Source organism: Ziziphus jujuba, chromosome 3, assembly GCF_031755915.1.
Source record: "Ziziphus jujuba cultivar Dongzao chromosome 3, ASM3175591v1".
Taxonomy (NCBI): domain Eukaryota; kingdom Viridiplantae; phylum Streptophyta; class Magnoliopsida; order Rosales; family Rhamnaceae; genus Ziziphus; species Ziziphus jujuba.
The window spans coordinates 27750351-27892186 of NC_083381.1; the positions used below are offsets into that span (position 1 = coordinate 27750351).

Here is a 141836-nt window from a genome sequence, read left to right on the forward strand (position 1 = left end):
CTACTTAATAAGTGCATGATGTGTATCATTTACTACCTGTTCTTCTTTATTTTCCATTGTAGACTATGTTGTATTATTTTAATTGTATTTTATGTTTGGATAATTATAATTTATTATTTATATTTTATATTTGAAAATTTTTTTATTTGTATTATATATTTATAAATTAGTAAATTTCAAACCGATCAACCAATCCAAACCAAATCGATCATAAATGATTTGGTTTGGTTTGGATTTAATGTTTTAATGGTTTTATTTGGATTTTAAATTAGGAAAACCGATATGTATGGATTGGATTGTATTTCGGTCCAAAACCGAATCAACCCAATTCATGCCCAACCCTAACTATACTGCCCTTCAATTTGGATAAAGTTCATTTTAGAGTCTCTAAATTTTTTATTTGTATTTGATACCCTCAAGTTTCAAAAGATTATATATTGATGACAAATCGTTAAATTCTAGTAGAAACTTTTTTTCAATCCATTATATTTAATGGTTTTCCCACCAATATATAACTTTTTGAAATTTAGAGGATATCAATTGTCAGTGAATAAATTCTGCAAACGCTAAATGAAATTTGTCCATATCAGAATGTAATAAAGTGCATTTAACCATTGTTTTAATTTTTTATTTTCAGTATTTAAGGAATAATAGTAAAATAGGTTGGAAAGAAATTAAGATTTCTAAGTAAAAAGAGTTTGTATCGGCTTATGTACTTATTCTTCAAGGGATATTTGTGTCATGAGAATTTTATTGTTTTATTAATGATAAAATGACATTTACAATATTCTCTTTTGTTATTTGACAAAAAGTTTATCAAAATTAAAGAACTTTAGTCATTTTATTTGGTGGTATTTAAAAACCGAGAAACTAGTGGTAACTAAGCACGCATATATTCAACTGTATTAGAAGATAAGCTTGCCCCTCTAAGTGCATTGCTAATTCAAATTGCTTAAGTTAGAAAAGATAGAGAAAATATTTATATGTTTGCATCACAAAATAATCCCCAAATATGTACAACAAACGCAAAGGGAAACGAACCATTAGTCAATTTAATTAAAGGCAGCCAAACATATATGCAATATATTGATAAATAAATAATTTATATTTTTAAAAAATAATCAATTGATTAATTAAGGAAAATTTAAAAATACTACCTCAATCAAACTTCTAAATTTATTACTCTTGGAAGTATGTTCTGTAACATTTGGAGATTACTCATGGTTTAGGAATATTAATAATTGAACATAATAAATAAAATCAAGCTGATTCTTGTGCCATGCTCTCTCTCTATAGCTTTCAAATTAAAAATAATGAATAATACTTTTTTTTTTCCCGTCTATAACGGTCTGTTTGAGTGATTGGATTAATGGAGCTATATCACATGGTTCAAATAGCTTTAGAATACAATTCTCAGTTAGTGGGAAGCAGAGTATATTAATCAATATAGCAGTATTAAATTCTATTTTTGATATCATATCAAAGAGAAAGATATAGCTCCACGTACTAACGCAAGAATTTGATTCATCAAAAACATTAATTACCAACGTATAGAATATTTGAAAAATGACCTCAAAACTAATTAATTAAATAAAAATTTTTACAAATTAAATATATATGTCACTCGAACTAGCATCATCAACATGTTAGCTTATTAGATACATATACGTCCTCAAAACGTGATACAACTGGAAGATTTGAAACCTATGACAACGCGGCCAGCTCGGTAGTTTTTGCATCTCCATGAAGTGTATATATTTACATATATGCGAAAATTAAGCATTTTGTTAATATATATATATATAACTATCCAACATGAGAAAGGGACAGAATATGAATAAAGTTAATTTTGTGCGATGATGGAGAAGAGAATCATTAATAGGACATTCATGGGTTTGAAAATTGAAACCATGTTAATAGTTAGTTTTTGATTTTGATAATTAAGTAGTACATGTAAGTCTCTCTCTCTCTCTCTCTCTCTCTATATATATATATATATATATATATGTATAAGCTTGCAATGCATATATATATATATGCAAATCTAAGGTATAGGCAGCAAAATTCTATATTTGTTTACTTTGCATATATTGAGAGTAATATGGGAAACGGTGGTTCAAGCCCTCGCCCTCCTCCTCCTCCTCCTCCTGTTTTTGCACCCGCCGGTGGTCCTGGTGTGCCTCTTGATTTTCCCGGCGGTGGTTCTGGTATTCCTCTTGATGGTTCTGGTTTTCTCACTTTGCCCAAAGATCCCTTTCGCCGTTATCTCCCTCTCGTCCTTGTATATTTCTAGGGAAACCATAAAGACTCCTCCAACTCCTATTCAGATCGACGGTGGAAGAAGAAAATTAATGAGTAAGTAGCTACCTGGCTACCTATATAAAATATTTGTAATGGTATAAATATTGTAAAGTTTGCATGCATGGTTTATCTACGTGAATAATCATGTTGCTGATCATATACATATATATATAGAGTTTAAATAAGCAAAGTTAGTCTTTGCATAATATTGTAATGACGTCCGTCTGGTTTGGTTCGAGGATTGGACTTTGTCTATTATATATGTGGCTCAGTATGATGTTCTTGTTACTACAAGGAAACAGATATAATATATATCCTTAATTACTTTAATATATAGTCCAGTATTCTCTTTTGCTAACATGTATAATTATATATGAATGCTATCATGCATATAAATTTTTTATAAAAAATTTAAAAATATATCTATATATAAAATAAACGACAGTGAGAGTGTAGAGAGAAGCGGGAGAGAATGAGAGAATGGCAGCAGCGACTGCTGGTTTTCAGTTAAGGATTCGTGTTTACAAAGCATTTATGAAGAATTGATCACAAATCAGGCTATGATTGAAAAACAAGCTATAGATATTAATGCATTTGTTTCTTTATTATTATTATTTTTAAATCTTATGTTTTCCACCATTTTTTATTTTTTACTTTTTATTTTTTTCAATAATTTTCTATGAAAGAATATTAATAAGGTAAATTTGATAGATAAGGTTGTTGGTTAATTAATAAATTGACTGACAAAAGGGATTTATATATATATATATATATATAATTCAATTGTCAAACTGACGAAGATTAGATAACAGAAAATAAATTGTACTGTTTGAACGATTCCAGCTTCCATATATGTAAACATAGTCTTTCCAATGGATGATTTTTTTATTTTTATTTTTTTGGGGTAAGACCCAGTATATAGATGATGAACCCAACTAAGACATTATATTTATATTTGTTTTATATTTGTGCCCAAAAAAATAAAATAAAAATTGATGGCCGTAATGCACGGCTGAAACAGAGCTTTTGTACTTATAGAAGTATCTCAATAAGACAAAAGAGCTTCTGTGGCATTTTTGTCCTTTGAAAAGGCTTAAGTCCAACAATTAAAAAAAACCCATAACACTAATTAGTTAGCAATCCTGAAATAAAATGAATATTAAAAAACTAAGTTCCCAATTTAACTTATAAATAGTTGATCTCCATTCTTCTATATCAACATTGAGGAAAAACTCATGTGTTCCCTTGACTAGTATTACGCCCATATAGTTGATGTATAGAACAGGAATCAACCATTTTATAAGTTGAAAAGCAGATTTATTTTGTTGATATTTATTTTATTCAAGGTTTGCTATATACGGTTTGAAACTTTGGGTTTTTAATTAAAATCACCTTCCTTGAAAGCCAAGGCTGTGCCTCTATTGCTTGAAAGGTCATTTCAGCTGTTGTTGGATTTGTTTCAGATTCCTCTCCCCCTTCATTCACCATTTTGATCTCCTCCATCTCTCCACTGGGTTGATTTACACAGTCCTCCTCATTCTTTTCCTTCTTCTTCTTCTCCTCCTGCTTCATCTTCTCAACATTCTCATCACTTTGCTCTGTTTTCTTAGCAGAGGACAAGCAGCGGTCCATTGTTGTAGTAACAAAGATCTCAAAACTTTCTCCATGGACGGTAATAATAATAATAATAAAACAAAAATTAATATAACTATTAGAAAGAAGGTTAAAAGATAAATAAAAAAAAATAAAAATAAAAAGTGAGAAAGTCAGAGAGAATTACGAGTAGGCAACAATGAGTTTGCAAAAACAAAGTCTTTTTCAGACATATTTTTATAGACATTTTGATTTGAATTCAAAAAACAAAAATGGCAAAAGTGATGGCAAGCATACTTTTTTGGCCATTTTTGTTTGAAAAATAAAAATAAAGGCTCATGCTTTGAAGTATGGTCTGATTTCGCATGACCGTTTGATACAACGGTCGTCTGTTCTTCAACAATTTTGATTTAAAAAAAAAAAAAACAGTTAGGAACAAATATATTGATTTTTTTAAACCCAAAAAAAACAAAAAGACATATTGATTTTATATATAGAATAATATATATACATCTCCTATAGAGAAATTGTTACCAGTTTTAATTCTTTTACCTTCTATTATATCTAACAGAAACGTCCATGAGCCTTGTTAATTAAATGACCAAAGAAATAATGCATTTGTGTGCATTTTCAGGGCACAAGCTTTTCGAGCAAGGGTTATATGGATAATGAACCCAATTGAGACAGTTTTTGAAGTGGTTTTTGGATATCATATCAATTTTATGTGACATTATTTCACTAGCAATGTAGTTATATGATATACACATAAATAGAAAGTAGCCTTATTAATTTTGAACCGGTCAATCCCAAAAATTGGTAATTTTATTGAATTGGTCCACCATGTAAAATATATGATGTTAACAGTTAAATTGATACTTTTTAAAAAAAAAAAAAAATTTAAACATGGTTAAACTAGTTATTTCTGATTTTGAGGTTGGATTTTATTCCAAATAGAAAAAAAAAAAAATGATGACTTTTTATCGCTAAGCTAGTTTATGATTTTCAAAGACGGTATTATGGTTTAACCACAAAAAAGAAGAAAGAAAACCCGCCAGATAAACAGATGCTTCATAATATATTTTAGTGTAAAGATGGAATTTTCTTTTATTTTATTTTATTTTTTTTGTTTGTTTGGCACTGAAGCTTATCCAGAATGGGAAGAGAGAGTCGCAGTTCACCAAACACGCGGACATTTGACGTCAACATCTACAAATCATCGCGCCACATGCGGTTAAAGACCCTTCCGTTTACCTACTAACGTTTGTTTTTTTCCCCAAACATTAAAAATCCAAGCTTTTTCCAGGAAAATTTATTTCTTTCCGGGAAAATATCTAGTCTTGTTTGATCTTTTGAAGCTAGAACTCAAATGACTAGACTTTTTACCCTGCTATCCCTCATCCTGTTCTGGATCTCATTTTGTTTCCATCAATCATTAATCTCGAACGCTGGTTCCTTCAGTTCTATCATCGATCCCTCTAAAGTCAAACAGATTTCATGGAAACCGAGGTTTTTGACTTCCCCCCCCCCTCTTTCTTCAAATTTTTCTTCTTTTGCTTTCTCTTTTGGTTGAAATGGGTTTCTGAAAATTTGATTTTTCATTGTGTTTGGGGTTGATTGCAGAGCTTTTGTATACGAAGGGTTCCTTTCGGACTTGGAGTGCGACCACTTGATTGCCTTGGTGAGCACTTTTCTACTAATTTCTACAATCTGATATTTGGAATGGTTGAATTTGTTATTGCTGTATTGGAATCTGAGGTTTTGGAGCTTCTGGGTTGTTTTGTTCATAGGCCAAATCTGAGCTAAAGCGATCCGCGGTGGCTGATAATGAGTCTGGAAAGAGCAAGCTTAGCGCTGTCCGTACCAGCTCTGGGATGTTCATTCCTAAGGCCAAGGTTTTTACTTCTTCATTCATATTCATAAATCATTACACACTAGCCAGTTGGCACATATATTTGTATATATATATATATATATATATTTACGGTTGTACATGTTTATGATGGATGTCTTTATGTATGCATGTATAACGTGTTCCTGCTAGTGTATTGGCGCTTTACTCTTGTTGTTGCTTCATTTACAAATCTAATATGGTTTTCTGCACTGTGGAATTTATTATCTTTGATGGGGTCGTTAATGAGCTATGGCTGTTTGTGTTTCAAGCTTCTTTAATGCTTTTTTCTAGGTCTTGGGATAAATCTCCTGAGAAATTGGGTTTGCTTTTGGGTGCTCTAGTTTTTATATAACCATGCTCTTCCCAACTATGTTCTAATACTCACATATATTTATGTTTTCTTTGCTGACTTATCTATTTGCCCTATAAGTTATTTATATCTTTTATATGATTTTAATTGTCTCTGTAGGATGCTATTGTTGCTGGTATAGAGGAAAAGATTGCAACATGGACCTTTCTTCCTAAAGGTATGACTTATTCTAATGGCTATTTGTCTTTTCTTTTGGGAATTTTTGTCACTCTTATTTCTTATGTGTTACATAAGTTCTGCATTAATTTCTCGATCCTTTAGCATCAGACTCTCTTCTTATTTTTAAGACTGAATTTCGGTAGGAGTAACATGAAGCTCAGAATTATGGGTGTGTTCAATACTCCCAAGTAAAAAGGGAATTGGTCTATGGTCGATTCAGTAACAAATAAATAGAAATTTGTACCTCGTGAAGAAAAAAAGACTTCTTTTGTGGAATTAACCATTCCCTTTCTTTCGTTTAGAAAGAAATTCTGTCGAAATAAGCGAAATAAGCAAATATGTCATGGTTGCAGGAGTCTATCCATCGCATATAGGCTTTAAGGATATCATGAAATAACCGTCGAGGCGAAGTAGGGACCTAAAAGATTGAACGGAACGATACATAGACAAGTAAATACCTTATGAATGATTTTTCTTTTTTAATCTTTGTGATTATTCCATTACCATTCAGAATCCTAGGGAAACTTGATTGTAGTTGCCCTGTCATATGGCTAAAATTGCTGTATGGCAGTGTGACACATAGGACCTACACATACTTGACTAGACTGTTTTGGGGCCATCTGGGTAAAATCCCAGAGCTAATGCCAGTTGTATTGATTTGACAAAGAGTACCATTATCAAGTGAAATATGATGAAAATCCACCACCAATTTCGTTGTCTTTGTAGTTACATGTGATCTGTATTTCTTGATTTCCAGAAAATGGAGAAGACATACAAGTATTGAGATATGAACACGGACAGAAATATGAACCCCACTACGATTACTTCACTGACAAGGTCAACATTGCCAGGGGTGGGCATCGCTTAGCGACTGTACTCATGTATCTCAGTGATGTGGGCAAAGGAGGGGAAACAGTGTTCCCAGTTGCAGAGGTTAGTTCAGGTTTCACCTCATTGATTTTAATGAATGACTATAATTGGACCTTTCTAGTGATAGATGGTGTCGATAATATTTTTTTTTTTTTTTCCCTTTATTGAAAAATGCTGTCTGTAACTGTCTTAAAAGTTTTGTACAGCTTCCTGATTAGATATTGACTTTCATTGTATCTCACCCATCGTATCAAGTTCGTAGATAGATTAGTTTAATTTACTTATCTGGCATGCTTGTTATCCATCAGTGCCTTCTTTTTAGACCGCATCTTGGATAAGTAAGGGCCTTGATATTGCAAAACTTCCTTTTATGTTCAATTATTGTTTTGCACTTGTATTAATTCACAGCATGAAAAAGACTTTTAGATAAGTAAATCATATGAATTGAAATTATTGCTCAGTGATTGGTTTAGACAGCGTCTAAGACTCTTTAGCTTGTGCTCTTAATAATTTATTTATTAATTCGGTGTTTGGACTGTATAGCTAGGTGAATGCACGTTAGCAATTCTTCATTACTCTTCTGACATAGCATGAGGACTGGATAATTTGACATCTGGCTTCTTCTGTGTACTGTTTAATTTGTCTGTTTCAGCTTATTGTTGTGTTTGGAGGTATGGGGAGTGGGGACAGGTTGTGAAGGAACTTTGTCAATCTGATTGTTTACTGTAACTAATCTTGGTAATATATTATCTGCCTGCAGGAACCTATACGTCGAAAGGCTTCCACAACAAATGAAGATCTCTCTGAGTGTGCTAAGAAAGGAATTGCAGGTAAGTCACCAGAGAAATTAAAATAGCATTTAGAGGTTACATTTATAATGTTATCTGCTGAAAAGTTGATGGTATTTTGTTGTCTTATATCCTCACAATATAATTATCTAGTCAAACCACGAAGAGGAGATGCCCTTCTTTTCTTCAGTCTCCACCCAACTGCTGTTCCAGACCCAAACAGTCTCCATGCTGGATGTCCAGTGATTGAAGGTGAGAAATGGTCTGCAACAAAGTGGATTCATGTAGACTCATTTGACAAGGACTTGGGAGCCGGCGGAAACTGTACAGACATGAATGCAAGTTGTCAAAGGTGGGCTGACCTTGGAGAATGCGAAAAGAATCCGGAATATATGGTTGGAACTCCAGAGCTTCCAGGCTATTGTAGAAGGAGTTGTAAGATGTGTTGAAATTTTTGTCTCCTCTTTCCACTTGGAGCATCCGTTGTAAACTTTCTTGGATCTCTATTTTTTAGGTTCTTTAGGTAAATTCTTCTTGTATGTTTTTGTGGCGAGTATTTTTACAGACATCCGAGTTAAAAAGCCTTTTGGCCTTTCTCATATTAGCAGCTTGTTGTCCTTGCTAGTTATGCTTGCTTTTAACTTTCATTGATGTCACATAAACAATCCAATTATTTTGGGACTAAAATACCATTGCTCTTTTAGCACCACCATATACTGTAAGACAAATAGAAAATATTTTTGTGGACGACAATGTTTCTAGTTTTGCTTCAAATTTTACCTGTTCTAATGGGGACCGTTTCATTACCAAAGGCCCTCTAGAAGGGCAAGTGTTTCCATGTTACTAGAGAGAGAGAGGAAGAAATGAATATTTGATATTGTTTGTTTGCAGTACAATTTGTTTGTATTTTTGGACAGAGGGAGGAATGAATTACATATGGTTCAAAGTACAAATTGGGTGAAAATTATATCCATTGGAGTTATTTCATGGACTTTGTAATGTATTGATTATTGGTACTGTTTACCTACATATTCTATTATAAGAAATCCAAAATTTAGTAAGGACCACACTTGGATTCTCATCAATATCAAAGGGAAAGGGGACCCCTACCTAGTGGTCCTTCAATGTCCAATAGATTTTTGTCAACTTCTTGCTATAAATCAATGCAAAATTCTTCTAATAAGCCTGCAATTTGTCCTTTTACTACTAGAAAAGATCAACCGCAAATGGAGAGACCTTATAAGTAATCAGAATTCAGAAAGAACCAGAATTTTAAGGAAAATGCTTCAATTTGAAAGTTTTATGCAAAAAGCTGGATATTAATATGGTGGATTTGAATTTTAACATAATTTCAATTTATTGTTACTTTTTTTTTTTTTTTTTTGGGGTAAAACCAATTTATTGTTACTTTTGAATTGGTTTGGTTATTCATCAAATAGGTCGGTTATGGACCAATGAACATCCCTACCTAAATATCTTACCTGCCCCATTGATCACATTGTTCCATGATCTGAGAATCTTTTATTCCCACATTGATGTCGTACAGGGTTGATAAGGTCCATACTCGAAGACAGCCAAATTCATGTTTTTCCATTCTAACCAATCAGAACAAAACACATCATAATGGAATAGGATCTTCCCATTTCTTGCATGAAATTTGTGAAAATTTTCTTTCTTGGCAAATATATGTAGAAGACAAAAATGGTGGAAGCTAAAAACTAATTAACTCCATAAACGACTTGCTAAATTGAACTAAAATACAACTAAATAGAGTTCATTTGATAAGAATATCAACTCCGACCCAACTGTTTGTTTGCAATTCTTCAGTACATATTCATCATAAAAAACAAAAAGTAAAAAAAAAAAACAAAAGAGATAAGAATAATACTTTAAAATAATACATTCTTTTTTTCTTTTTTCCTAAAAAAACATGAAAATAGAGATTCCATGTCCACGTTTTGTGCTGTCACAAAAGAAACTGGCCAAAACCCTACAGAGCATTTTACCTTAAAAGAAGAAAGAAGGGCTTTAAAAGGCATATCTTTCTTCTCTAAATGGCCCCTCATGATTGACGAAAGCCAATATATTAAGTCCATAAACAGCTGTAAGATTTGCGGTGCCATATGAAGATTCTGTCTATATTGGAAAGTAAATAGATATATTATTAATTTAGAAAAATATGACTCAAACGTGGTGAGATCAATGAATGTGCATGGATGGCAGAGATTGATGATCAGACACTCGTTGCCAATCATATCTCTGCTTTTGGTGATCTGTTAGTCTTCTGACAAATGGCATTGTCTGTATGGCTGAGACCAACTGTTTTTGCAAGTATAAGTTTTCATTTTCTATATAAGAAAAATGGAAAAATGTTAGGCTTTTTATACTCCATATTATAGCTTATTCAAAAGCTAAACAGGCAAAGGAACATCAACAGCTTAATATGGCAGGATTTGTTCCCTGATAGCTCAATACTAGTCCTCGTTCAATGGAGCATGAAAAAAAAAAAAAAAAAGTTGAATTTATCAAAGCTGAATTAAATATGAACTTTTCATGAATTTATGGAAAATGTTTTCTTACTATTTTTTTCTATTTATTTGGTTTTATTGTTTTTAAATAACTAATAAGTAGTTTTTAAAAAAAATTAAATAACTATAAATATTTGTGGATAGTTTATGGGTTTAGTACAACTTACTAACCAACTAATGGGAAGAAGAGTGGAAATCCAAAAGTTTCATAAACACAAGTTTACAAGTGGCATGCAAGATATGATTTTAATTCTCATCTAATAAAAAAAATCTTTAAAAGAGCTAATGGAAGAGAAGTGTCAAAAAAGAGTGTTTGACATTAGAATTAACAACAAAACTTGGGTTTATTTTGCTTAATAAGAATATATTATTATGTGGTTTTGTTTTTATGAGGCTATCTTAGTTTTCAATATTATCAAGAGGAAAAAGGTTATGTCATTTCTACGTCAAACCCATGTGTTAACTTTCAATCTGAACCAAATGTTTTTCATGAAAATTGATAAAAATGAATAATGGAGAACTTAGGAAGAAGAATATTGAAAAAAAATAAAATAAAATAAAATAATAATAATAATAATAATAATAAATGATATAAAATACTACATGAAAAGAAGGCAGAGAAAGAGAGCAAAAAGAGGGGTGCTTAAATGCTCATAAATGATGCTAGGGAAAAACAAATGGTGGGGGCTGTGATTCTGTGAGAAAACACTCAAAAAAAAAAAAAAAAAAAAAACAAACAAACAAACAAACAAACAAACAAACAGAGTACAAATCCAGAGAGGGATAAAAAGGGTGGGTTAGACTCTCTTAGCAGTACCAGACAGTAGTAGACAGAGACCCCAAAAGCAAGAAAAAGTTTGGATTTTGCTCTCTTACCCATTAAATTCATCAAATCCCTTTCAAGGTTTACAAGCATTTAAACCCTGTGATTGTGTAATAATTCCTCAAGATCTGTTATTAAAAGCCAGCAGCTTTGTTGGGTCACAGCTTTTTAAAAAAACAAAGAAGCTCCCTTGTTTGTGTAGAGAGAAAGAGAACAAAGGCAGAAATATGGAGGTGGGGCAGATGCAGAGACAGTGGGTTGACTACACAAAATCTTTGTTTTTGGAGGTAAGATACCGGAAAATGTATGGTATATGCATAAATCTCATATGGGTTTGTTTTCTTTTTCTGTTTGATCTGCTTGGTTTTTTCTTATTTTTTTCTATTTTTGTTGAGTTTGTTTTGGTTTTGATTTTTGTTCTTCTTCTTCTTGTTCTTCCTTTTCTCTTTTGGTGAGAGAAGGGGTTTCTGGATGGACAGTTTCTACAGCTGCAGCAGCTTCAAGATGAGAGCAACCCTGATTTTGTTGTTGAAGTTGTGTATCTCTTCTTTGAAGATTCTGAGAAGCTTTTGAATGATCTCACTAGAGCTCTGTAAGGATCCAAACTTCCAAGCTTCCTTTTTTCTTCTTTTCCAAACACCCTTCTCATCTTTCACACTATTTGTATGGTTTTTCTTTTCCTCTTTTCTAGTCATAGTATGCTTTTTTGGCTTGCTACTTTTGAGTGCTTCATGAAAGTTTGCTGCTTTTGGGGTTTTCGTTTCCTTTGTATTTTTTTCCCCCCTTCATACAGAGATCAGCCAAGTGTAGACTTCAAAAAAGTGGATGCTCATGTTCACCAGTTCAAGGGTAGCAGCTCCAGGTATTTATATAAATTTTTTTTTCCTTTATTTTCTCCACCATGAAATCTTAAATGGAAAGAGTTCTTTTTCTTCTTTGTTTTTCTAATTATTTCACAAATACCTTCTTCTTTTTTTCTCAATGTTTTGGACGTTATTTGTTTTTACTAAGCTGGCACTTAACTTGGGTTAAAATCTATTTTTAGTACTTCTTATATATAGATTAAATCTCACTAGTAAATGGACCTAGTGCAGATCTGATAAGTCAGAAATTATTTAACTTTATGTGGAAAAAAGAAGAAGCTGGTTGTTGTTGTTGTTTCATTTATTATTTTTGTAATAAGAAGGTTTTTATGTTTAACAGCATAGGTGCATCCAGAGTTAGAAATGCCTGCATTGCTTTCCGCAACTTCTGTGAGGAACAGAACATTGAAGGGTGAGTTATTTTGCTCTTCCCCTATTAACATTTTATTCATCTTCTTTATAAGTTATTTATTATGAGAATTGGAAGCTGAGAGATCATGAATATTTTTATTAAAATAAAAAAAGCAGCTTCTGATAATCTGAGATATGCTTGTGTACAACAGGTGCCTTGGGTGTCTCCAACAAGTAAAGCAAGAGTATTATCTTGTGAAGAATAAGCTTGAAACTCTGTTCAGGGTAAAGCAATTAATCATAGTCTCTTTGCTTTTACAAGCAAGTTTCTGATTCGTGGGAAAATTTATAGGTCTTGATATTTATCTTTTTTAATGCAGCTTGAGCAACAAATTGTAGCAGCTGGTGGATCAATTCCTATGACAGAACTAAGTTTCTAATGCTACAAAAAAATTTCAGAAAAAAAAAAAAATGGAGAGGAAGGTGGGGGTTGTGGGGGTTGTGGTGGTTGTAGAGAAGAAACCTGTTACAAGTTCTAGTAGACACCTTTTCTTTGTCTCATTTGTAGTTCTCTCTCTTTTAACTAATGATTAATGAATTCTGTGCTTGTATGAATTTCTATCACCAAAAAAAAAAAAAAAAAAATGGAGTTTCCAATCTGGTTCCACTTCTTATAATGATCTTCAAGACCCAATGATCACTTGTTCCTGTTTGATTAGGTAAATGATACTCTAGTTAAATGTTTCAATTGCTATATCTCATTGATAACTTAAAAAAATAAATAAATAAAATAAAAATAAAAATAAAAATAAAAAAGAAGAAGAAGAAGAACAGTACAAGTTAATCCGATGGAGGTTAACGTTACTGTGTTAAAATAAGCTATTCATTTCTCTTGGATTTATCAATTGCATCGGGTCAAGTCTGCTGGCTTTGACCTCAAAAGATTGGCTTCTGAGAGCTTGGCTTTATCTCACTCCCACCTGCAAATGTAGAAAAACAAGAATTATTATTATTATTATCATTATTATTGTGAATATTATTTTATTTTTATAAATTAAATTATTACTAATACGAGTTTAGGAGGCAATAGCATGAGAGTCATTAGTTGGCACACATGGTGCAAAGATTAAATAAAAGAAAGTTGATCGATGCAGACCCTGGAATAGTTTAATTAATGCAAGTCCTAAGGAATATGAATCCAATTTGAAGATATGATTCTTTTTAAGGGTCAATAATGATTTGTTGGATTTGTCTCAATGTCTTCAGCTCTATAAAATAACATGAAATTAGTGGTGGTATAGGATTCCCTCCCAGTTTTGTTTTCCATTTTTTTTTTATTATTTACAAATAATAACAGGAAAATCCTGTTAAAAATGCTAATCACCATTACTGTGCAACAACAGTTTGGTGCATTATCAAAATCATCCTATCCTTTGTTTGCTTGCTAGCAAAAAGACAGAAAGAAGAAAAAGAACGGAAAATCTTTGGGAGCCACCAAATAAAAAATAAAAGTATACCTGGACAATAACAGAAAACCATTTGAGACTAGGTATGTCAACGGGGCGGGCGGGTCGTTTTTTAAAATTCTGTCTGTCTTTATCGCTGTGGGAAATTTTACATCTCATCCCCATGATTTTTCTCCTTTTTTTAGGTGCGGTATTACTGGAAATTTTACATCCCATCTCCATGATTTTTCTCCTTTTTTTAGGTGCGGTATTACGGGGCGGGGATGTGACGGGACGGTTTTCTCCATTTTGTTTTTTAATTGATATTTTTTTTAGAAATTTATATAGAAAAATTATTTTATGATTAAAATATAAAAAAATGACTACAATACAATAAAAATATAATAAAATACATCAATGAACAAATTTACAATTATAAAATACATATTTAAAAAAATAAATAAAAAATAATAATTTTACATAAATAAAATTTTATAAAAAAAATAATAAATATATATATATATATATATCGGGCGGATTCAGGACAGAATTATTATTCTCCATCTTCGATTTTTAGACATTTACCCTGAATCCGACCCACATTCCTGAATTTTTGGAAAAAAAGGAAACGGTGCACCGCGTATATTGGCCGTACAGGTAAATTGCCATCCCTATTTGAGACCTTCTGCTAAAAATAAAATTTAAATGCATGCACTCATGCTGAAAGAAATTTTTACTGTTTGAATTTTTATTTTTATTTTTTCCTAATTTAAATATATTTCATCGATTTGAACAGTGTTAAAATCAGAAGTAAAGAATCTCTGATCTGATGGTGTGATTTTCTGACATTACTGACCACACTAACAAATAAGGAAGAGATTGTCCCTCTTACCGAAACTTTTAAGGTCTCTCTCTCTCTCTCTCTCTCTCTATATATATATATATATATAGAATACTCTGATTTATAAAATTAAAAAAAATATCAATTTATTTTAATTAATTTAAATTATACTGTAATTTTATAAAATTAGAATTTGTAATCGAATCATAACTATATAAATATATAAAATTTTACTACAGGTCCATAATTTGTGCATCCCACATCCAAAGGCCTTTGCAATATATTGTCTCTGATATTTGGTGTGCACATTATAGATAGAACTAGAATTCATGACCGGTGTGACAGATAACATGGCCAATATCATCCTTAAATGGCTTTTAAGCTGCTTAGTGCTCATATCCACATGGAAATTCATCGGCAAAACTGCCAACAAAAAGTTTTACCGACTTTGCATTTCTTGGAAATGGAAAATTATAGGAATGTGTTACATAGACCTACAATGAAGATTGGCCAAGAAAATATGATAATAATAATAATAATAATAGAAAGAAGAAGGTAAACAATTCTCATAAAAGAGTGCAACTAGATATTTCAGGTTTTGCACTTACAGTAACAATAAGAAGACAAGGGAAAATTTGCTGCACTAAATAAATGGGATAAAGGAACCAACTTTTACTGGCATTTTTTGTTTTTTTGGGCTACTTTCCTGTTCATTTTTTTTTTTTTGGGGCTCCAATTGAGCTACTAGAAAGGCATATCAACTGGTTTCCACAAGAAAATCTTCTGACTAAAACTTCGTATTGGGAGAAAAGCAAAAACCTATGAGCATCACAAATGAAGCTTCTCTATAGAAAGAAGGGACTTTTGAAAAAAAAAAAAAAAAAGTTTATAGTTAAAAAATGTTTTTACCTTTGCTTTATATCATATTTTAAGCTTGTTTTTGGAGGCTTACGCCACATTCTTTTCTGTTCATTGAAACTCCCTAATACAGCAGACTGCTTCTCAAGACCCAGCTGATTTGCATAAACATCATAATATGCTATTGGATTTATATTCTCCAATATTTTCACTAGCTTGCCCTTTTTCTTATCAATCAAAGTTTGTCCATCTTTTGATTCAATCCCATTAGCAGAAACTTTGACGGGTTTGATTTGCAAGGTCGGATTCAAATTGGATTGATCACCAGCCAAGAAAACTGCACCAAGAATTTCCCCCAAGAAAGTTTCCTACAAAATAACATATTTAAGTACCATAAATTAAGCTTATATCATATATTTATAGGAAGCTCATTCAGAAAATAACACGCTTTACCATATGCTTATATCCGTTGTGCACTTTCTGCAACCGGTATAGCCTTGATATCAAACATTGCACAAACACAGCCTCAGGTGTCCTCTTTGTCCTGCCCAGACTCTCTAAGATCTTCGAAAACGATATGACTTTGCGTTGGATGCCAAGTGGAATGAGTGTTATGTCAAGTTTGGATTCAAAGACAGTTTTTGCAGCCAAAGGATCAAGATACATATTGAATTCTGCATATTTATTTGAAGGAACAGAAAACAAATTTCCTTTGTCCTTTTGATCTTGGCTGATATGCCCTCCAACTATATATACATGCTGCAAAACGGAATTTACATCAATATATGTATATTATCCAACAAGTTCTTTTGTGTTCTGTTTTCTTGTTTTCCAAGCAAAAAACACATTTCATGTTTTGAATTCCTTTTCTTACAGTATTTTAATGCATCAGAGAGAGTCCGTTTAATTCTACTAACCTCAATTAAAGAGCTAGCTTTCTTGTTTGATAAAATAAGCTTGGCTAAATTAGTCAATGGTCCATTGGTGAGCAATGAAATCTTAGATCCTGAATCCAATGTCTTCAAAATAGACTCCCAAATTTCTGGTGCAAGTGATTGTCTTCGTTCAGGGTGACCTGTATCCCTTGGAGCTCTAAATTTCACAGAATTTTCTGCTGTATACCTGAAAACAGAATTCAAGAATTTCATTTCTCAATCTTTTAAAAACCCTCATAGAGACTAGAATTGTACTTTGATCATATACCAATCAAAAAGTCATTTTCCACAAAAGAACACTTGCCCAAAATGCCAAATCCAAAAGTTTATTCTTATTCTTCAGAAAGATATTAAAAAGTAATCCATCGTATATAAAAAAGTATAAAACCCCATGTGAAATGGTTTTTCATCTCCTATCAAGTACTAGTTATCAACAAAATAAATCATCTATCAAGTACTCAGTATTCTCACAAGCTAGGACTACCTTTTTCATTAAGGTAATAATTAACAGTTGCCCACAAAATGATAGCTTTTTTTTTTTTTTTTTTTCCCTTTCCTTTTTTTATCCTTTTTTGTGAAAGGAAAAGTATCTTCTATTCATAATGCAAATGGTAGTTAAAGAAAATGTGTCAAGTAAAGACTTAAGAATCTAATACCCTAAAGCCATTGGCAACAATATTTGATTCTTCAAGGTCACCTTCTTTTTTAACTTGAGTCAACCAAATCATGACAAGTCTGAATACCAAAATGCATACCAAAAGAATCCAAAGTTAATGGGGCTACACCTTATAAGTTCTTGGGTCCAGAGAGATTCAATAAGGGACAAGATCTAGAAATTGTTGATTTTCTGCAATGCCCGTGCATATCTATTAGCCAAACCAGGACAGTAATATTCTCCTTCTTTAAGCCAATAAAATTCACCATCTTAAGGGTATTACATGTTGTTTTATGTTATCATTGGATTCTCATGGTTCAGAATATGTTGCTCAGTTTTCGAGTAAGGGTGTCGGGTACGGGTATGTGTCCAAATGTCAAATTTGTTTGTTTTTGCATATTCTTCTTTATACAATGTACCTTTATAGGATAAATTTCTCAACTCTTTTCTTTCTGTTTTTTTAACACTTAGGATCAACATTAATGGTCATTATCATTTGGATTATTGGGAAAAAAAAAAAAAAAGAAATTATAGAAGTTAAAAGTGATTATGTTGGGAAAAGGGGACAAAGCTATTGGTGATGTAACACAATGATGAACCATGTTCATGAGGAGATAACGTACTACTACTATATCTTTACCCCAAAAAACAAAAAGAAAAGAAAAGGTGGTACTACCATATGCACTACTAATGGACGAAATCCAAAGTTAAAAAAGAAATACCTTCGAGGGCTTCTTGGCAAACTACGAGCAAGGCCATAGAGAGTATCTGAATCAAGAAAACCTCCACTGCCCTGTGGAATGGCTTTGGAGTATTTGCAGCCTCCAACAGGAGGGAAAATTTGGTCAGTCTGGTTAATTGCAAACACTTCTCCTAGACCAACTGGAATGTCATCACGGCCCATCATATGCAGTAGGTCATATATCACATCTATTGTTGCAGCATTTGCCCATCCTGTGGGGCTCACTATTATTGCCTGCATTTGCACATGAATTTTACTTTGAACATTTTCTTTCTCTGCTAGATAGAAAATATATATGTGTACATATATATATATATATAAATATAAATGCACATAGATCTGTTTATGCATATATATAAACCAAAACCATTTTTGATCTCTTATTTTCCTTGTGAATTGCAATCTATTCTACTAAGAAAGTAAGCTTAACTAGAACATAAATATACATATAAGCATTTAGGATTTTGATTATCTTTTCAGATTACTGTATGGTATAACCATGGCCAAATAATAACCTTTTGATAGATCCAATTATTGTGGGGACTTTCAATGATAATTTCATGGAAAAATGGATGTCAGCAAAATAGCCAGATTTAGGCTGCCCATGTGTATTATACAGTTCAAAGAAAACCCAGACAAAAAAAGGGAACTTTGAAAAGATTTTTTACCTTGAGATTGATCACCTCCACAGGTACTTTCAGAAGATAAAATAGAGCTAGAAAATCTCCAGCACTCATATCCATGTCAAAGACAATGGGTTTCCCCAACTTTTTATTTCCAAAATCTGGCTTGTAAAACACTTCTCTGTAATAAGGAAATTGTGTTGTGAAGTTGAATCTCCCTGCATGTCGAGGTTTGTTTAGAACCTGCAAAATTCAAAACCAAAAAGACTGTTAACGTCATTTCCACCAGTGCATGAAATGAAAACTACTTTAGAAAATTGGAACATAAAAATGGAAAATCCAAATCTTTGAAGAAAATTGCATTTAATCGGACTTACATCCAAGAAGCTTTTGAAAAATTCTCTGTCAAGTGGGCTATGAACATCCTGATTTGGTTTTGCTTTGGTAGCAACAAGAACACGTACAGAATCAGGACCAGTTGTTTCCTCTGTATAACCATCCTTTTGGATTGTGTTGCAGTGGCCAAAATAATGCATCAGAAAAATTGTGAATTCCTTTAATATTACCAAAGCAAAAACACTATAGCTTATACTAATATTTAAGCTCTATATATGAAAATTAGACCCAAAGTCATAAATTTTACCAGTCCTTACAAACTGTTAGTCAATGGATCCAATTAGGAAAATTACCTTACATCTTCCTTTGCCATTCTTGACAATGCAAAATGGATCTCTAAGTCCATTTTGAACATGACCACTATGAACACCACCTTTCTTTAAGTTGAACTTGGGAACTTTAAGGCCATCAAAAAGTGGATTAGAGCCATCAGATATCCCATAAGGTTCATTTGAAGTCACCACAGTTAAATTTATATACTCCATTTCAGCAAACTCATTCTCACCATCACAGTTCATTGAGTTTTGCATGATTGAGACTGCCACACCAGATGTAAATGAATCCCACATGAAATAGCTCTGCATAATAATAAAAACAAATCATTTTTTACACATTTAGTTTGATAAATGTATGTAAAGTTACTGACAAATAATCAGTAAAATGGAGTAGAGCATAGCATAAAGCAGAATCTGAGAAACTCTTACCGTATAGAATTGATCATCGAACCAAGTGTCACGAGCCATTTTCAAGGACTGGAAGCAGTATTGTGCCTCAAATGTATTCTGAGTCTTCTCAAATGTATCAAAAAAATTTTTGTTTATTGGGATTGTGTTTGTTGCATCCAGTGGAACAAGGGTCACAGGAATACCTGAATGAAACACCTGAAAAATCCATATCCCATTGTTAAATTTGGACATATTTAGACTAATGAAATAGATAAGCATAGCTAGTTATATACATAACTAAAGAAGTGAAATACCTGGTATGCAGCAAAAGGGTCTGCAAAGATATTGAACTCTGCATAAGGATTACTGGTATAGTCTGTAAACAAATTACCAGGATCACCACACTGCCTAGGTGTGCATGAGGTAGAATTCTCCAGGCAACAACCAGTCGGGTTCTTCGATCTCACACCACCACCCATGACATAAATATGCTCCACATTGTTCTTCAGGTGGGGATTGTTCATGAGGAATATGGCAAAGTTTGTATGTGCTCCTATAACAAACACTGTTATAGGACCAGCAGAAATTTTATCTATCATCACTTGCTGAGAGGTTGGTTGTTGAAGAGGTGTATATTTTCTGGTCCCCTATATCCATTAGAAAATCAAATGAGATAACTTAATAAGGATAAATAACAATAAACGGGGTTCGATGTTGGAATGATCTGAATACAAGACTAGACGAACGACTAGCCTTTGATATCATGTTATGCATAAAAAATCTAGATGTAACAAACACTTAATAGATGCAAATATTACAGCATTAACCTTCAAATAAGACTAGGCTTAGTTCTAATTACTCCAGCAGAAACAACTTTTAGGCCTAACAATTTTCTCGAGTAAATCAATTTGCTATAATTTGAAGTAGCAGCAAGCGCTTGAAATTTTGTGACAAAATTAATATTCATGACAGATGATTATTGCTCTATAAAAGTTACATACCTGTGGGAGGAAACCTTTTCTGAGGCCAAAGTTAGAGTCGATATCTAACCGACCACCGAGACCTACAGGAATAGCTTGTCTATATCTGCATTCACCAGCCGTTGTTTTGCCCTGTAATGTTTTTTTCACAAAACACACATGTAAGCTACAAACTAAATTTGGAACTCACATTAAAGGCCTTTTTAGCTGGTGTTCCATTTGTATATTCTCTTGGAAAATACTGTACCATAAAATTTACCAGTTTTACGTATACCTGTTCAATTATAGGAAGATATCCACCAACATTTGGGAGAATTGTACCATCTTTTAATATTCCACCTTCACCCCCAACTCCAACAGCCACATCATCACGACCCATCATGTAAAGCATGTCATATAATTGATTCACAGCATGTCCAGCATTAGTCCAAGCATTTGTATTGATAGTGACTGCCTGAAATCCAATGTGAAAATTTTATGATCATAACGGGGGGGGAAAAAAAATACAAATTGGGGACCATAAGGTTTTGGAAAAACAAGAAGCTTTCAAAAGTACATTTTGTCCTAAATATAATAACTGTCCCCAAAAAGAAAAATACAGCTTGAGTAAATATTCATTTTTTTATTAGACATTACAGGACTAAAAGTAATTAAAGTCTTTTTTTCATTTTGACCAAGAAAGGTGTAGTGCCAAAAAAAAAAAAAAAAAAAAAAGAAAAGAAACAAAAAGAACCCAATATTTTCTTGAGAAAATAAAGTCTTAACAGCAAATGGCTTTTGAGTTTTACAGCCTTGCTTCACAAAAATGTTGAAATTCTGAAGCTCAAACCATTTGCATATAAAGCTTTGGCAACAATATTTTGGAACACTGAAACTTACCTCCAGCTCAAACTCTGATCTGTCAAGCTTCAAGAGGTACAAGATAGCGAACAAATCGTCTGTATCGATATCGGTATCCACAAGAATCCGACGAGGCTTGGCCTCCACAGTATGCAAATCAACTCCAACTACTCCGAGAATAAGTAGTGCTACTAAAAAAGAGTTCTTCAGCGGCATCATTTTCTCTGTTTCAACCACAACCCAGAAAATCTTTCTTTTCTTCCAAACTACAAGAACAACAAACTCTTAAATCAAACTCATTTCTGGAAACAAATAAGAAACAGATAGAAAACAGCAAGAAAACATGCAAACATAGCAAGAGTAAAATATCAAAGTAAGGGTATTAAGGTATTACAGTTTGTAGAGAGTTTGGAAACTGGACGAGAAGGTTCAGCAGGATCTATATAGAACAAAGAAAGAGAAAGTTGAAAATGGCTATGAATGAAAGTTTTTGAGACAAAAGATGCAAGAACTTTATGGTTTATCTTTCAAACAGAGAACTGAGAAGAGACAAAAGAGATTCGATTTACGTCTTCATTTCCTGTACTATATATTCTTGAACTTTGATGGACAAATAGAGAGACAAAGAAAGATAAAGAAAGAAAGAGAATTGATTAATATATATATATATAAAGCTAAATTCTGGGTTTGGATTGATTAAGAGTCCTATTTATGCTGCAAGAAGAGCCATGTGTTTTTGTGTGTGTGTGTGTGTGCGCGCGTGTGTATAACTAATATCACCCTTGGTTACAATGGATGGTCACTGCTAAGCTTATATTATGGTATTTTTTACAGGTGAAATTGGTTATCTTTCTTCTTGGTAGAGAATGGGAATTTTTACCGAGGATATATTTAATCGTACCTTCAAAGTCAAGAAACAAATAGTGGGCTTCCAGAGACTTTATGTCAATATGGAATGTAAAATGCCAAATTTTTCAAATTCATCAAAATCTTTTAAAAGTTTGAAATAATAGTATTAGAATATATGAGAAGCAATCATGGGTTTTGTGTTTTCGTTTGTGATTTTTTTTTTTTTAAAGGGCTACTTCTCTTGACCAACAAGTGTCAATCTATCCTTTCCTCCATATCATATCCCCCATATTATAATTTTTTTCAACAAATGGACCTCCAATATATTAGTGTTTGGGGGGGCTCTCTCAATGCAGACAAAGCTAGGGTCTGAAAAAGTGTACTATTTGAAAAGTCTCAAAGAGAGAGGGGGGGGGGGGGGGGGGGGGAGGGGGATTTGTTTTTTTTCTTCCTTCCCTTATCTTTGACTTCCCCTTTCATTTCCCATTTAATTTGTAGAAAAATTGTATACGCTAGCTTTTTTGGTTTAGTTCTTGTAGGAAGTTCTGCTTATCAGAGGGATTGTTGTTTGTCATCCTATGAATGGTGAAGAAGAGATTGTTATGTCATGAAACATGCATGATTTAAAGATATGAATGACCCCAAAAAAACCAGACCAGATTTATCATAGAATCACCCAATACTCTATTATTGTTTCTTCACCATAACTAAATTTCAAATCCAAAGGATTCAACCTTTTAGTAATTATCCGAACGATTCAACTTGGCTCCCACCTTGTCTCTCCTTCTATAATTTATATTTCCTTTTCATATTATTCGCTCTGTTTTACAAAAATACAATCACGAGTTTAATTTCATTTGTCCCAATTACTATATTAACACGTTATGTACTAATTAAATCTATCTTATCAATAATTACAAAAAAATTGTTTTTCATTTTTTTTTTTTTTATGATTAATGAGAAATAGGATTGGTTCAAAATTAGGAGACAGAAAGGAATTGAAGATTTGGTTAGTGGTAAGAAAATCTTTAGAAAGAATCCAATACCAGCAAAGCAGTAGAAAAAGATTTTAACCATGATATGTTTTCTTGCCAGGTGGACATGACAAACCCAGCAGTTTTGGGTCAGTTCGTGGACTTTTATGAATGTATCAATGTCCCACAACCGTTTGATTTGTCCATATTCGACACGTGGTTCGTCGCCATTTGCTGATACTTGCTTTTGTGGGATCCACACTATATCTATAAAGCATCTCGGTTTCAGATCCTTTTTTTTTTTTTTTACTCGCTTTCTCTCGCTACTGTCTTCCAAAACAAAACCTTTACAATCGTGCCTTTCTACGTGTACCTGTCGTCAATGGATTCCAATTTAGTACGTGGAATCTCTCTTCTGTTTTCTTCTTTTTTTTTATGAATTAATTTCTGCCAATTAAAGGGCTTCTTTTTTCAGTCTTGGCGGTTGGAATATGAGAAAATGGAAGTGGGTTAGGAACATTCACATATAATCAAATGCCATGAACTTGTAGAAATTATGTTTAAGATCTTTTTTTTTTTTTTTTTTTTTTTTTTTTTGGGGTTGTGAATTAATTATGTTAAGGATCTTGCTCCAAGCCTTTGAAATTATTTTTTAAAATTTTTTAATTTTGTTTCCGAAACCCGAAAATATTGTTGAAAATTTACTATTTTCTTTTGTTCATAAACAGTACAAGATCCAAAGATTGAAAAGAAACATTATTAAATTGGGAAAGCATAATAAGCACATGGTTCAAAATAATCAAAATTTGACAAGTTTATTGAGATTACTTAAAAACAAGTTAGTTTATATTTTATTTATTTATTTATTTATTTTTTGCTTGAACAAGTTAGTTTAGTTTTGGGTCAATAAAAATCCACATTGATATTTGATCATGAACATAATATCCAATATCTTATTTGTTTTTCTCACTAAACAAACACAAAAAGATTGGTTGTCATTCATGTTGAATTATTCCGATAGAATTAACAACCCTCTTCCGAGTTCACACGAACATAGTTAAACAAATATTTTCTCATAGTTGATATGCCAAATTTATTCGATTTTTATGCAAATAAATTAATCTTGTTTCTTAGAATACCACATCTAACCAATTAAGTAATTTCAACAATAATAACTAAATTAGTAGGTTCGGTAATATTATACCTATTTACATGTCATAATCCTATTTTTTTTGCCACCGTTGAATGAGGTTTAACTTTAATAAAACTGCTTTATGAGGGGGTTACTCAAGGTTGAGCCCACGTATCATTTTCTTTATTGAATGGTGAAGAATGGGAAAAAAGTTGAAAAGCTTAATAAAAATTGGATTAAGTAGAATGCTCCAAAATATTAATTTTTTTTCTATGAATGCTTCAAAATATTAATAACATATAGGGAAAAGCAAAAAAAGTGATTTTAAGAAGATTTTAGAAACATTTACTTCTTTATTATTATTCTCTATAGTTGTGCACTAAAAGGTCCTATACTTTCTACCACCAATGCAAATTATTTTATTTCAGTCAAAAGCTTTACATTTATTTAATTGTTTATTTATTTATTATTATTTGTCTTCTTTTATTGCAATTGCTGTAATGGGGGAGTGTTTGGACACGTGATAGATCACATTGAGATAGCTAGAGGATTTAACCCCAAAACCTTGATTAGCGCTAATTGCTGATTTGTTTGCTAAACCGAACGTGGTATTTATTTTTTTAATTTTTTTTAATCAAAAACGTGGTATTTTGTTTGTTGCCTCTAACTTGGGTATTTGGGGATAAGATACACCTATCACTAATCACAATCAACCACGTCAGCTTCCTCGGAATCACAAAACAGCTGTGATTAGATCAAAGAAGTGAGACAAGAATCAAAAAAGGGTTTTTTCTTTTTTTTTTTCTTTTTTTTTAATAATTTTTAAATTAGATCCAGAATTCTAATTGGTCCGAGATGCCAACAACAATGATGATCATGATTCTCTATTTTGACCAAACAGTCATATCTACTTACGTGGGGTTTTTCCATTGGTTATAAAAGTACAATGCCAAAACAAAGGCAAACCATTATTTGGTCCTTAATCATGTTACACTATAAAAGTCTTCCATCCATTTTATATGCCATTTGGATTAAAAAGTCTTATCAAAACACAAAATATAGAAATTACAAATATTATTAAGTTTTAACAAATACTGATAATAATAATATTAACCAAATTGACTATAAGTTCAAACAGAACAATAATTTTTTATTTTCTTCATTATTTTAATAATTTTTTATCCATTTTAATGCTTCAAATTTATGAACTTTTAATTGTAAATTTGAATAGTCTATGAGCTAAATCAAAATCATTTGATTAATTTTTTACTTTAGTAGTTGGATATTTCTGAATAAATTTGTTTTCAAAATCTGTTTTTGATTTTTTACTTTAGTAGTTGGGTATTTCACAATAAATCTGTTTTCAAAATCTGCTTTTGAGTCAACCTTCAAACAATTTATTTCATTGAATAATTATATATATATATATATAAGGGAAAAAGAAAAGTTTAAAACTTGGAGAGTGAAATCATAATTGCCTTGTGATTAATTACTTATTGTTGATGGAAAGGAATTATGAGGAGCATATGCCCCCCTCCCCCCAAAATACGACCACTACATTAGAAAGAAACCCATAGATTTTCATAAGTTGGTTGTTGGTCCCCTTTAACAGCAATCATTTGAACATAAATTAAGTAAATGATAATTTTTTAAAAAATAAAAAGGAAAACATTAATTTTGGGGGGTGGAAAATTCAAATCAAAATTGAACATAACCATAGCTTAAGGGGGTCTAATTGAATGAATATTGACCACTAATCATTAATGATCTCTTTCTTTTAAGCATGCGGACCATGAAAATTTCATATATATATATATATATATATATAGGGCCACCACCACAAGCTAAGTCTCTAGCTATGTATTCAACTTGGTACATTTAGGTGAATCATTAATTTATTATTTTCTATCCTATAAGGGAATCCCTTGACTAAAATAGATAATTTTAATATTAGTAAAAATCACATCCACTGGGTGGTTGGGTGCAGAGCCCCTGTAAGACACAATTAAAGAAGGTAGCACTTATGAGTGTGATATATGACACTTCCAAAATTGAGCCTGAATATATTAATATACACACACAAGTACAGAAAAATAAAGAATAAAAAAAGGGGGTTTGAGCTTAACCATATTCTAGTTGTAGAATGCTATTTTTTTTTTTTTCTTTTTGAAAATTAGAAGAAAGAAAATTAGGGTCAGAACATGCTGGATAGTATGCTGACAATGATGATTTGATCTCCATGGGATGACACCAAATCTTTTTTAGATTTAAAAAAAAATGATTTAATTTACTATTAATTAATAAATTAACCCCTTTATTTGAAAAATTAAACAAGTTGTGGAAGTATATTTATGCTGGTATCACTTGTACTTGAAAATTCTGTTGAGTTTTGACAGTACATGCATATATTATTTAAATATTTTTGTTATGATAATATATTATTTAAATAATTTAGCACATATATGAGAACATTGTTATGGTGGTGAGAACGGATTCAGAGCTTTAAATATATATACATACACGAGCATGCACATACACACACATTACACACATATAATAGAAAGTTATATGTGTGTGCTGTATATATAAATATATATTTGTTTTTTCTTTATATTGAAAAGTCAGAAATTTTAATAAAACAGTCTTCATCATATGTATTGTTTTTCAATTTTTATTTCTAGGTTTTGCGTACAATGACTTATAGAAAAGTCAATATTATTTAATATGTGTGAACATGTGGAAATAATGCAATTTGTCACTTATATTGCTTCAATCTCACAATTAAATTAGTAAAATGCTAAATCGTTAAGGACATGTTATGGTAAAATCCATTTGCATAGAAGAGATTTTAAGTTTGCTACAAATACAACAACTTTTATTGATTTAAACATAAGAATGAATCTTACATAAAATCTGTTAGGAATACCAGAAATAAAATAAAAATTAAATCTATTATAATTTGTTGTTGATACATTATATGGAATGAATAAAATTTACAAATAAACTTTCGTATTTTACTAGTGATTAGGCAGAATTTTATTAATTTATTTTTAGAACTTAAAAAATTGTAAATCCATGTAATTTAAAAAGTGGAATTAATGAAACAAAGCAGATAAATAAGAATTTACATCCAACATATTGACAGAAAATTTAAGGTGCAACAAACCAAGTCAATTTCTTCTTAATTTTGTATTTAATTCAGATTTTAAAATATTTTTATAAATTTTAAAAGCTCGAATATATTCAATCTAGATTTATGAAAACTATATAAAATTTTAAAATATTTTTAAAAAGTTTACAAAAGTCATTAAGTATTTAATCAAGATTTTTTTAAAATCTATAACAATGAGAGGTATTCAAAATATCAATGGCTTTTATAAATTTATATAAATAATGAATTTTTATTGATTTCTAACTGAAAAATGAAAATACTGTTCTTAAAATTTCTCTTTCAACCCAAAATTTTTTGAAAAGTTTTTCAAAACTTCCATATTTTATTCTCTGATATACTTTATGCAACTTTTATTTTGTTCCCAAAAAATCAAAAAAGAAAATGAAAGAAAAGAACTCCTATGAAGACAAACCCAGACTACATATCATTTTCAAACATAGAACCAAAAGACATAAGTGAGAAGCTCATGTCTGTCAAACCCATTTATAATGCAATGTAAAGCTGAGAGAAACTTTAGGCTAACAATGGCAAATACTAAAATTAGGATTTGCAAAATTCTCACTGGAAAATGAATGGGACGCATGGAAAGAAAATACACAACCTGGAGACTAAGCAATACCCAAATGCAAAAATCGAAAACACAAATTAAAATTTAAAAAAAAAATTCATTAACTAAATAAAAAGGATAAAAAGTTTTAAAAGCATCACCAAATAGCCGCACTTATGTTATATCAAAATCATTTTATCATATTATTATAAATAAATAAAAAATCATTTTATCAGATTTACTCTAGAAGAAGAATCAACCTTTTCATGGAAAAAAAAAATGAAAGAAAGAAAGAAAGGAAAATAGAACAAGCATCAAAGTCTATAATATATTTTATAATGCCAGAAACAAGAATCTATACTATATTTTAGCACCAAAAAAAAAAAAAAAAATCCATTATATTTGGAAGTCAATGAAATCCTATCAATTTTTATCAAAGTTTATTAAAAACCATCAAAGTTTATGAAAGTCTTTTTAGAATAAAGTTTACAAAAATCTTTAAAAGTCTATAAAAATCTGTAAAATCTCCAAAAATCACTAATTGCAAAGATATGTCCATAAAAATCCAACAAAATCCTAATTTGAATGCGACCTAAAATCATTCATAGAAAGTTACTTGCCACCCTGGCAAACCTTAATCGACTTTTCAAAGAAGTCCGACCACATTGGGCTTTTTCTATGGCTACTGTTGTTCCACAAACCCAAAGACTACGGAATGTATCATTATCGGCTCACTGTACATGACTATTCTAGAGTACGAGTGTGAGTGATTTCAATCCTGACTTTTTTGGCTTTGGGGTTTTTTGAAAGAAAGTGACTTTCTTTTTTTTTTTTTTAATTTTTCGGTAATAAGAAAGAAAGTGATTTGGATAGTAAAAATCGATTCTAATAATATCAAAGTGGACTAATTCCTTAGCCAATATTTCAAGATACAATCTTTGCATAAGTAGAAAATTCATACTTATAATTACATTGAAAATAGGTAAAAACAAGTTGGTTTCTGAAGATTTTGAGTATCTATGAAAAGACTCTCCTAATCCTAAGCCAGTCGGCCAAGCTTTTTGTAGTCAAAAAGCCTCTTCCTCAATCCCAAGAAAAAACCAAAGTAGAAAGATATATAAATTTTTGGGTAAATAAATTGAATAATTCCATTCCTAAATGAGTTTTAAGCCTCTACTATAAAAAAATAAAATAAAATAAAATAAAAAAGATTTTTAAGCCTCAGAAGTCAGATATCTATAATACTACCACTTACCTAGTTTTGATAGGTTGGATGTTTTAATCAAATGAAAGTGACGACCTCAAAGAAGGGAAATTTTTTATTTGATTCGATATCTAAATGTGAAGGAGTGTGCTAGAAGTAGTATAATCTCATATTTTATTTTATGATTAACCAACAAATTCCTTTGATGTATCAATGACAACCCAGAAATTGTTCTGGCAAAAGAAAATAATTACCCTTTCTTATCAGCATTAAGCATAATTAACTAGGATCCAAGAGAACTTGAAGAAACTACAACCAAAATCAACCACTCTGCAATAACCAAGCTAGTTGAAAGAATATCTTAGCATATACCTTCATTGTTATTGACAGATTGAAGAAACTGATTTTTTTTTTTTTTAATCTTTTTTAGTTGTGTATATGAATCTTCTCTCATTCCAGATTACAATCTCATAGAAGAATAGCATTTGAAATTTACATGACTAATTACCAGATCATATAAATTTCTATGCAAAGTTCTTCCCATGTGTTTTATAGAGTTTCAAAGGTCTTGGTAGGGATCCAGCTCACCAAGAAGTATTATTATACAAATCAATGAAGCTTTAGAACAAGCATCAATTATTTATTTCAGTAGTAATTGAGTAGTCAGTTGGATATTTTTCACAAACCAATGCTTATATATCATTAATTTGCAACAACAAACACAGTACATTAAATTAATGTAACTACAATTTTTAATTTACTAAACAAGGTTATAGTTTAATTCTTCATTATAAATATTTGACACAGGATATCTGTTTTATTCAATAAGAAATAAATAGTAACTTACGCTTCCCCCAAACTCATCGGAACAAAATAAATAACACATTAATGCAACAAAATAACACCTTCTTAACCTCGCCTCATCTAAGTTGATTTCTTCAAGTCCATATTTATAACATCGTTTGTACATTGGCGAAGCAAAAATCACTTTTGAAAAAGCACTTCACTAGCTCTTTTATTATTTTTTTTCTAGAAAAATTTAATTAACAGTATATATAAAAAAAAATTAAAAAAAAAAAAAAACCATTAGCATGCGCTTCATTATTACTGATATAATCTAGTTTCTGTAATGAACTGCAAAATGAATCATTTCTTATTTCAAATGACAATGTTTTCTTTTTGGTTACCATTTCAAATAACAATGTTATAGACGAATAGCGTTTACAATTTACATATACATTCATAGAGGAATTCATAGAGGAACAAAGTAGACAAACTTTCCAGACCAAATAATTTCTTTATACAATTCTTCCACTCTATTTACGTAGAGTTTCTCTAAGTCATATTGGCTTGAGGAGTTGGGACCTTAGATTGAATCCCCTGTTCAAAATACCAAATAACAATTGAATGATAAGTGAGTGTTCATAGTTCCAAGGATAAACTAGGAGGGTCTTATTAGCAATTATCAGATCTTTCAGGGGTCAGATATCAACAAATTAACATGGCTAAACCTTTCTTCTGCACTTTGAACGCAGAAACACAGCACCTTAATACACGACAACATAGGAAGTAACCAGTCAAACTTGTCAGAAGAGGTCTTAATGATTGAGAACATAGGAAGTAAACCAGTCAAACTTCTCAGAAGAGGTTTTAAGACTGAGATCAACCTTGCTACCAAAAGTACCAACCAAATCAAGGAAATTTTAGGCCAGGCACCGAAATTTCCACATATACAACTTTGGTACCACAATAAAGATATAAACTTTCAAACTCATTAGTCAAAGATTTTCTAATTCTAGTACAGAAACAAGATTCAGCAGAATGAAAAAAAAAAAAAAAAAAAAAACCATAAACTCAAGATATCCTCTTTCCATTTTTCTATTGTTCTGGTCAAAACTATAATGACTCTACAGATATAATACAGAAAAAAGAGTTAAAAACCATCTGATTTGGGGTGAAAAATGAACAGAAATGATCAAACATAGTTCAGAAGTTCTAAATTTGATTCAAAATGTCAATCAAAGATGGATAATAAAGATCACAGAATTACAACAGCTTAATGATTATGCTTTACATTTTTACTAAAGAAAACCATTGAAAATCAAAGCACAGTACGCGGCATTATAGTTACACAAATTCTTTTTCAGTAATCATAAAAAGCATTACAAATTCCTCAAAACTAGAACTCACTAACCCAACAAAAAAAGTTTACAATTTTTTTTTTTCCCCTCTCTTTTCCACTTTTTCTTGGGAATATCAAAGACCCCCCATTATTTCCACCATTCAGATCTAATACAAACAGTGAACAACTTTCAAAATTACAGAAAATCTTAATTTAAAAATTGGAGCTTTCACGAAACCTGGTGATTAAAGAAGCCTCCGAGCCACAGCTTTTTTCCCGACCCTAACATCACGGATACCCGAATCCGACTCGTCGTGGTACCAGCCAACAGATTTCTGGGCTTCAAGAACGATCTGCGAAATTCCTGGAAAACCCATCGAAAACCCAGAATAGAATTCAGACCCAGAGTGATCTATAACCAAAAAAATTTGAAAATTTGAAGAAGAAGAAGAAAGAAAGAGGAAAAGTACCTTGCTTGACGGTCTGTTTGTTTTCTCGGATATCGTGGATAGTTGCTGAGATTTTCCAGTAGAGAGGGCGACCAACGTAGAAGAGAAGCAGAAGAACCAGACCCACCATTACAACGCGGAACGTGAGCTTTGCTGTGGACGACGCCATTTCTGAGAGCTTTCCCAGTTTTCCTCCGACCTTGCTTTCTTCTGTAGAAACTGAGTGGTCTGGAAAGAGACTATGAAGCCCAAAAGAAGGAACCTATCTACCATGCCAGTAAGGCCTAAAGCATTGGGCCCACATTGTATGGGACCCAATTAAGTAGTTTGGATGACTATGAAGCCCAAAGACTCCCAAAGTGTGTTTTTTTTTTTTTTTTTTGGTGGAAAACCCAAAGTGTGTTTGTGATATACTAATATTTATATAAAAAGAGAAATTAAAAGTAAAAAATACATTTTATAAACTCTCTCTCTCTCTCTCTCTCTCTCTCTCTCTCTCTCTCTCTCTCTCTCAGAAACGTAATATTTTTAATCATTCATGTCAAGTTATTATTATTATCATTATTTTTTTCAGATCTCTTATCAAGGTTTAAATTCCTTAGTTTGTATCAATTATTGTTAATTTAAGAATCAAATTAAGGCCTTTATATGTATATGTATATGTATATATATATATATATATATATTATAAACAAATATTAAAAGAAAAATGCATTATATAAATTCTCTTATAAATACAATATTTTTAGTTAGTTATGTCAATTTATTTATTTTTCCTTTTGTTTAGGATCTCTTGTCAAGGCTTAAATCTCGTATCAGTTTGTATCAATTTTTTAAATTTAAAAATCAACTTCAAAATTTTTCTTTTTCTTTTTCTACATTTTTTTAAAAATATTTATACTCATTCAACTTCCATATACTTATAAATTTTATTTACATGGGAAATTATAAACATAATTTTTAGCCTTCAAATTTTGATATAACTTTTAATTTTTTTGTTAGCTATTTATTATTTCAAATTATAAAAATGTAATTCTATAAATATTTGATCTGGTGAATCATATTTATAGTTTGGACTTTGGACATGGTAATAATTAAAGAAAAACTAAAAATAAAAAGAAAGAGCCTAAAAGAATCTCATATATGGGTCATTTATATTACTCATCAAAGGAAAATTTGAGCTTGTAGAGTTGGGAGAGCCAAAGCAAAAGGCATAAGACCTTTTCATAGATCATATGTATAGTACTTCTTTCCACCACTATCATCCTACTTAACTACTATTACCCCAAAAAAAAAAAAAATTTCCTTAGAAAACTGAAACTACAAGCATAATAGTAAATGCATTCCCCTCGCTATTTCTCTCATCTATAAATACAAGACTCTGGGATTTTCTCTCATCATCTTCTTTACCATGAACCACTTCAAATTTTCACCACCAATTTAATGGAGAAGATAGTTGAACCAAAAGAATAAAAAACTCATATTTTCTTCAACTTCCAAAATTTTACTTCAAAATTTCTTGTCCTCTTCTATCAGCATTAATGCATTCTTGAATTTCCTCTAGTGTTTTTCCTTTTGTCTCTGGTACTATGATTGCCACAAATATAACAGCCATCAATGAGAAAGAACAGTAGATTAAATAAGTTCCTGAAAATTTTAAGAATATTTACATGGAGTTAGCGGTGAAATAAATTAATAATGAAGAATAAACTATTTTGTGTTTCCAATTACAATGTTTTATTATGTACCTGTAGGACTCCAGCTCATAAGAAAGTTATAAGTATAGGAAACTGCCCAAGCTCCTAACCAGTTCACTAGCACCACCAAACTCCCAGCAGCTCCTTTCACATTAATTGGGAAAATCTGCAGCAGAAGTTTTCAGAAACATTCAAGTCATTTTTCTTGCTCTTTACTTGTTCAAAACCATAGGGATTTCACTGATTTTTAAGTTTTACCTCGGACATTATCACCCAAGGGACTGCTCCCATTCCAATCGAGAAAGATGCTACGTAAATCTGATTCAAAGGAGAGAAATGAAGTTTAAAAAAAAACCAGTTTGGATGTCATGGTTGTTTTCAAATATGAAGATGTAGATGGAATGTTTACCAGCACACCAGAAACGGCCAATATTGGTACCGATTCAAGCAGCAAACCTTGACCCTGAGTTACAAGAAAATGAAACTAAGGTTTAGAACTTGATGTTATTAATAATAGTAAAGGCATAACATATTCAATTTGATAACTTACCTTGAGAAAGAAAGAAGTTCCTGCCATAAGGCAGCCTATAAATGCCCCCGTTGCAGAAACCTTCATTCAGAAAAAAAACATACGTCTATATACGTGATAACAAGAAAAAGAAAGAACAAGGCAAACAATACTAGCTATTCACAAAAAGGTTTATCTCAAGCTGGTTTTTCAAATTTTCATGTGAGTTCAGAAATGCTACACAAACTGCTTACCATGATAAGTGGTTTTCTTCCTAATTTGTCCATCAAGATTGCTCCAAGCAAAGTTATTGGGACCTATCAATGAGTTTTGAGTGAGTTTTACTTCAGAAGTACAGAGGATTTATCACGTTTGGACTTTAAAGAAAAGTGAAAGAATTGAATACCTGAACACAACCATAAGCTATGGTTCCAACTTTAGTAGAAGAAAGTCCTGCAGTTAACATCACAGTAAGAAAATAGGTTTTTACAGGAAAGTAGAAAGAATCAAAAACCATTTCAAAGGAAATAAAGAAAAGCACTGGTTTTTTACCAGCTTCTGTAAAGGTTTGACTGGCATAGAATCCTATTCCATTGATGCCTCCAAATTGTTGAAATACCATCAATCCAACTCCAATCTTAAACCATCACCAATATATTTACACACCAGGTTTCAGTGACACATGAAAAACCTTTTAGAAAAAGCCTTAAAACATAAGCAGGATTGAAATAGTATGAATGCATAAAAGCTGCTTACAATCACAGCTCGAATATATTTGCTCTGAAACAAATCTAGCATTTTGGCTTTTGGAAGTGTTTGAAGAGTTTCAATAGACTCCTGTAAAGGAAGCACATACTTTCGTCAGTTTCTTGACATATTTAGCCAGCAAATCAAGCACACTGGATTTCTCAGTTGAGAGGGAATACTTGGATTTCTGCAGCTTCAACAGAAATATCAGCATCTTTGCCACGAAGTTTTTGAAGGGCAACCTGAAATTCTTTCTCACGGCCAACCTTTGCCTGGAAATAATGGATTTTTGCTTGATTTTGTGTCTTCCATTTCTCTTGCTTTGTTTTCTTGTTTGGGTGAATAGAGGAAAAAAAAGGCTTGGAAGCTTAATCTAATCCAGTTCTTACCAGCCATCTGGGTGACTCTGGGATGAAATGCAGACCAACGAGCAGGAAAATACATGGAACAAGTCCTTCATATCAAAACCCAAAAAATCAGTTCCTTCACCTATTTTAAATCTCCTCTCTTTGATAAGTTCTAACATATGCATTAATAAAAGTTAAGAAATATAATCAAGAATAAGAATTTACCAGTCATAGCCAATGCTCTCCAAGTTATAAGTGTTCCTATTATGAAGGCAATCGATGATCCAATAACAATCATGAGCTGAAGAACAAGCACGGCGAGAAAAAATAACCAAAACCAGGTTGTAGTTAATATCCTTGTAGTTTAGAATGAAGGAGGAAATCTTTATTCCAAAGAAATTTCTGAATTCTCCTACCTGATTTAGTGTTGTAAGACCTCCTCTGAGATTCCTGGGTGCTATTTCTGCTATGAATATTGGGACCTGTTCATTCACTTTGTTAATCTTTATTATTAATACCAAACAAAAACTCAGTGAACCTTGATCATACAGTTCACAAATAGAACTTATGGTAGTAAAATATTTACCACATAAGAGAAAACCCCGATGCCAAATCCTGTGAAAAATCTTCCCATGTCAAGTGAGATAGCTTCCTGTAACATAATCCCCAAAAATAGCATCAGAAACTGATATATTTGACTATGCATCTTCAAAATTACAAATATGAGAGAACTGCATGTTACCTTGGAGAAGAAGACAGCCAACCATCCAGTAATGCAGAAAGCAGCTGACATTCTCATTGCCTGTCCCAAACAATAAATAAATTTCCAACAATTGCAGTACATAATTTTACAAGAACAAAGATTCTAAAGGCTCTTAATTTATCAAAGAATGTTTAAAATTCATACCCCTTTTCGACCAGTGAAATCTGCAATCCGGCCACTTGTTATAGCCCCCAGCATCGCACCAATTGTTAATATAGAACCAAACATCGAGTACTGCAATGGGATTAAAATTTTGAGCAGCAATTCATATAATATGGAAGAGTTTCGAGAAGGGTATCAAAAGGACTAAAGAAGTATATGAATGAATTACCTGTGCTAGGGAGAGTTTAAGATCTTCCCTGATAGCAGATTGAGTTGGTGCTGAATAGCCCACCTGCCAAAACAATAACTTAAGCTAAACAAACCTTTTTTTTTTTCTTTTTTCTTTTTGTGGGTTATTTGGTTTTTTTGGGATCCTAATCAGAACACCAAACAAAACAAAAACAAAAAACGAAGAAAACAGTTTAGTAAAAAAATTGATGAAGAAAAGAAAAACAACTTGCGGTTCTCTTTTGTCTTTTTTCTTTCATGTATGCTGTGCTCTAATAGAGAGAAATAAAAATTCTTAAATAATTCAACGAAAAAGAAAAGATACTTACACATGATCCAAACTCAAAAGATCCACAAACAGCAACAAATGTGCTAAGGAAAACCATCCAAACAGAACCATTCTCAACATTACTAACAATATCACCATCTGCATCTTCACAGGCAACAATCTTCTTGTGCCTAATGAATGGTTCTTCCAAGTTCTGAGAGCTATTAATTTCACCATTCTCAACATCTCTGTATTTCCCAATTACCATTTTTTGTTTATCTTTCTCTTTCTCTTTCTCTTTCTCTTTCTAAGAAACCCCAATAGGAAGGAAAGGAAAAGAAGCAACACAGAGAAAGCCCCTGAAGTACCCTCCAATAGATATTTAGCAATGAAAAAAAATAGGATACAGATTTTGTTCAAGAAAGAAGTAAATTTATATATGCAAAACAACTAGGTGTAGATATTTATGGATTTGTCTGTTTTCAATGATTGCTAAATTAAAAAGTAAGGCATGTGGGGTAAAGCTGTCACTGACGTGGTGATGATTATACCAAAGTCCCATGCAAAGCCTTTTTATCTGCAAGTAGGCTAGGAAAATTAAATATTAAGCATATCAAAAATCTGTTTGGTATTCAAGAAAATTTTATAAGGTTAGCTTTTTTTTTCTTCTTTTTATTGCAATTGAATTTCTTTCCTGGAATGTTTTGATTTAAAAAAATATCTTTGTATACGTGGAACTTACTTGGACCGATGGCTATGGAATAAAATAAAGCTTGAAAAATTGGAAAATTGGGTGGCAAAGCTGCTGAGAGCCCGAGATTCTGGTAACACTACAGGGAATGGAAGAAAGAAGAAGCTGCAAATAATTGGAATGTGATTGAAAGAATTATTGCTTCTTCCCCAGCTATTAAATATTTTTTTTTTCTTTTGGTGTTTTGGAGGAAGAAATCTATTACAAATTAATATTTCTTTTTTACCATGGATAAAGTAGACAACATGACATTATTTATTGATTATATTGAATTTTGCCCTTTTTTAAAAATTAATTATCCATTTTTAGATTGTATTAATTTAATTTATAAACCAATAAAATCACATGGTTGCATATCTATTAGTTGTAGATAATTTCATAAACAAACTTGTTGGGATAAAAGTATGTGTCTATCATATTAACACAAAATTAAAATCAGATTTAGTATTTGAATTTCTTGGGTTTACTAGTTGCTTATTTAAATCGAATTTCTACATCAGATAATGTCTTGATTTTCTGATATTTTATATCTTTAGCCATTATCTGGAAAACAAATGTCAATAAAAAAATAAAAAGGTAGGAAAAATAATAAAAGAAGCTTTTGCTGTTTATATTAGATTATTATAATATGAGTGGATTAAGTCACATCATCAGGTTATGCCAGAAAAAGGTCAACGAGGCTCTCTTTGGACTTCACCACAATGGCCAACCTGTTTACTTTAATCCTTTTATTTGATGAGATGCTGGTGTCACAGAACAATCCAAGTTTTGGAAAATTAGGAAAATAAAATAAAATTTTAAAAACTAGCCAAAGTTTTTAGGTATCTAATTTTTGTGCCGTTTTGTACATAAATATGCAAAGACTTGTAGTTTTGGTAATCCTTCTCCCAACCTTATATAAGCTAAAATGCGAAGATGGCTCCCACTAAAAGCATTAAAGTAGGCAAAATCAAGTTTATCAAATAAAAAAATGTAGGCAAAATCAAAATCAAAATGAACAGTAAAATTTGGGTGGTTTTTTTTTTAATTTCAAAAAACAATTGGGTGCTTTTGACCACCCATCAACTTCCAAATTAGCTTTTAATTTAAACCCACAAAAAAAAAAAATGGAAACTTTAAGCTTTATATCTACTTAAACTGTGACAGTTTTTAACCTCATCTGGTGAAAATAAAAAATAATAATAAAAGAGTTCTTGTTTTTTTGGGTGAAATAATAAAAGAGTTCATAGACAATTGTAGATAACCATTATTATATAATCATGCTTCATCCGTATAATAATGCACTTTTTGCAACTTGAAACTCATTTTGTCAACATTCGAAGGAAAAAGAAAATTAAATCATTTTGTCAACATATGGACCACTTGGCTTCTTTTCTTACAGTGAAAAAAGACATGATAATTGATTTAGCTGGTAATTGATAATGATAACTAATTAGTGATCAGGCACTAGAAAATTAATAAACAAATGAAATGAGATAATGGTTAGGTTAATTATTGTTCTGTACAGAGGACAGCAATGAAAATTTATCATTATCTGCTGCCCCATGATGGCCTCAAATGGCCATATTTTGAAGTCACCCACTATTATATAATATCAGTAATCAAGTCTGGTTCATTTGGAAGTGAACAAGAAGAAGAAAAGGGAAAGGGAACAAAAAAAAAATAATAATAATAAAAAAAGAGAAAGTCACCCACTAATATATAATATCATTAATCAAGTTTGGTTCATTTAACCCCAAAAAAAAAAAAAAAAAAAAAAAGGAAGTTTGTTTGATTTGGGAATGAATATCATACTTGGAAGTCGACAAGATTTTTCCCAATCAAAATCAAAGACAAGTAATAGATAAATTTATATATATTTCTAGCTGTATGTGACTCAGCTCTCCTAACATAATTTCCTTTTCTTCTTTTTTTTTTTTTTAATTTCTTTTTTTTGAGAAATACCATGATATTTCCCTCATCAACTTGCATATATTCCTTTTGAGTTTCATATAAAAATTATCTATCCTGAAACCATGTATATATACAATGATTCTCTAACAAAAGAATCTGTATAAATAATTATTAATTTGAAAAATGCTAAAGATTGATATAATTATATATGAAATCAAATTAAACAATAAGTAAATTTTAAATTAATTTATACAGTTTAAATGAGATTGATATTCGAAATTCTCTATATTATAAATTAAGATGAATTATTCAAAACAAAATTAAAGGATCACGGTTCACAATTGATCTCAGAAATGAAAGTTCTACCAATTTATTTGAAAAAAAAAATTTATAATAATTTTGCCAACCATCTTCTCCATACAAAGGACATGATTAGCTGTATTGGGACCCAAATCAAAGATGACATCCAACAAAAAAAAAAAAAAAAAACTAAGATTTTAGCATTCTCTGATGTCAACCTGACTTGGATCCTACCCGAAAGAGATCAAGATTTTTGTTTGATAATTTAGACCTTCTTCATCAATCGTTTCTAGGGGCCATTATTTGTACCACAACAATAATGCCAAGTTTGCGTAATTAAAATGTCCAAACTTGTGGATCTAATATCCCTTTATCTACTATTTTATGATTGTATGAAAGGTAATAGAAAAATTGAAGCACATGACGGCATATATTAAATTTGCTTAAGAGAAAACATGTTGCTTTCTTTGGTCAATTCAATATAGGTGGCAGGCAGTCGTACCAGCCAAAGCAATATCATTTTCATTCATTTTGTGTGTAACATCCACGTCCATATATACACATTGTGAAAGTCTAAAAACTATGTATTATAATTTTTTTTCTATGAGATGCATGCCCATATTTTGGTGGTTTGATCACATTTATAAGCGCTTTGAATCAGATTATAATTTCATTATACCATAGGCATCGATGTCATCATAAAAGTATTGCCTACATATATAAGAGAGAGATATGTTACAAATGCAAAAAATGATTCCTCAATTACTAATTTAAATTAAAAAATGAATTTACATTTTAATGAAAACTACATGCTTTTGATGCTTCTTAATTTTTATCTTAACGGTAAGTATTCATCAAAAAAATGAAAATAAAAAGAAAGAAAAGAAAAGAAAAAACTCCAAACCTAGGGCAAATATAATATAACTTCCATGTATTCAAAAAAATCGTAATTTTTGCATGCCTTATTTTTTCAGATACGTATTCCACTAGATTGCTCTTTTGACAGAACATAAATATATTTGTTATTTTTTTTTTTTTGATAAAATAAATAAATATATATATATATATATATATTTGTTATTGTTGGTTCAGATATTTTGAAAGATGATTAATTTGGTCACATGAATCATGACAAATCATAGCAAAACCCTGGATGCTTCAATAATAATAATTATTATGGGGACCAGAGCAGGACCCGGTTTAATCGTTTGTTTGACCTCCTAAACTTGTTTTACTATGTATTAACTATTAAGAAACAATAATCAAACAAATGGATTAACTCCCAATTAATCCAAAAATGAAATCTACTTAACAAAAATAGTTTGTCTTTTATTTGATTGGATTATAAAGTGGTATACCAACTATCAATAAACTGGACCTTGGGATAATTAATTTACATTAAGTTTAACATAATTACGTATTCACAGCAGTGATTTTGGATTTGTATATCTAATCAAAAAAATCCAAATTATAGTTTCTAAATAATTATTTTTGGAATATTTTCTCTTTTTTTCTTTTTTAGTTCATAAAATTCACCTAGAAATTCGCATTTATAAGCTTGATTTTGCGGTAAAATTATCAAATTCTAAATTTAATAAGATCTAAATGACATCCCTTTCCCTTTTAATTTAAAATATATCATAACATCTTTAAACAAAATAATCCACCATTATCAGTTAACCTATAACTCAACCAAAATGTTTATATGGTGGCTTTGTCTATCATCTAATAAAACATTTTAAGGACAACTTTCTATACGTGTCCTGCTTTTGTTACATGACTTTTGAAGATCTGGCTTTTATTACATGCCTTACGTTAATTAAAAGTATAAGTGAATGTGGTTTTATGGAAATTAATTCCTACTCCTTGCCCTAGAACTTCACATATTTGTTTTAAGCATTTCATTTATTGGGTTTTTTTTCCTTCTTTTAATTTCCCTTCTTTGGGGGCTTCCCATTGAAAAAAGAGTCAAAAAGATATTGGTCGTAACAATCTATAACAGCCATAAACTAGAAAGTGTTGAAGATAAGTTAAGCGGATTGACTAGCCTCGCAGTTGATACTGCACACATTAAACTAACTGTTAGCTCAGATTCATATTCAATCGATAGCAAAATGTCCATTATTACGGCATTCATAAAACAAATACAACAAAATTTTAATAAACAAAATAACAAAAAATTTCTTGTAAGATAGCTAAAAATTATCTAGCAGTGTCAGAAAATCTAGTGTACACTTGATATGTACAGATTACAGGGGGTGGATAACAGAGAGTCAAAAGCTTTCATCTAAAATTTGCCTAACAAACACCTACGAATCGATACCGCGAATTCGCCAACCTTGCTAGGATGGAAAAGCACTGCACAAATCCCTAAACAAACAGTGACGATGGCTATCATGTATAAACTGGGGCGAAAGACCAAGAATGGCCCAGTAGAACGACAGCTAAAGAATTTACCAGAAGAACTGCGACTGGAGGGCTTTCTTGGCCATTCCTTAACAATGTTCGCTTCTATAACAGATTCTTTATTCAGCAGTGGAACCGTTTCACTTGTCTTGTTAGTACTTGAACCTACCATTACTGACTTGCCATTTACCATTATCTCCATATCCTGCGTGACAAAATCAAAAATTTCAACTTTCAACCAATAAATCAGGAGAAAGTTATATGTACCCAGAAACGAAATCATATCCTACATCAGCGAAGCCATGTACAAAAGGGGAAGTCCTCACCTGACTGGAGAAAGGAACAGTTGAATGCACATTGGCTTTGAAGCAGCTTTGAGAAACAAAATCCTCTTCTGGCATCAAGTTTTTGGAATGCAGCCCTAAACCCCCAGCTTCATTCATTTTCTGTCGAAAAATTTCATGAGCATAATTCATGTATTTCTCTAATAGCCTCAGATCAGCATCACTGTTGCTGTTGTATCCACTACTTGACTTCGTGTTATTCATAATAATTTTCAGATTTTTTAAAATTCTCTCCAGAATGGCAGTTGACTGTGTCGATATCAAGAAGTTCAGTAAACTATTAAATCTTTGAATCTTCGAGGCAGTCATGATCTGCTGAAAACTTTCTGATCCAGGCCTTTTAAGTAACCATGCTATATCCAAAACAACTTCAGAAAATGACTTTTGTCTGAGAGTAGAAACTTCGCATGAGTCTGATAGCGAACCAATAGTAGAACAGTCTGACCCTTCTGAAAAGAGAGATGCATCAAGTCTCTGCTCAATCATCTTCATTTCCAAACAAGTTTCTTTGTCCCCAATAATTACAGGTATAAAATTCGATAAGCCAGCCTCATTCTCAACCTGATGATAAAAAAATTAAAAAAAGAAAAAAGAAAAAAGGAAGAAGCTTCAATCTCAACCTAAAATATTGATTAATTGGAATATTTTTAAATATAAATTTCTTCTAAGAAAACAAATGTGACAAGCTCATTGTCATATTCAACCATGCTTCTATTCTAACCACCGCTTCATTCACCAAGACAACCTCAAAAAGCAATTTGTAAAAAGATAAATCTACTATAAAAGATAATACATAATGTTGCATGGTTATCCCCATGGCCAAAATGTTTGCTTAAAGCACATGCTATGAACCAGAAAGGTATGAACAATTAAATTACGGAACCATCCAACATAAATCCAGGGCAAAGAGAGTAAATTTATTCTAGAAATGCTTTACAATTGTATCGTATATAGTGTATCATATGTCCCAGATATACATCATACATCATGCCAACTATCACTATAACAATGAAACAAAGACAAGTTTGTCTGATAAATCATTTTCTCTCGATTTATTTACAAAAGAAGTCTGCTAGAGGCAGCAAAACAGTATACTCTATAACCTCTACAAAGTATACATGTTAGCTAAAACCATGAAAGATGAAGGAGAAAAGACAAAATACAAATAAAAGAGGGGGGGGGGGGGGGGGGGGAGAGAAGGAAAAAATAGAACAATGCCAACCTCAATAAACACAGGACCAAAATTATTTGCTTCAGTATGAGGGACATGTATTCTGTACAACTGATGATCAAAGCTACATTCAGTGCCCTCTCCAGACTGAAAGTGAGACGACTCATGATAATAATCATATGCCAGATATTTTCCAGAGAAAGAGATAAGAAACCTGCCACAATCATGATTATTACTAAGAAACTCGTTTGATAACAGTTTGACAAACCAGAAAATGAAACTTGGAGCACTAGTAAGAATAAAATATGAAGATAACTTAAATATAACACTTATTTGCAGTTCTAGCAGAATGTTATTTACATAAATTGGAAGATATTTTTAAAAAAATAATAATTAAAACTACAAACGTAATGTGGAAGGGTTATTTACAAACTTTTAGCCATATGTCAATTACAAATCTGATGTAGAAGTGATATATGATACAAGATATTATGTGATTTTTCACATTTACCCTCTGCATAATTTTTAGTTCAAAGGGCAATGAATTGAATCAAAAAAGGTTGATGTAAAATATACAACAAGGAAAGAAAAAAAGAAATATTATCTCCTAGACAAAGGTCCAATATGAAGGCATACCGAAATTTGGGTTGTAATAAATTACTTCCACAAGCAACAAACTCCATGGGCTTGCCTGCCTCAAAACATGTAGGATGAACATAGTGAAGCCTTGGAGCCTGCACCTCGACCTTGGCTTTTATTACAGAAGTCCCATCTATACTTATTAAAATGAACAGCAGATGTCAAAATTTGAAACAAATTCTTGGTGTAGGATGGTCTACTGTAAAAGTGCTCCCTTTACACTTAGTGCAAACATAAAATTTAGAAAATTTGAACACATTACAAGTGGGGAAGGACATTAAACAAATAGCACCCAGAAATTCATATCTTCTAGACGATGATTTAATAAACTAACAAGATGATAAATAATGAAATATGATGGTGATACATATATGGAGCATATGATAAATAATGAAATATGATGGTGATACATATATGAAGCATCAACTTACTTTTCACAACATGGAAAATCATATTGTTTAGATAAACAAGTACATTGCCTCTTCCGCATAGCATTCTTCCAGGTGAAACAATGAAGTCATGCACATATGCTATAGGATCTTCAAATACCTGCATGGATGACATCCAACAGATTAGCACATCATAAATCATAATTAGATGCTATCACATCATCATATAACAATTCACTTGGATCAAATTATTACCTTCATCCACATGAACTGAGGCATTGCAACAAATACAGTCAAAATAGTACATCCAGGGCGGATATACCCCTCCAACTCAACTGGCATATTGGCCAACCATTGGAATATCTGTAGACACAAAGAGCTAAATGTTACTAAATCCATGCCAGCACTTCTAGCAAGAATAAGTTATTCTTTGTATATACTAAACTGTAACAATAATCCTTTAACAGTACTTGGTGCCGAAGTCTTCTAGGGAATTCTGCCGGGTTCCAATCATAGAGCTTGAAGGAGATACGACCTGTTGGACACTACAATAAGATAAAAAATCAGAATATTTACATCTCTTCACATTAACAAATTCAATTGTAGCTAGGCATTAATAGAGCACAGTGTGAAAACGCACCATAGATGAGTAAGCACTCTTGTTGTCATAATAGGATGGAGACAGAGAATGCTTTGGATTATATTTTTGTCCATCTATTTGGGCTTCACCAGAAGCAAAGCCATCACTATGAGTATCCTTGGAATCAGGAGCAGAGATGGTGGAAACATGTCCACCTTCAGATTCCAGCAATGATTCTTTCTCAACTAGCTGGCTGCTAAACTGTAAACTATCTGTACCATAACATTTACATTAGACCAGCAAGCAAACTTTTCTTGAAAGTACATATCAACCATCCTTGTAGAACAAATCATTAGTACTAGTACTACTAATGAAATTTTGAAAAAACATGTATGGATTAATTCAAACGTTTAATAGTTAGTACCTTCTCCTGCTTCACCATCACAATTGATATCTTCAATTTGAATGTCCCCTTGAGATTCGTTTCCATTTGCTACTTTGGAATCCGTAGGTTTCCTTCGTCGTCTGTTGTTGTGGCGCTCCAACTTTCTCCGACAACTCCGCTTGCCTTCATCAAAATCTGACAACAAATGGAATCTGCCAAACAATTGACATACAAGCATTAAAATACAAGAGTTGACAGTGCTATTTTCCTCACAACGAATCTGTTCTTATAACCAAACCTCCCATCCTATCATGCCAATAGATTGAGCAAAAATCTTCAAAATGCAATACACACCAATCAATATATCACTGTACTCGCAATAAAGAGTGGTATATGAAAAAGTGCAACCTTAGGAGATAACAAGTTTACGAGAATTCCTTCCAACATAAGCTCTAAATCTCCACTCCATTGTCAATTTCAAAGGCAATACATCTATTGAACTTTTTACCACCCAAACACCACTTCTCCATAAACTATTTTCCTTTCCTAGATGATATCTAGCTCCCAAACACTATTCAGATCCGTCCAATTAAACTTTCCGACGCACTTAAAATATCCAAAAGTTAAGAAATTCCAACAGGTTCTCGCAACAAACATCCAACTAAAAGAACCACTTTCGAACAATTTGATTCTGCAATGCTTAATTGAGGACTACGCTGGAACAAACTCCATACCAAAACTAAAATTCAAATTAATTCATAAACAAAAAAAGTGCAAAACCAAAATTCCAATACATAAAAATTACAAAGAACCGCAAGCAATTCCAGAAAGAGACAAGCAGAGAGAGAGAGAGAGAGAGAGAGCTCACTTGCCACACTGCTGACAGTAACGCTTGGTCTCGCCGTCAAGAACCACAGTGCTAGCGTTAGCGCACCGGAGGCAAACTCTGTGGCGGCGATGATACCCTTTGAGCTCCCTGATGTCGGCCCCACACGTCGGAACCTGACAGCGAGCCACCCCGGCCCCAACCCTAACGGTCCTCGCCCTCTTCTTGCCGTGCCCGGATTCTTCCTCTTCCAATTCCATCATCATCTCATCAACCTCAGGGCACGCGCAAGGGACACGACCCGCCAGAAAGTTGGAGCACGTGAGCCTGGGATCGCGTTTCCTGACCCGACCCGCATCCGGGCTCTCTCCTCTGGCCGGGGGAGTCTCCGATTCTCCCGGAACAAGCGTCGTCGTAGGCTGCTGCAGAGGCTCGTTGCTGGTTTGGCCGGAATCCCAGGGTGCGGACAAGTCATCGTCGACGACGGTGAAGTCGAGTAGATCGCCCCAATCCCAAATGGCGGAGGAATCCTCCTGAAGAGGCGGCGCGTGAATCTCCATGCGGGAGTCTCCGGTGTGGTCCTTAGGATGATGCTGTGACTGAGATTGCGACGACGAAGAAGACGGAGCTTCTTCTTCCATTTTTGTTGGGGTTCGTCAAGCGGCTGATTACCTAACACCTAACGCCCTCGCTTGGACACCAAGTCTAAAATATTGCGTAAACTCAAATATTTCTTTTTCTTTATTATTATTTTTTTCCGTACAAATATAAAAAATAATAATCAAAACAAATAAATTTATGTTTATGACACGTTTATGATCATTTGAAGATGTCAAATTGTCAACAACCATTTCTATTACAAACGGTAAAAAAAAAAAGAAATATCAACTGACATAAAACAGAATTAGCAACCATATTAATATTATTATTATTATTATTATTTTGTAATTAAAATAACATGATTTGATCAATTTTTTTGGGTGAATAATTTGATCTATCATCTATTATTATTCATTCGTTATAAAATAATGGAAGCTAATTTGAGATTAGAGATCTCCAATTCCTATGTTCAAGTAAGTATATTGGTAAATGTATAGCTAACTTAACTCTTGGTTTCAATAGTTGAATGACAAATATCGCAAACAAAACTATTCAGTTTTAGTTTAATCTGTTTTGATAATTATGTATGAGTTTGTTTTTAACTACAATAAAGTATTAGTTATTATTAAGAAAATGTTACGTAGTTAAAATTATGGAATACAACGCAACACCAATTAATAATTAAATCTCTGTGCATCTTATAAGCGTATTGAATAAGCCTATTTGATAAGGAGGTGATAGTGATATTTTCATATATATATATATATATATAAAATTAAATTTTAAATTTGAAATTTAATATAAATCAATATATGCAAAATGAACTTAAAAAGGTGATACGAACTTTATATGTATATATATATATACACACACAAATATAAGTCCCAATAGAGAACAAAAATATATATTAAAACATAAGCCAATTTTTAATTTTTTTTAATCATTTACAATTTTCCTCGTCAAATTTTTTATTAAAGATTGATTTTATATATATATATATATAATATATGGTTAAGTTTAAATTAAATTTTTAATATTAAAATTTTATTTTTTAATTATTAAATTACATTAAAATTATATTTATTAATTATTAAATTATAATAAAATTTATTTTTTAAAATATTATAAATTATTTTAAATTTTTTATTTTTATTATTGGAATCTATGTTTTCATGATATAAATAAAGATATATAATCATTACAATTATGTGCAATTCAACAATAAGTTTAGAATATAAATTTTATAAATATAAATAATTTATCAATTGAATCAGTTTTATTTAATTTAAATTTAATTTTTATCTAGAACCGAATTGATTTCAGTTGATTGAATTGATTTCAGTTGATTTTAAATTTAATTTTAATAATTAAAATGAATAAAGAGAATATATATTTAAGGTAAATATACTTTTGCGTGTTATTGTAGCGAACCGAATACGGAAAGGATGATAACCCTTTTGAAATATCCCAATATATGGAGGCTGAGAGCCCACCCGATTATTCCTCACGGCACGGGCCACGAAGTTTTATTTATTTATTTATTTTTTATTTTTATGTTTTTTTGACATACACGCAGTTTTAATTTAGATAAATTTGTTTTTTTTTTTGAAAGGTTAATTTAGATAAGTTGGATTGTGGGATTTGGAAGGTGAATCCCACGCTTCAATGTCGAACAGCCACGAGTCCTACGATGACGACATACACCACCAAATAATTGTCTAATGTCGGGTCCACCGGTAGATATTCCCACTGGACTATTTTTGCGCCACGTGACCCCACAAACCAAAACAAGTTGGCCTTTTCACCTTTTTTTTTTTTTTTTTTCTTTACAAATTGCCAACCAAACAATTAAAATTAAAATAAATAAACAAAGGTTCTTTATTACAGTCCTAGAAAAAATGATTAACTTTTTTTAAGTCACTTTTTGTTTTTTAATAATTATTATAATTTCCTTTTTGGAAAGTAAAAAAATGGATGATTGAGTGGATTAAATTTCAAAAAGAAAGGTAGATAATCGGTTTGACTTTTTTTTAGTCTGTGGCTGATAATGAATGTTTCTTAATCACTCATTTTCTGGAGAAAAAATGTATATTTAATGTTTAAAGATTCCATCTTATAAGTTTGTTCAACGAACACATGAGATTATATTAAATAAACAAACAAGTAAATATAAATTTAGCCCAAAACCTTTTTGTCCTATCGCAAGTGGTGAATTTATTATCATACTCTATTTTGTATTTTTGAATAAACTAATATCAATCATTATTAGTTATTATTATCTATAAGTTAAAGCGGTGTTTATATAATCCTTTTAGACTTTTGAAAACACAAACCAATCGTGCAATCAAGAGGATGATCAAGGAATTCACCAACAAAAAAAGAAAAAAAAAAGAAAAATCATTAAGAATTCATTCTGAGGATTTTATCTAATGATAAAATATTTGGAATGTATGTTTAGGCTTTGGATTCAATTAATTATTATTATTATTTTAAAAAAGATGATCAAGGACGGCCGCATGAGAAAATTAAAAAATTGAGAAAAAAATAAAAAAGAGATAATACTACAGAATATTCTTTAAGTGGGATAGTGTACGGTTTTTTTGTTTTTTTTTTTTTTGTGGTTTTTTTAATGGATGATAGTCATAATTTGAATTCCTCAATTTCCATTATGTTTTCTTTCAACAAGAATAATAAATTACAAAATATTTTTTATTTATTTATTTTGTGCCCTTTTTTTTTATGGATTTTACATGCCATGTTAGTTAACCTGTTTAAATCATCAATAATTTGAGTCATTTGGTTAATATAAATTTCACAACCAATTTGTATAAATGCTATGAATAATCCCTCTTTTCTTTTAGCAAATATGTTTGATCCAAAATGAATTTTTTTGCTTATTGTATTAATGTATTTTATAATGCATATGGGTTATTTAGCAACACAAATATATACACACACTCACACACACACATATATATATATATATATATGTAGGATGGACAAAATTATATGCTTAACGTTTAGATACAATTTTTGTTTGCTTATAATATAAATAAAAACATGGATAACAATATGCAAATAGTCGACATGGAGTAATGGAGTTAGAAGCATATGTTTTTATTGAAAAAAGACAAACTACACTTTTTTTTTTTTTTTGGTAAATAAAAAAAGACAAACTACATATGTGTGGCGTTCGGTACAAATTCACAATTCAAGTTTGCAATTTACAAAAAAAAAAAAAAAAAAAAAAAAAAAAAAAAGAAACAGCAAAAATAGCAGATAGACAACAATTTTCAAATTATTCACCCAAAAAAAAAAAAAAAAAAAATCAAATAGATGACCTTTGAGTGATAGCTAAAGCCAGAATGAGTTTGTGGGTTTTGGCTGCTGGGAATAACTTTGCTCACATTTAGGTCCAACCCACATGAGATCCAGCAAAACTTTTTGTGTGACAACACCATGTGAACCGTATCTGTCTCAGTATACACAATGATTGTATTTTAGTTTCACCATAAATGAACTCATAATTTGTATTTAACCCCAAAAAAATTAAAAAAAAAAATGAGCTCATAATTTGTAGCCAAAACCAAACAGAGAACTCATAATATATGGATCCCAGTGACCTGCGTATCACTTTCAATCAATGTTTTCCTTCTCATTTTCCATGCCTGAAAATATCAATTTTGTTTTATATTTATTTTTTCTAAAAGAAAAGAAAAAGAGTTAATGCTTTTTCAGCAAAAAAAAGTTAATGCTTTTATATATAATTAGGAACAGAGAAACAAATCTTTAGACATTTCAATGAGAAAAAAAAAAAAAACCATATACATTCTTATTAATTAAGTTTATGTTATTTATTTATTTATTTATTTTTTCCACAATGAATGAAATTTAAAATATTTCATTTTTGTTTCCTAGAAAAATTTACAGTTACAAAAAATATAACTCAGACTACAACTCTTACTCATATATTACATATAAGATAACTAACTACATTAAATTAACACGAATGAAGTAATTATTTAAAAAACAAAGTTTTATTAAATTAACAGAAAGTGATTTTGTTGGAGGCCAAATGTTTGGTCATTGTCTGGGCCTTACCATGTCAGATTGTTTAAGCATACGGGCTTGAGCCCATTCGAATACCAAATGGGCTATAATATAGTTGGCCCAATAGCGGTGGGAATCTAATTAAATACCCAGGGTTTTGTTTAATACTGGAGGAAAAGTAGACTACTGGTTTTCGAAGTCTTCGTTTTGGCACTCAATTCTTGTCGTCCCTCCAAATTCCAAGCTTTGGGGAAAAAAAACTTCACGAACCAACCACAGGGACAGCAGCGAGAGGGTTAGGGTTAGGGTTTTGTTTGGAATCCATAAAGCAGTTTGAAGAGGCAGAGAATGGCGAGGTACAGAAGCCGGAGTAGAAGCTATAGCCCTCGTCACCGAAGCAGAACCCCGCCACGTGGACGCAAGCGATACGATGACGAACAACCTCGCGATCGTTACCGTGACAGCAGGTCTCACAGGGACCGTCGCTCACCTGCTCCTTCTGGCTTGCTCGTTCGCAATCTCCCTCTGGATGCTAGGTTTCTTTTTCTCTCTCGGTCCCTTATTTTGGTTTTTTTTTTTTTTTTATTGCTTGTTTTCGCAATTAGGTTGGTAGAATCCAAGCAGGGAAAAAAAAAAAAAAAAGATAGAAGGGAAAATAAAGAACCAAGTAGAAGTGAGTATATTTTAGGTGGTTCATTGAGTCATTCGTATAATTTGCAGTATTTATTTTATTTTATTATATTTTTTAATTTGATTTTTATCTATGTATTACAGGCCTGAAGATCTTAGGATTCCATTTGAACGGTATGGTCCTGTGAAGGATGTTTATCTACCAAAGAATTACTACACTGGGTATGTCTCTAATTTATATTATGTTTTAGTTCTCATTATTCCAAACACTTAAAGTAACTAATTTTGAATGAGAAATTCTGTTTGCTTGTTATTGTTATTATTATTTTTATTTGGATGAAAGATAAAAAATAATATACTTCTTTTACAATACAACACAGACAAGCCCTTTGTTTTTACTTAATTGGAGCCTTTTGTGTTTGATATATTTGAATTTATAGGGAACCAAGGGGCTTTGGGTTTGTGAAATATCGATATGCTGAAGATGCTTCTGAAGCAAAACAACATCTAAACCATACTGTTATCGGTGGGCGTGAGATAAGAATCGTGTTTGCTGAGGAGAACAGGAAAACTCCTCAAGAAATGCGTTCAACTTCTCGCATAAGGTATACAAGTTTCAATTTTTATTTTTTATTATTATTATTTTTTTTCCCCTTCTTTGTATTCAATTTTAATAATAAACTTCTCTGATTAAGTGGAACAAATCTATGTTATAATAGTTGACTCATTTTTTTCTTTTTCTTCTTTCTTCTTCTACAGTAGTCGGTATGGTGGAAGCTCCAGGAGGAGAACTTCACCGAGGTCCCCAAGACGCCGATATCATTGTCAGTCTTGACTTTCTCTTGGCATTTAATTCAACTTGCAAAAAAACAAGATGTATTCAAGTATTTACGGAACTGTTTTATTTTCTTCAATGTTCTGCTGAATTTTCATTGGTGTTTCTTTGTTCTTTGTTCTTTGTTCCCAGCTTACTCACGGTCACCTTCACCTGCTAGGCGTGATTCAAGGTTTGGATTTTATTGGCATTAATATTTTTTCTCTGCTTAAGGATTATCATACTTTCTTGTTACATTTTCATGATGGTAGTTAGAAAGTAGGACTTGTTCAAACATTTATGAACTTCAGTCCCGTCCATTTTATTTTTATGTTAGAGCACTTGATTGATTTCTTAATGAGATATCCATCCATCATTTAGACTATTTGCTAACTTGTTTTGTGTTTTCTATTGATAATTCTTTGGTAAAACATGATTCTGTATATTGGTTTTGGTTGGTAGTCACAAACTGTTTGTTGCATTTTACATGCTCTTCTATCTTGATGACCTCTTACCAAACAACTGATAGGGTTTTTTTTTTCCCTGAAGTTAGGTAACGAAAACTGTTTGATTTATAGAGGTTGTTGTCTCCTGGATTTGTGTGTATATATATATATATATATGTATACGAGGTGAACAATGAATTATATAATATCTGCTGGTGGCCTTGTTTATGCAGATATTAAAGTGAAAAGGAGACTTTAAAGACTTCTGGATTAATAAAGATTAACGAGAAAAGAGATCATAACAGTGATCGGCAACTTGCTTACTTTTCTACTAAAGCCTTTCCATAAGTATTATTTATAATCTCACCTACACCGGTTCTACAACTTGCATGGACTTTCAAATTATTTTATCTTCTAGTTTTGCAAGGTTTGCTAAAGTTGAATGAACTGACCAGCCAAACTTGTCCTGAGAGATGTTTGGCACTCATAATAGTACATTTTTCATTTTCTTTATAGACTGTTAAAGTAATTATTTTAGTAAAAAAGTTAAATTTGATATCTTGTTTTGCATATACGATCCAGTTATTAAAGAATATAGAGCTTATAGTTGGCCAAAGAAAGAAATCATCTTCAAAGATGGGAAGCCATTCAAAGTTTTTACTGGTAGAGGTATGGTGACATTGTCCAACGAAAAGATAAAAAAGGTTTTAGAAAGTTGGGGCAAAGAGGGCCATGAAGTTGTCAGATGCTGATCAAGTACTTCAGTATAAAGCATAACTCTCAGTGTTTGGACCAAGTGTCATATTTTTTGTTCAGAAACCTTGAAAAGGTTCAGGTAAAGGTCATATTTTGATTGATCGGATTTGAAGAGGATGCAAGTAGGATTTCTATTATTTGACAACCAATTTGATTTTATTATTTGTGACTTTGTGCAAAAATTGCTTATGCTTGGAATATGAGAATGTGTTTCTTTCTGAAAACAAGAGATTTGGTGTGTTTAAATTATTCTGGAATTATCTTATTTTGTTGGCAAGCTTAGTAATGAATGTATTTTGAATTCTGTCTTCTCTTGCCAATGTAAAGGGACCGGAGGGCTAGGGATGATTATAGGTCTCCTGTTCGCTCCAGATCAACTTCACGTTCCCCTCCACATGTTGAGAGAGACTACAGGAGGTCACCAAGTCCAAGAGAGAATGGTAGGAGCCCCTCTGATGAGAGGGAGTATGCGCCCAGCAGGTCAAGGAGTCCAAGGGGTAAGAGTCACAGTCCTTCTAGGTCTCGGTCGCGATCATACAGGTATGTACTCCTCCATTTCCTATCAATGATCAAGCTAATACTTCCATTTCTTTTGGGGTGATTATTTATTTGATTTCTTCATGTATAGTCCTTGCTGATGTTTGCTCAACATGTTGCTGTTGCTGGTGCCAATCTTGGTTCGGATGCAGACTATTATCTTGGGCATTTTAGCTGGATAACGTAGTTGGTATCTTAGTTAGGCATGAAGCAATTGGTAGTTAGTACTGTTAATTACATCCCTTTATGTTTTAAGTTTAATGGATTTTAACTTTGGAATTTTTACTAAGTTGGAATGTAAGATTTCATGGAGTTTATTAATCATTGTTGTTGACGATCTTTTGTTTGTGGATGGATGGTTGCTGGCACTATAGTGTTTTCTCAAACATAGATTTCTCGTGTGCGCATGCTTTAAAGTGATATTGATTTACAAGCATGGAATTAATTATTGAAATGGGAGATGAAAAAAATTAATTCAATGAATTTTAAGGTTTTGTACAATCGAAAAGGAGATTAAAGTGTAAATGCTTTTAGATCAAATACCCGTAAATAAAAATAATGTTGGTTATTATATTATTATTATTAATATCTTAGTGATTTGGTATCTCTTTTATTGGTTTTGCCAGATAGTATTAATTCAGCAACCCTTAAAAATTGCCAAATAATAGGTTATCAAAATTTGTAATAAAAATTTTGGTAGAAAAAATTGATACCTGTAGTATCATGTATATCACCAGGCTCAATGGCAAAGTCAGATGAATAAGATTTGCATAAGTGGCGGTTTCACTCGGTTTGGCTACCATTGGGCTTTTTCATTATTATTATGGTAAATAGGCTTCCAATCTACGAGAGAGATTTAAAAAAAGTACAAAAAAAAAAAAATCATATTGTACATATATCATTTTGATATAGGATGTGGCTTTATGAAGTTCTTGATGTTAGAGGTCACAGTTATGCACATAGAGCAAATGCCAAAAGCCCACTTTCCCATGGTAAATGCAAAACATTGATCAACTTCACAAATTATGCTTTAAAAAAAAAAAAAAAAAAAAAAAAAAAACAGATGCAAAAGGTTGTCATGCATAGAAGCATTTCCCATTAAAAATCTGAACATACAAAGAGATTGACAAATCATTTCAAGAAACAAATTGCATTCAAACTACATTCAAAGTATTTGCAACATCAGTGCTTTGCTCATCGGAAAGCTCCCGTATTATTTAACCATGGGATTAAATGTAATGATTTTAGTCCAAAGGGCATGCTTTCTCAAATGCTTGCTGCTCTTTGCGACATAAATCAAACTCATTTGTGTTGTAATACATGCATCCAACATAAGCATCCATCTCTTTTGTGCACCTCTGATGAAGATCTCTCAACCTGCAGTATCAAGAATTCCCTCATTTTAGAAGAGCAACTAACAGTAACTTTCTACTTCGTGTTTCTGTGACGTTTAATGGGAAAGAAGGTGTAGTTATATGTGCTCTGTATAATACATGGTGTGTTTTCTACATGGATTTAGACATATTTTACTTGCAGCAGTAGGAATGCAGAACCTACTAAACATTGTGCAGTTGGTAAAAAACAAAAACAAAATATGGCGCAACTTTCCATATGAGTTATGAATTTTATGACTAAATTGAGAATGTGAAGCAGAATGCATGTCACCTAGAGGAAACACACAAACTTACAGAAGAAAGGCCATTCTTAGAAACTAGTCTGAACTCAAGGCTGCTATTGAAAGTCACGAGACAAATGAATGTGGTAATTTATGGTTTTACTAGATCTGATCTATGGTTTTACTATATCTGACATAGATAGAGAACAACCAAGATTATTTAGTTTAACGAATAGCTTGTTTAAAACATATTAACTTTAAAAGTATCATTTACATTTCTCATGAAGCTATACAGGATCCTAAGTTCTATATATACTTATCATTTAAGTGGAGCATCTAACCATAATAGCTAAAAGTATCTTTCTAGGTTGCATTCCACGAGATCATCAATGCTGCATGATCCCAAGAGCTTTAAAAGGTACATATCCCTTTATAAAATAGTAGTTCAGACAGCATCCTAGCAGCCAGCAAGCAATATATGCTTTCAATACTTATGGCACTTCAAGCATGAGATTCAAATAATTAGCAGCAAACAAACCTTGTATTTACTAATTTCAGCCGAAGGGTATGAGTGGTAGGCTCAGCTGTAAACGAAAACATGAAATTAATACAATAAAAACCGAACTAGAAAGCTAGCCTTCTAGATCTGTTACCTGGGGCTGGTGTTGTTTTGGCTAAATTTAGTTCAAGGTTTCTAGACAATATCATTCTACATGAAGATGTGATAGATAAAAGATAACTAAAATATGTTTAGCAGATTTATGTAAAGCTATTACACAATAAATATCTTTTTCCCCCATATCTAATCAAGATGATTGAAATTTATCCTCACAATTTCTCTCTATGAAAATGATGATTATGGAACCTTAAGAATGTGCCAATTCATTCTAATGGAGGCCAGACGATATCATTCTACATGAAGATATGATGGATTAAAGATAAACCAAAATAAGTTTTTTGCAGATTTAGGCAAAGCTATTACACTATAAATATGTTTTCCCCCATTTAATCAAGTTGATTGACATTTATCCTCACAATATCTAAGATCATGATTATAGAACCTTAAGAATGTGCCAAGAACCTGACTGAAGAAAAAAGTTGGAGTATCAGCTACAAGAACTCTATACACAAATAAAAAAGTGTCAAAGCATAAGCAGGGGGGGAGTTAACTCGTTTGAAATCATGTCTCCTACCATGATACTCCTTTATTGGGAAACCCCCGAAACTCATTTTAGTTCCACTTCTTCTTTCTATAAATTTGAGCTCTAAACTTAATTCATAACAAAACTGAATTTCTGAAGCAGAATATAAATTTCTAATATTTTGCATAAACGATCAACTTTTTTTGAGTTGGGAATTATGATAATTGGGGCCTCAGCATTCCAATATCCTTTATATTTTCTAGCATTTTCTCAGCAACCAACCAACAAACAATCAAAATGAATTCGTAATATGGAGGATCATAAAACATTTAATACATTTTAAAATCAGTAAAAAAGAGAGGCAAATGGGATCAATATTTTTTATTTATTTATTTATTTTTGGTGGGCACTTACAGGCCAAGGACGCAGCGAGTGACTTGTTTGCCTTTTTCGAGGCATTTCTCGGGGTTAGGGTCCTTCTTCTTGCACTTGATGAATTCCACGTTCTCTGCTTGGCATTTGAACGCTATGTGCTTAGACGACGCCATCAGCACCGCCGATGTTGGGATCGGATCTCCAGCAGCATCCACAGTGCCCGCCATACCCAAAAATTCGATCTTGCTACCATTGGTGTAAAAAAGATCGAAAATTTCGTTAAGCACAATCTACATTCCATCCGTTTGGTTCCCGAGAAAGTGAACGAAACACCAAAAAAAAAAAAAAAAAAAGCAATTGGAACACTTTGATTTTCCCGGGAAACATACAGAGAATTGGGGGAGAAAAAAAAAAAAAAACTCAAATATATATATATATATATATAAACATATATCAATTTACAAGAAAAGACTATACCTTCAGTCTTTAGTTGAATGGGGTTTTGCTGAGCTTAGCGAGAGAGAGAGAGAGAGAGAGAGAGAGAGAGAGAGAGAGAAGAGAGGGGAAGAGTGTTAGGGCACAGTGAGGAGGTGATTTTGGAGATTAGTGGAAAAACTATGGAATGCAAACGTGCGCCGTGTTGGTAAACATTAGGATTTAGGATTTCGAGCGTGCTGAATAAAATTACCGAATGCTACGGTCCGCACTGGCATAAAATTACGGAATTACCCTCCATGAAATTCTCAAAACGACTGTACCCGCTATATCCCTAGCAAAGTTACGAGCTTTGTCTCCGAGTCTCTGCTCTCAGTAATATTTCTCTACTCGTCGGCTTGGCCAAGACAAATAACCAGGTCCATTCTGTGGCTCCTTTCTCTTTCCAATTCTCATTTTCCGACCCCGGCTGTTGTAAATTTTCTCACTTTCAATTTATTTATCTATTTTTAAATCTGCTTTATTCATTTGGTATATGTTTTTCCTAATCTAGATGATGCGTAAAATTATTTGTTCGAATTCTTAGGGAAAGTGTTTCTGTTTTAATCAGTTGTTTCCTTGGTTGTTTGTGTTATTTGTTTTCAAGACCCAGATTACTTCTAAGTGGTAAATGGGATTTTGGTTGGGGTTCAATTATGTTTATTTATTGACCTCCGAAGTTAAAAAGACAAGATCTTTTTTACATTTTCGAAGTAATCCGCAGTATGCGCAAAACCCATTTGCTTTCCTAGCTTGTAAAAGGGAGTCGTTTTTCAGAATCTTGTTACTTTGTTGGGAGAGAGCATTAATTTCATGGTTTGCATTTTGAATATTTTTAAGCTAATTAAATTAGTTTATGGTGGTAGAAAATTGTTTGCCGTAGCTTTTGTGTTCTTATTTGGGTAGCCATTATCATGTAAAAATCTTGTATCTAGTTGCTAAAAGATTACTTTAGTATTTGGAGTGCATATGTATGTTAGCTTTTGTAGTAATTCAGGATTCAATAGGTAGTTAATATGAAGTATATCTTGTAATCAATGCTCATGGTTAGAAGAAGTTTGAGGTATATGACTATATGAGTGTCATTTACTAGGTAAGCTTTCATCCCATATTAACTACCCACGAAGAACTACTTGAGCGGAGGATGAATAGATACATAACTACGTATATATGTATGAGTTGTTGAAGATATTACATTTCGGTATGATTGCATTTGAGGTAAATTCACAGCAAAGTACTTAGAATCTTGGCAGATTGAATTTTGAGTCGTGTTACAGCTATGTGTTCTTGTTGTTTTGAAGTTCAAATGGTTTCCTGAATCTTGTGAGTGTAAAGAGCTTTTGCTTGTATGCCTATTTTTAAGAGTTCCTCCAAGTTTATTTGCTTTTGTTGTATGATTATCAAAACCTGATTTCTCAGTTCTCATTCACTAAGGGTTTGTTTTTCATTGGGCAAGGGTGGGGTGCTTGTATAATTAAAAATTATGGTTAATAGAACTTGATAGATTCATCAACCTCATTGGGATGCCTTAGTTTATAGGGCGCCTACAACATTTTGGGTTGGGTTAGAAAGTGCTTCTTTTTTTTTTTTTTTTTTTTTTTTTTGGGGGGGTCCTCTTTTATTAATGTGCAAGGCCGATTAGGAAGTTTAACTACACAATTTGTAATTTGCTTTGCAACTTATTTGATATTTCAAAGGTCAACCTGTATATAGTTAATGCATGTTTGATGCTGATGGATGATTCTAGTTGAACAAAAATGTGCTGCCAAATTCTGTTTTTATTATCATGAAACGTGTTTTCTAAGGTTTGTTTGATTAGCTTCTTCTATTTGAATTCAGAAATGGGTGACAAGAAGAAGAAGGCTACGTTTAACTACACGATTTGTGATTTGCTTTGCAACTTATTTGATATTTCAAAGTCGACCTGTATATAGTCAATGCATGTTTGATGCTGATGGATGAGTCTAGTTGAACAAAAATGTGCTGCCAAATTCTGTTTTTATTATCATGAAATGTGTTTTCTAAGGTTTGTTTGATTAGCTTCTTCTATTTGAATTCAGAAATGGGTGACAAGAAGAAGAAGGCTACGTTGTTCATCAGGCTTGTCTCAGCTGCTGGGACTGGTTTTTTCTACGTCAAGAAGAAGCCTTCTAGGATGGTAGAGAAGCTTGAGTTCCGAAAATTTGACCCCCGAGTAAACCGTCATGTTTTATTCACTGAAGCAAAAATGAAATGAGTGAGCAGTTTCATCAGTCTAGATCTTGTCATGTACTCCGTCATTTGGGAAGTTTGGATCAATAATGCCATTGTTGTGTCATGCAGACATTTTGTATCAAATTTTCTTTTTTTTTAGTTTATTTGATTTGACTAGTCTTGGGCGTTCGAAATCATGCCTCATAGATCGAAAATATGGAGGGTCTTCTAGTTTGATTCAGATGATTTGATTGACAACGAATACTACATGAAGGATCGATAAACCATGATGGATAAAAAAAAGTTGTCTTTTAGACTTGGAGGAGCCTGAATTATTGCAGGCTTTGCATTATTGAATTCCCAATTATCCCAGTGAAAGAATATGAAAACAAGATATATAGGTTTTCTTCCGTATAAGATTAAAGCTGGTTTTTGCCAATCATTATTTTTCTTTAAAAGAATGAAATATATATATATATATATATATATAAAAGAAATGAAGTACTCTTTTTTTTTTTTAAATAAAAAATTTTGTTGGTGAAGTGGGTTTGGTTTAAAATAATGGAAAATTCTTAAACAATTTTTTTTTTTCTTTTTCCAAAAATGAAAGGATTCAAATTGGTTTAATCTAACCTGTCAAATTGCAGAATCTAATCCGCACAAATGGAACCGACCTTATTTTTGTATAGAATTGCGCATTTCTGCATCAATCACAATCCTAGAGGTCAAAAAACTCAAGTGAAAAGACTTTTCTTTTGAACATGCAAATTTATGGTCCTCAAAAAGCATGTAACATGAAAGATATCTAACATGATATTGCTATCAATAATATTAAGTTTTAGAATTTTGAATCTTTCTTTTCACATTCATTGTCAATTTCACATGTAGCTTCACAAAGGTGTTTTGCCATTCAGGGGCAAGGACCTATATAAAACAATGACAGGGAATTGGTTTTTGTCATTTCCTTTCTAAATCAGCCAAAAAAAATAATAAAAAGAATTTTCTTTCGAAGATACAATTTTACATTTCAAATTGAAGAAAGCATGTTGTTTATCACTCTTTATCTGTTCCCTTCCGTTGGAATATATATCAAAAAATATATATGTCTTGATCATGGCATCTATGAAGCATATAGTAGTTAATTGCATCGGATGTAAATGGTCCACAACTCAGTTTTTCCACCACAGTTATGTACGCTATCTGTATGTGCGTCTATTTTTATAAGAGAATTTAAAGAATCTATTTAAAAAAAAAAAAAAAAAGAAAGAGTTTGAAGAGTCAAATATTTACAGGTTTTATTTATTTAATAAATAAAGTCAAGTTTATAACGGATATAGAACTGCTCAAGAAGTTCCATCATTCAACTGCTGGAGAAATTTTTAAGGATAATTTAAAAACTAACCTAAATGTGTTTGTTTAAAAGGAAAACTTTTTGGATTCCATATGGATAATAATTTATTGTCCATAAACAAATTTATGAAAAGTTAGGCACTAAAACATGAAGACCTTATATTTAGGTATATAACAAGAGACTTTTTTTTGTGAGGATTATAGAGACTAAATGGCAATTCAATAGAAAGTGGAATAAATATAGTATGTAGATGGATACCCACTTAATTTCATTCTTCTTTTTTTTTTTTTTTTTTTTTTTTTTTTTGGGCCTGCTGGGAATACCCACTTTGTCTCATAAGTCAAATTTGCTATTCCCACAACCAATATGCAAAATTATTATTCTCTTAACTACCAATAGAAAAGGAAACAAATAACAAAAATAATACAATAAAATAAAAAACATTCATAATAAATGTCATTGCATACAGACCACAAAAAGGCATTGACCAAATGATATTAGAGCCCCCCACCACCTCCACCAAGAAGAGAGGTAAAACAAAAAGAAAAAATTTACTAATATACATTGTCTAGTCAGAACACAGTGATGTTGTAGGCCTAAATAGTGCTAGAACTTATCAGCAGTAGCAGCAAAAAGACAAATAAAATAAAATAAGATAAAATAAATAATATTAATATAATTTATATCTATCACTCAATCTATCCGAACGGTGATTTCTAGTGACGTGGCCCAATGAATGAGGAGCTGCTATATTGTACCAGAGAGATTGGTGCTGGTAAGACTATAAATATGGAGGCAATACAGTTCAAAGTCTTTCTGGAGTGGCCATTTTGGTATTCTCATTAAGAGCTTTTCAGTGAAACTCACTGTCAACCACACAACATTTTCCAACACGCATTGTCCCTCTCTCTCTCTCTCTCTCTCTCTCTCTCTCTCTTCTCTTTATTTATTCAACTTCACAGCCACTATCACTAGCACTTTCTCAGTGGGACTTGTTTTTGTTGTTCTTCTTGTTGATGTTCTTTTTCTTCTTGCTCTGTCTCTGCATGTACTGTGCTTCGTTTCATTTCTGGGTTCTTCTTCATTTGACCTCGAATTCAACTTATTGAGCTCTCTTTTTGTGCTTCTTGTTGGTTTTGGTTGTAATGGCGCTTTGTACATTATCATTTCCTTCACATCTTAGCCGAGCTGCAGCTTCAGATCCTCAGAAGTCAACCTCCTTTTTGTCTCAGATTTCTTGGGGAGCAGATCTATTGGGCTTAGCTCGATTCAAGTTTAATCAGGTTTGACAATATGTATTATATATATGTATTGTAAAATCAAAAGGAAAGTTACTCATTCGTTATGTTATTGAAAGAATGCCAACCCGAGTTAATAAAAAGTTGGGTTTTTGTCCATTTCATTTGTTTATTTCATTTTTATTTTTCTTTTCTTTTTGGTTGTGAAGTTTTTATTTTGATTTCCGAATTATGTTTTCTGGCTGATGTTGCTATTGAATAATACCCAATATCCAATAAGATAATAATATTTTCTTTTTGTATTTTATTTGTTAAGGAATTTGTAGTGAAAGATATGGGTGTTTTTTGTTTGGACTTGCTGCAGGTCAGGAAAAGGCCATGTGGGGTTTTTGCATCACTTTCAGAGATGGGGGAGTATCATTCACAGAGACCACCAACTCCTCTCTTGGATACCATAAACTATCCAATTCACATGAAAAATCTATCTGTCAAGGTTCATAACAAAAATCCTTATCATTATATTGCTTAGTTGCCAAGAAGAGCTTTATTTCTTAGCTTAGATTTTTAAATTATCTACCAAATGAAAGCTAATTCTCTATAGCTTATTCTTATAGCAGGAAGAGCTTATTATCCATGCATAAGATTTTAATTTAACTTTCATATTAATCATTGGTTCAGGAGCTTAAACAGCTATCGGATGAACTAAGGTCTGATGTCATCTTCAATGTTTCTAAGACTGGAGGTCACCTTGGCTCAAGCCTTGGGGTTGTGGAGCTTACTGTGGCTCTTCATTATGTCTTTAATGCTCCTCAAGATAGGATATTATGGGATGTTGGTCATCAGGTTTCAATCTGGCCTTCTTTGGTTCATTATACAATTAAAACCCGAAAATATTGCTAGAGATGAGTCTAAAAATTCGATTGTAATTTATATTGATTTTGCAGTCTTACCCTCATAAAATCTTGACTGGAAGAAGAGATAAGATGCATACTATAAGGCAGACAAATGGGTTGTCAGGATTTACCAAGCGCTCCGAGAGTGAATACGATTGCTTTGGGACTGGTCATAGTTCTACCACTATCTCAGCTGGCTTGGGTAATTCCCTGTTCTTCTCCAGACTTTACTATTAACTTTTCATTTTTCCAAAGAGACATTGAATTTTGAATTTAGTGTTCAGGCTTCAAAATCAATAGAATTACTGAGCGAATACAATTGCATCTTAGTTTGTGTTTTTTGTGTCACAAACTATGGCACTTACAGTCCAAAGATGTGATTGAATTTCTACAATTTCTAGATATTTCTATTTCAATTTCGTTGATCACAAGTTCAACTCATCGTCCAGTTTTAAGCTTTTTGATATTACTGTCAAACAGGTATGGCTGTTGGGAGAGATCTAAAGGGAAGAAAGAATAATGTTGTTGCAGTCATAGGTGATGGTGCCATGACAGCAGGGCAAGCTTATGAAGCCATGAACAATGCTGGGTACCTCGACTCTGACATGATTATTATTCTTAATGACAACAAACAGGTTTCTTTACCTACTGCTACACTTGATGGGCCTATACCACCTGTTGGAGCTTTGAGCAGTGCTCTCAGTAGGTTGCAGTCAAACAGACCGCTCAGAGAACTAAGAGAGGTTGCCAAGGTAAGCATTCTCAATACCATCAAGAAAAGAAAACTAATCAATTATGAAGTTTTGATCAGTTTTGAGTCTAATTATATTTTGAATGAGATTGTTGCAGGGAGTTACTAAACAAATTGGTGGCACAGTCCATGAACTGGCTGCAAAAGTTGATGAATATGCTCGCGGAATGATCAGCGGTTCTGGATCAACATTATTTGAAGAGCTTGGACTCTATTATATTGGTCCAGTTGATGGTCACAACATGGATGATCTCATTTCTATTCTCAAGGAGGTTAAAAGCACGAAAACAACAGGTCCAGTCCTAATCCACGTTGTTACAGAGAAAGGTCGGGGGTATCCTTATGCAGAGATGGCTGCTGACAAGTACCATGGTATATACAATTATAGTTTTCAAATATGGTGAAAAAACAAAAAAAAATTCACATTATTTTGGTCTGCATATGTTTCATAGAAATGATCATGGAACTAGAAAATTAAACTTGCATATGCTTTTTCAGGAGTTGCAAAGTTTGATCCAGCAACTGGAAAGCAATTCAAAGGCAGTGCAAGCACACAGTCTTATACAACATATTTTGCAGAGGCTTTGATTGCAGAAGCAGAGGCAGATAAAGATATTGTGGCCATCCATGCTGCCATGGGGGGTGGAACAGGCTTAAATCTCTTCCTTCGCCGGTTCCCTACGAGATGTTTTGATGTTGGGATAGCAGAACAGCATGCTGTTACTTTTGCTGCAGGTCTGGCATGTGAAGGCTTGAAACCTTTTTGTGCAATTTACTCATCTTTCATGCAGAGGGCCTATGATCAGGCAAGTTGTATAGCTTCTTCAACTTCCATCATATTCAGCTTGTGCACTAAACTATCTGCTTAAAGTATATCTTTCGTGGTTTATGCAGGTAGTACATGATGTTGATTTGCAGAAGCTTCCAGTGAGATTCGCAATGGACAGAGCTGGACTAGTTGGAGCAGATGGTCCTACACATTGTGGCTCATTTGATGTTACTTTCATGGCATGCCTTCCTAACATGGTGGTGATGGCTCCTTCCGATGAGGCAGAGCTTTTCAACATGGTTGCAACTGCTGCTGCCATAGATGACCGTCCAAGTTGCGTCCGTTACCCAAGAGGAAATGGAATTGGTGTTCCATTGCCACCAGGGAATAAAGGCATTCCTATTGAGGTAGCTTTCCTGGCCTGAAATCTCTTCTATAGTGATGGAAATGTCTTTTTCTTGATTTGGTGAAACTTTTGAACAGGTTGGAAAGGGCAGGATATTGATAGAAGGGGAAAGAGTTGCACTTTTGGGCTATGGAACAACAGTTCAGAGTTGTTTAGCTGCAGCATCTTTAGTTGAACGCCATGGCTTGAGGCTAACAGTTGCAGATGCTCGTTTTTGCAAACCTTTGGATCGTACACTGATCCGCAGCCTTGCAAAATCACACGAGGTTTTGATTACAGTTGAAGAAGGATCAATTGGAGGCTTTGGATCTCATGTTGTGCAGTTCCTGGCCCTTGATGGTCTTCTTGATGGAAATCTAAAGGTATAAAATTTGTCTTGAAACTTCCAAAAATTTCTTAGTGTAAAAACCAGAAGATTCAACCAACTCTTTCCATAACTTGCAGTGGAGACCACTGGTTCTTCCAGACCGATACATTGACCACGGTTCGCCTGCTGATCAATTGGCAGAAGCTGGTCTGACACCTTCTCATATTGCAGCAACAGTATTCAATATACTTGGACAAACAAGGGAGGCACTGGAGATCATGTCCTAAAGAGATTCAAAAGGTTTTTCCTTTTTTTTTATTGTTTCGTCCCTATTATAATGTACAAAGTTGTGTTTACAATATGCAATAGTTTGGTATTTCCCATTTTGTATAGAAAAGTATTAGGACAGGACCACAGCATACCCCATTGATCTGGTTAGCAATGAAAGCACCAAAGCAGTGTGAAAAAAAAAAAAAAAGAAAAAAAGAAAAAGGGAAAACCAATGGATATTTGTTTATCCTGATAAGAAATGTGGGGGCTAATCAGGATGAGACTTTTAGTTTGGAAAAATTCATGAGGCTTTTTATAAGACTTTGACACCTATCTATTCACCACTTTGATATTGACAGAAACTTCCTGATGTACACTGTCATGGATCCACTTCCACCTACAAGACGTGATTCACAAATTAAAAGATTAATGCATGCTCTGCTTATTGCCAACACATAGCATATGATATATATATATATATATATATATTATAATATATATAAATTTGGTTGTTGTATATGCTTATGACCCACATTTCAGTAGTTTCTCACACGTCTCTGGGAAGTTTCAAACCAAAGAATTAGTGACCCAATATTTCCATGGTTGGTGCTATCAAAGAAGAATGCCACATTGAATTTGGTCAGTGGGAGACAATGATACATTGCGTCTTCATTCCTGAATCTATATACAGTAAATAAGTTGAAACGCTTTTAGGCCACATAATTGAAGTGTAAACTTTTCAATCCCTTTCAATAACCAACCCCCCCCCCCCCCCCCCCAAAAAAAAAAAAAAAAAAAAAAAATCCAACATCACCACGACCCTTATAACCCATGCAAAAATTATAAAAATCATTTGCAAGTTTTAAATTCTTCTACATTATTAGACATGCATTTGGATTTTCATCACTAAACATCATTAGCAATTCCATCTCTTTGCAATAATCTATCCAAAAAGGGTGATTATCGACTGCTTTTACATAATCTCTTCCCTCCATGGCCAAATCTCCTTCATAATTAGAACCGTCTTTTTGTACATCTTCTCCCTTGTGATCAACAACAATCTCTACTTTCTTCCCTGTCTTTTTTTTCAACTTCTTCAAAACTTTCTGTGGATCAAACTTGCCCATTACCACAACTTTGTGTTTATTCATGTCAGTAGCAAACTTTTCAACCCCTGAAATGCAAGAAAAAAATAAAATTAAAAAAAAAAATAAAATAGAAATAAAATTCGATTTTATAAACCTTTGAATTTTGAAATGACTTTGGCAACGGTCCTTTCACATGCATTACAATGCATTGAGACTTTGAATTCTGCAGCCAAGGCCTAAAAAAAAAAAAAAAAAAAAAAAAACATAATTTATAAAATAAGAAAACAATGCAATTGTTCTCATTTTCAATATATAAAAAAAGGAAAATATGGAGATTTTTTACTTTGGCCTCCTCAGTTTTCTTTTTCTTTCCCATTGGAACTGTACGTTGAAACTAAGGACAAACGATGCATGAAAGATGAAAGATAACTGTTTGGAACAAATAGAGGGGTAGTTTGGTAATCGAGTGGTTGGTAATAGCGGTTGAGTCAAATGGGACGTTGGTCGGAACGCGAAAATGCAAACCGGATTAACAAATGAAATCCCTAGTTTGTCCTTTCAAATTACTTAACTGCCATATAAATTTCTTCAACCAACCAACACAACCTTTAGTGTCTCTCTTCTTCTTTTTATTTTATTTTTATTTTAAAATTCCATTGTTTCCTTTTGATGAAGAAATTCAAATGCTGAGTTTCTAAACAAAATTTGCATAAAAGAAGACACAAATTAAACCAGTAGAAACAAAAAATCATTTAGTAACACCAGTAGTATATATATTTTATGAAACATTTAGAGAAATTTACATAAAACTTTTTACATTGTATCAGAACCAGGCTATATAGAAACTTCGATATATATAAACCATCAGAAACCACCAAAAAAAAAAAAAAAAAAATCATTTAGTAACACCAAACTGTTAGAAAAAACTACATTAAACTTTTTACGTTGTGTTAGAACCAAGCTATAAAAAAAACTTTGATATGTCTAAACCATTAAACAATTAGAAACAAAAAAATCATTCATTCAGTAACGTCAGTACTATATATATATTAGTAACACCAGTAGCATATATATATATATATATTATATGAAACTGTTGGAAAAAATTACGTGAACTTTTTACATTGTATTAGAACTAAGCTATAAAAAACCTTTGATACATCTAAACCTTAATTATCAAACTGAGAAGCTATATTCCTGATCACACCCCATAAAAGAATCACTCATCAAGTACACTTTATATGATGATTTCTTCCCAAATGCATCTGCTTCATCAGGAGCAGAAAATTGAAGCTTCTTTTTCAACTTCCTCTGCACAACCAAAACCACCTTCTTAATTACAAGCAAAGAGTTGGTTTCTGTATCACCAACCACAACCCACCATCCATGGCCTTCAAGTTCTTTTGCTTCTGTCTTCCTCTCCTCAATATCCTTCTCAAGTGTTACTATCAATATTATATTATTCCCACCTTCCATCACCACTTCATATCCCATGTTAATGTCTGGAAAACTGTTATTGTAGAACCTTGTAATGTCCAGCAGCTTTGAATCTGACAGATTATGTAGGCTAGGTAAGGAGATGGAATCGCTGGAACAGAACTAACAATGGCTATAAGGAAAGAGAATGCTGGAGAGCTTGAGAACTCACTTGCTTTTGGGACCTTGACCAACGAGGACCTCACGTGGCCTGCTTAACGAACGTTAGTGACGGAGACATCGTAAATTGGTCCGCGGGCATCGGGATAAGTCCTTTGTCCTACTACAGGTGCCTCGACAACCTTTACCAAGTTCGAATGATTGTCGACCACCAGATCCGTTGGTCTGCAATATTCACCCTAGCCCACAAGCATAAATCCTCGGCACGGAATATAATCCCAAAGTACTCCAAAGACTTAAATATAGTCAATCATTAGGCCAGTGTGAAACTAAGAAAGAGAGATGTTCCTAAAGCGGCATGCAAGCAAACTGTGCATCCTAAGAGAAAAGGAGAGATGTTCGCAATTACTACCATAAGAAAGCCGCTACCCTACCCCTATCTCTAAAGGGGCCCGTCACTTCATTTGTACCTTCTTGGCTTAGGCTGGCTTCCAACTGAGCTTACTTTATACTTCGAGTATTTATTACTCTGGTGGCAACACATGATAGGTGAATGACATGATTCATGAGGAGTTACATGACGGCCATGTGATGATGCATCAAATAGATGCAAGGGTGGATGACTCAGTAGGTCCTTGTATGGACTGATTAAGTTCCCCACTGGGAGAGCTTTAGAGGGAATAGGGGTGGACAACTATATGGGCTTCATGTGATTCAAAGCCAACCACTATGTATTACAAGAAACTCCTATGTGTAGCTATGTATACCTAATGAAAGCCTTAAAGAGCCTCTAATACTTACCTGCCTAAAACAAGCAAGATTCAAGAGTTAATCCATCATTAGCAAGATACGGCTCAGCCAAAAAATGTGAGTGCCCCTGCGTGAGCTGCAATCAAACTATAGCACATTAGCTAGGCCGTTTTCAATAAGGGGTGCTTAGCGCTGCTTTAGTAATAACATAGAAAGGGCTTTTCTCGCTTGTTTAGTAAAGTCAAGCATTGGCTTCGTTCCACTTCCTTAATGGACCTACGGACTAGTAAGGTTTACTTACATAGTTGTTCTTTCTTTTCAAAATTTCAAGTTCAAGCTAGCATTTTTCAGCTTGCTATTTGCTTTGGTCGAGTATCTTTCTTCCTTCGCTTTTGAATGAAGCAGTAAAAGTAAGTAAGTGTTCTCTTTCTTTCCTCTTGCTTCTTCCGTCCGGCTTTCCAAATAGTCAAATGTTTGGTTAGGATATGTGGGGAAGAAGCCCCTAGCATATTTCAGATGACTTTCATTTCCTATTCTAGTCTTGCAAGATCCGAATAGGATTGAAAGTCTATGAATGTCGAATGGTCCCATAGGCACTTTCACTTGCCCCTAAATACGCAGTAAGGCGTGGGTGCATTGGAACGATCCCTCTTTGAAAGCTCAACCTCGAGAGAATCTGTTTCGCTAGTCCAATGACTTGGCATACAAAGGTGAGTAGGGTTCACCTCCATGTGGTGCACTCCCGCTTCTTCATACCCCAAAAAAATGGAAGCTGCTTCAAGGGACAGCTTTTTGCTGCCGGATGAAGGTCTTATGTCGGCTAAGAAGATGGAAAATTCCTTCTTTTTTCGGTTCTGGAGATCAAATTAGGGACATAAAAGTGAGCCCTCCCTATTTTTAGTGGGTGCTCATAAGGTCAAAGTCCAAAATTCTATTCTTTCATTAATACAGGGGTAAAGGGAATAAATAGTTTAAGTGATTTACACCTCGAAGTATGTAAATACCAGATGCATAGGTTGAGTCATTCGCTAAACAACTATTTTATAAGGCAATCAACCAGGTGCTCTTACCTTAATGAATGCCAACTGGAAGAACTCACTTTCCTATCATTCAGTAGGAGATCCCTTCTTGTGGCTTGAAATTTATTACCTGTTGCTAATGGGGAGAGATCTTTCATTAGGGTTTGACGTTCCTCAGTGGAGATCCCCAGAATAATAGCTTGCTTGTGGAACTTAGTACTCTAATGAGGGTATTCTTGTATAGCTTGGCCCTTTCCCATATGCACTGCCATCGAATCTACTAGTCCTCCTCAAACCCAATGGGATAGAATTCCTTGCGAATTATAGTTTTCAACTTCTTCCGTGACAACCCAGAAATGTCATGGTTCCTCATATATGCATTCCATTAAGTTAGTGCATAATTTGACGATTTCCTTTTTTTTTCTTTGTTTGATCCAGTCTGTTCTATCTTCTTTCCTACGGATCAGCCCTATTAGATAAAGAAGGGCTTCCTATTCTGTATGATAACAGAATGAAATGTTGGCATGGGGTTTCGGTAATTTCAATTCCATTTTGAGTCTTTTTCAATTGAAATGGATCTTATATACGCCGGTTGAACCACATGTTGGAGTATCCAAACGAACTAGCGGAGGCACTGCTATGGCAGAGACAACATTAAAGGCACTAGTCTATGTTAATCACCTATCAGCAGGGGAAGCAGCATAGGTGGCAAAAACTAACTAGGGTTTAGGTACCAATTCGAAGAGCATTCGTTTACCTCTCCTTAGGGGTCGAGAGTAGCCAGCACTAGAGGTACCACACTAACAGCGGCATCCCGACCTGATATGGATCTCTACCTCTCTATCCACAACCGACCCATCATTTCTAAAGCTTATTTATTTACTTTTGGCATAGGCATAGGTGGAGACACAAGCAAAGGCCGATCCCTTTACAACTTCATAATCCATTGAAGTAGCAGCAGCGGCCAAGGCATAGGTTCCTTCGGCTGCAGGAAAGGCAGTTGGCTTTGTTGACCCGGATTGGAGCAAACATATAATACACACGGAGGTGGGAACTGCAGTATAGTATATATACATCAAGGTTGACCAACTTCAAAGAAATTGAAGATTAAGTTGACTCCATTGATGCATTAATGACCAAATGAAAAAAAGGTAAAAGCACTACCTTGCCCATATACGAATACAAAACCACTTTGAATAAATACATATTGAGATTGAGAATCAGTTTCCCTTTGGACGGATCTAGTTCCCATTGGGAGCCAAAGCTTGACTAATAAGGACTACCTACTTGAGTCGGCAAAAATCCTTGACTCTCAGTTTCAGTTCCATAAAGGGGTAAGTATCATGGCCCATTGAGTACCCTGTTCCCCCGGGTATAAGCACTTGATCTAGTTGTTTTTTCTATTGATTCAGTCCCATAAGTGGATGGCAGTAGAGTTATAGTAAAAGAAGCCGCGGGAAGCAAAGGCACCAATAAATAGCTACATGGGTCGCATAGAAGCTTTAAAAGATAGGGGGATCCACCGAAGATGGCAGCAGGAAAGATAGGAGCACAAACGAGGTAGCTTATGCTTTTTCTTTTTTTTCATCCTCACCATCTGGTTTATAGTCAAATCTGGAGAATATGAACTCATTAAATTCTTCTTTTTGGTACATTGTTATGAGCAGCTTTGGTACTCAATCTTGGGTCTTAGGTGTGGTCGAATCATGATAAAGAAGGTTTGATGGTTGTATAATTCCCAAGTGGAAAGTCATCTACTTGTAAAGTAGATGGAGTGATCTAGCGGCCTTTCTTGCACCAACATACATCCAATGGCATAGAGTGATGCATTAGTATGAACATTAACTCCTTATTCCAGTCCGAAAATTGAGGCTAAAGGTAAACACTCATCTGCATACTTAAAGGCTTAATCCTGTTCTGGTCCCCAACCGTTATACCTTTCTTTTGCAATGATTCCATTCCGCGCTTCGTAAAGTGTTTAGTGATGTGTCTGTAATAGCCTATGTGTCCCAAAAAAGAACATGGTACATCGGCCCCCTTTTCAGTAGATGAGATTAGAAAGGGCTTGCTTTCATTAACATTCAGTGAAGGTGCATAGCTTCTTTGAATGTCCCGCTGATTGACTACTACATCTAGGGATGGGACTGATCCCGAAAGATAGGTCTTTCCTTCTAGTTATGAAATCGGCTTAGGTTGAAAAGCAAGTTGATGATGCCATAAGTCAAACAGGCGAGTGAGGCAAGAGTCCTTCACTGCACTCACTGGAGAGAAAGGATCATCTCCAATCTAGTTGTAAGGTCTTGTCCCCTTATTTATTAGCAGCCGAAGTGTAGGCCGGGTAATTTACGATAAAACTTTTAACATGTGCATCGGAATACTCGAACATGTTTAATAAGCATTAGTCAACCTCCGATGGACAACAATTTGCTTTTCCAACCTGAGATTCTCTTTTTCATTTTCTCTAGTAGAGGAAGGCAATGCTCTCTCTTTATTCTCTTGGGGGACAAGGGAACATCCAGGTACTTTTTTTTATAGGAAAACTACCATTTTTGATTCGTCTTCAATGATCTGGAATTTCTACGAGGAGCTCTGTTCCAGAATAAGCATGACGTAAGCTTCCATTTATGTATCGACTATTGGGCCCATAACAACACTCAAAATAAAAAAGGAGTCCCACTTATCATGGACTTTTTGATCAATTAGGTGCGGGAAGGTATTTCACCAAGTTGGACTGGCGAGCGGGGTACTACCCAGTGCAGATAGCCGAGGGCAAGACGACCTGCGTGATGCTGGAGCATTAGAGTTCATAGTAATGCCATTTGGTCTAACCAAGCCCTCCTTTTGCACAAAGATGAATGACTTATTTCGCCTTTACTTAGATAAGTTTCTCGTAGTCTACGCTATTTGATACTAAATAGACCAGAAACCATTGTTGTGTATACTCTCATTGGAAATACACGTGGAGCACCTTTTTCACACAGAGTTGATCTTCCTTTATGATCTGGAACACAACTCTATGTGAGAAAGGTGCTTTGCATAAGGTTTAGTTCCTTGGGCACTGGATTGGTGACGGCATAATGGCTCATACTCCAGTATTCGATGCGTTTGTGAAGAATGAAAAAGGGGAAAGAAAGACTAGCCACAGAAAGACAAAAGAGATAAGAAAAGTGCCATACTCTATACGGAAAGACAGAAGCTGACTATTTGTAAAGTCAAGATCAGCGGGAACATCCACCATAGCAAGCTAAAAAAAAAAAAAGGCCTTTCTGGCTAGGTTTATTGTTAGGAGTTTATTTACTGTGACAAGATAGTACTCGTTCCATTGTCTCCGAGTCAAGTTTTGTCCCTGAATCGTCTATTGATCCATTGAAGTTTAAGGTTTCAGACTTTGAGGAATTGAAGAGTGAATGGCAATTTCAGTTGATTAATACTCAGATTCCTACATACCAGACTTTGATCAATCATCCATGATAGGAGAGAAATCGTTTGTTTAAGAAAGAAGGGTTCCGCCTCTCGCTAATACAATACGGGGACAACCCGAACATGATCCTGACCCCCGTCTTCTCTCGTGGGAATTCAGATCCCAAATAACTAAATAGTGTCAATGAGTATGCCCATGCCTAGTAGCTTCCATTCAGCTTTTTAACCGTGTGGGGGCTTCTCTGTTTCAATTGAGCAACTGAACTCGTTACCTCAGCCCTTCTTTCTCTATTCAATATATGGCTTTTCCTTAACTTAAGTGCTAGTTCTGCTTTCCATTTGTCAGTCAAGCCAGGCAAGCTTCATGCTTACTTATGAACTCCCTGCCTTAAATCGATTGCCAGAAGGCTATACAACTTCCTTAAAAGGGTTCCTTTAAGCTAATTTGTAGGCATTAAAGGAAGCTGATCTAATGGCTATTGGCCGATCTAATGCACGTGGATCTCTTACCTATTGGTCTAACCTTTCCTTTTCTGATCTTAGATGTCCATGAAATCGGAATTGAGAGAGGAATATGAATAGTTAATTATTTATATCCCATGCATTCACTCCTTTGTCGGCCTAAGGATTGGTAATTAAAGTCTTCCTAGCACTTGTAAGGTTTAACTCTTTTGAGTCATGAACTGAGGGACAAAGACCTTGATTTGGGTATGTCTTTAATGCTTGATTTAATCCTTAATCGCCCTTGCTTGGTGAGTCCCTTCCTTTGCTTTGTGTGCTTTTTTGGTGCAGTCACTTTGTTATCTGAGGATAGGGAAATGGGGAAGGCTGCAAATGGCTGGTCTACTTCCTGCTCGATGAGCGTCATCAAGGGTGGTAATCAAGGCAAAGAAAAAAGGCTTTGTCCATTTACTTCTTTCAAAGAGTGGATATTGAAATGGATTCTTCCTAAAAACATATTCTGTAAGAAGAAGAGCGGCGATTCTAAAGAGTTTGAAGAAGTAGATTCTCTAACTCTATCCTATGCAGCGGTAACTAGCTCGAAACAGCCAACTCACTTTGCCTACGCAAGGAAAAGAAGTGATTTACTTGCTTGCTTAGCTCAATACCATTTATCTCCGCTATTCAGAGCTGAAAAAAATGAATGGATAAAAGACTCCTCTTCACCCTTCACTATTGAGATACGTTCCTAAGTATTTTTCTTATAGGCTAGAGGTAAAGTGAAAATCGATTCTCATTCTCAAGTGCTAGAAAAATCCTTACTGCAACCATGGGAAAAGAAAGCCCTAACCGCATACTGGAAGATAGCCATAGAAGATTTAAATCCCCCAAAGCCCATGCTCTAAGGAAGAGACTGTAGAAAAAGCCATAGAACTTGGGAGAGACTTACTAGTTGAAAATAACATCTACAGCCTAAGATGTGCATCTATTTGACTTTCTTGAAATAGTAAATTACCCTTCATTGAATGTCTTGGATGGAGCTTTTACTCTCAAATGGCACGATTAAGATGTCTCGTAGGTAGGTAAGGGTCAAGCATTTTTCCTTATAATATGTTGTTTCATAAAATAGGATGAACTCGGATTGGTCTTCATTGTGCACTATCTCCTTTTTGGCTTTAAGTGAGTGTATAACGTCTGCTTGTTGAATCCTAATGAGCTACCCGAAGGGGCATTCCTACCAATTGCTTCTTGTTAGCACAAGAAATCCAACTCATTTTATGCCATCGTTCTATGGCTTCCTTTCCATAGGCCATTCTTCGCATCGAAGAAAGGTAAGGACGTTGTCTAAATAAGGGCACTCTCTCTTGCAAGTGAACTAAAGGCTAGGCTTCTTCATGCCTTTGCTCAGAATCGGGACTGACCAACCCTTTCTTTTTTTTTTTTCTTTCTTTCAAAATGGAGCTTTTTGCTTTGGATTGCATTTGTATAGTTGAAAAATGCTCATTCCTATCTTACTACTTCCTCATCTCTCTCTATCAGAGTGACCTATAGAGGATCTATTAAGACAGAGCCTTGAACCGGGTAACCCATCTGGCACGCAAGGTGAACATGGGACATAATAGGAAACCACCTCTTATCAAAGTCAAAGCTTGTGCACGGGATGAGTTTTAGTCTTCGGTCATTGATTCCCTTTCCTTATGAAGTAAGTAAGAAGATGAATGAGAGACAGAGTAAGAGAACTTTTCACAAGGCAGATGGCTGATGGTAAAAGTTTTCCTTCTTTCTTATTTGTTCTTTTGTCCCACAAATTAGCCCTACAACTAGCTATCCCATTAGAAATAATTCCTAATATAACCAATAGCAGGAACGAAAGATAAAACTGCTAAAAAGGACCTATAACCCGCTTTCCATGCAACCTATTACAGTATAGGGAGTTTTTCTATGGACCCAATTCGCTCGCTCCAGCATGTGTTAAGCATACGGCAGTTAGACCTCAAATGAAACCGTTGGGAAAGGAATTGTAACCCTTAGCCCTTTAGCCTGCCTTTCCTATAGCTCGTAGGTTACCCTGTAAACTAGCTATCCATTCGCTCGCTTTCACTAGCTTATTGGCTAAAAGAGAACTCTCTTCACTTTAGAAGATCCTGCTGTAAAGTCTTTCATTGAAAGGAATGATAACTCTTAATTAAGTAAATAGACTATTACCGTCTTGCCTTAGAACCTGCTTTTGATCTTGACCTTAAACCAACTATCTCTAACTTTCCTACTGTCTTAACTGTTGAGTTGCCCAGAGCTAGAGAGTAAAGCACATCGTATATCAAAGTAGTCTTCTTATGGGGTTGAGGGAACAAAGCAGCCTATTTTAGGGCAAGAAACTGGCACTAGAGGAGATTACCTTTTTTTTTCAACTATATGGCTGGCAATTCTCACTGCAACTGGATGGCTAGAAGAAAGGGGGAGGGCGGACTAAGTAATTGAATACTTTTTTTGAATTTGGAGGTCCTCATCACTGTAAAGAAACTAAACTCCAACTTTTTCGAGGAAGGAAATAACTGTAACTTGGTGGCGTCATTGGAAAGGCTTTAAAAGCAATAACAAGAAGGTTGAAAGAACGATAATTGAATTGCGAGAGAGTCTATTAGGGCTGGCTGGAGATAAATTAACTTGAAAAATATTAGAGCTTAAAAGTTTATTGGGTTATCCTAGAATTGGCTATCCAAGGAAAACAACTGCAACTTGATTACTTGAAACACCTTCTACAATGTTTACGAGGCTTACCCTATGATTTCAACTAGATATGGCATCAATTAGGGGGACCTTAGTCATTCGCCTTCTACTAATCACTCTTATCTGAATCTATTTTACCCTACTAGCTTTTTGGCTAACTTTCAAGAAATTAAGCAAGAAATAGCACTTTCTGTATGGGGAACGTGAGATTTTTGAATTGTAAACTAATGGATGGTATGATATTACTCCTACTTTGAAAAGTTAAGCTCGATGACTAGAGGTTAACCTGGCTAGCAGAGAACTCCCCTTGGCTTGAGTTATGTAGTTTACTTTCTCCTCTTGAACTAGCGGCCCTTTTCTTTTACAGGTAGTACTACTAGCCCTTAACTCCTAGCCCTGAGAGCTCACTTGCTTCCGTACACACTGGCACTGAAATGAGATCCCTTTCTTACCTTGTAGTTCTAGCAATTGATGAGGTTGTAACTGGTTTGATAAGGAAACTTATACTATACCTCCTATTCCTAACCTATGAGAAGCACTCACCACTCCAACAAATGGCTCTGGCTGGAATGAAACTATTGATGAGGATATAGAAGGTGACATGATCGAATTCTCTTTTTTTTGCAACTGTTTCGTTTACCTTGGGAGGGAGTACAAAAGAAGACTTCTTGGAAGATAGGGCCTTTCTTCAATCTAAGCTCAAAATGGAAACTATTGAAATAGACGAGAAGTAAAGACGATGGTGGAGTGAAAAAGAAAAGGCTGAGCTAAGGAGGAACAAGGTAGCCATACGGTAAGAGTTCTAGAGGCAAGCGAAGCCAACAAAGGAGTTGGAAAAGGAGAGACAAGAGGTTAAAAAAAAAAAAAAAAAAGGAGTCTTAGATAGCTAACGGAAGGGTAGCATTAGCTAACAAGACTAAAGGTCAATTTATAAAAAGGGAAACGAACACCAACGGAAAATAAATAAAAAAAATAAATAATTCAGTTAAAAGTGAATAAGTCAAAGTTTTGTTTCAAATCCAAGAAGTCAAGTTCCATGGGCCAAATCAAATAAGGATTTTTAGTAGGCAAAGTCGGTTCAGTAGTGGAGTGCATCAGTTCAGGAATCAAGCCTTTTAATCTAATAGGGCAGGGCCTTGAAAGATAGTAAGTAGCAAAAGGTGGTGGAGACATTTAATATCCAATCCAAAAGCGAAATAGAAAGTCAAGATGAAGAATAAACAGAGGAGAGTAGGCCAACAAAGTAGTAATCGAGTGATCGGTAAGCTGACTCTACAAGGAATTGTCAACGGTCAAAAGGAGAAGACCTAAGAGCGGTGAAATTATGGCATATACTTTATAGCTTAAAGGTAGGTTGTAGGTTTTCAATTGATTAGGTAAGCTTGTCGTTCTCAAACCAGTAGCAAAACAGAATCAAGCAGAGCAGCTTTCGAAGAACCCGAGGAGAGCGGTGAAACAATGTAGATGTATCTTATATATATTGAATGAGAAAGAATTTCATATACTAAGGCTTCGCTTTCTGGGCTACTACTAGCTGAGCTTGGAACAATAAGGTTACTTACCAACTTATTAGAAGCCATCTCCATTTGATCTGAAAAACTTTATGGGGTACTTTAACTTTTCAATTGGTACGTCTTTCTCACCTTAAGAAGTATTTTAGGAAGGGGCAACTTCAAGATCTTATAGCATATAGTCTCTGTCTGCTAACCCTTGATAGAGTCACCCTAGCCTTTTGCCCTTGGATAAATAGTGATAGGATAAAGTAATCAAATGAGTTAGCCTTTTGCCAGGAGTAGGAGCTAGAGTAAGAGTTAGTAAGCCAGCAAGGATAGAGTAAGTAGTAGAAGTCTTGAGTCCGTCAAGCAACTAGTCAGCTAATCTCTCTAATCCATAAGCTAATGAGTAAAGAAGGAGATAGAAAGCTAAGCCTAAACCCTTACCAGCTATAGGTTCTTACTCCTAAATTTATCTAAAGTAAGTTGAGATTGTCAGTTTCATTTTGTAAACCAGCAACCCCTCTAGCCCTAGATCTATCGGTATGATTGGGATCTTTTGCAAACCGGCTCTCAAGCTAAGCCTATATGCCAGCGAGCAGTCAAGCACCGTATGAACAAGCTAACCAACCAGCCTTTGGTTGTACTATAGGAGTCACCAACTCAGTCAGGTTATGAATACCGCTATAGCCTGTAATCTAGGGTAGGTAGATGATACGAACCTAAGACAACCTGCTCCTAACCTGTATTATATTAGTCCGAATCTAATTATGTTCAAGTTCTAATGGTTACCTTGATCCCTAACCAACCTGTGATTAGAAACCTTGGGATATAATGAAGACGCCACAAAAGGTGATGGAAGTCCTATTAATAAGTCAAACTAAAACACTCATTCACTAATGGTGTTTTAGGTTTTCAAAAGAACAAAGAGAATTCAATCTCATAAATAATTTTCTGTATTAAATTCAAGCTTGATTTCTCATTGAAAATAAGCCTTTAAATAGTCTTTGAATGAACAGAATAAAATCCTAAAAGGATTAGGAAATTTCGGCCAACATAGAATCCAATTAGGAAATTGCTAATTTCACATCCTTTCCTAATCTAATTTGGATTAATTAATTTCTTTATTATGAATTAGGAATTAATTAATTTTACAATGAAAATAATAAAATAATAACTTTCCAAGTTGATTTTTCTAGCAAATAAATAAATAGAAACCAAATAAAAGACTAATTTCCTAAAACAAAAAGTCAAAATCAAATTAGGAAACTAGTTGACTAGTTTGATTACTAAGGTATCTTTGACCAATCTTCAGCTTGTTTGGGCTTCAAATCAGCTTCTAAATGTCATGTAGGATGCCAAATATGATTAATAATGATTCTCGCACGTTGTCCCTTGATTGGAATAAGTCAAATAAGAAGAAAAGTCAAAGCTAGCGGCAAAACAACACATTTTCGACCAAATTGAGAGGCCGCCCGTACAAGTCCTTTATAGATGCTTTTGATTCTAACTTGGCTGGATTCCATATCCTCTCAATGATATTCATTGAGTTCATGAAGTGTTAGAACCATTCCTTGCTTCCCGGAGTCTAAATTTGCACGAAAATAGCTATCCGGGTTCGTGTTGGTCTCCACCACTTGGAGGCTTAAAATGAGTCTTGTATCTTTAGGTATTGTCATGCCCTCTTGAGATTGAATCACTCCATGAATAAAGCCAGCCAAGTTTTCCTTAAATCTTTTAACTTGTGCCCCTAGTGATTGGCCCCATCTTCATTTGTATAGGACCCGCATCTAGGGGGTAGTCAGTTGAATAGGCACGGGCGGAATCACATCATTCTCCTTCTCTTGAAATGGATTTGCCCTCAAATCAAAGTCATCACCTGGAGCAAAAGGAGATAAGTTAACAATAGTAAATGTAACACTAACATTGTACTCACCCGATAAGTTAAATTTGTAAGCATTTTCATTAATCCGGTCAAAAACTTGAAAAGGTCCATCCACGAGCGGCATAAGATTGGACTTTCTTTGTTTTGGAAACCTTTCCTTTCGTAAGTGCAACCAAATCAAATCTCTTGGGTCAAACACTATCACAAAAAAATCTAAAAATACATGCTCATTATGGCAAAAATTACACTTTTTAAAGTTAGCAAATAATCTCTTCCTAATTTTCAAATTGCCACAAAGTAAAGCTCTCAACAATGTAGATAAAGTTCTAAACAACAAAAGCATCTTTAACAAGCATCTTTATAATTCATGACCAGAAATGATTTCTTACTCAAGATCACTTTATCAACATCCCTAAAACTCAAATAAATTTTTTTATTTTTCCTTTCTTTTCTTTCTTTTCCTTTCTCACTCACGGTTTATTGAATTTTACATCACACTAGGTTGTTTCTCCAATTTTCTCACTCTTGGGTTTATTATAATTTTTCACTCAACCTGGGTTTTAGAGGACTTACCTTGGACAGAAAGCTCACCTTTTCCCTCTTGAATGAATGGTGGAACTGTTGGTGCCTTACTAGCCTTCTTTTTGAGCCTCTCGGCTTCTCTCCTATTTTGCATTTGTAGTTGGTCTCTAAAAACCTCTTTCGGGGTCAATGGCTCTAGATTGACCTTCTTACCTTTAAATCTTAAAAAAAATACAATTCTCTCGACCATAATGAGTAGCATCTTTATCAAATTGCCATGGTCTACCTAATAGAATATGTCCGGCATGCATACGCATAACATCCCAAAAAACAACATCCACATATTTATCTATGCTAAATTTTTCTTTGGCTTGTTTATTCACTTTCATCTCACTACTATCATTAAGCCATTGTAATCTATATGGTTCTGGATGGTCAATAGTTTTTAAGCCTAATTTATCAACCACAATGTTACTAATTACATTTGTACAACTTCCACTATCGATTATCATACTACAAATCTTACCTTGGATTTCACATCAGGTGTGGAAGATATTTTCTTTTATAACTTGGTCCTCATCCTTGTATACAGCAAGTACTCTCCTAGAAACCAAGTTTAAGTCAGCATCGGATGCATGGAGTGTCTCGGCTTCATCTTCAAATTCTTCCTCTCCTTGTTCAGTCTCACACTCACTTTCTTCACTTTCCGATTCTAGCTCACCATTACATTTTAACACCATGATTCTTCTATTTGGGCATTGGCTAGCGATGTGTCCTCATCCCGGGCACTTAAAACAAACAATTTCTCTAGATTTTGAAGGTTTAGGATCAGATTTTACCTCACTTTTGTGTGCTTGGACAGATTTGGTTCTGGTCTCTCTCCTTGGCCGATTTGAACTTTCTTCTCCAACTTTCAGCTTTGGGTTGTTTTCAAAGGTAGGATTGTTTCTCCACCCACTTGGATTTAATCTCCCACTATTTGTAACTCCTTCAAACCATGAGCTTTCCCTCCTTTTGAATTAGTTTTCAATTTTTTTGGCCACATGAAGCATCTTCTTCAATTCTACATATTGTTGAAGCTCCACTTGGTTGGCTATATCACGATTCAAACCACCAAGAAACCTTGCCATGGTTGCTTCTCTATCTTCATTCATACTTAACCTCATCATAAGCATATCCATATCCTTGTAATAATCCTCCACGGACCTACTTCCTTGAGATAAAGATTGAGGTCTTTGATGTAACAACCTATGATAGTGTGATGGTACGAACCGCTTTCTCATGTCTTCTTTCATTTGTTGCCATGTAGTGATCAAGTCATCACCAACTCTTCTTCGGGTGTTTTGCTTATTGGTCCACCATTGGAGTGCATAATGACCAAATTCCATTGCTGCCAATTTCACCTTCTTAGCCTCCGAATAGTTGTGGCATTTGAAGATTATCCCCATACGCTCCTCCCATTCCAAGTAAGCCTCCGGATCATTTTTCCCCATGAAAGGTGGTATGTTTACCTTGATGTTGCCAAGATCATCATCTACCTCCTCTCTCTTATGCCTCCCACAGCCTAGCCTCTTTTGGACAGCAAGTGTTTCATCCACTTCTTCCTCAAAATCATCTCCAACATTTTCCTCTTGAAACTCCTCTCTAGGTCGTCCATGGCCTCCTCGACCTTGACCTCGACCTCCATGAACTTTTGCCTCAAATTTGGTCCACCATGAGATGTTTTGATTCTGTCCATCCTTTGATTTATGTGGTCAAATTGAGCATTCATCCACTGCAATTGTTCCAATACAGTCCTCACATCTGTTTGCTCACCACTCCCCATAGCTCGGAAATCACCATGGAATCCTACGGATACTTCTTCTTTAATTCTCAGTGGTGGATCTCCTCTTCTTAACCTTGAATCTGCCATGTTAGTATATATAATGCAAAATAAAATAAATTCTCACCAAATACGACTCCCTCATGTGTTTCACTTAATCAAGGTCTCAACACTCGTGTTTTCACCCTATTTTTGGTTTTTTCCCTCTTTTAAGCTCACACACTCTTGCCTTTTTCCATTCAATGAATTATCCCAAAGTTATAATTAAAACACCCACAAATCAGCAACTAGATCAAAAGTATGTTTTAATTTAACTTATGAACAAAACAACAATACCGAATGAATTGGCGAAATCTAATTTTTGGCCTTTCTAGGCAAAATAAGGCAAATTAACAAGGAAAATTTTGGAATTTTTAAGAATTGGACCAGATGGTAAGTAAAGAGTCAAGAATAAAAATTTAGAAAAAGAATTCCAAACACGAACAAGAATCAATTCGAACAAAAATAAGAATAGTATTGGTTGTTGTTCTTGTAATTCAAGTTTTATGTATAAAATCCTTTACCAATTTTAATCCAATATTTTAGTACAAAAAATTCAAAGATCCAGCAGCAAAAATAAATCTCTAGCAACTCAAAATATCACAAATCAAATCTTCAACTCAAACAAATTCCCAAACTCAAATTTCAACACCAAATTCAACAAACCCGAGTTTCCTTTTTTTTTTTTTTTTTTCACTGATATCAACCACAACTCCAGTAACAAAAGTTAGCAACCAAATAGCAATTCCAATAGCAAAATCTCACCAAACCCATGGCCTCAAACAAAAAACCTATGTGCAGTTTTTTTTTTTTTTTTAAAATTCCACAAGCCCTTCTTTTTATTTTTATTTTTTATTTTTACTCACAGATCATAAACAACTGTAGTAGAAAGGATCAACACCAAAAATTGCAACTCTAAAGCCACAAATTCTCCAAACCCGAGACCACTCTTCAAACAAAAAACAAATTGCACAATTTTAGGTTTTTTGTGCAATATACCTTCAAAACTCTCTCTTTTTTTTTTCTTTTTTTAAAAGATACAGAACGTTTATGATGATAGAAGCAATCTTAACCTAATGCTAAAATTTTAGATTAACACAAAAACAAATAAAACAAATAAAGATAGATCGAACCTGAACAAAATTCGGCTTTAATACCAAATGATACGAACCTAGGATGACCTGCTTCTAAACCCGTATTATACTAGCCTGGATCTAATTATATTCAAGTTGTAATGGTCACCTTGACCCTTAAACAACCTGTGATTAGAAACCTTGCGATGCGAATCCACCCGAGCTTGCACAATCGATAACCTGCTGAGTTACCAACCCGATACGGATGAAGAACGGGCCAATCACTAGAGCTCAAGCTAAGAGGTTTAGGGATCACCTTGCTGCATTTATCCAGGACATAATCCATTCTCAAGAGGGTGTGTCTATTTCTGAAGAACCAAGACCTGTTTTGAGCATACAAGTGGTGGAAGCCGATATGGGCCCGGGTAGCGGTTTTGGTACTTTTAAGGTGTCCGAGCAGCATGAAATGAGTCCAATGCTTCATGGATTCAATACGTATGTCTAAGAGGTCATGGAATAAAGTCAAGGTAGCCTCAAAGGCATACAAAAAGGGCTTATGCACATGGCATGAAGTTTGGCCGGTTTTTACTGTATTTTGTGCTGACTTTACTATATTTTGCTGAGTTGGCTTTTTCTCTTTCTTCCAAGCAAGGGCAATGTGTGGGACTTCATGTTCAGATTATTTGGCATCCTAAAAAGCATATTGAAGCTGATTTGGAGCTCAAATTGGTCAAAAAATGATCAAAGTCAACTTAGTCAAAAAGCTAGCATTTTAGTTTCCTAAATTGATTATACTTTTTGTTTTAGGAAATTACCATCACTTTTTGGATTTTATTTATTTATTTTCTGTAAAAATAAGTTTAGGAAAGTTATTATTTTAATATTTTCATTGTAAATTAATTAATTTTTAATTCAAAATAGGGAAATTAATTAATTCAATTTAGATTAGGAAAGTATGCAATTTTCGGCCAAACACCTTGGTTTCCTAATGCTGGCCGGTTTTTGCCTTAGAATTTTAGGGTTTTATTTACGAATTTGTAGCTTATTTAAAGGCTTATTTTTCAATAAAAATTAGGCTTGAGTTTTATACAAAAAATTATTTGTGAGATTGAATTCTCTTTGTTCTTTTGAACACCTAAAACACCATTAGTGAATAGTATTTTAGTTTGACTTATCAATAGGCCTTCCATCACCTATTGCGGTGTCTTCATTATATATCAAGGTTTCTAATCATAGGTTAGTTAGGGGTCAAGGTGACCATTAGAACTTGAACATAATTAGACCTGGGCCAATATAATACGGGTTTAGGAGCAGGTCGTTCTAGGTTCGTATCATTTCGTATCAGAGGCAAATTTTGTTCAGGTTTGATCTATCTTTATTTGTTTTATTTTTTTTTTATGTTATTCTACAATTTGAGCATTAGGTTAAGGTTGCTTCTATCATCATACACGTTCTGCATATTGAAAAAAAATAAAAATAAAAATAAAATAAAATCCATTCCTAGTTGAATTAGGATTTCCTAGTTTTACTGTATTTTTGTTTCCTAGTTTGTTGGTTGTCTTTTATTATTGTTCTTTTTAATTTTGGTTTTCGTTGATTTTTTATTTGCTGTTTTAGTCTTAAATTTTGCATTCATATATTAAAAAAAAGAAAAAAACAAAAGAGAAGGGTTTGCGCAATATATTTAAAAAAAAAAAAAACTACACATTTTATTTTGTTGGTGGTCACGGGTTTGGAGGATTTTTGGTGTGGAATTGCAATTTTTGGTGTTGGTCTTTGCTACTGCAGTTGTTTTATGTTCTGTGAGCAAAAAAAGAAAAAAAAAGAAAAAGCTGAATAAAAAAAAATAAAAATTTTGGTTTGTTGAATTTGGTGTTTGCGGGAAATTTCTTTGAACTGCTGCATTGTTGACTATTTGTTACATATTTGGAGTTGCTGGAGAGTTATTTTTGGTGCTGGATATTTGGATTTTGGGTGCTTAAATTGTTTGGATTAAAATTAGTTCAAGGAATTGATACAAAAACTTGAATTACAAGAACAACAACCACCACTATTCTATATTTTTGTTCGATTTGATTCTTGTTCTTGTTTGAAATTATTTTTCCTAAATTTTATTCTTGAATCCTTAAAATCTTACCATCTGGTCCAGTTCTTAAAAATTCCAAAATTTTCTCATTGATTTGTCTTATTTTGCCTAGAAAAGCTAAAAACTGATGGAATTTGGTGTAGGTTTATGTTGTTGTACCCTAGAGCACAATCATTCAAGGTGTTAGTCAAGAATGATTGTTGTTGGTTCTTGGTTCTTGATTTTGTTTTTTTGGGTTTGTTAAGGTTTTTTTTCTGGTTTTAATGGAGGTTTAGGGTTCTTGAGAAGGTTGTTAGCTTTTAGGAAGAAGAAGGAAACAAATGTAGTAGTTGAGAGAGAGAGAGAGAGAGAGAGAGAGAGAGCCAAAATTGTTGTTTTTCAAAATTTTTTGAATATTACTTCCTCAACGTTTTCATTACAATTTTCATACTTTTAAATACATCAAAAAGACAATAAGACATACTGCCATATTGAGCAATAAATACAAAAGTATTAAAAGTAACCAACCAGGCCAAACTACCTCAACTAACTCTAATCAATGTGCTGGGCATGCAAGAAACCTTCTTTAATGGGCAGTTCAGCTTGTCTGAGTCATTTGAATTTGAAAACCAGCTCCATTTGACTTGAAAATTGGAGGGAAGCCTTTTTGAATATTAAAATGTGTTCTAGCCAAAAATCAGATAAAAAAAAGTCCATTTACCCATTCAAAAATAATCAAACCCGAGGCAGTTTCGTCCAGATTTTTGGGCAACAAAACTGCACAAGGGTCAGATTATTTAGGGCTTAACTTAGCCTTCCCAGCTCCAAATTGAGCCATTATTTTTGTTGCTACTTCCTCTACATTTCTAGTTTATTATATCCAAAATTCAGATCCAAATCCCAAACCTTCATCAAACGGCAGCCAAGGAAGTGGACTTATGTTGCTGGAAATACAATTCCAGCAACTAGACAAAAAGGCCCCAAGCTTTAGTTAATTTAGCTTAGGGCATTACAAAAAGGATATTGTTCTTAAACATTATAAGATAAAATAAAATGCATAAACATAAATAATGTTTGGTCTTTGATGTTGCAAAATAAAGAGTGCAAGTGTAATCGAACTACCTTGCACATTGTGGCAAGATCACCACATTTCAACACTCCTCCTTGGTGTTCTTGCTTGAAATATTTAGAAGCTTCCTCAAGGTCTCAAATCTTTCTTTTGGAAGTGGCTTGGTGAAGAAATCTTCAAGGTTATCTTCAGTCTTGATATATTCCAAGCTTACTTCTCCATTTTCTTCAAACTCCCTCAAAGAGTGATACTTCATCGGTATGTGTTTTGTCCTTCCATGTTGAATGGGGTTCTTGGCTATTGATATGGCTGAAGTGTTGTCACACTTGATGATGGTTGAACCTTCTTGAGGATAACCAAGGTCCTCCAATAATTTCCTAAGCCAAATGCATTGATTTGCGCATGAAGAGCAGGCAATGTACTCGGCTTCGGCAGTGCTTTGAGCGGTTGTTGCTTACTTCTTTTCATTCCATGAGAATGGTACACTACCAAGTGAGAAAAGATATCTCGAAGTGCTCTTCATATCATCCAAGCATCCGGCCCAATCACTATCCGAGTAGCCCATTAATCTCATCACATCTTGCCTATCATACCAAACTCCAAAGTCTTGTGTTCCTTTTAAGTATCTAAGAATACTTTTGGCACCTAAAAAATGATTTTGGGATGGTGCTTGCATATATCTAGACAAAACACATGTGGCATGCATAATATCCGGTCTTGATGAACATACATAGAGCAAACTTCCTATCATGCTTCTATATAGGGTCGGGTTTACCTTTGGTGTGCCATCCTCCTTCTTGTATTTGTCTTCTTGGCTCATTGGTGTTGACATTGGCTTGCATTCATCAAGGTTGAACTTTTTCAAAAGATCTTTGATGTATTTCTCTTAAGATATGAAGATACCCTTAGAGCATTGCATCACTTCCACTCCAAGGAAGTAATTCATTTCACCAAGGCTTGACATGTCAAACTCCTTTTCAAGTTCATTTTTCAAAACTTCCACATTCTTTTCATTTTCACCCGTGACCAACAAATCATCCACATAAAGTGAGATAGCAATCATGCCTTCTTCATTCCTTATGTATAGTGTTGGCTCATTTGAACTCCTCCTAAAGCCTTGGTAGATCAAGTAACCATCAGTCTTGCCATACCAAGTCCTAGGTGCTTGCTTTAACCCGTAAAGTGCCTTGTGTGGATGGTAGACTTTGTCCTCATGTTCTTGAACAATGAAGCCCTCAGGTTGCTTGACATAAACCTCCTCTTGAAGCGCACCATTCAAGAAAGCTGACTTTATATCAAGGTGGTACATCTTCCATGACATTGAGGCTGAGATGGATAGGATGAGCCTTATGGTCTTCATTCTTGCAACCGGTGCAAACGTCTCTCCATAATCTACACCTGCTTGTTGTGCATAGCCTTTTGCCACAAGCCTTGCCTTGTGCTTGCATATTGTTCCATCCAGGTTGAACTTGGTCCTAAAGATCCACTTTACAACAATTGGTTTCTTGTTTTTAGGTTTAGAAACCAAAGACCAAGTTTCATTCTTTTCTATCATATCCATTTCGGTTTGCATGGCCTCCATCCACTCTTTCTTTTGCATAGCTTCTTGAGCATTGGTAGGATTACTCAAGGTAACATTGCACCTTTCATATATTTTGGACAATGGCCTTTATCCTCTAACACCATCTCCAATCTCCAATTCGGCTCCAATGGTCTGAAGTGCATCCTTCTCATCATCTTCATTTTCTTCATTGTCATTGTCATTGGTTTCTTCTTCTTCATCATCCAACCGAGCATTATCTTCATGGACAAGAAGTTCCTCCTTTGTCCAATCCCAAACAGCATCTTCATCAATCCTCACATCCCTTGTTACCACAAGTTTCTTGGTTTCCAAGTTGAAAACCCCAAAACCTTTGGTAACCTCACTAAAGCCGACCAAGATGCCCACATTTGCCCTTTTGTCAAGCTTGTCTCTCATGTGTGGATGAATATGGAGAAAACAAACACTTCCAAAGATTTTTATGTTGTCCAGAGATGGTTTTTCTCCATACCATATCTCATAGTGTGTCTTAGACTCATCATTGGCTTTGGTGTATGCTCGGTTTTGGATGTAGCTGGCCGTGTATATGGCTTCGGCCCAAAACTTCTTTGGCATGTTCTTCTCATGTATCATGCACCTTGCCATCTCCATCAAGGTCCTATTTTTCCTCTCACAAACACCATTTTGTTGTGGTGTGTATGGTGTTGTGAATTGATGCACCATTCCATTTTCTTTGCAAAAATCCTCCATAGCCAAGCTTGTATATTCTCCACCATTGTCGGTTCTCAAGCACTTCATCTTTGCATTGATTTGGGTTTCCACCATCTTCTTGAATTCCATGAACTTCTCAAGCACTTTTGACTTGGTTGTTAGAAAATATACCCAACACATCCTTGAGTAGTCATCAATGAAGGTTAGGAAGTACTTACAACCTCCAATTGATGATAAACTCATTGGTCCACACACATCCGAATGGACTAGCTCAAGCTTCTCCTTAGCTCTCCATGAACTGGCTTTAGGGAATGGAAGCCGTGTGGATTTCCCTAGTTGGCATACATCACATAGGCTTCTCATCTCCTTAATCTTTGGCATGTCCTTCACAATGGCATTGGTGTTTTTCATGGCACCATAGCTAGAATGCCCAAGCTTTTTATGCCAAAGTTGAGAAATGGACTCCACTTTGGTTTTTTAAGGCTTGTTCATTCTTAACTAGGTCCAATCTATAGCTTTTGTCCTTCAATGGTACCTTAAACAGCTCATTACCACAAGCATCATATATAATACATCCATCTTTTGTAAAATTTAAAGCAAAGCCTCTTTCTACCAATTGTGCTACACTAAGCAAGTTTTCACACAAACTAGGAACATATAGCACATCTTTTTTAATTTTGGTACCTTCCTTGGTGTTCAAGCACACATCTCCTTTGCCTTCTACTTCCATGAACCGGCCATCACCAATTTTCACTTTGGTTTTGTAGTTTCGGTCAAGCTTCATAAAACCATCCTTTTGGAAACTCATGTGGTGTGAGCAACCACTATCCACAAGCCAACCGAGACCACTACTTGTGGCCTTAAGGCATGTGGCCACAAATAGGTTCTCGGCTTCTTCATTAACCACATTGGCTTGTTGTCTCCTTTACTTGCATACTTTGGCAATGTGGCCTTTTCCTCCACATCTTTCATAAGATGCATCCGGCCTCCAAAAACACTTGGATGGTGGATGTCCAAGCTTCTTGCAATGAGGGCAAGGTGGATGCCCTCCTCGGTTTTGATGACTTTGTTGTTGTTGTTGTTGATTCCATCCACTTTTGTTGTTATTTGTGTTGTTGTTGGTTGTAAAACTAGTTTGGTTGGTGTTGTTGCTCTTCCTTCCTTTATTATTCGTTTTGTTGCCGTGGCCACCATAGAATGCACTCTCTATGGTTTCCTCCTTTCTAATGGCTCTCTTTTGTTCAGTTGCTTGAAGAGCATTGATGAGCTCACTCAAGGTTATTTCACTAAGATTTCTAGATTTTTCAAGGGAGGAAATCTTAGCTTCAAACCTTTTGGGTAAGCTCACCGATACTTTCTCTACTATCCTTTGATCGATCAATTGCTCACCAAGGACTTGAATTTGATTTACCACTTTGAGCATCCTTTCTGTAAAATCCTTGACAAGCTCATTCTCCTTCATCTTCAAGGTCTCAAACTCTCTTCTTAGGTTTAAAACTGGCATTTGCCGAGTTCTAGTATTTCCATGGAACTCCTCTTGAAGCTTTATCCAAACCTCTCTAGCACTTGTGCATGACATTATCCTTGTAAAAATGGAATCACTCACGGAGGAGTGCAAGGCAGTGAGGGCCTTGAACCCCTTGGCAACTTCAGCCTCATGTGCATTTCTTTATGCTTGGGTTGCATTAGCTCTCAACTATTCCACTACATAACCTTCTTCTATGACTTCCCATAAACCAAAGGCTTAAAGGTAGGCTTTCATTTTTATACTCCAAATGGAATAGTTTTGGCCTTCAAACTTAGGTGGTGTTGGGGTTACAAAAGATTGTGAGGCCATTTGAAAAAATGGTTTTTGAAAAGTTTTGAAAAAATGGACACAAGAACAAGCTCTCGGGTGGTGGTGTTTTGGTGAGTTTCAACTAGCCTTTTTGGGAGATTTTTGGCTTTTGTTGGAAGGCTTTAGGTGGGGGATCCTCTCACAAATAAAATGGTCTAGGTTGAAAGCTCACAAGGTCCTAAGAAATTATACTAAGCTCTGATACCATCATGGAATTTGGTGTAGGTTTATGTTGTTGTACCCTAGAGCACAATCATTCAAGGTGTTAGTCAAGAATGATTGTTATTGGTTCTTGGTTCTTGATTTTGTTTTTTTGGGTTTGTTCAGGTTTTGTCTCTGGTTTTAATGGAGGTTTATGGTTCTTGAGAAGGTTGTTAGCTTTTGGGAAGAAGAAGAAAACAAATGTCGTAGTTGAGTGAGAGAGAGAGAGAGAGAGAGAGAGAGAGAGAGAGAGCCAAAATTGTTGTTTTTCAAAATTTTTTGAATATTACTTCCTCAACGTTTTCATTACAATTTTCATACTTTTAAATACATCAAAAAGACAATAAGACATGCTGCTATATTGATCAATAAATACAAAAGTATTAAAAGTAACCAACCAAGCCAAACTACCTTAACTAACTCTAATCAATGTGCTGGGCATGCAAGAAACCTTCTTTAATGGGCAGTTCAGCTTGTCTGAGTCATTTGAATTTGAAAACCAGCTCTATTTGACTTGAAAATTGGAGGGAAGCCTTTTTGAATATTAAACTGTGTTCTAGCCAAAAATAAGATAAACAAAAGTCCATTTACCCATTCAAAAATAATTAAACCCGAGGCAGTTTTGTCCAGATTTCTGGGCAACAAAACTGCACAAGGGTTAGATTGTTTAGGGCTTAACTCAGCCTTCCCAACTCCAAATTGGGCCATTCCTTTTGCTGCTGCATCCTCTGCATTTCTAGTTTAATATATCCAAAATTAAGATCCAAATCCCAAACCTTCATCAAACGGCATCCAAGGAAGTGGACTTATGTTGCTGGAAATACAATTCCAGGGACTAAACAAAAAGGCCCTAAGCTTAGGGCATTACAAAAAGGATATTGTTCTTAAACATTATAAGATAAAATAAAATGCATAAACATAAATAATGTTTGGTCTTTTATGTTGCAAAATAAAGAGTGCAAGTGTAACCGAACTACCTTGCACATTGTGGCAAGATCACCACATTTCAACAAAAACTAGGATTTGTTAATTCATTTGGTATTACTTACTTTTTACTACTGTTTTGTTGATAAGTTTAATTAAAACATACTTGTGATCTAATTGCCGTTTTTTTGGGTGTTTTAATGAGAACTTTGAGATAATTCATTGAGTGGAAAAAGGCAAGAGTGTGTGAGCTTAAAAGAGGGTAAAAGCCGAAACTAGTGTGAAAACACGAGTGTCGAGACCTTGATTGAGTGAAACACGTGAGGGAGTGATATTTGGTGAATTTATTTTATTTTGCATTATTTATACTAACATGGCAGATTCAAGGGTGAGAAGAAGAGATCCAGCTTTGAGAATTAATGAAGAGGGGTCCGTAGGATTCTATGGTGGTTCCCAAGCTACAGGAAGTGATGAGCAAATGGACATGAGGGCTATATTGGAACAATTACAGTGGATGAATGCCCGATTTGACAACATAGATCAAAGGATGAACATGATAGAAACATCATAAAATGGGCCAAATATAAGGTTGGATGCTCATGGAGGTCGAGGAGGCCGAGGGCAACCAAGAGAGGAATTCGGGGGAAGTAACTTTGTAGATGACTTGGATGAGGGGTTTGATGAAATTTTTGAACCTCAAGATAGGCCAATCCATGGGAGACCAGCAAGGAATGAAGATGATAATTTAGGAAATATCAAGGAAAATATTCCACCTTTCATGGGAAAAAGTGATCCGGAAGCATATTTGGAATGGGAGGAGAGAATGGAGATGATTTTTCATTGTCATAATTATTCGGAGGCCAAGAAGGTGAAGTTGGCAGTAATGGAATTTGGTCATTATGCACTCCAATGGTGGGCCAATGAGCAAAACACCCAAAGGAGAGTTGGTGATGACTTGATCACTACATGGCGACAAATGAAAGGAGCCATGAGGAAGCGGTTCGTACCATCACATTATCATAGGTTGCTACATCAAAGGTGTCAATCCCTATCTCAAGGAAGTAGGTCCGTGGAGGATTATTACAAGGAGATGGAGATGATTATGATGAGGTTAAGCATGAATGAGGATAGAGAAGAAACTGATGCGAACCTAGGACGACCTGCTCCTAAACCCGTATTATATTAGCCCGGATCTTTAATTAAGTTCAAGTTCTAATGGAATGGACCTCAACCCCTAACCAACCTGTGGTTAGAAACCTTGGTATAATGAAGACGCCACAATAGGGGATGGAAAACCTATTGATAAGTCAAGCTAAAACAACCAATTCTCTAATGGTGTTTTAGGTGTTCTCAAAGAACAAAGAGATAATTAATCTCACAAGTATTTTCTTAATCAAATCAAAGTTTTAAAGTTATATTATTAATGAAAAATAAGCCTTTAAATAGGCTTTGAAAGAAACAAAATAAACCCTAAAAACCCTAGGAAAAACCGGCCACTCAATGAAGAATTCTACTTTGGCCGAAACTTTCCTTTTCCTAATCTAATTTGGATTAATTAATTCCTTTATTTTGAATTAGGAATTAATTAATTTACAAAGAAAATAATAAAATAATAACTTTCCTAATCTTATTTTTCCAGAAAATAAATAAATAGAAACTAAAAAAATAATGGTAGTTTCCTAAAACAAAAAGTAGAATAAAATTAGGAAACTAAAATACTAGCTTTTTGACTACATTGACTTTGACCAATTCTTTGACCCAAGTGAGCTCCAAATCAGCTTCAATATGCTTTGTAGGATACCAAATAAGCTTATTGTGAAGTTCCTCACGTTGCCCTTGCTTGGAAGTAAGAGAAAAGGCTAATACAGTAAAATACAGTAAAGCCCGCGAAGAATACAGCAAATCCGGCCTTTCCTTCTCCTTGTGCGCAAACCTCCTTGTTGGTCGGCTTTGGAGCTGCTTTGGCTGGTTTCTATGACTCATCCTCCATATAAATTAAACCCATAAAGATGGGGTTCCAATTCATACAACCCGGCCTCTTTATTGTTACCAAAAACGTCACCCGACCCCGTTTTGGCTTCTATTGCTTGTATGAGTAAAACAGGCCTTTGTTCTTTAGATATGGCCAACCCCTCTTGACTATGACTTATTCCTTGTATGAAGACAGCAAGATTGTCCTTGAACTTCTTGGCTTGGGCCCTAGTGATCGGCCCCACCTTCATTTGTAATGGGTCAGCACCCCAGCGGGTTGTTGGTCGAGCTGTCTCGGGTGGATTCGCATCAGAAACCATGGCAAGATTCCTTGGTGGTTTGAATCGTGAGATAGCCAATCAACTAGAATTGCAACAATATGTGGAGTTGGAGGAGATGTTGCATGTGGCTATGAAGTTGGAGCATCAATTCAGGAGGAAGGGTATAGGCTCATGGTTTGGAGGAGTTTCCAACAGCGGAAGATCAATTCCAAGTGGCTGGAGAAACAATCCTACCTATGAAAGCAAGCCAAAGCCGAAGGTGGAAGAAGAAAGCACCCATCGGCTAAGATAGGAGCTTAAGGCCGAATCTATCCAAGCACATAAAAATGAGGTAAAATCTGATCCTAAACCTTCAAGATCAAGAGAAATTATTTGTTTTAAGTGCCAGGGATGAGGACACATCGCTAGGTAATGCCCGAATAGAAGGATCATGGTGTTGAAGGGTAATGGTGAGCTAGAATCGGAAAGTGAGGAAAGTAGTGATGAAACCGAGCAAGAGGAGGAGGAAGAGCCTGAAGGTGAGGCCAAAACTTTGAATGCTTCCCATGCTAAATTAAGCTTGGTTTCTAGGAGAGTGCTGGCTGCATACAAAGATGAGGTTGAAATTCAAAGAAAGAACATCTTCCACACCTGATGTGAAATCCAAGGTAAGATTTGTAGTATGATTATTGATAGTAGAAGTAGTACCAATGTAATTAGTAATCTTGTGGTAGATAAATTAGGCTTGACAACAATTAAACATCCAGGACCTTACAGGTTACAATGGCTTAGTGATAGTGGTGAGATGAAAGTTAATAAACAAGCCAAAGTAAAATTCAGCATTGATAAATATGTGGATGTGGTTTTGTGTGATGTTGTGCCTATGTGTGACGGTCCGCACCTTTGGAATGGCTTAGTGGCATTTTCGTAAATATTTGAAGGTCGGGATCTTCGATCCCGGGCTATGGGAATCTCTTAAGAATGTCACTAGGATGGTGCATGTCGAATGGCGGGCCAAGATGTGAAGGTTTGCTAGAGAAAACCCCATTATGATTCCTCGCACAAAGTGATATCTATGGGTGCCAGAAAGGAAATGGCTCAATAAGCTCTTTAGGGGGGGTGGTCCGTGTCTGGCTCTCCACGGCCCCCGGCTCCGGCTTCGAGCTTGGGCTAAGCGAGCCTCCCATGGGCGACGGCAAGCCATGGGGCGGACATAAAGTGCCACAGAGGTGGGCTTATGTCTCCGAGGGACAGGGAGTCCCGAGGACAGTACCGGTAGGCGCTATGAGCTGGTATTGCGCGTCACTCCTGTGCTAGAGGCTAAGTGTAGCATTCGCTATGCCGTTTTCTATCGGCTATGCCAAGAACACACGTAGGCCTTTGTTACACGGTTGTGGCAAATGTGCCAATGAGCGGGGGCTCGGGTTCTGCCTCGCTCAAGAGGGTCGGAAGCTAAATAGGCACGGACGGGGCGACACCATGCCATCGGGTGACATTCATATGTGGGCTTCCAATCTTGTGTTGCTACCCTGAGGGCATGTTGGCACGATGCTGGTGTGCATGCTCTAGGGTCGGATGCTATTCGGGATGTGCATGGACCAAGGCCCGAGTGGAGAGATGGGTTGCTGGCTAGATCTTGGCACAAGATTGAGTAACAAGCTACCGAGTGGGCGTGAGGCCATCGGGCTAGCTTGCTGAGCGACATGAGCCATGATGACTATGGGAACCTCATGAGCATACAATTGGTATCAGATGGGTCGATATATGAACTCGGATAGTGAAAAGGCTGGCCATGACTAGAGAGTCTTGGCGCCGCACGGTCTATTTTCGCTGCATAAAATGTAGGACCGTGACAGTTGGTATCAGAGCCCAGTTTGTCCTGCAATGGGCGAACCGAGGGACGGATGGTATTGGTTGGTGATGTTTGGATCCGTAGAACCCCGATGCTACTGTGAAGGGGGCATTCTTGCATGGAGGGTGGGTAGTTGTGGCGGCATGCCCAACTTGAATATGATGTGGGGATGTTCACCAAACGAGCACCAGTGTGCGATACAAATACCTTTAACTGGATGCTCGAGCAGCGAGGCAAATGTGAAGTTCTTGAATGGGATAAGCATTTGGAATAAGTGATTGGTGCTCATAAAGGAATTCATGCATTGTTAAATGAGAGTACAAGCCATAAGTAGTACAATTCTCTGGGATAGTTGAAAGCTTGTCAGCCATGTGTTTCTTTGGGGTATTGGTCTCAAGAATTACAGAAAACACAAAAAATAGATCCATTTTGACCAAGAGTCTTGACGGCCACAAAGAGTGGGGAAGAAAGAGCAAGCCAGTGCGGCTGGGTGGCAGAGGCCACGTTTGTCCAAGAGAAAAGACAACCTTGTCGAAGCGAATGAGAAGTCAAGACGAGTAGGTGCGGGGGTGTATGTTATGAGGGAGACTCCCGTTGAGCATCATTGAATAATGGGGCCATCAGGGCCAAAGTTTAGATGCCATTAAGGCACAAGTACAGGCAAGAATTGGAGACTAGGCCAAAAGGGCCAATAATCGTGCATGCCATAAAGGCATGATGGTGGGCATGAACTCAAGAGATCAGGCCGGCGGGGCTAAAACTATGGTTGCCACAAAGGCACCAAATGCGAGCAACATAGCAGATAAGGCTGAGAGGGCCAAGGGACTGCCAAAGAAAAGACAGAGAGCAAGAGACGATGACAACAAGGCATGAAGGCCGAATGTCGGAATGCCGTGCAGGCAATGGACTTCAATAGAAGCAACAGCCTTGAGGGCATGGTGGTCAGTGCCATGAGGGCACGAGACTCTAGTGCGAGTCCATAAGGAAGCCAAAGTGAGCCGGTTCGGTGAGAGAGTAAACGTTTGCTTGGGTGGAATTCAGACGAGCACTGGAGGCAGGCGTCGAAGGCATAAGTGGGGGAGTGTTCATTGCATTGACACCCTACACCTTGGGCATAAAGAAGTGACGGTTTTGGAGGATTAAATATGAGATAGGCAGCGTGCATTGAAGCAGAAGTCTGGTTAAAGAAGTTCATGAGGGACGGCACCTTATCCTTAAAATCTTTTGGCCAGATTTGGATGGAGCCAAAAAGTAGGCCCATGATCAAGTAGCCTTGTAGAGTTTAAAAGCCATTTGTGGAGGGATAAGGCCAGACAACGATGAATCCAGAGAAACCCAGAACCTCACAAAAGTGAAGCGCCAAAAAGACGTATGTAAGCATGGAAAGGGAAAGGACTATGAAGGAAAGTCTCAGTGGAGACCAACAAAATGTCCTTATATGACCAAGAGGGTCAAACTTGAGTGTGGTATACTGCCGGAGGGCAAGATTTGGGTTCAAGAAGGAACCTTGGATGCGTGGAGCATTGTAAATTTGCCAGAGGGCAAAACTGGCTCAGAGAAGGAGCCGAGATACAAAAGTGAGCAAGATTGAGGCAAAGAACTAAGGAAAGGACTTAGTTCAAGGTGACACTAGGTGTCAACAGCCGAAATAAGGGGGTCGTAGAAGAGAGGACCTCCATTTAAGATGTGGTAACTCATCGAGAAGAGGATGCCACTTGCGCAAGAGATTGGCGTTGGAAGCCACAAGAATAAATGCACACTTGAGGGATGTTGTGCATAAATTTGCCATTGGAGAAGGCAAGCTAGCTTGAGATTTGCTAGCACATCACCATCGTGGAGATGGAAATTTGAGCGCGGGAACAAGAGCTAAGAAGGGAAACTTAGCTCGTCACGGCAACAGAGTGCCGAGGAAGCATGAAGTGGAGTTCAAGAGAGAGAAGAACTACCCCCTAAAGAACTCTCGAGTTTAGGTACCGTTGGGACAGTTGACGTAGGGGCAACACCTGAGAGGAGACGGTGTGCTCGATGAGAGGGTCAATGTCACCATCGGATTATTTGGTAGAGTTCGGTCCACGATAGGACCTTGAAGGCAAGAGAATGCCTTACTTTGGAGCTCGGGAAGCTATTCGTCCAAGAAGGGACATGAAGTTGGCTAAGAGTGATGCCAACAAGTGAAGAAAGCTTCGTCCAAGAAGGGACAGGAAGTTGGCTAAGAGTGATGCCAACAAGTGAAGAAAGCATTCGTCCAAGAGGGACAATAAGCGTTGGCTTGGGTGCCAACGAAGGAATAGAACATCGTCCGAGAAGGGACACGGAGTTGGCTAGAGTGAATGCCAACAAGTGAAGAGAGCATTTGTCCAAGGGGGACATGAGTCTGGCTAGGGTGCCAGCGAGATATACAAGAGGCAGAACTCGTCCGAGGGGGACACGATTTGCATATGGGGCTGAAAGTGCGGGGCGAAGCATTAATTTATGCACAAGGAGGTGCACGTTTTGAGGAAAGCTTGAGTTTGGGTGAACGCATGCAATAGGTCCTTGGCCAAGTCCAAGAGTGGGCGCGCGAAGGTCGTCACAGAGGTGATTCTACAGAGGTAGAGGGACGAAGTATGCAGGATCTTGAGTTTGAGCCTAAAGAGCTTATGTGGATGAAAGGTGTTGCACGGAGTGCAGGAGTCTTGAGGATAGCCAGCGGGCACGTCGATGAGGGCATCGACATAATGAAGTGGGGGAGGATGTGACGGTCCGCACCTTTGGAATGGCCTAGTGGCATTTTCATAAATATTTGAAGGTCGGGATCTTCGATCCCGGGCTGTGGGAATCTCTTAAGAATGTCACTAGGATGGTGTATGTCGAATGGCGGGCCAAGATGTGAAGGTTTGCTAGAGAAAACCCCATTATGATTCCTCGCACAAAGTGATATCTATGGGTGCCAGAAAGGAAATGGCTCAATAAGCTCTTTAGGGGGGGTGGTCCGTGTCTGGCTCTCCACGGCCCCCGGCTCCGGCTTCGAGCTTGGGCTAAGCGAGCCTCCCATGGGCGACGGCAAGCCATGGGGCGGACATAAAGTGCCACGGAGGTGGGCTTATGTCTCCGAGGGACAGGGAGTCCCGAGGACAGTACCGGTAGGCGCTATGAGCTGGTATTGCGCGTCACTCCTGTGCTAGAGGCTAAGTGTAGCATTCGCTATGCCGTTTTCTATCGGCTATGCCAAGAACACACGTAGGCCTTTGTTACACGGTTGTGGCAAATGTGCCAATGAGCGGGGGCTCGGGTTCTGCCTCGCTCAAGAGGGTCGGAAGCTAAATAGGCACGGACGGGGCGACACCATGCCATCGGGTGACATTCATATGTGGGCTTCCAATCTTGTGTTGCTACCCTGAGGGCATGTTGGCACGATGCTGGTGTGCATGCTCTAGGGTCGGATGCTATTCGGGATGTGCATGGACCAAGGCCCGAGTGGAGAGATGGGTTGCTGGCTAGATCTTGGCACAAGATTGAGTAACAAGCTACCGAGTGGGCGTGAGGCCATCGGGCTAGCTTGCTGAGCGACATGAGCCATGATGACTATGGGAACCTCATGAGCATACAATTGGTATCAGATGGGTCGATATATGAACTCGGATAGTGAAAAGGCTGGCCATGACTAGAGAGTCTTGGCGCCGCACGGTCTATTTCCGCTGCATAAAATGTAGGACCGTGACACTATGCATGCGGGACATATTTTACTTGGTAGGCCTTGGCAATTTTATAGATATGCTATTCATTATGGTAGAGAGAATAGTATTGTTTTTAGATTTAAAGGTAAAAAGGTCAAGTTGGAAGCATTAACTCCTAAAAAGGTGTACAAAGATCAAATTCAAATACAACAAAGGAGGGTGGCCGAAAAACTCAAGGAGAGAACTAGCATTGCCCCCACAGAAACAACACCCATCCAAGGAGTCCAGGCCATGCAAGACCAACCAGGTAAGTGTTCTAAGACCCAACTTGAGTGGAAAAACCAAGAGAAAGCCGAAAGTGATGTGAGAAGGGGAGAGAAACCCGAGAGTGTGAGAAAAACCGAAAGTGAGGGAAATTGTGTGGTGGTCGAGAAAGATAGAGGGAAAGAAAGGAAAGAAAAAAAGAATAATAATTTTTATTTGAGTTTTGGCGATGTAAATAAAGCTATCTTGAGTAAGAAACCATTGCTGGTCATGATTTATAAAGATAATTATTTTAATGATCAAGCTAGCCTTGAAGAACTTGAATTGCCAAGTTCAATTCTTTCTTTTTTGCAAGATTTTGAAAATGTCTTTCCGGATGAAATGCCAAAGGGATTACCACCAGTTTGAGGGATTGAATATCAAATTGACTTTGTTCTAGGGGCTGCCATACTAAATAGACCTGCATATAGAAGCAGTCCTAAAGAAACAAAAGAGTCACAAAAACAGGTAAGTGAGTTGCTTGATAAAGGTTATATTCATGAGAGTATGAGTCCATGTGCTGTTCCTGGTTTTATTAGTGATGCGAATCCGCCCGAACCCGTACAACCGACAACCCGCTGGGGTGCCGGTCCGTTACGGATGAAGGTTGGACCAATCACTAGAGCACAAGCCAAGATGTTCAAGGATAACCTTGCTGTGCTTATTCAAAGGATAAATCATAATCAATAAGGAATGATCATGACCAAAGAACCAAGACTTGTTTTGCTGATAGAAGCGTTGGAGACTGGTACGAACCCGAGTGACGGTTTTGGTACATTTTTGGAGTCCGGGAAGCATGAAATGGTTCCAATGCTTTATTGGTTCAATAAATATGCATAAGAGGTCATGGAATCAAGTTAAAGCAGCCTCAAATGCAATCAAAAAGGGCTTGTATGGACAGCATAAACAATTTGGCTGAATTTGCTGTATTGCTTGCTGGCTTTACTGTATTAGCCTTTTCTTATTTTTCCAAGTATGGGCAACGTGTGGGACTTTATATTCAGCTTATTTGGCATCCTAAAAAGCATCTAGAAGATGATTTGGAGCTTAAAGAGGTCAAAGATTGATCAAAGTCAACTTGATCAAAAGGCTAGCATTTTTAGTTTCCTAATTTGTTTTTACTTTTTGTTTTAGGAAACTACCATTACTTTTTGGCTTTTATTTATTTATTTTCTGGAAAAATAACTCTAGGAATGTTTTTATTTTATTCTTTCCATTGTAAATTAATTAATTTCTAATTTAATATAAAGGAATTAATTAATCAAACTTAGATTAGGAAAGGAAGTATAGTTTCGGCCAACTAGGTTTCTTTATGTGTGGTGGCCGGTTTTCTTTATGTTCTAGGGTTTTTAAGTTGTCTTTTCAAAGCCTATTTAAAGGCTTAGTTATCAATAATAATTAACTTTGATTTGATTGAGAAAATACTTGTGAGATTAAGTATCTCTTTGTTCTTTGAGAACACCTAAAACACCATTAGAGAATTGGTTGTTTTAGCTTGACTTATCAATAGGTTTTCCATCCCCTATTGTGGCGTCTACACTATACCACGGTTTCTAACCACAGGTTGGTTAGGGGTTGAGGTCAATTCCATTAGAACTTGAACTTAATTAAGATCCGGGCTAATATAATACGGGTTTAGGAGCAGGTCATTCTAGGTTCGTATCATTTGGCATCAGAGCTAAATTTTGTTTAGGTTTGATCTATCTTTATTTGCTTTATTTGTTTTTGTGTTATTCTGCAATTTTAGCATTAGGTTAAGGTTGCATCCATCCCATACACATTCTGCATCTTAAAAAAAAAAAAAAAAAAAAATTCATTCCTAGTTGAATTAGGATTTCCTAGTTTTATCGTATTTTTGTTTCCTAGTTTGTTGGTTGTTTTTTTTCATCATTGTTCTTGTTAATTTTGGTTTTTGTTGATTTTTATTTGCTGTTTTAGTCTTAAATATTTGCATTCATATATTCAAAAAAAAAAAAAAAAAACCAAAAAAAAAGAAGGGTTTGCGGCAACATATTAAAAAAAGAAAAAAAATAAACTGCACTTTTGTTTTTGATGGAGGCCACGGGTTTGGTGGATTTTTGGGGTGGAATTGCAATTTTTGGTGTTGATCTTTGCTACTGCAGTTGATTTATTTTCTGTGAGTGAAAAAAAAAAAAGAAGAAGAAGAAAAAGCCAAATTAAAAAAAAAAATCGGTTTGTTGAATTTGGTGTTTGCTGGAAATTTCCTTGAACTGCTGCATTGTTGACTATTTGTTACATATTTGGAGTTGCTGGAGAATTATTTTTGGTGCTGGATATTTGGAATTTTGCGTGCTTAAATTATTGGATTAAAATTAGTTAAAGGATTTGATACAAAACTTGAATTTCAAGAACAACAACCAACACTATTCTATATTTTTGTTCAATTTGATTCTTGTTTGAGTTTGAAATTCTTTTTCCTAAATTTTATTCTTGAATCCTTAATCTCTTACCATCTGATCCAGTTCTTAAAAATTCTGAAGATTTCTCCTTAATTTGCTTTATTTTGCTTAGAAAAGCCGAAAACTAGGTCTTGTTGAATTCTTTCGGTATTCTCTACTTTTTGCCACTGTTTTGTTGATAAGTTTATTAAAACATACTTGTGATCTAATTGCTGTTTTGTGGGTGTTTTAATTAGAACTTTGAGATAATTCATTGAGTAGAAAAAGGCAAGAGCGTGTGAGCTTAAAAGAGGGTAAAAGCCGAAACTAGTGAGCAAATACGAGTGTCGAGACCTTATTTGAGTGAAACACGTGAGGGAGTGAATATTGTGAGGATTTATTTTATTTTTACAGTATTTTACTAACATGGCAGATTCTAGAATAAGATGAGGAGATCCACCATTGAGGATCAATAAGGAAGAGTCCGTAGCATTCCATGACGATGCCCGAGCTACCGGGAGTGGAGACCAAGTGGACATGAGAGCTGTTTTGGAGTCAATACAGCGGGTTAGTGCTCAAGTTAAGCATATGAATCAAAGAATGGGTAGGATAGAAGCCTCACAAGGAATGCTGAACACAAGAAATAGGCAAGAATTCCATGGAGAACGAGGCCGAGGACAAGGAGATCGCAAGAGACCGAGAGAGGAATTTGATGAGGAGCCATTCGGTGGAGACTTTGAGGAAGGTATGGCTGAAACTTTTGCTGTCCAAGATAGAGCTGGCCGTGGAAGATATAGGAGGGAAGATACAGATGATGATTTGGGAAATATCAAGGTTAACATCCCACCTTTTATGGGTAAAAGTGATCCCGAAGCTTATTTGGAGTGGGAAGAAAAAATGGAGATGATTTTTGGCTGCCACAACTATTCAGAAGGTAAGAAGGTGAAGTTGGCAGCAATGGAGTTTGGACATTATGCACTCAAATGGTGGACCAATGAGCAAAATACCCGAAGGAGAGTTGGTGATGATTTAATCTCGACATGGCATCAAATGAAAGGAGCCATGAGGAAATGGTTTGTGCCATCCCATTACCATAGGTTGCTGCATCAAAGGCTTCAATCTTTATCTCAAGGAACTAGGTCCGTGGAGGATTATTACAAAGAGATGGAGATGCTCATGATGAGGTTAAGCATGAGGGAGGATAGGGAGGCAACAATGGCAAGATTTCTTGGAGGGTTAAACCGTGACATTGCCAACCAGCTTGAATTACAACAATACTTGGAATTGGAGGAGATGTTGCATGTAGCAATTAAGCTTGAGAACCAATTTAAGAGGAGGGGTGTTAGCACACGGTTTGGAGGAGTTTCTAGCAGTGGAAGGACAAGTTCAAGTGGCTGGAAAAACAATTCCACTTATGAAAGCAAGCTGAAGCCGAAACTTGGTGAAGAAGCTACCAACCGGCCGAGAAGAGAATTTAAAACCGAATCTGCCCAAGCCAATAAAGGTGAGGTAAAATCTAAACCTAATCCTTAAAATTCAAGAGAAATTATTTGTTTCAAGTGCCAAGGAAGAGGACATATAGCCAGCCAATGCCCGAATAGAAGGATAATGGTAATTAGGGGTAATGGAGAGGGGGAATCCGAAAGTGAGGTTAGTGAGGCTGAAATCGAACAAGAAGATGAAGGACTTGATGATACGAACCTAGGACGACCTGCTCCTAAACCCATATTATATTAGCCCGGATCTTAATTAAGCTCAAGTTCTAATGGAATGGACCTTAACCTCTAACCAACCTGTGGTTAGAAACCTAGGTATAATGTAGACGCTACAATAGGGGATGGAAAACCTATTGATAAGTCAAGCTAAAACAACCAATTCTCTAATGGTGTTTTAGGTGTTCTCAAAGAACAAAGATATAATTAATCTCACAAGTATTTTCTTAATCAAATCAAAGTTGTATTCTAATTGAAAAATAAGCCTTTAAATAAGCTTTGAAAGAAACAAAATAAACCTTAAAAACCTTAAGAAAAACTGGCCACACACATAAAGAAACCTAGTTGGCCGTAACTATACTTCCTTTCCTAATCTAAGTTTGATTAATTAATTCCTTTATATTAAATTAGGAATTAATTAATTTACAATAAAATAAAAACATTCCTAAAGTTATTTGTCCAGAAAATAAATAAATAAAAACCCAAAAATAAATAAAGTCAATCGCAAATTAGGTAACGAGTTGACTTTGACATCTAGGCTGAATTATGTCTTCAATCGAGCTAACTTATGTCTGCCTAATGTCCGAGCTAACTTATGGCCTATCCGAGCTAACTGCTATCTAGTCGAGCTAACTAATGTCTGTCCGAGCTAAGTTATGTCTGGCCGAGCTAATTGATGTCTGTCCGAGCTAAGTTGCATCCGATGTTCGAAGTCCGAGATCAGATGTCCGAGGCAAGTCTCCGATGTCCGAGACAAAGGTGTCCGATATAAAACGTCCGATGTATAAGTATCCGATGTATCAGCCTCCACCAGTTGGATACTTAAAATAGGTCTTTTATCTTCAGGTATGGACAAGCCCTTTTGAGAAGGAATTACTCTCTGGATAAAGGCAGCAAGGTTGTCCTTAAACCTCTTAGCTTGACCCTAGTGATCGGCCTAGACTTCATCCGTATCGGATCAGTACCCCAGCGAGTTGTCGGTGGTGTGAGCTCGGGGGGGTTCGCATCATTCCCCTCCTCTTGAAAAGGATTTGTCCTTAAATCGAAGTCATCACCTACAGCAAAAGGAGATAAATCAGCAACATTAAAGGTGGCACTAACACTATACTCACCCGGTAAATCAAGTTTGTAGGCATTGTCGTTTATCCTCTCCAAAACTTGAAAAAGGTCCATCGCCCCTCGGCATGAGTTTGGTTTCCTTTGTTCAGGAAACCTTTCTTTCCTTAAATATAGCCACACCCAATCTCCAGGTTCAAACACCATTGATTTTCGGCCTTGATTAGCCACCTTTGCATATTGCTCGGTTCTCCTCTCAATATTTGCTCGTGCCTTCTCATGAATATGCTTTACAAATTCAGCTTTTTGTTTTCCATCTAGATTAGCACGCTCATTTAAAGGTAAAGGTGTTAAATCTAATGGAGTCAAAGGATTAAAACCATAAACAATTTCAAATGGAGTAAATTTAGTTGCTGAATGTAAAGACCTATTAAATGCAAATTCAATATGTGGCAAACATTCTTCCCAAGTTCTTAAATTTCTACTAATTAATGCTCTCAACAATGCAGACAAGGTTCTATTTACTACTTCGGTTTGTCCATCAGTTTGTGGATGACAAGTAGTTGAGAATAAAAGCTTAGTACCTAATTTAGCCCACAAAGTTTTCCAAAAATAGCTTAAGAACTTAGCATCCCTATCCGAAACAATAGTTTTTGGCATTCCATGCAATCTCACAATTTCCTTGAAAAATAAATTAGCAATATTGGATGCATCATCAGTTTTGTTACATGCAATAAAATGTGCTATCTTAGAAAACCTATCTACTACAACAAAAATTGAATCCTTACCTGTCCTTGACCTAGGCAACCCAAGAATAAAATCCATAGACAAATCTACCGAAGGATAGGTAGGAACCGGCAAAGGCTTATACAGTCCATGCGGCTTCAATGTTGATTTTGTTTTTCGGCACTTTAAACATCTTTCACAAATTCTCTCAACATCTCTCCTCATGTTAGGCCAATAAAAATGTTCTTGCAGCAAGGATAAAGTTTTTAAAACACCAAAATGACCCATTAAACCACCCCCATGTCCTTCCCGAATCAATAATTCCCTAATACTACAATTAGGCACACAAAGTTTGTTTTCCTTAAACAAATATCCCTCAAATATGTAAAATTTATTAAATCCATGTTTCAAACAGGTTTTAAAAATTTCTCCAAAGTCACTATCATGCTCATAAAGTTCTTTCAATTGTTCAAATCCAAGCAATCTAGCATCTAAGGTAGAAAAGAGTACATACCTTCGGGATAATGCATCGGCAACCACATTTTCTTTACCTTTTTTGTAGCGGATGACATAGGAAAAGGTTTCAATAAATTTAATCCACTTGGCATGCCTTCGGTTGAGCTTTCTTTGACCCTTGATATGCTTCAAAGACTCATGATCCGTATGAAACACAAACTCCTTTAGCATGAGATAATGCTGCCACGTCTCCAAAACCCTCACCAAAGCATACATCTCCTTGTCATAAGTCGGGTAGTTTAGGGCAGCTCCATTTAATTTTTCACTAAAGTAGGCTATGGGTCTTCCTTCTTGCATTAAGACAGCTCCAATACCTACACCCTAAACATCACACTCAATTTCAAAAGTCTTAGAAAAATGTGGCAAAACTAACAAAGGGGCATTACACAATTTTTCTTTCAACAAATTAAAAGATTTTTCTTGTACTTCCCACCATTTGAAGCCGACATTCTTCTTGACAACTTCATTCAATAGTGCTGCTATGGTACTAAAATCCTTGACAAATCTTCTATAAAAGCTTGCCAAGCCATGAAAGCTCCTCACTTGGGTGATAGAAGTAGGAACCGGCCACCCTTGAATTGCTTTCACCTTAGCTTGGTCAACTTTGATTCCTGCAGCACTTACTGCAAAACCTAGAAACACAAGCTCTTCTTTGCAAAATTCACATTTTTTAATGTTAGCAAACAATCTTTCCTTTCTAAGGACTTGCAAAACTTGCCTAAGTTGATCCACATGATTATCCAAATTTTGGCTATATATTAGAATGTCATCAAAATAAACAACCACAAATTTACCAATAAATGGACGCATTACATGATTCATAAGCCTTATAAAAGTACTAGGTGCATTGGATAACCCAAAAGGCATAATCAACCATTCATACAGCCCATATTTAGTTTTCAATGAGGTTTTCCATTCATCGCCTTCTTTCATCCTAATTTGATGATAACCACTCCTAAGATCAATTTTTGTAAACATGCAAGCACCATGCAACTCATCAAGCATATCATCTAATCTAGGAATGGGATGCCTATATTTGATGGTAATGTTATTTATAGCCCTACAATCAACACACATTCTCCAAGAACCATCCTTTTTAGGTACCAACAAAACAGGAACAGCACATGGACTTAAACTCTCACGAATGTATCCTTTATCAAGCAAATCACTTACCTGTTTTCGCAGCTTCTTTGTTTCTTCAGGATTGCTCTTATAAGCTGGTCTATTTGGTATGGCAGCCTCTGGAACAAAGTCAATTTGATGTTCTATCCCTCGAATAGGTGGTAGTCCACTTGGAATCTCATTTGGGAAGACATCTCCAAATTCCTTCAAAAGAGAAATCATTGAACTTGGCAATTCAAGTTCTTCAAAGTTAGTTTGATCATTAAAATAATTTTCTTTATAAATCATGACCAGCAAAGGTTTCTTACACTCAATAGCCTTATTAATATCCCCTAAACTCAAATAAAAGTTGCTACTTAACCTTTCTTTTCTTTTCTTTTTTTTTTTTTTCCCTTGGTTTGGCACACACCTTCAGATTTTTCTTCCTTCTCCATGCTCTCGGGTTTGCCACTTCCTTTTCCCTCTCTTTCAGTTTTCCCTTGATCTTTCCACTCAATATGAACCTTAGAAACCTTACCTTGGTCAGAAACCTCAATCTTACCTTCTTGAAAGGATGGTGAAGCCGTTGGTGCCATACTTGCTTTTTCCTTGAGCTTTTCGGCTTCTCTCCTTTGTTGCATTTGTAATTGGTCTTTGTAAACCTCTTTAGGAGATAATGGTTCCAGCTTGACCTTCTTCCCTTTAAACTTGAAAACAATACTATTTTCTCAACCAAAATGAGTAGCATCTTTATCAACGTGCCATGGTCTACCTAACAGTATATGTCCAGCAATCATGGGTACAATATCACATAAGACTACATCCTCATATCTACCTATACTAAATTTTACTTTGGCTTGTTTATTTACCCTCATCTCACCACTATCATTTAACCATTGTAACCTATAGGGTTTTGGATGTTTAATTGTTTTCAAGCCTAATTTATCAACTACAAGGTTACTTATCACATTGGTACAACTCCCACTATCTATAATCAAGTTACAAATTTTACCTTGTATTTCGCAGTGAGTGTGGAAGATGTTTTCTCTTTGTATCTACTCTTCATCTTTGTAGACAGCAAGTACTTTCCTTGAAACCAAGATCAACTAGGCATTAGATGTATTAACAGGTTTGGCTTCATCTTCATTGCAATCCTCCTCTTGCTCGGTTTCAACTTCACTTTCTTCACTTGCAGATTCCAGCTCACCGTCACACTTTAATACCATGATTCTTCTATTTGGGCATTGGATGGCTATGTGTCCTCTTCCTTGGCACTTAAAACAAATTATTTCTCTAGATTTTTGAGGTTTAGGACCAGATTTTATCTCACCTCTAATGGCTTGGGCAGATTCGGTTTTAAGTTCCCTTCTTGGCCTGTTAGTAGCTTCTTCACCAAGCTTCGGCTTCAGCTTGCTTTCATAAGTGGAATTGTTTTTCCAGCCACTTGAACTTGTCCTTCCACTGCTAGAAACTCCTCCAAACCGTGTACTAACACTCCTCCTCTTGAATTGGTTCTCAAGCTTAATTGCTACATGCAACATCTCCTCCAATTCCAAGTATTGTTGTAATTCAAGTTGGTTGGCAATGTCACGGTTCAAACCACCAAGAAATCTCACCATTGTTGCCTCCCTATCCTCATTCATATTCAGCCTCATCATTAACATCTCCATCTCTTTGTAATAATCCTCCACGGACCTGCTTCCTTGAGACAAAGATTGAAGCCTTTGATGCTGCAATGTATGGTAATGGGATGGAACAAACCGCTTTCTCATGGCTCCTTTCATTTGTCACCATGTTGTAATCAAGTCATCACCAACTCTCCTTTGGGTGCTTTGCTCATTTGTCCACCATTGGAGTGCATAATGGCCAAACTCCATTGCTGCCAACTTCACCTTCTTACCTTCCGAATAGTTTGTGGCAGTAAAAAATCATCTCCATTTTTTCTTCCCACTCCAAATAAGCTTCGGGATCACTTTTACCTATAAAAGGTGGGATGTTAACCTTGATATTTCCCAAATCATCATCTGTATCTTCCCTCCTATATCTTCCACGGCTAGCTCTATCTTGGACAGCAAAAGTTTCATCCATACCTTCCTCAAAGTCTCCACCGAATGGCTCCTCATCAAATTCCTCTCTCGGTCTCTCGCGACCTCCTCGTCCTCGGCCTCGCCCTCCATGGAATTCTTGCCTATTTCTTGTATTTGGCATTCCTTGTAAGGCTTCTAGCCTTCCCACTCTTTGATTCACATGCTCAACTTGAGCACTAACCCGCTGTATTGATTCCAAAATAGCTCTCATGTCCACTTGGTCTCCACTTCCGGTAGCTCGGGCATCGCCATGGAATGCTACGGACTCTTCCTCATTGATCCTTAAGGGTGGCTCTCCTCTCCTCATTCTTGATTCTGTCATGTTAGTATAATAATGCAATAGAAATAAAATAGGACCTTACAATTTCACTCCCTTACGTGTTTCACTCAAATGAGAACTCGACACTCGTGTTTGCACACTTGTTTCGGCTTTTTACCCTCTTTTAAGCTCAACACTCTTGCCTTTTCCCACTCAATGAATTATCTCAAAGTTCTAATTAAAACACCCATAAAACAGCAATTAGATCACTAGTATGTTTTAATTAAACTTATCAACAAAACAGAAGCAAAAAGTAGGCAATACCGAAAGAATCCAACAAATCCTAATTTTTCGGCTTTCTAGACAAGAAAACACATAAAATAATGAAAACATTGGAATTTTTGAAAACTGCACCAGATGGTAGTAGATTATGAGTTCAAGAATAAAATTCCAGGAAAAGAAATTCCAATACGAACAAGAATCAGATTGAACAAAATATAGAATAGTTGTTGGTTGTTGTTCTTTGTAATTCAAGTTTTGTATCAAACCTTTAACTGATTTTAATCCAAATAATTTAGCACTCAAACTCAAATATCCAGCAGCAAAAAAAAATATCTCTCCAGAAACTCCAAATATGGAATAAATAATTAGCAAAGCAGCAGTTACAAAAAAAAAAAAAATTTGCAGCAACAAACTTCAACACCAATTTTCAACAAACCGATATATATATAATTTTTTTTTTAATATTCGGCTTTCCTTTTTTTTTCTCTTTTTTTTTTTTTTCACTCACTGAATATCAAACACACTTGCAGTAGCAAGAATAAACAACAAATTTGCAATTCCAACTCCAAAAATTCACCAAACCCATGACCTCCAAATAAACACAAATGTGCAGTTTTTTTTTTAAAATGTTGCCGCAGTCTGTTTTTTTTTTTTTTGTTTTTGAATATATGAATGCAAGTATTTAAGACTAAAACAGCAAAACAAAATCAACAAAATCCAAAATTAACAAGAACAATGATGAAAAACAACCAACAAACTAGGAAACAAAAAAAAAAAAAAAACGATAAAACTAGGAAATCCTAATTCAACTAGGAATGAATTTTTTTTATTTTTTTTTATTTTTTTTTTAAGATGCAGAACATGTATGGTGATAGAAGCAACCTTAACCTAATGCTAAAATTGTAGAATAACACAAAAACAAATAAAGAAAATAAAGATAGATCAAACCTGAACAAAATTTAGCTCTGATACCAAATGATACGAACCTAGGACGACCTGCTCCTAAACCCGTATTATATTAGCCCGGATCTAATTAAGTTCAAGTTCTAATGGAATGGACCTCAAATCCTAACCAACCTGTGGTTAGAAACCTTGGTATAATGTAGACGCCACAATAGGGGATGGAAAACCTATTGATAAGTCAAGCTAAAACAACAAATTCTCTAATGGTGTTTTAGGTGTTCTCAAAGAATAAAGAGATAATTAATCTCACAAGTATTTTCTCAATCAAATCAAAGTTATATTCTTATTGACAAATAAGCCTTTAAATAGGCTTTGAAAGAAACAAAATAAACCCTAAAAACCCTAGGAAAAACCGGCCACACACATAAAGAAACCTAGTTGGCCGCAACTATACTTCCTTTCCTAATCTAAGTTTGATTAATTAATTCATTTATATTAAATTGGGAATTAATTAAATTACAATAAAATAAAAACCTTCCTAAAGTTATTTGTCCAGAAAATAAATAAATAAAAACCTAAAAAGAAATAAAGTCAATCGCAAATTAGGTAACGAGTTGACTTTGACATCTAGGCTGAATTATGTCTTCAACCGAGCTAACTTATGTCCACCGGATGTCCGAGCTAACTTATGGCCTATCCGAGCTAACTGCTGTCTGTCCGAGCTAACTTGTGTCTAGCCGAGCTAACAGATGTCTATCCGAGCTAAGTTATGTCTGGCCGAGCTAACTGATGTCTGTCCGAGCTAAGTTGCATCCGATGTCCGAAGTCCGAGATCAGATGTCCGAGGCAAGGCTCCGATGTCCGAGACAAGGGTGTCCGATATAAAACGTCCGATTTTTAAGTATCCGATGTATCAACCTCCACCACTTGGATACTTAAAACAGGTCTTTTATCTTCAGATGGACAAGCCCTTTTAAGAATGAATTACTCTCTGGATAAAGGCAGCAAGGTTGTCCTTAAATCTCTCAGCTTGAGCCCTAGTGATCGGCCCAGACTTCATCTGTATCGGATCAGTACCCCAGCGAGTTGTCGGTGGTGTGAGCTCGGGCGGGTTCGCATCACAAGATAAGGCCCATATGGGCCCGTCGGAGGAGTAGAATTTCCGTAGGGAGAATGGAGCTATGAACTCCTCGGACAATCCTAAGTAAAGAGAAAATGAACTTAACCTTTCAAACTTTGCTTTCTCACTGGCTTGAGATAGTCCAACTTTATAATGGTGTCAAAGGGCGGAGTAAACCTTATTTATAGTAAAAGAAAAGGACAGGAACTTAAACAGAGACTGCAACAAGAAACCTTATTTGATCGGCTGGACCGTATTACCTTGCTTTGGTTCAAAAGAAACTCCCTTGCAAATGCATAAAGGGCTTTCAGATAATAAAGAAACTCTTACCATATAATACTGCTACAAGGAGGAAAAAAAGGAGCTGCTACTAGAGAAATGACCTCATACTGAGACAAGGCTGGAACTGAGCTATTGCCCCCAGTGGGACTGCTCGTAATAACGGTATTAAAAAAACTAAAAGCACTCCCTTAAAAAAAAAAAAAGGAAGGCATAAACTAGTAGATTAGATATTCCAAATAAGGAAACAAGTAAATACTACAAGCTCCTTAGCTAGGTAATCGTATTATAAACGGATAGGTCCTAACTCTCGATTGTTATTATTGCTAAGCCTTCACCCTAATCCCTATGATACTGGTAGCAAGAAAAAGACTTCTATAGCTACTCGGGGAAATCTAAAGACTTTTTGAAAGAAATCTAATAGCTTTCAAATACCACAGTCCCAGCATTAGAACATTAGACTGTTAGCACTTACAGGGGAAACCATTAAAAAGACATATCTTAACAAGCTTCCTTCTTCACATAATGGATTCCCTAAGGGAAGAGGGACTACTGGAAAAGAAAACGAACTAGCTAGGCTTGCCTAAAGCACTGTGCTTTGCTGTAAACACTTTAAAAGAATAGAAATTTCTTAGAGCTAGTGCTGAATAGAAAGTACTAATACAATGCCAATACAAAAGACATATGGGGTGGACACTTCTTAAAGGCCTTAGCAAGAGTTTGCCACTGCTTATGGATGGTAACCCACTAGTTATGCATGTTACGCATGGGCAATTACTGTACTGACCTTCCTTTCCACTTACTAGAATCTGTCTTGAATAACTCACAATAAACCTAAGATTCCCAGGAGGAAATATATATATATATATATATAATAGCTTCCTTGGATTTCGAAAGGGTTATCGGGATAGGCAAAGAAAAGCAATCTCGAAGGGAAGAAATCTATCATCTTTATGTCTTACTGACTTACTAGCTAGCCCTAGCTTCCTAGAAAAACTACAGCTTGCCCTGTGCTTGGTAATGGTACAGCTGAAGAGAACAGCATATTGAATTGAAGAATTTTTCTTCCAATAGAAAAGGCATTAAAAAACTCCCTACAGTATTTATCTTGCTTATTGACAAAGAGCTTACACTATCGAAAATAGGCTAGCTCATAGGATGCACTAATCTTATGATTTCAACTGGAGTGCCCCGAACAGCTCAAGACCAAGCAAAGGGATAATGAACCTGTCACGGGGTTCATTGCAAGGTGGTGAGCCCCCACTTTTGCCTGTCCTCAGAAGTTTACTCAGCAAGAGCTCCTCAAGATATGCATGAACAACTTTAGGCACCCGTTGGACAGTTAAATTCACATCTTTTACAGCCAACATAGTCCTCTGTTCTTGAGGCAGAAGCAATTTACTTAGCTTTACACCCGTCCCAAGGTATCATTTCTAATACATCCGTGGGGCAGGCTCAGACGCATTGAGTACATCCTATACACGTATCATAAATCTTTACTGAATGTGACATTCGATCTATAAATTTTTTGAACATTCTAAATTTTTGATTTAGTAAATTTATAAATAAATCATATATTTGGACATCAGATGAATCAATGATTTACCAGAATTTTTTTAATCAAATCTACTTCTGGACCGACTCATGTAAGGGAGCCAAGATACTTTGATTTCTTACTTCTTCGCAAACATGATCATACATTATGTATAATACATGCTAATTCGAATTTATGAATATTCTAATTTCTAGGATTAATACTACTTATTCAACAAATTTGATTGAATAATACAAGTTGATTTTCTCTTACCTAAATTAACGAAATAATAGCCGGTCTAATAGCGGCTTCAGAGGCTGAATAGCTATAACAAAAATTGAGCATTTTAATTAGCGACTATCCAAAAAATCAGAAAATGTTACAAAATTTATATTAACCGCATTCAGTATAAGATCAAGACACATAAGGGTTCTAACCATATTGCGACTTGTGATCAATCCATAGATACCGATAGAAAATAAGTAGGCATTCAAAACAAGTACATGTTTGAGCATCATTGACCAACTCCTTATCAATTAAATTTTGATTTATTTCAATATAATATGAACAACAATTCAACGGATTTACTTGACTAGAATCTAATAGGTATGGAACAAATAAATAGATTGGTAATAGATCTAATAAAAGAATTTCTCTTTTCAACATAAACAATCTTTAATTAGAATTGAAGAGAAATAGATGGATAACACAGACTGAAGTTTCATTTGGATTTCTATTGCTAATTCTATAGATTTACGATTTATAACTGGCATGCCACAATGATTGCACCTATCAAAGCGGCTAAAAGAATTATTGAAATGGACTCAAAGGGAAGAAAAAAATCTGTTGGTAAATAAATTCCAATTTGTTGACTATTACTTATCAAATCTTGCTCTATAATCTAGTTTGATCTTGTAGTCCAAATAATCCTGTACCATGATGTATCCATAATAGTACTCATTAGTAAAACCAAAATACTTGTACAAACCAGCAAAGTAACCCCATCCCCAACGGTCCAAAGATTAAAATCTTTGTAATATTCTGAACCATTCATGAACATCACAGCAAATATGATTAAAACATTTATAGCTCCCACGTAAATAAGGAGTTATGTCGTAGCTATAAAATAAGAGTTTAATAGAAAATAGAATAAGGATATACAAACAAGAACAAGTCCCAATGAAAAAGCAGAATAAATTGGGTTGGTAAATAATACTACTCCTACACCTCCTAATATAAGACCTAATCCCAGAAAGACTAAAAGAAAATCATGTATTGGTCCAGGTAAATCCATTCATTATATGTAAAAAATAGATAAAAAATCAAAATTTTTTTCATGACCTTATTGGGACTCGACCAGAAATTTTGTTTTTTATGATTTATAATCAATTCCTAATTGAATGAAATCCTCGGGGATGTGAATTAATGTGGGTACAGATGTTGGACTAATTTCATTCTTTATCTGAAAGAAAGAGTAGTTCAAATCCGAAACTATATTTTGAAATAATTATATAGACATTAATTACTCGATTTTCAATCCAAATTAAGACGTGATTATTACCAACTAATGAATAGTTAGGATTTGTAGGCCGTGACCAAACAAAATGAAAGGAACCTTAATACTTAGTAATTCAAAAATTTTATTGAATCAAGGGAGTTACTTATTTTTTATTTGAGGCGAATTCAAAATTGTTTGAATTGTATAATCGTCAATTATTGATATTGGTAAACGACCCAAAGAAATTTGATTATAATTTAATTCATGATGATCATAATAGAAAGTTCATATTCTTTAGTCATTAATAAACAATTTGTTGGACAATACTCAACGCAGTTACCACAAAATATACGGATTCTGAAATTAATAATGTAATTAAGCAACCGTTTCTTACGAATATCAGTTTCCAATTTCGAACCGATGACGGGTATATCTATAGGACACACACGAACACATACTTCACAGGGAATACATTTCTCAAACTCAAAATGGATTTGACCGCAGAAATGCTCCGCGGTGATTAATTTTGCATAAGGAAATTGAATAGTTACAGGTAGACGATTTGCGTGGGATAATGTAATCTTGAAACTTTGACCAATGTACCTTGCAGCTCGTACTGTTTGTTGACCATAATTCATGAAGCCAGTTACCATAGGGAACATATCGTGAATATATATGAATAATTTGATGTTTGTTTGTTTCTCTTGTTTAAGCTAAATTGTGAATATAGAATATCATATTCCTTTACAATGAAAAGAGTTGGAAAGAAGTTGTTGATAATAGAATACCGAGAGAAATAGGTAAAAGAAATTTCCATCCAAGATTCAACAGTTGGTCCATTCTTAGCCTAGGCAAGGTCCATCTTGTTACTATAGGAATGAACAAAAACAAATAAGTTTTAGCTAATGTAATAAAGATACCAATTGTCACCCCAAAAACCTCATATCGTTGATTTATTTCAAAATGCTCCGAAACAAATATATACGGAATAGAGATATTCCAACCACCCAAGTAAAGAACTATTACAAATAATGACGAAGCTAATAGGTTTAGATAGGTAGCAACATAAAATAAACCAAATTTTATCGCCGAATATTCGGTTTGATAACCTGCTACTAATTCTTCTTCCGCTTCTGGTAAATCAAAAGGCAATCTCTCACATTTTACTAGGGAAGAAATTAGAAAAATGATAAACCTTATAGGTTGATGCCTCAAATTCCATCCCCAAAACCCATATTTTGATTGCGCCTCAACTATATCAACTGTACTTGGACTATTAGATAATTATAGTCGGCGGTACCATCACTGTTTCCTTCACTATTTCAAAACTGTACATGAGATTTTCAACTCATATGGCTCCTGAAGGGCCATAAAAAAATCTAAGGACTGAGTCCTCTTATCTTGCGAGGCTTGGTTATACGATAGATAAGATTCAAATCTATCATACAATCCAAAATTAGACCAATTGAATTCTATCTGTTATGTTTTAATAAATTTTTTAAAAAATAATTAGTATAATTAATATTAATAATTAATAATAAAGTTAATAATTAATAATAAAGAATTCAATCTATTATTAATTTAATAAATTAATAAATTGAATTAATAATAAATAAAAAAATACTTCTGAATTTATCTCATCCTTTTTTTAAAAATTTCCATAATCATTTAAATTTTTTTTTGTTGAGTAGTAACTTGATTCTTCAGTAAAATACTCCTTGTAAAAAATATCAATAACCCATTGTTTTAACTTATGAAAAAGAATTATATATTACATTAATTCATGAATTATGACACAAATTGTATCGATATAAATCTGGAAATAAGAAAAAAAAAAAAAAGAAAGATCTTGTTTATTCTTTTGTATTCCTTTCTTTTTTTCGTTCCTATTATTCTTTCTGTTTATGAAAAAAGGGGGCTTACAAAATCAAAAAAAGGATTATTTCCTTCCCAATAGCCATTTATTTAATCGATGGATATGAGCATACTCTGGATCGGAATCGTGGGGAGTACTACCTTATAACTTCTATAAATTTAAAGCCCCAATTAGTATTCTTTATTTATTATGTAGAAATTTCTACTTTTGGATAATTTACAGGATCTACGTTACTAATCCTTTGCATATCTTGGTGTTTCTACCTATCCACTCATTTTTGTTCAATCGCCTTTTCTTTTATGGTAATACATGTATGAAAATACATACAAACGATAGTGAAAACTCAATACGGTTGATCTTTTGAGCCCGCTTCAAGTCAGGATGACTAATAAACCATTCTTGGGGTAAACGGTATCTTCTGCTTCTATTTATTTCTGCTCAACTCTCTAACTCTTATATATAGAAAATGAGACTCAATATCTTTACTGCGACTTTATATAGAAGCTGTTCTCTTTCACTCATCCAACTATCTGATTTAGTTCATCAATTCGACTAATGAATAAAAAAATGAAGATATCTACTCGATTCATTCTACCCCTTTCCTAGAAAGAAAAGAATAGAGAGGAAGGAATAGAGAAAAATTTATGTCTCAACGAATCACACGTAGAGATATTGATAACACACATAAAGTTAATGGTATTTCATAACTAATTGATTAAGCAGCAGCTCATAGATATCCTGACATAGGAAGTCCAATGGGAGCAATACTGGAAATGGCAATCCATATAAAAACAGCGATATTGAGATCCGTTAAAACAAGATGATAGCCAAAAGGAACTATTGAATAGCTTACTAAAATTGATATGACTGCTATGGACAGTCCGATACTGAATAAATGACTATCTCCTCTCGATGGAAGAAGATTTTCTTTGAAAATAAGTTTTGTCCCATCTGCTAGAGCTTGAAGAACTCCCAAAGGGCTGGCGTATTCAGGTCCAATACATTGCTGCAGTCCTGTGGATATTTCTCTTTCTAACCATACAATTACTAGTACACCTATTGTGATTCCCAATACAAAAGTAAAAATAGGAATAAGGGCCCATATAATTTCGTAGACCTCTTTTAAAAACTCCAATCTAGAAAAAGAATTGATATCTTGTACTTCTGTCGTATCGATTATCATTTCAACGATCAACTTCTCCCATAATGATATCTATGCTACCTAGTATCGTCATAATATCAGCCAATTTCATTCTTTTAACTAACTAAGGAAGAATTTACAAATTGATAAAACCTGGTGGGCGAGTTTTCCATCTCCAAGGAAAACACCTTGATCCCCTATTATAAAAATTCCCAATTCTACTTTTGGGGCTTTGACTCTAACATAGAGTTCTTGTTTCGGTAATTCAAATGTAGGAGAAGGTTTTTTACTAATAAATCGATATTCAAAATCATTCCATTTGGGATTCTTTTCTCTATCTAAGTATCAGATTTCTAAATTCTCATATGGCCTTCCAGGAATTCCTTTCAGAGCCTGTTGAATAATTTTTATGGATTCTATCACTTCACCAATTTGGACTAGATAACGAGCCAATGGATCTCCTTTTTTTTGCCACTAGACTTCCCAATCAAATTTGTCATAACACTCATAATGATCAACTTTAGGAAGATCCCATTGTATTCCAAAAGCCCACAACATTGGTCCTGATAAACCCCAATTTATTACTTCCTCTGTGCCAATAATGCCTACTCCTTCAACTTGTTCTAAAAAAATAGGATTTTGTGTAATAAGTTTTTGATATTCAGCGATTCCTATTAAAAAATAATCATAAAAATCCAAACATTTATCTATCCAGCCATGAGGTAGATCAGCAGCTACTCAACTCCAACATAATTACTCTGATATAGCTGGCTCTTTTAGGCACTTGAATATTTCCCAACTGCTCCGGAACATTTACGATTATTGCTTCTGTGAACATAGTAGCTAAATAATCCCAACGTGTTAGATAATGCAGATATTGTATAATTGTTTGGTTTTCCGCAATTTTTTCCATCCCGGTGTAAATAGCCTAATATTGGTTCACAGTCAATAACATCTTCACCATCTAGAGTAACGATGAGTTGAAGAACACCATGCATTGATGGGTGGTGGGAACCCATATTTACTACCATGAGGTCGTTCCTTGTAGCTGGTATATTCATAGGTTTTTCCTTGATTCAGTCTTTCATGAGTTGCTGAAAACTAAAATAAGTTCATTAAAATTCAAATTCAAGATCTAATAAATCAAATAATTCAAAATAAACTGCTTTTTCAAATTAGCGAGTTTTTTATTCCCTAATATACAACTGATTCATTAATTCTCTATAACATAGTCTATTTTGCTTTGACAAATAAGACAGTAGCCATTGGCGTTTTCCCAAAATTGACATAGGCCTCTCTGAGATAAATAGTCTTTTCTTGTGCAATTCCAAATGTGAAGAAAGTTTTCGTATCTTATTGGTGAGGCTGCATATTTGAAATTCAACAGATCCTACTTTTTCTTATTTTTCTTCTTACGAAATAACCGAGATGAATGAATTATTTACCATAAAATGAAATCTACCCCCTTACTTAGTTCCTATCCTTTTTTTAGTGTTAGGTGGTTTTATTGATCGATAATAATAATGCCATTCAATTTAATTTAGTATACACAATACAATAATCTTAATTTTGTTAATAATTCCAAATTTGATCAAATAAAATTGTATTCGAATAGGTATACCAAAATCTTCTTTTCGGCACTCACAAAAGATAAAAATTTACACCTAAAATAAAAAAATAAAAAAAGATTTTGGTTATCATTTATAGATCTAATTGATATGTCAATGGATCATGTATCAAAATGAAATGTAAGGCAATGCATGTGTGCATTTCTTTGTTTTCATAGATCATACTATAGGAAATATAGGAAAAACAATTCTACCATTAACTAACAAATTTTGAATTGTGGATACATATGTATCCTTACCAGACTGAAACGACTGCCATTATGGGTATCAAACCAATATCGATTCATACAAGCTAAATCTTTGAATAGATAATTAGGCCAAAGAAATAATTTCAATTTAATTAGTTTAGTTGTATCTTTTTTTGCTTTTATCCAAAACTTGACTGAATTTCAATTTAATTAGTTTAGTTGTATCTTTTTTTGCTTTTATCCATAACTTGACTGTTTTCCTTCTTACCATTGCAAAATGCTGCATTTCGAGGCATACCATTTCCATTCCTACAATTAAAACAAATTAGAATTCTCAATTCTCTACAACGTCTACGGGATAAAATGTTTTCAGGGACAAATAAATCATAATGATTGTTGTCTTTGTTTCCAGTCATTTTTTGATATTTTGCAATGAATTCAGCAGAATTCTTGTTATCAATAATGCTTTTTGTTAAGTACTTTCAATTTATTTCATGGTTACTCTTATGAACCAATGAAATACCTACGGCTTGATATATAATAAATTGTCCTTCATTTTTTATAGAAAAATGGATTGGGTCGATAATCAATATTCCTTTTTTTGTTAATTCTATAAGAGTTAAATCTTCTGAATCAATAGAGGATATAAAAATTTCTCTTGGATTTATTAGTCTAAGAAAGAGGCAATATACTTTGATGTTATCGATAATTTTTTTTATTTAAAACACCATCCCATCTCAATTGAAAACGCAAATACCTTTTTGGGAAGAAATGAAACCCCACTTTCATATTATTCTTGTATTGTTTTTTATTTCTATCTCTTTTCATGTCTGATCCCACAAAATCTTCTTCAATATCTTTGTCTTGCTTTGAGAGAGATGATTCAAAATTTGCTTGGCTTGTGGATTCTTTTTTTTCTTGATTTCGATTTTCTCATTCAAGAGATTTTTTTTTCATTCGAAAATATTGATATATTTCTTTTTTTCTTTCCAGTGATGCTTTTATTTCCACCAGCATTTTCATTTATATACAAATTAAAAATAATTAATTGATTAGAATGGCCCATGGTTTAATCTTATACGTGTTATAAAGTATCAAAAATTCTGGGAAAAACCAACGATCCAGATTTGATATGGGACAACTTCCTATTTCTTCATTCATTCCCATCCAATCAAAAAGGTTCTTTTTTTTTTTTTTTTTTTTTTTTTGTATTGGATAGATTGATTTCTTGATTTTGAGGAATCGTGAGATAAAAAAGACCTTGCGTATCATTTTTATCAAGTAGTTGATAATTATTCCCCAGAGTCTTACTATATTCATTACTAGTGGTGTCAGTATCAATATTGATCCAGGCCTCAATATTGACTTTCTTTCTAAGACAAAAATTGAGAATTATCCAATCAAAATATTTTCTATCCAGATTTTTCTCCATATCTATAATATCATCTTCGATTAGATAATTATTGATAGGGATATCTCCTAGCACATTAAAATATTTTCGTTTATGTGTTCTATAATTATAAAAAATTTCTTTGTTGTTATTTACTTGTAACGGTAATCCATAAATAGATGAGTTCTTCTGATCTTCATAATTAATAGATTTAGATGATATAAATTTATATGCTAAAAGATCATATCTATAGTGTTTTTTAAAATTCTCTATTTCCTTTTGTAATGAGGTGGCTTCAAAAGTCTTTTATTTTTCATACTTAGCTATAGAGTGTTGATTGACTCTATTTTGCCACTTTTGTGGTACTAAGCAAGACCATTTAATCAGAGATAAATCATATTGATCATGACCTTTTAACCAATTTTTCCATTGATTCATTCCCATATTTCAAAGAGAATTATGTCTTCATTTGGAATGAAATAGTTTCTATGTTCCACCAAAATAATTCTTTATTTCATTCTTAAGAAAAAAAGCTGTTCCATTATATTGAAAAACCAATCTTAACTTATATAAGTATAAGTTAAGGGCTGAGGGTTGTGATAATTTGTAAAATACATATGCTTGTGACACGTAAGATAAGTAAAAAAAAAAGTCTATGCGCTTTTATTACTAATAGTAGAAAGGGACTTTTGTATAGTAGAACTAAAGTGAATTAGACTTTTATTTTTTCTATAAATTATTTTTTGATTTGTTTACTTATTAGAATGAGAAATATCTTAATCATTGTAGATATATTTATTAAGAATTTTTTTTGTTGATTCCTGAAAAAATTGTGCATTAATATTCTGAATATCAATGATACCTAAAAAGATATCTATATATATCTTTTCAATGAAAAAAAAAAATTTATAAAATAATGTGATTTACGGATTAGTCGAGCAATTCTTCTTTTTAATACCTGCCCAATATTTTTTGGCGATTCTAATCTTTTATCATCATAATTCATTTTATTTTTGTTAGAACTTATATCTTTTATTATAAATTCTTTTTTTTTCTCTTTTTTTATTTTTTTATTTGATTTATAAGTGTATTTGTTCTATCAATCAAATTTTGTATTTTTTTTTTTGTTAATGAATAATTTATGCAATCTGTAGGTTGAATTTTATTGAACGATTCATGAATTAGTTGATTATTTCTTATTGAATCTTTTTATTTTTTAGTTTCACTTAATTGATATATTTCTATTTCTCTCAAGCCAAATAATAGAATTAAGTTTATTTTTTCTAGTTCTTTTACTATTTCTTTTAGAAATATAATGGTTTTACTAAACTGGTTTTTATGTCTTTTGAAACATTTAGAAATTTTTTTGTTTTTTCTTGTAAAATTCTTAGAACTAGAAAACACTGCTTTTTCCATTTTCTAATTTTTTGTTGAGTTCTTTAAAAATAGGTTCAAAAAGTGAAAGGTGGTTTTGGGGAGAGCCAAAAGCAAGTTCAGTTTCCATTCCCCAAATAGTTAAAAAATAGAAATAATTTTTTTGTCCTTTCTTTTTCAGTGGATCATTATAAGTTTTTTGTAGCTTAGATTTGTGCTAAGATTTCAGACAAAAAGGAAATAGGATCTTTATTTGAATACAGTCTGTTAACCAGTTTTTCATAAATTCTATTTTGGATAATTGGACGCCATTATAAGTACATTTAATTTGCATTTCTCTATTCCAATCCTTTAAATCCTCAGACCATTTAGGAAATTGAAACAGTAGTATACGTATAATATTTTTAACTATTATTAAGAAGGGTAATAGAATATTTTTTCTAAAAATAAATTGGGTTACTAACACAAGACCTCTTAATATTTGAGCAAATATACTATTATCCCATGCTTCTGCTATTTCTATACATGCTTTTTCTCGTCTTTTGTCTTCTTTTATTTTATGTTTTTCTTTCTTTTTCTCAGTGCCTTTTGGCTTTTTTTTCTATATAATTAGAAATTGTTAATTCTGTGTTTTTCCACATCCAATTTTTAAAAAACATTTTCATCAGCTCAGAGATATCAAAAGAAAAAAAAAATCTTTTTCGATTCTATCCAAAAAAAGGGGTGAAAGTACATTTGCTTGAAAGAGTTTCCAAATAAATGTTTTACGTCTTTGAGCACGCATAGAACCTTTTATTATGTCTCGATGAAAATCCGATTGTTGTGGATAACGTATCAAAGCCACTTCCTCTATTTCATCCGGATTATTAGTATCTTTGGTATTTGTATCAGTAGTTTGTAGGTTATTAGTAAAAATCACTACACGTTTGGATTTTCGTGAACGAATCTCATACTCCATTGCCACCCCCTCTGTGCTTTCTCCCTCATGTTGTTCCAAATCATTAATTAATTTGTACGACCATCGAGGAACTTTTTTACTGATTTCTTTTAGTCTGATAGGTTTTTTTCTAATTTTTTATCGTTAGGGTCTCTTATAACTACATCAAATAGAAATTTATAATTTTTTTTGCTATCTTCTGAATCAATTTTTATTTGTTCTTCTTCGGGAAGTAAAGAAAGCTCTTTAAAATTTAAACTTGGTGGTGGTTTTTCAGTAAGTTCATTGATTAAATTCAAGAAATATAAAATTTTTGTTGTTAATGGTTTTTTATCAAATGGATTTTTTATCTGTTCGAATTTTAGGTAATTAAAAATAAGAAGGATACTATGAATCTTATTTATCCAAAAATCCTCTGTGTTAATGTTATTTTTTCTGGAAGTTTCATTTAGGATTGCAGTTGAAAAAAAAAATGTGATTCGTCCCCAGTAGGGGCCATTCAAGAAAGGACCATATATTTTAGGTAAGTATTGGTTTTGAGGATCATCATTACAAAATCTAGTCTCTTTTTCGATATATCCCAAACAAAAAATATCCTATCCAAAGTTTTGTCTAGAGCTTTGACTCTATTTATAAATTTTTTGTTTAGGTCTTTTCTTTTTTGTTCATTGCTATAACTCTAATTATTATACAATTCAGCGGAAGAGGGTTTATCTACTGTAAACAGAGACATCTTTCTTTGTATCATTTCCAAAAAAGTTGACAAACTAGGTAGGTATGTAAAAGATATTCTTTCTTTTTCATCACTTTGACATATATAAAAAAAATATTGTGACATTTCTTTTCTTATAGCATTTTCAAATTAATTGTTTTCTATATACCGAAATGGCCTATTCCATCGTTTATAGTCAAAAAGAATATTAATAAGAGGTTTTTCAACCCAAAGTAGATCTTTTTTTTCTCTAAATATTTTTAACTTCGAATATTCTTGATTTTCATCCACATCCATATAATAAGTTTCATAAACGGGTCTATTTTTATAGCGTGTCTCTTTAAAGTGGAATTCATCCTTTGTTTTTTCCTTTCCATTCACTCGTATCTCTTCCATTTCATCGATTTGGTCCGAATCCTCCTTTTCTTCTGGAAAAAGTGTAGGAGAAGGATTTTCTTCGGTGGATCTCTCTTGTTCCTGTTTAGTCCCCCTCGTTTCCTAAATTGTTTCTATTTCTACATCTATTTCTTCCTCACTTCCCCCTTTTCTTCCATTTTTAAGGTTTTCAGTTTCTTAGTAACAATGGGTGACAGTATTCTGCCTAAATAGTAGACACAGGTAATAAAGAAGAGAATACTAAAGATTTAAGCCATAGAATTTCTCAATTCTGACATAAGGTACTTATTAGATCTAATAAGTAGAATTATTTTGCTATAACCAAACTAATACCAATCCAACCCATTTCATGAATAAAATGTGACCAATTAATCAACCAACAAAATACTTGTTACATGTTGTTGTATCGAAACATATAAATGTTGACTAATTTGACTAACATTGAACTTGGTAAAATGAAATGGTGAAATAATTGAAAAATGAAATTATTTAGGAATACACATTGAATGCTAAGATTACGCATTGAATTTCTGTTAGTAGATCCATAATAAAAAAAAAATGTTTGTGATTGTTCCATGAGAAATAAAACAAAAGATACGGTAGAGCTAGGACAGTTATTGTATGAGGTCTACCCAAGCATATCATAGATCGATATGAACATCATGAGCTATCCCGTAATAAAACCGGTTGCTACTGATAATTTCTTCTTGGTTCCTTCTTCTCCTTGTTCCATAATGCGAGCTTTAAGAAGGAAGAGATAAGAGGGCCCTATGGAGAATGTGGTCAGAAATCCATAATAGAGACTAACAACAACGACCGAATTGATTATTTTCTTGCATAAGAATACTAAATTACCTAGTATAAAAGGTTTAAAAATCATTAGAAACCTCCTTTTTTTCTTTTCTATTGCAATTTTTGGATTATTATATGATGACTTTTAAACTTTCCATATATATATATATATAGAAATAGAAAGAGATAGACTAGGAACGACATCTCTTATCTCAATGACACCAAAGGGATATTAAATGAATGGAATTGGGATATGGATGGAATATAATGAAATAGAGCCACTTTTGGGTTCCCTATGAAATAAGGCATGGCACGGAGCCACTATGAAGAAGTTCCGGGAGTTACAAAGGAAACTTTGAGCTCATATTGGTCATGGGTTAAGAACGGGAATTGAACTCTATGAGATCTAATCTCTTGTTGCTCCTTAGTAGCTCAATGGCAGAGTGGTCAACTATTAGCTGACTAGTCATAGGTTCAAATCCTACTTGAGGAGATTTGATTCATTCTGAATAAAAGAATTCGGAATGAAAGGGTTTGCTTTGATAGTTAAGAGTAGGTAACTCATTCCCTGTGTCTTTGTTTCTATTGCATTCTATCTCATCGTATCACATTCTGTTCTACGATATGGGCATACTATATTTAATTTTTCCACCATTAACGATAAACAAAAAGAAAGAAAAAAGAAATAGTAAGGCCATTCCATTTCGACAAAAAACCCACGCCCAAATACCATAGCTTAGGGTCCGCAATCTCAATCATGATTTTCCTACCCTCAAAGGGAAAAGGCTTTCCCTTTTGGCCGGTTGTGGCCGAGGAGGGATTCGAATTCCCAACATCGTGGTTTGTAGCCACGTGCTCTAATCCTCTGATCTACAGGCCCCAGCCTGTCTCCACTGGATATGTTCCTGGGAGTACCCTAAAAAAAAGAAACCTTTCCTCTCCCTAGTCGTTTAGGGTTAAGAAGATGTGAAAGTGCCTCTCCTTATATAAAAGCAGTGCATTCCAAGGTGTGAAGTAGGAGAGAAAGGATTTCATAGTTGGGGTTTTGAATAAGACGACCTTTTCATTTTTCATTTTTTTTTTCATATTGAAAAAATAAAGTAATAAGAATGAGAGGTGTTAAGCTTTTTATCATCATGGCGTCGAGCTGTTTTTCCGCAGGACCTCCCCTACAGTATCGTCACGGCAGTAGAGTTTAACCACCAAGTTCGAGATGGATTGGTGTGGTTCATCTACACCCAGGACACCAGAATATCGAACCATGAACAAAGAAAGGCATGAGAGAAAAGCATATTGGCTAGTGATTATGAGGCCCTAATTCTTAACTAGAGGGGACACCAAAGGCCTTTGCCCTTTCATCCTTTGGATAGATAGAGAGGGAGAGTAGAGCTTTTGGTTTTTTCATGTTGCCAAAGAGTTGAAGAATGAAAATAGATGGCGAGTGCCTGATCGAATTGATCGGGTCATGTAGGAACAAGGTTCAAGTCTACTAGTCTGTTACTTTATCAAGCAATGGGGATACTCTAAGTATTCCATTAGTGATATATCAAGGTTCGAACAAAAATAATTGTATGCATAAAAAAACCCAAGTTGTACGAGGTAAATGTATTAAAAAGAGACAAATTTTAGCAGATGGTGCTACTACCGTTGGTGGCAAACTCGCTTTGGGAAAAAACATATTAGTAGCTTATATGCCATGGGAAGGTTACAATTCTGAGGATGCGGTACTCATTAATGAGCATCTGGTATATGAGGATATTTATACTTCTTTTCACATACGGAAATATGAAATTTAGAGTCATGTAACAACAAGTCACGGTCCTGAAAGAATCACTAATGAAATACCGCATCTAGAAGCCCATTTACACTGAAATTTAGACAAAAAAGGAATTGTGATGTTAGGGTCTTAGGTGGAGACGGGTGATATTTTAGTAGGTAAATTAATGCTCCAGAAGATATATTATTACGAGCCATCCTTGGCATTCAGGTATCCACTTCAAATGAAACTTATCTAAAGTTACCTATCGGTGGTAGAGGTCGAGTTATTGATGTGAAATGGATCTAGAAAAAAAAAAGGGTTCTAGTTATAATCTAGAAATGATTCATGTATATATTTCACAAAAGTGTGAAATTAAAATGGGGGATAAAGTAGCTAGAAGACATGGAAATAAGGGTATCATTTCAAACATTTTACCTAGACAAGATATGCCTTATTTGCAAGATGGAAGACCCGTTGACATGGTCTTCAACCTATTAGGAGTACCCTCATGCATGAGTGTAGGCCAGATATTTGAATGCTCTCTCGGATTGGCGGGAAGTCTGCTAGATAGACATTATTGAATAGCACTTTTTGATGAGAGATATGAACAAGAGGCTTTGAGAAAACTAGTCTTTTCTGAATTATATGAAGCCAGTAAGCAAACAGCAAATCCATAGGTATTTGAACTCGAGTAGCCGGGGAAAAAGCAGAATATTTGATGGAAGAATGGGGGATCCTTTTGAACAACCTGTTATAATAGGAAAGCCTTATATCTTGAAATTAATTCATCAAGTTGATGATAAAATACATGGACGTTCTAATGGACATTATGCACTTGTTACACAATAACCACTTAGAGGAGAGGCCAAGCAAAGGGGGCAAAAGGTAGGAGAAATGGAAGTTTAGGCCGCATAGCCCTTTGGTTAGGTATTAGAGCAACATTACCTATTGATAAATCCTTAACTTTAGGTCTTTTTTAAATTGATTCAATTGTGAAATTAACAAAAAACACGATGTTTTATCTATGGAATAGTCGCTTCAAAGCTAATTCTCTCTGGATACATTTATATATTCAATTCAATTTTGGATCGATTCCAAGTATATGGAATGTTCTAAAGATTCAAAACTCATTTTTATCTTTTTTTTTCAGGAAAAAAAGAAAAGAAATAACCCATTAAAATTTATGTGAAATGCTTTTCTATTTCTAGAATGTCCAATATATGTTTTATATCTTCCATGCGAAAATGTTTCATTTTCATAAGGTCTTCTTTACTGTTATTCAAAAGGTCTAATAACGTATGTATATTGGACCTTTTAAGGTAATTATAGACTGTTGGGTGCAATTCTAATTGGTCAATAAAAATAGATTTCAATGCTATTTTGTTTTGATTTTTACATGGTTTAGCCAATCTATCATGAAAAATAAAAGGGGGTAAAGTAACTTTGTGTTGGTTTTTTTCTAAATGGAAATTTTCTTCTTTTGCATGTAAAAATGGAATAAATAAATCAATCAAATTCTGGGAAGCCTCATGAGGTGCTTCTTTGGGAGTTAAACTTCCATTTGTCCATAGAAAAAGTATATTCTTGTTTTTCATTCCCATTCGCATAAGAATGAATACTATGATTGGCATTTCGAACAGGCATGAATACAGCATCTATAGGATAATTTTTGTCTTGAAAGTTATTTGGCATTTTTATACAATACCCGCGATGCCTTTCGAGTTGTAATTCAATACACAAATTAATTGGTTCCGTTAGGTTCCCTATAAGCTGTGTATTATCAATGATTTCCACCGAATGTGGTAAGATGATGTCTTGAACAGTTACATATCAGGGACCTTTGACACAAATAGATGCATCACGAGTTTCGTAAAGATTACTTCTCAATACAATTTCTTTCAAATTCATTAAAATTTCACGTACAGATTCTTGAATACTCAATATGGTAGAATATTCATGTGGTATTTTATCAAATTTTGCGCATGTGATACATGTTTCTTCTATTTCTCCAAGCAAAGCTCTTTGCATCGCAATGCCTCTTGTATCAACTTGGCCTTTCACAAGTGGAGCTAGAATAATAGTTATACCGTTCATAATGAATCTAATAACCTTTATTGGGATAATAACATTACTTTTAGAAGCCACTTTAGCTCTTGCTCAAAAAGATGTTAAGAGAGGTTTAGCTTATTCTACAATGTCTCAATTGGGTTACATGATGCTGGCTCTAGGTATGGGTCTTATCGGATGGCTTTATTTCATTTGATTACTCATGCTTATTCGAAAACATTGTTGTTTTTAGGATCTGGATCAATTATTCATTCCATGGAAACAATTGTTGGATATTCTCCAGATAAAAGCCAGAATATGGTTCTTATGGTGGTTTACGTAAACATGTACCAATTACAAAAACTGTGTATTTATTAGGTACACTTTCTCTATGTGGTATTCCACCCTTTGCGTGTTTTTGGTCCAAAGATGAAATTCTTAGTAATAGTTGGTTATATTTACTGATTTTTACAATAATCGCTTATTCCACCGCTCACTTAACTGCATTTTATATGTTTCGAATCTACTTACTTACTTTTGAAGGACATTTAAACCTTCAGTTTCAAACTTACTGTGGAAAAAAAAATAGCTTGTTCTATTCATATCTCTATGGGGTAAAGAAGGGCAAAAAGTTATTAAAAAAAATGTTACTTTATTAACTTTATTAACAATGAATAATAATGAAAGGGCTTCTTTTTTTTTTTTCTAAAAGTGCATATCGAATTGATAGTAATCTAAAAAGCATGATGCATCCTTTTATTACTATTAGTCATTTTGGAACTAAGAACAGTTTCTCATATCCATAGGAATTGGACAATATTTGCTATTTTCTGTGCTTGTATTAGTACTATATACTTTGTTCATTGGATTCATAGGAATTCCTTTCTTCAATCAATTCAATCAAGAAGCTGTGGATTTGGATATATTATCAAAATTGTTAAACTCAGTGATAAACCTTTTACATCGAAATCCAAATACTTCTGTGGATTTGTATGAATTTATTTCAAATGCAATTTTTTCATTCAGTACAGCTTTTTTTGGAATCCTTATAGTGTCTTTTTTTATATAAGCTGGTTTATTCCTCTTTACAAAATTTGAATTTCTTTAATTCATTTGTTAAAAGTATTCCGAAAAAAAGAAAATTTCTTGTGGAAAAACTATTACCTGGGATATATGATTGGTCATATAATCGTGGTTACATAGATTTTTTTATGCAATATGCTTAACTATAGGTACAAAAGGATTGGCTCAACTAACTTATTTTTTTATAAACAAATAATTGATGGAATTACGAATGGTGTCAGTATTGCAAGTTTTTTCATATGAAAAGATATCAAATATGTGGGGGGCGGTCGCATTTCTTCCTATCTCTTAGTCTATATATCTTATGAATTAATCTTTTTATTAATTTACTTTTCATTTTCTTTTAATTTATAAAAAATTTATAAAGAATAATAATAAAAAAAAGTGATCCCATTTTTTTCATCGAGTCCGGGTAGAGACCAACAATCTTGAGCGACCAAGTATGGAATATTTTCTTTTCCAAGTGAAATCCCCTAGTATATGAAAGAGTGAAGAAGTGCTTTCGTTGTTGTGGAATAAGAAGCCTTTGTATCTTAATGCATGTATTTAATTTATTGGAAGCTATTAGAGCGTGATGCGAATCCGCCCAAGACCGTTCAACCGACAACCCACTGGGGTGCTGATCCAATACAAATGAAGGTGGGGCCGATCACTAGAGCCCAAGCCAAGACGTTCAAGGAAAATCTTGCTGTATTTATCAAAGGAATAAGTCATAATCAAGAGGAGTTGTCCATATATAAAGAACCAAGGCCTGTTTTACTCATACAAGCAATAGAAGCAAAAAGGGACCCGGGTGACGTTTTCAGTGCCAATATGGAGGTTGGGATGTATGAATTGGATCCCCATTCTTATGGGTTCAATTCATATGGTGGATGAGTCATAGAAACCATCCAAAGAAGCTTTAAAGCCGAACAACATGGTGGTTTGCGCACAAGGGGAAGAAAGGCTAAAATTTGCTGTATTATTTGCTGGCTTTACTGTATTTTACTGTATTAGCCTTTTCTCATATTTCTAAGCAAGGGAAACGTGAGGAAATTCATAATAAGCTTATTTGGCATCCCAAAAAGACTATTAAAGCTGATTTGGAGTCCAATTAGATCAAAGAAGGATCATTATCAACCTAGCCGAAAATTACTATATTTTGTTTCCTGATTTGTTTTTACTTTTTGTTTTAGGAAACTATCTCTAATTTTGGATTTGTATTTATTTACTTATTGAACAAATAAGTTTAGGAAATTTTTTATTTTATTATTTTGTTTGTAAATTAATTAATTCCTAATTGAAAATAAGGGAATTAATTAATTAGATTAGGAAAAGGAAAGATTCGATCATGCTAGAACTCTTCATTGTGTGGCCGGTTTTTCCTAGGGTTTTTAGGGTTTATTTTGTTTCTTTCAAAGCCTATTTAAAGGCTTATTTTTCAATATGAATACAACTTTGATTTGATACAGAAACATTTTTGTGAGATTGAATTCTTTTTGTTCTCTTTGAACACCTAAAACACCATTAGTGAATGAGTGTTTTAGTTTTGACTTATCAATAAGACATCCATCACCTATTGTGGCGTCTTCGATATACCAAGGTTTCTAATCACAGGTTGGTTAGGGGTTGAAGTGACCATTAGAGCTTGAAGATAATTAGATCCGGGCTAATATAATATGGGTTTAGGAGCAGGTCGTCCTAGGTTCGTATCATTTGGTATAAGAGCCGAATTTTGTTTAGGTTTGATCTATCTTTATTTGCTTTATTTGTTTTTGTGTTATTCTGAAATTTTAGCATAAGGTTAAGGTTGCATCCATCCCATACACGTTCTCCATCTTTAAAAAAAAAAAAAAAGAAAATTCATTCCTAGTTGAATTAGGATTTCCTAGTTTTATCGTATTTTTATTTCCTAGTTTGTTGGTTGTCTTTCATCATTGTTCTTTTAATTTGGCTATTGTTGATTTTTATTTGCTGTTTTAGTCTTAAATATTTGCATTCATCTATTCAAAAAAAAAAAGGTTTGCAGCAACATTTAAGAAAAAAACAAATAAAAAAAAAACTGCACATTTGTGTTTATTTGGAGGTCACGGGTTTCGTGAATTTTTGGATTTGGAATTACAAATTTGTTGTTTATTCTTGCTACTGCAGTTGTGTTTGATATTTAGTGAGTGAGAAAAAAAAATAAAAAAAGAAAAAGAAGAAGGCTGAATATAAACAAAATATATATATATATATATATATATAAATATATATATCGGTTTGTTGAAAATTGGTGTTGAAGTTTGTTGCTGGAAATTTCTTGTAATTGCTGCTTTGTTGATTATTTATTCCATATTTGGAGTTTCTGGAAAGTTATTTCTGCTGCTGGATATTTGAGTTTGAGTGCTAAATTATTTGGATTAAAATTAGTTAAAGGATTTGATACAAAAACTTGAATTACAAAGAACAACAACCAACAACTATTCTATATTTTTGTTCAATTTGATTCTTATTCGTATTTGAATTTATTTTTCTAGAATTTTATTCTTGAACTCATAATATATTACCATCTGGTCCAGTTTTTCAAAATTCCAAAGTTTTCTCATTAATTTGCTTTATTTGTCTAGAAAAACCGAAAATAGGTATTTTCATTCCATTCAATAATTGTTTATTTTTCCTTACTGTTTTGTTGATAAGATTAATTAAAACATATTAGTGATCTAATTGCTGTTTTGTGGGTGTTTTAATTAGAACTTTGAGATAATTCATTGAGTGGAAAAAGGCAAGAGTGTGTGAGCTTAAAAGAGGGTAAAAGCCAAAACTAGTGTGCAAACACGAGTGTCGAGACCTTGTTTGAGTGAAACACATGAGGGAGTGAATCTTGTGAGGATTTATTTTACTTTTGCAGTATTTTAATAACATGGCAGATTCTAGAATAAGAAGAGGAGACACACCACTGAGAATTAATGAAGAGGAGTCCATAGGATTTCATGGTGATCCACGAGCTATCAGGAGTGGTGAGCAAACGGAATTGAAAGCTGTTTTGGAATAATTACAGCGGGTGAGTGCTCAAGTTAAGCACATGAATCAAAGGATGGGAAGGCTAGAAGTTTCCCAAGGAATGCTGAACACAAGAAATAGGCAAGAATTCCATGAAGGTCGAGGTCGAGGACGAGGACAAGGAGGCCGTGAGAGACCAAGAGAGGAATTTGAGGAGGAGAATTTCGGTGGAGACTTTGAGGAAGGCATGGACGAAAACCTTTGCTGTCCAAGAGAGAGTTGGCTGAGGAAGGTATAGGAGGGAAGAAACAGATGACAATCTTAGCAATATCAAGATCAACATCCCACCATTCATGGGAAAAAGTGATCCCGAGGCATATTTGGAGTGGGAAGAAAAGATGGAGATGATATTCGACTGCCATAATTATTCGGAGGGTAAGAAGGTGAAGTTGGCAGCAATGGAGTTTGGCCATTATGCACTCCAATGGTGGAATGAGCAAGGCACCCGAAGGAGAGTTGGTGATGACTTGATCACAACATGGCGACAAATGAAAGGAGCCATGAGAAAGCAGTTTATGCCATCACATTACCATAGGTTGCTGCATCAAAGGCTTCAATCTTTGTCTCAAGGAAGTAGGTCCGTGGAGGATTATTACAAAGAGATGGAGATGCTCATGATGAGGCTGAATATGAATGAGGATAGGGAGGCAACAATGGCGAGATTTCTTGGTGGTTTGAACCGTGACATTGCCAACCAGCTTGAATTGCAACAATACTTGGAGTTGGAGGAGATGTTGCATGTTGCCATTAAGCTTGAGCACCAATTCAAGAGGAGGGGAGTAGGATCATGGCTTGGGGGTGTTTCCAGCAGTGGGAGATTCAATTCAAGTGGCTGGAGAAACAATTCAGCTAATGAAATCAAACCAAAACTGAAAACTGGAGAAGAAAGTACCAATCGGTCAAAAAGGGAGGCAAGATCGAATCTGTCCAAGCACTTAGAGGTGAGATAAAATCTGATCCTAAACCTCAAAAATCCAGAGAAATAATTTGTTTTAATTGCCAAGGAAGAGGAAACATAGCCAGCCAATGCCCAAATAGAAGAATCATGGTATTAAAGGGTGATGGTGAGCTAGACTTTGCAAGTGAAGAAAGTGAAGCTGAAACCGAGCAAAAGGAGGATTGCAATGAAGATGAAGCTGAACCAGTAAACACATCTAATGTCGAGTTGAGCTTGGTTTCAAGGAGAGTACTTGCTGTCTACAAAGATGAAGAGCAGATACAAAGAGAAAACATCTTCCACACTCGCTGTAAAATACAAGGTAAGATTTGTAGCATGATTATAGATAGTGGGAGTTGTACCAACGTGATAAGTAATCTTGTAGTTGATAAATTAGGCTTGAAAACAATTAAACATCCAAAACCCTATAGGTTAAAATGGTTAAATGATAGTGGTGAGATGAGGATTCAATTCATATGGTGGATGAGTCATAGAAACTAGCCAAAGCAGCTTCAAAGCCGAACAACATAGTGGTTTGCGCACAAGGGGAAGAAAGGCCGAAATTTGTTGTATGCTTTGCTGGCTTTATTGTATTTTACTGTATTAGCATTTTCTCATATTTCTAAGCAAGGGAAATGTGAGGAACTTCATAATAAGCTTATTTGGCATCCCACAAAGACTATTGAAGTTGATTTGGAGTCCAACTAGGTCGAAGAGGTGTCATTATCAACCTAGCCAAAAATTACCATATTTAGTTTCCTGATTTGTTTTTACTTTTTATATTAGGAAACTATCTCTAGTTTTGGATTTGTATTTATTTACTTATTGAACAAATAAGTTTAGGAAAGTTTTTATTTTATTATTTTGTTTGTAAATTAATTAATTCCTCATTGAAAATAAGGGAATTAATTAATTAGATTAGGAAAAGGAAAGTTTCGGTCAAGCTAGAAATCTTCATTGTGTGGCCTGTTTTTCCTAGGGTTTTTAGGGTTTATTTTGTTTCTTTCAAAGCCTATTTAAAGGCTTATTTTTCAATATGAATACAATGATTTGATACAGAAAATTATTTGTGAGATTGAATTCTCTTTGTTCTCTTTCAACACCTAAAACACCATTAGTGAATGAGTGTTTTAGTTTTGACTTATCAATAAGACATCCATCACCTATTGTGGCATCTTCAATATACCAAGGTTTCTAATCACAGGTTGGTTAGGGGTTGAGGTGACCATTAGAACTTGAACATAATTAGATCCGGGCTAATATAATACGGGTTTAGGAGCAGGTCGTCCTAGGTTAGTATCAGAGTAGGATCCACTTTTTAGTGAATATGAGTTGAACCAATAACAAGAATATTTCTAGTGGAACATCTTTCACAATCCCTAGAGAGATAGTTCACTAATAGACTGAGGGATAAGTAATTTAACTCATTCACATTCAAATCATGAATGTTTGGAATCCATATTATGCTAGGAGACATTGCTTTTGCTAATTCAAATTGAAGGATGACATAAAATTGATCTATTTTCGGCATTATATCCATAGTTAGCGTATTCATCATAGTTAGAAGCTCCAGCTCCATATCAAAGTCACAGTCGATGTCGTCACTATCATAAATAAGAAAACCCTTTTTATCTAGGAATTTGTTCAGAAATACTATAATGAAAGGAACATGGGAGTTTGTCGCTAGGTATTTAACCAACTAGGATCATCTAGTCCCTATAGAACCTATCACTAAAATACCTTTAAAAAGGGATAGGGCTAAGCGGAGCGAAAAAGGTTTTCCATGAGATGGGAATGAAAACTATTAACCCCATAGGAGGTTTGTGAATAAGTGATTGTCTGATAATGAGCAAAGAATATCCGTCTTTCTGCTAAACAGGATGTATTGAACTCATAACTCATTAGATACTTTTTACGAATGTCAACTAAGTATCATAAGTAAATTGCTCCCGGTTGTTCAATCATTTGATAACCAGAGTCATTCTTTGATAAATGATCACTATGAGTCAGACTCAATAGAATTTGAACAATCCTTTTTTCTGTTGTTAAGGTGGAGAACTGAACCAAGAATTCTCTTTCTTAATCATCAATCGAATCACTGTTCGAGACCCAGGATTCTATTTTATCATCAATCCAATCACCGTTCACATTTTTTCTTTTTCTTATCAATGAATAGATCTCTTTACTTGTATGACTTAGATGTCTCGTATTTCTCAAAAAACTGATTCGATTGATGGGATTTGGTATAACACTTATGAAATCGATGATATCAATGAGGTTGATATTTAAATATTTCTTTTTAGAACATATTGATTTGACCCTATAAGTTGGACCACCACCCCATAGCATGTTGCTGCCAGAAGCAGAACCCTGTATTTCTTCTAGAGAATCTCCTAATTGTTCTAAATCAACTAGAAAGAGATTTTTTAACCAGAACAAATTTAGTTCAGATGTAGGATACCTATCTAGAAGTTTTTGCAACTCAATCATGTATGATGGAATGGTCAAAGATTTGACCCTTTCGAACTCTGTTTGTAACTCACTATAGGCTTGAGAAATAAAGAGAAGGTGTTTCTGAATGAGATATCCAGCAACAAGAAGAAGGAAAAGGATTGAATAGAGGAACTCCCGAACATTTGGCAGTCTCATATGTGTAGATATCAATGGTGACTCATTATTTCGATGAATCATTTCTTCAGACAGAAGAATAATATGTAAACACTTACTTAAAATCTCACTTATCAGATTCCATTGTGGAAGACACAGTTTTTTCTGGAGAATTCGCCATGATATATCTAATCCATGCATAATATCATGAAAAATGGAAACAAATTTTTGGCTGCTACTTAGTATTGGCAATAGGTCTAAATATCTAAAATTTCAGATATGAATTAGACATATTCATATCTGAAAGAGGTTGACAATAAGTTCTTTCAAAATTGACTATTCGTCCCTCTGTTAGAAGTGTTCCAGAAATATCTGCAATCAAGTAAATAGCTCTACGAACGAATGGATTGGCTCGAATTGGAAAATGGAAAGATTTGTACAACTTAGACACCTGTAACTCGATTGGTGAAATAGTATCTCTCTCCAAAAACACATACATTTTTTACCGCCACACAAAGAAAATATTTTGTTGCGAGTGAACAAGATATTGAGGAATTGTCCATAAGTACAATCATAATTATTGATACAGGCCTTTTCCACTTAAAAAGGGAATCCTTTGTTACAATAAAAGCAGAAATGATGTGGATTATTCAAGAATCGAAGTTGATTTGCTTTATAAAAAGAAGGTATCAATGAATTTCTATGAAATGGTTTCACGAGATTCAGACAATTGTCTTGATCATGGGATATCATTGTAAAATAGGAATCCGTGTTATCAAAAGATTTCCGCGATTATTTCAAGTATGAAATGAGTCAATCATCCACTTTGGTATCTTATTGAACAAAAATGGTGATATTGTTCCTCCATTGATCAAGAATTTCGCTTTTTGGGAAATATCATGATCATCCAATAAGAAGGGTTTCTATTTCTTTCAAATGAACGATTTAAAGACCTATTGATTCTAACAACTAATTGCATGGGGATATTCCGGAAACTCATAGATGTGGATCTCAGAACTATGAATGGGGATATTCCGGAAACTCACAAAGAAAAAAGGAAGTGAGTTAGATAAAAAGAGAAGAAACTTGGACAAAAAAATAAGTAACTTGGACAAAAAGAAAGGAAGTCACTTAGATAAATCTTTTTTGCCAATAACCTTTTAGACCAATCAATTGAATATTGATTAATACGTAATTGATCGAACACTACTTGAAACTTCTACTCAGAAATGAAATCCTTCAAATGTTCCTGTAAATTCTTGCTCCCATTAGACCATTTGTATCTATATGCATTAGGATCCCGATTCATGGATCTCTCGGTTCAAGAAATTAAAATAAGAGGATCGAACCATTTCTTCTAACTTTTTTTCAAATTTGATAAATGTTGGTTGATCGTATATTTCATTATAGTTCTACGATTTAGAGTATCATTTCTTATTTGATCCCTTTGAATTCTATATTCGAAGTTGTGATCGGATCTATTCATTTAAAAAAATCGATTCAATACATTTCTCAATACGTTTCTCAATACATTTATTATGTACCTATGGGTTCTATATTGGATTTGAATCAGATTTTGGATCAATCTATATTGATTGACTGCCTCCATTATGTTGTTGCTAGAAAATACCATTAATTTTGGATTTGCATCTTCCAAATCATTCCCGTAGGAGGTCCGAAGCCATTTTGATACGAACCTAGGACGACTTGCTCCTAAACCCATATTATATTAGCCCGGATCTTAATTAAGTTCAAGTTCTAATGGAATTGATCTCAACCCCTAACCAACCTGTGGTTAGAAACCTTGGTATAATGTAGACGCTACAATAGGGGATGAAAAACCTATTGATAAGTCAAGCTAAAACAACCAATTCTCTAATGGTGTTTTAGGTGTTCTCAAAGAATAAAGAGATAATTAATCTCACAAGTATTTTCTCAATCAAAATCAAAGTTGTATTCTTATTGAAAAATAAGTCTTTAAATAGGCTACAAAGCCACAAAATAAAACCCTAAAAACAAAGGGAAAACCGGCCATACAAAGTAGTTTCCTATGGTGGCCGAAATTCTCACTCCTTTCCTAATCTAATTTGGATTAATTAATTCCTTTATTTTGAATTAGGAATTAATTAATTTACAAGAAAATAATAAAATAATAACTTTCCTAAACTTATTGTTCCAGAAAATAAATAAATAAAAAACTAAAAAGTAATGGTAATTTCCTAAAACAATAAGTAGAATCAAATTAGGAAACTATAATACTAGCTTTTTGACTAAGTTGACTTTGACCAATCTTTGACCAAATTGAGCTCCAAATCAGCTTCAATATGCTTTGTAGGATTCCAAATAAGCTGAATATGAAGTCCCACACGTTGCCCATGCTTGGAAGAGGAAGAAAAAGCCAACTCAGCAAAATACAGTAAAGCCAGCACAAAATACAGTAAAAAACAGGCCAAATTTGAAGCTGTCCATACAACCCCTTTTTGAATGCCTTTGAAGCTGGATTGACTTGATTCCATATCCTCTTAGACCTATTTATTGAATCCATACAGATATGGAACCATTTCATGCTGCCCGATCTCCATTTGTGCACCAAAACCGCTACCCGGGTCCATACCGGCTTCCACCACTTGTATGCTTAGAATAGGCTTTGTATCTTCAAGTACGGATAAGCTATATTGAGAATTGATTACCCCCTATATAAATTCTCCCAGGTTGTCCTTAAATCTCTTAATTTGAGCTTATGTGATTGGTCTGATCTTCATTCATGTTGGGTTAGCACCCCAGCGGGTTATCAGTTGAGTGGGCTCGGGCAGAATCACATCATTCCCCTCCTCTTGAAAAAGATTTGTCCTCAAATCAAGATCATCATCTGAAACAAAAGGATTTAAATTAGCAACATTAAATGCAGCACTGATGTTATACTCACCTGGTAAATCAAGCTTGAAGGCATTCTTGTTATTCGGCTCCAAAACTTGAAATGATCCGTCCACATGCGGCATAGGCTTGGACTTTTTTTGTTCGAGGAACCTCTTCTTTCTTTAGTGCAGCCAAACCAAATCTCCTGGGTCAAACACTATCACAACAAATAGTAGAAATACAAGTTCATCACACTTTTTAATATTAGCAAATAATATCTCCCAAATTTTCAAATTTCCACTAAGTAAAGCTTTTAATAATGCAAATAAAGTTTTATACAACAAAAGCATTTTTTATTTAGCATCTTTGTAATTCATAACCAACAATGGTTTCTTACCCAAGATAGCCTTATTAACATCCCCAAACTCAAATAAAAATTTTTACTTTTTCTTTTTTTCCTTTCTTTTCCTTTCTCTCTCTCGGTTTTCTCATCATTTCTCTCGGGTTTCTCCATTCTTCGCACCCCACTTTCGGCCTTCTCAAGGTTTTTGCACTCAATTGGTGTTTTAAAGTGCTTACCTTGGACAGCAAGCTTGGGCTTACCTTCTTGGATGGATGGTGAAGCCGTTAATGCCACACTAGCCTTCTCCTTGAGTGTTTCGGCTTCCCTCCTTTGTTGGATTTGTAATTGGTCTTTATATACTTCCTTTGGAGTTAATGGCTCTAGCTTGACCTTCTTGCCTTTGAATCTAAAAACAATACAATTCTCTCGACCAAAATGAGTAGCATCTTTATCAAATTGCCATGGTCTTCCTAATAAAATATGACCAGCACACAAAAAAACATCCATATATTTATCTATGTTAAATTCTATCTTGGCTTGTTTATTCACTTTTATTTCACCACTATCATTAAACCATTGTAATCTATAAGGTTCAGGATGTTTACTATTGGTTAAGCCTAATTTATCAACTATAAGATTAGTAATCACGTTGGTACAACTCCCACTATCGATAATCATGCTATAAATTTTACCTTGTATTTCGCAGCGAGTGTAGAAGATGTTTTCTCTTTGTATCTGCTCTTCATCTTTGTAGACAGCAAGAACTCTCCTTGAAACCAAACTTAATTCAGCATGGGAAGCATTCAAAGTTTCGGGTTCATCCTCTAAGTACTCCTCCTCTTGCTTGGCTTCATCCTCACTTTCCTCACTTTCCGATTCTAGCTCACCATTGCCTTTCAACACCATGATCCTTCTATTTGGGCATTGGCTTATGATGTGTCCTCATCCTTGGCACTTAAAACAAATTATTTCATGAGTTTTAGAAGGCTTAGGATCATATTTACCTTCACTTTTGTGTGCTTGGACAGATTCGGTTCTAGTCTCTATCCTTGGCCGATTTGAACTTTCTTCTCCCACTTTTGGCTTT

The 141836-nt window shown here is 34.5% G+C and overlaps 11 protein-coding genes and 1 pseudogene across 20 annotated transcripts; 5 read left to right on the top strand and 7 right to left on the bottom strand.

The window, feature by feature from the left end:
* Positions 1–5052: 5052 nt before the first annotated feature.
* Positions 5053–8573, top strand: LOC107423310 (probable prolyl 4-hydroxylase 4). Its single transcript, XM_016032846.4, has 7 exons — positions 5053–5400; positions 5515–5572; positions 5682–5786; positions 6255–6312; positions 7072–7247; positions 7945–8014; positions 8126–8573. The coding sequence occupies exons 1-7, from the start codon at positions 5261–5263 to the stop codon at positions 8419–8421; spliced, it is 903 nt and encodes a 300-aa protein (XP_015888332.1). The 5' UTR covers positions 5053–5260; the 3' UTR covers positions 8422–8573.
* Positions 8574–11143: 2570 nt separating this feature from the next.
* Positions 11144–13152, top strand: LOC107423312 (histidine-containing phosphotransfer protein 1). 2 transcript variants are annotated; one of them, XM_016032848.4, is made up of 6 exons: positions 11144–11610; positions 11785–11915; positions 12015–12185; positions 12527–12598; positions 12750–12822; positions 12918–13152. In XM_016032848.4, exons 1-6 carry the CDS (start codon positions 11551–11553, stop codon positions 12975–12977), a joined length of 567 nt encoding a protein of 188 aa, XP_015888334.1. In that variant the 5' UTR covers positions 11144–11550; the 3' UTR covers positions 12978–13152. The 2 variants fall into 2 exon arrangements, with proteins under 2 accessions (XP_015888334.1, XP_015888335.1); XM_016032849.4 differs by having other exon boundaries at positions 11182–11610; positions 12117–12185.
* A 1816-nt stretch (positions 13153–14968) lies between these two features.
* LOC107423298 (nucleoside hydrolase 3) lies at positions 14969–22285 on the bottom strand. The gene is made up of 15 exons (XM_025075911.3): positions 22087–22285; positions 21912–21956; positions 21557–21783; positions 20952–21131; positions 20699–20809; positions 20012–20344; positions 19737–19913; positions 19326–19610; positions 19014–19136; positions 18682–18879; positions 17994–18247; positions 16599–16803; positions 16135–16440; positions 15733–16049; positions 14969–15317 (listed from the first exon to the last, which is right to left on the bottom strand). Exons 3-15 carry the CDS (start codon positions 21734–21736, stop codon positions 15308–15310), a joined length of 2679 nt encoding a protein of 892 aa, XP_024931679.3. The 5' UTR covers positions 21737–21783; positions 21912–21956; positions 22087–22285; the 3' UTR covers positions 14969–15307.
* An 8240-nt stretch (positions 22286–30525) lies between these two features.
* Positions 30526–32214, bottom strand: LOC107423315 (uncharacterized). Of its 2 annotated transcripts, XM_016032854.4 has the most exons (3): positions 31988–32214; positions 31756–31881; positions 30526–30775 (listed from the first exon to the last, which is right to left on the bottom strand). In XM_016032854.4, exons 1-2 carry the CDS (start codon positions 32133–32135, stop codon positions 31763–31765), a joined length of 267 nt encoding a protein of 88 aa, XP_015888340.1. In that variant the 5' UTR covers positions 32136–32214; the 3' UTR covers positions 30526–30775; positions 31756–31762. The 2 variants fall into 2 exon arrangements, with proteins under 2 accessions (XP_015888340.1, XP_015888339.1); XM_016032853.4 differs by lacking the exon at positions 30526–30775 and having other exon boundaries at positions 31442–31881.
* Positions 32215–33093: 879 nt separating this feature from the next.
* LOC107423309 (sugar transporter ERD6-like 16) lies at positions 33094–37194 on the bottom strand. 2 transcript variants are annotated; one of them, XM_025075913.3, is made up of 18 exons: positions 36688–37194; positions 36360–36422; positions 36173–36262; positions 36008–36067; positions 35852–35917; positions 35682–35747; positions 35491–35566; positions 35308–35372; positions 35098–35190; positions 34928–35008; positions 34724–34808; positions 34578–34624; positions 34426–34488; positions 34214–34273; positions 34073–34126; positions 33922–33981; positions 33715–33829; positions 33094–33613 (listed from the first exon to the last, which is right to left on the bottom strand). In XM_025075913.3, exons 1-18 carry the CDS (start codon positions 36892–36894, stop codon positions 33471–33473), a joined length of 1494 nt encoding a protein of 497 aa, XP_024931681.3. In that variant the 5' UTR covers positions 36895–37194; the 3' UTR covers positions 33094–33470. The 2 variants fall into 2 exon arrangements, with proteins under 2 accessions (XP_024931681.3, XP_015888331.3); XM_016032845.4 differs by having other exon boundaries at positions 36360–36504; positions 36688–36826.
* Positions 37195–41666: 4472 nt separating this feature from the next.
* LOC107423307 (squamosa promoter-binding-like protein 7) lies at positions 41667–47029 on the bottom strand. Of its 2 annotated transcripts, XM_016032841.4 has the most exons (11): positions 46353–47029; positions 45524–45696; positions 45160–45371; positions 44990–45064; positions 44775–44882; positions 44562–44679; positions 44128–44263; positions 43543–43705; positions 42303–42881; positions 42028–42181; positions 41667–41940 (listed from the first exon to the last, which is right to left on the bottom strand). In XM_016032841.4, exons 1-11 carry the CDS (start codon positions 46949–46951, stop codon positions 41858–41860), a joined length of 2400 nt encoding a protein of 799 aa, XP_015888327.2. In that variant the 5' UTR covers positions 46952–47029; the 3' UTR covers positions 41667–41857. The 2 variants fall into 2 exon arrangements, with proteins under 2 accessions (XP_015888327.2, XP_015888326.2); XM_016032840.4 differs by having other exon boundaries at positions 41667–42181.
* Positions 47030–51127: 4098 nt separating this feature from the next.
* Positions 51128–54480, top strand: LOC107423311 (serine/arginine-rich SC35-like splicing factor SCL28). The gene is made up of 7 exons (XM_016032847.4): positions 51128–51496; positions 51735–51812; positions 52031–52195; positions 52350–52414; positions 52558–52597; positions 53934–54146; positions 54235–54480. Exons 1-7 carry the CDS (start codon positions 51309–51311, stop codon positions 54242–54244), a joined length of 759 nt encoding a protein of 252 aa, XP_015888333.2. The 5' UTR covers positions 51128–51308; the 3' UTR covers positions 54245–54480.
* Positions 54481–55207: 727 nt separating this feature from the next.
* LOC107423313 (NADH dehydrogenase [ubiquinone] 1 alpha subcomplex subunit 8-B) lies at positions 55208–57895 on the bottom strand. 2 transcript variants are annotated; one of them, XM_060815632.1, is made up of 3 exons: positions 57753–57895; positions 57315–57565; positions 55208–55520 (listed from the first exon to the last, which is right to left on the bottom strand). In XM_060815632.1, the coding sequence occupies exons 2-3, from the start codon at positions 57500–57502 to the stop codon at positions 55388–55390; spliced, it is 321 nt and encodes a 106-aa protein (XP_060671615.1). In that variant the 5' UTR covers positions 57503–57565; positions 57753–57895; the 3' UTR covers positions 55208–55387. The 2 variants fall into 2 exon arrangements, with proteins under 2 accessions (XP_060671615.1, XP_015888337.1); XM_016032851.4 differs by having other exon boundaries at positions 57315–57521; positions 57753–57891.
* Positions 57896–57991: 96 nt separating this feature from the next.
* On the top strand, positions 57992–60258 carry LOC107423316 (uncharacterized). 4 transcript variants are annotated; one of them, XM_025075915.3, is made up of 3 exons: positions 58053–58184; positions 59589–59729; positions 59810–60258. In XM_025075915.3, the coding sequence occupies exon 3, from the start codon at positions 59812–59814 to the stop codon at positions 59983–59985; it is 174 nt and encodes a 57-aa protein (XP_024931683.2). In that variant the 5' UTR covers positions 58053–58184; positions 59589–59729; positions 59810–59811; the 3' UTR covers positions 59986–60258. The 4 variants fall into 4 exon arrangements, with proteins under 4 accessions (XP_048333172.1, XP_024931683.2, XP_048333173.1 ...); XM_048477215.2 differs by lacking the exon at positions 59589–59729 and having other exon boundaries at positions 57992–58129; positions 59810–60183; XM_048477216.2 differs by lacking the exon at positions 59589–59729 and having other exon boundaries at positions 58061–58184.
* A 1843-nt stretch (positions 60259–62101) lies between these two features.
* LOC107423308 (probable 1-deoxy-D-xylulose-5-phosphate synthase, chloroplastic) lies at positions 62102–66444 on the top strand. Of its 2 annotated transcripts, XM_060815885.1 has the most exons (11): positions 62102–62576; positions 62896–63024; positions 63210–63374; positions 63476–63626; positions 63905–64176; positions 64274–64547; positions 64674–64985; positions 65074–65351; positions 65428–65712; positions 65795–65957; positions 66287–66444. In XM_060815885.1, exons 1-10 carry the CDS (start codon positions 62439–62441, stop codon positions 65942–65944), a joined length of 2154 nt encoding a protein of 717 aa, XP_060671868.1. In that variant the 5' UTR covers positions 62102–62438; the 3' UTR covers positions 65945–65957; positions 66287–66444. The 2 variants fall into 2 exon arrangements, with proteins under 2 accessions (XP_060671868.1, XP_060671867.1); XM_060815884.1 differs by lacking the exon at positions 66287–66444 and having other exon boundaries at positions 65795–66277.
* Positions 66445–66692: 248 nt separating this feature from the next.
* LOC107423299 (heavy metal-associated isoprenylated plant protein 5) lies at positions 66693–68509 on the bottom strand. Its single transcript, XM_048476957.2, has 3 exons — positions 68198–68509; positions 67170–67251; positions 66693–67101 (listed from the first exon to the last, which is right to left on the bottom strand). The coding sequence occupies exons 1-3, from the start codon at positions 68507–68509 to the stop codon at positions 66800–66802; spliced, it is 696 nt and encodes a 231-aa protein (XP_048332914.2). The 3' UTR covers positions 66693–66799.
* A 50214-nt stretch (positions 68510–118723) lies between these two features.
* On the bottom strand, positions 118724–119741 carry LOC125423546 (NAD(P)H-quinone oxidoreductase subunit H, chloroplastic-like; annotated as a pseudogene).
* Between the last annotated feature and the right edge of the window lie 22095 nt (positions 119742–141836).

Excerpts from the sequence above, each read along its gene's own strand:
- LOC107423308 (XM_060815885.1), top strand. The coding sequence starts at position 62,439 with ATGGCGCTTTGTACATTATCATTTCCTTCACATCTTAGCCGAGCTGCA. Across the intron at positions 63,627-63,904 it reads CACTATCTCAGCTGGCTTGG|GTATGGCTGTTGGGAGAGAT; the intron begins GTAATTCCCTGT and ends ACTGTCAAACAG. Across the intron at positions 65,713-65,794 it reads TTCTTGATGGAAATCTAAAG|TGGAGACCACTGGTTCTTCC; the intron begins GTATAAAATTTG and ends CATAACTTGCAG.
- LOC107423316 (XM_048477215.2), top strand. The coding sequence starts at position 59,812 with ATGGGTGACAAGAAGAAGAAGGCTACGTTGTTCATCAGGCTTGTCTCA.
- LOC107423307 (XM_016032840.4), bottom strand. The coding sequence starts at position 46,951 with ATGGAAGAAGAAGCTCCGTCTTCTTCGTCGTCGCAATCTCAGTCACAG. Across the intron at positions 45,065-45,159 it reads AGAGTGCTTACTCATCTATG|TGTCCAACAGGTCGTATCTC; the intron begins GTGCGTTTTCAC and ends ATCTTATTGTAG. Across the intron at positions 44,264-44,561 it reads GATTTTCCATGTTGTGAAAA|ATGGGACTTCTGTAATAAAA; the intron begins GTAAGTTGATGC and ends TAATAAGTATAG.
- LOC107423311 (XM_016032847.4), top strand. The coding sequence starts at position 51,309 with ATGGCGAGGTACAGAAGCCGGAGTAGAAGCTATAGCCCTCGTCACCGA. Across the intron at positions 51,497-51,734 it reads AATCTCCCTCTGGATGCTAG|GCCTGAAGATCTTAGGATTC; the intron begins GTTTCTTTTTCT and ends TATGTATTACAG. Across the intron at positions 51,813-52,030 it reads CCAAAGAATTACTACACTGG|GGAACCAAGGGGCTTTGGGT; the intron begins GTATGTCTCTAA and ends TTGAATTTATAG.
- LOC107423299 (XM_048476957.2), bottom strand. The coding sequence starts at position 68,509 with ATGGGATATGAAGTGGTGATGGAAGGTGGGAATAATATAATATTGATA. Across the intron at positions 67,252-68,197 it reads ATCAGGAATATAGCTTCTCA|GCCTTGGCTGCAGAATTCAA; the intron begins GTTTGATAATTA and ends TTTTTTTTTTAG. Across the intron at positions 67,102-67,169 it reads AGTCATTTCAAAATTCAAAG|GGGTTGAAAAGTTTGCTACT; the intron begins GTTTATAAAATC and ends CTTGCATTTCAG.
- LOC107423309 (XM_025075913.3), bottom strand. The coding sequence starts at position 36,894 with ATGGTAATTGGGAAATACAGAGATGTTGAGAATGGTGAAATTAATAGC. Across the intron at positions 35,191-35,307 it reads CAGAGTCACCCAGATGGCTG|GCAAAGGTTGGCCGTGAGAA; the intron begins GTAAGAACTGGA and ends CATTATTTCCAG. Across the intron at positions 33,982-34,072 it reads TGGCCGTTTCTGGTGTGCTG|ATTTACGTAGCATCTTTCTC; the intron begins GTAAACATTCCA and ends CCTTTGAATCAG.
- LOC107423312 (XM_016032848.4), top strand. The coding sequence starts at position 11,551 with ATGGAGGTGGGGCAGATGCAGAGACAGTGGGTTGACTACACAAAATCT. Across the intron at positions 11,916-12,014 it reads AATGATCTCACTAGAGCTCT|TCATAGTATGCTTTTTTGGC; the intron begins GTAAGGATCCAA and ends CCTCTTTTCTAG. Across the intron at positions 12,599-12,749 it reads GAGGAACAGAACATTGAAGG|GTGCCTTGGGTGTCTCCAAC; the intron begins GTGAGTTATTTT and ends TGTGTACAACAG.
- LOC107423315 (XM_016032854.4), bottom strand. The coding sequence starts at position 32,135 with ATGGCGTCGTCCACAGCAAAGCTCACGTTCCGCGTTGTAATGGTGGGT. Across the intron at positions 31,882-31,987 it reads CAAACAGACCGTCAAGCAAG|GAATTTCGCAGATCGTTCTT; the intron begins GTACTTTTCCTC and ends TGGGTTTTCCAG.
- LOC107423298 (XM_025075911.3), bottom strand. The coding sequence starts at position 21,736 with ATGATGCCGCTGAAGAACTCTTTTTTAGTAGCACTACTTATTCTCGGA. Across the intron at positions 20,345-20,698 it reads GAAAAGGTTTCCTCCCACAG|GGGACCAGAAAATATACACC; the intron begins GTATGTAACTTT and ends TAATGGATATAG. Across the intron at positions 18,248-18,681 it reads TGGAGGTGATCAATCTCAAG|GCAATAATAGTGAGCCCCAC; the intron begins GTAAAAAATCTT and ends GTGCAAATGCAG.
- LOC107423313 (XM_060815632.1), bottom strand. The coding sequence starts at position 57,502 with ATGGCGGGCACTGTGGATGCTGCTGGAGATCCGATCCCAACATCGGCG. Across the intron at positions 55,521-57,314 it reads ACTCGCTGCGTCCTTGGCCT|GTTGAGAGATCTTCATCAGA; the intron begins GTAAGTGCCCAC and ends TTGATACTGCAG.
- LOC107423310 (XM_016032846.4), top strand. The coding sequence starts at position 5,261 with ATGACTAGACTTTTTACCCTGCTATCCCTCATCCTGTTCTGGATCTCA. Across the intron at positions 5,787-6,254 it reads TGTTCATTCCTAAGGCCAAG|GATGCTATTGTTGCTGGTAT; the intron begins GTTTTTACTTCT and ends TTGTCTCTGTAG. Across the intron at positions 6,313-7,071 it reads ATGGACCTTTCTTCCTAAAG|AAAATGGAGAAGACATACAA; the intron begins GTATGACTTATT and ends CTTGATTTCCAG.